Source organism: Cryptomeria japonica, chromosome 10, assembly GCF_030272615.1.
Source record: "Cryptomeria japonica chromosome 10, Sugi_1.0, whole genome shotgun sequence".
Lineage (NCBI taxonomy): Eukaryota > Viridiplantae > Streptophyta > Pinopsida > Cupressales > Cupressaceae > Cryptomeria > Cryptomeria japonica.
This window is the reverse complement of record NC_081414.1, coordinates 594406169-594550347: the sequence shown is the minus strand read 5'-3', so window position 1 is coordinate 594550347 and position 144179 is coordinate 594406169.

The following is a 144179-nucleotide window of genomic DNA, read 5'->3' as shown; positions in this document are numbered from 1 at the left end:
TTACACTCTCTTGTCCCCCCAATCACCCTCTCCTTTTGTTGATGCTTACCTCTACGCATCTCCTCATCCCCTCTGAATTTTGTTGCTAGACATGGGAAGGAAATGCAAAGAGAATAATATAGATCTTAGGGAAGAGAGAGTGAGGAGGAAGTGATGAAGAGGTAGAAATATAAGTGTAGAGATTGAGGGAATGAATGAGGGATTCAATGAAAGTTAGAGAGATAGGTCTAGAGAGAGATGTATAAATATGGACAAAAGAGAGGGAGGAAGAAACAAATTGGTGGAGTGATAAGTTTACATCTTAGGAGAGAGAGGTAGAGAAAGGAACAAAGAGAAAAAACATGGTTTATCAAAATTTATTATATTAAATAAAATTCCTAAATTTTCTATTATTAATTACTTATTTAGTGTTTCAAGTATTTTGAGATAATTGTTACAAAAGATTCATGAAAGTGGGAATTTATATGAAAACGTCATGAGCTTTTAATGTTTTAAAAATGAAGGAAGAATTTAAATTAATTATAATAATTATTATTTTTAAATATAGAAACACTACCTATTCCATATTGTAGAGCTCTGAATCACCTTTCTAATGCTTGTAAAAAATCAAAATTTCAATATGAAATGCAAAAGTTATGCCCAACTTACTAAAATATGTTTTTTAATTTTTTATCATAGCAGATATCAGATTAAAACAAATATTTGATTTGAATGTATATCCGATTTTTAAAGAAATAATTTTTCCCTCCATTTTTCACTCGGTATTGCTTTGGGATTTGGCTAGGACATGCCAAGCCTAGAAAGTCAACACAAAAAATGTGTTTTTGAGTTTTCCTCATTTTTCCAAACTTTAGCCGAAATTGATAAAACAAAAAGGGTTTTGTAAGGGCATTCTTAGCTTTCCAACAATATAATTTTTTTTCTTATTTTGACTTTAATAAATAGTTATTATTCATTTTCTAGTTGAATTCTAACTAAAGTCTTGATTGATAAGCTGATTGAAAATCATCTATAACTTTCAAATGGTATCACATTTTTTGAATACAAAAGATACGTCAAATTCATAAATTTCATAAATTTCATAAATTTCATAAATTTTTGACCAAGTTAAGGTGGTTAGACACGCGAGTTTTTTATATTTTTGAAAAGTTGTAAAAAATTCATAGTTAATTATTTACTTAAAAAAATTTACAAAAAATGTGTCACATCCAAACATGAGTCTACTACTTATAGTTAAAATATTATAAAAAAATAGTATGATTTCATTGTGGTTAGGGTGGTCAAACATACACCTACTTCTTATCGTTTTCCTGAAATTTTAGTACTATTGCATTGAGATCTCAAATTTTGATCAAATAGATTTTTATTTTTTCAGAAAACAACTAGTAGCTTAGAAACTACATTCAATTTTCTATAAATTATGCTGTTACATATTTTTTGAAATAATGTTCATAAGATATTCAATTTTTCACGTGAAGTTGCATACCTCTGTTTTCTGAAATTTCATTGCCACATAAGGGCCTATTTTGACCCACCATGAGCCTGCACATACCCAAATGCATGTGTCCGTGTAGGTACACATTGAGTTCTTGTTAGAGGCCATCTCTCACTAGGATAAGCACAAGGACTCTCGGACCGTGCACATTCAAAACCTTAAGCAATTCTCCAGATCACAACAGTTGTCTCCCTTAGGGGGAGTTTCAGTTTTTATGCATACTTTCTAACCTTTTTGGCCCTTAATCACTATTGTCAAAGGGGAAGTAGTGTTAAGTAATAGCAGTATCTTTATGTTATTTTATGCAAACTCTCAGATAATTGTTATTTCAATTGTTTTTCCTAAAGCAACCTTATAATGTATTATCTTTTATTTCCATCGATGACAAAGAGGGGGATTGTTGGCCTGTTGTCATTGATGTCATGGATGTGATTTTGTTTGGCATGTAGATATTTGATTTAGTCTAGAATTTTTATTCAAGTATTGATGTTTTGCAATGTACGTATGTGTTTACTTCATGCAGTTTTGAGGTCTAGTATTTAATCTTACCAGAAGGTGTTTTGGGTTTGGTCCCAGTCGGAGGTGTATTTGATTATGGTCCTATTTAGATATGTTAAAGGCATGTTCTACAAGTCATTTTTTGAATCAAGTTGGAATCTGACACCACATGAAGATATTTTTCTTGTTGTAATGCGCAGATAGTCTAATCTCACCCCTTTTTGGTTGAGCCAACTTTTCATAACAATTGATGTGGATATATATAGCCATTTGTGCTACATGTTAGAAGTATGGTTGTTGAATATAAACTATTTGGTGTACAGTATGTATATGCAAAAAAGTTTGTGGATGTAAATAATATTACGTAGTATATGTATAGTGGATGTATAAGACAATTTGTGCACTTCAAGGGAACTATAATCCATGCATATGTCAGATGCAACTCTAACATTTCAAACCTTATATAATCTATTATCTGGAAGTGATCCCTTTATGTAGTGAGCCACCCCTTGTATTGTGTATCTAGTTACATATTGCATCATTCCTAAGAGAACACTCTCTTCATGGTTTTTCCCATATTGGGTTTTCCACGTACAAATCTAGTGTTGTGTTTTGTGTTAATATACTTTACTATATTTAAATTATGTTATGTGATTGGTTAGTTACATGTTTTAATAGGTTCAAGGGAATACTAATTCATTCTTGACCTCTTAGTATTATGAATATTCAACATCCATAAGTATTATTAATAGTTTGCATTTAATATTGTGTAAAGTTGTGGCAATGCACTTTGACAGTTTTATATTTTGTACCTAACCTATAATGTTTGGTTCATGCAGTTGCATGTGGACCTATGGGTATGTGTAGGATCATGAGGGACCAACAAGTGGTGATATTATGACTAAAATTTTGAGTGATACCCTGATTGAAAAATATCTATCTTTCAAATATTATCACATTTTTTTATTCCAAAACATACGTCACATTCTATGCTATAGGATTTTTAAAAAATGAGTTTCATAAAGTTTTGACTAAGTTATGGTGGTTAGACATATGTGTTTTTTATATATTTAAAAAGTTGTAAAAGTCATAATTAATTATTTATTTCAAAGAAAAAATGTTTCACTTCTAGACACGAGTCTTCCACTTATACCTAAAATCTTATAAAATAATATATGATTTGATCATGGTTAGGGTGGTTAGATAGACAAGTCTGCTTCTTTTCTTTTTCCTGAATTTTTAGTACTACATTGAAATTTCAAATTTTTGTCAAGTAGATTTTTTTTCTAGAAAACAACTAGTATGTTAGAAACTACATTCATTTTGCTACAGATTCTATTCTTACATTTTTTTTAAATAATGTTGTTAACTTATTTACGTTAAGTTGCGAAACTCTATTTTTTTATTTTTCATTGCCATTTAAGGGCCTGTTTGTCCCACCATGATCCTGCACATAGCCTATGATATATGATCTAGGATGGATTCAAGGATGTTATGACTTGGTGTGAAGCCTCACATATCTCATTTTCCCTACCAATTTATATTGGGGTTTCATTTTGGCTAACTATTTTATATATACATATTGCACCTAATTAGGCCAACCTAATTTGTATCTTTGAGGTTGTGATTGATATATAAAAAGTAGAATCATTATGGAGAGTTGCAAATAAGTTGTATATGTAATGTGAAGTATATGTGAAGAAGTATAGTGGTCCAGAAGTGTTACATAGTTGTGATAATGATAGTTTCAAATTTGTTTTGAATTTTGAACTATGATCAATATTTCAGTGGGTGTTGTTTTATAAAATTTAATCTATTGATGTCTTTGTATCTGGAGTATTGTATCTTGCCCTGAAGAAGTTATATTCAGTATTTTCAATTCTCTTTTGTATCTTAACCTAAGGTTGTGTGTCTTATCCTTTCAAGTCATCTTAGGGGTAGTGACCTCCCTGTCCCTTGGCCTAAACATTATAAATCATTTATTCACATAGCAAGATAGTTCTCATTGTGGTTTTTCCCTATTTGGATTTTCCACATATTTGTGTTATTGTATGGTTGCTTTTATGGTTTCACTTTTTTACTTTCATGCATAAAGTATATAGAATGAACGACAAGTAAAAAGGTTAATTTTGTTTGTTTTTGTATATCTTAATTCACCCTCTCACAACATCGGGTAGTGTTCAACATTCTCATACTTCAATACATCAATGGACTCCCTTCCACCAAACATATTCTCACACACTACTTTCTTCTTCTCTTTATTTATATTGAGAATTGGTGTCTCAAACTTACTGGTTTAAATCTTGATCAAATGGCATTTTGTTCTTGTAGTGAGAATTTTTTATGAGACCTATTAAATGTCTTGGCAAAGTTGAGCAGAGCTGTGGATTTTGGTGTAAAATTTAAGTTTGGTAGGACTCTTCGAGAAGTTAGTAGAAGTCACGTCTTTCTCCAATGAGTTACCATTTTGGCCAAAGTCATGTTACTTCACTAATAAGTCTTATTTTGGTGTATCATTGGTGAGTCTTAGAGAAAATGGATATTTTGGTGTAGCATGTATTTTCAATTAGACTCTTTTTAGCTGGTAGCCAAAGTCACATGTGTTAGCGATAACTATTTTGGTTAGCTTCTATTGGTCCATTAGAAAGAGCGGATTTTAGTATGACTTTGGTGTTCAGTGAGATGCTTCAAGTAGCTAGCCGAAATGTGCTTTTACCGATAAGACCATGTCATTGAGACATTGTTGAGTCTTGGAGATAGTTTGTTGTTTTCAATTTGAATTAAGGATTTGATAAGACTTTTCAAGAAGGATGCCCAAGACATACTCTTGGTCGATAAGACATGAGGATTGTCTTGACAATACAACTAATTTTGATAAGACATTGAAGTTTGATGAGAGAGTTATAAGTCACTCTCTAAGGTGAACCCCTTGTTGATAAGCCATGAAATATGGTGGGACCATAATGTACTCATATTGACCTACTGAGTTGTCTGTCGATAATTTGTCCAGGATGGAGTTTTAGTGTTTCGATGAGAGTTCATATATACAATTCGAAGGTATGAAGTGTTTGATGGTTAGAGCTATGAGGAAATTAAAACAAACCATTTCTGAGTAGAGATATAAATCCTCTATTGAAATGGTTAAAGAAGTTTTCCTAGAAGTTGGTTGAGTGGATGGAAGTAGGTCGATTGTATGGTTCTGTTTAATGTCAAATATAAGTTGTGCAGAATGTTATGCCTGTAATCTATATGGATTGAACTCAATCTATTGTTTGTAATGTTGCCTGAACAAAGATTGTGAATATATACCTAAGAGATTAATCTGTAACTTGTATATAATTATCTTATTACTCTAAGACAAGATATTGGCTTTGGTGGTGGGTTTTATACTCGTAAGGGTTTTCCCACGCAAATTTTGTGTTTTCTCTATTCTTGTGTGAATCTTTTGTTTACTCTGTTATTCTAGAAATGTGCATCTTAATAACTATAATTGAAATTAAAAGTTGCCTCTATTTCTCTTCTCTTTGAATTTAACATTGCGAAAGGCGTTTCCATGCTCTTCTTTCCTTACAAGCGGTAGCACAACTTGGTTAGTTGTGTTATCCTTGTGAGTAGGATGGGTTGTTTGTGTTAATTCTATTGTGGGAGTTTTACAAAGTACTAAGATTGTAGATTGATATCGTGAGCACATTAGGAAGAGTAGACATCAATAATTTCAATAGTAGCAACTATGAGTTATGGAAACTCAAGATGGAAGACCTATTGGTGGACAAAGAACTTTGGGTTGCAGGTTTTGGAGTTAAAACATCAATTATGAAACAAGAGGATTGGGATCTCATAGATAGGAAAGCCAAAGGGCTGATTAGACTCTATCTTATAGATTCTATTTTGTTGAATGTTCAAGGGGAAAACACAATAGCTACTCTACGAAAGAAGCTTGGTACATTCTTCAAGGAAATTCTCTGGTAATTAAGTTTTCTCGAGGAAAAATTTGTACTCCTTGAAGATGAACGAAGTTACATGTGTAGTAGACCATATGGATACTTTCAACATGATTGTTGCATAGTTAACTTCTATGGATGTAACAATCAATGATGAGGATTGCTACATGTTTTTGTTGTGTTCCTTTCTTGAAACATGGGATCATTTGTTGATGGCCATTGGAAGTACAACAACCACTTTCAAAATGGTAGATGCGGTTGATTTACTATTGTCAAAGGAAGAACAAAGGAAACATTTTGAGATGGTCAAAGATTCTTCGGGTGTGTGGGGCAGATCAAAGGAAAAAGGAAGGCGGGAGGAAAAGAGGTCCAAATCCAAGTTATAGGGGAGATCAAAGTCTCAAAGAAAAAAGTCCAAGGAAAGGTGCAGAAATTATGGCAAGACTGGCCATATCCAAAATGATTGTGAGGAGAAGGGAAAGAAGAAAAATTCTGACACTCAATCTTCTTAGAATGATGCTAGTGCCTACAATTTTGTCTTGGCAACATGAAATCTTAATAGAGGTGAGTGTTTGTATTGAGTACTTTGGTCATTTGCTTGGAAAGCTTCATGATGGTGTAGTGTTATTTTTTGGAGCTTAGAATGGTTTGATCATGAATGTGCTCTGGAATACCAAGAGACTTGTGGATCTACTAAAGAGCTATTTTCTAGGCTACTACTGGATGATATAGTTGTAGTTTTACATGGATGCTTTGTGCATGGTGAGAGGAGGTGAAATTTTTTCTCATATAGGGATGTTGATAGTGAATAGTCACTCAACATTTTTGTGGTAGTGCTTGATGGATTCCTAGACTATAGTGCTCAATGTGGATATTACTGGCAAATCAGATCTGTACAAGATCTAGTTCTTAAGTCATGTTGTCTGCATGAATATTTTTCTTGATACCTCAGTTCTCATGTAGCTAATGTGATAGTGAGTTTGCATGTAGCTGATTGGATCTGGAAGTTATGTAGTTGTGTGAGATAATCAACTATTTAGTTACAGTAGGATAACTTATATGTGGACTATCTATATCCATGAGGTTTGATTTAGTGCCTATGCAGACTTTTTAGCTGGCCTTGTTTGCGGTCACGTGTGCATTGGTGTGGTTGCTTTGAGATAAGAGAAAGGATGATAATTGAATGCCTAGACATTTGGCTATGGGATCTTGTAGAATGGTGTATTTACTTGGTTTGGAGATCTTGGTGTCACTTGGTGTGACTAGTAGTACACTTGTGTGTGTGGACTTAAAATCTTTTAGATTTGGGAGATGGTGTGTCATAATGCTTGGAGAGCTTGATACCACAAATCAGTGGAAGCTTTAGCAATGATTTTATATTCACCATTAGATGATGGATGATCTTCTTAGTGTGCAGATATTTGGAGGATTCCTTAGACCCTGTTGTTGTAGAAGGGTCTTTCACATTTGTAGATGCACTTGTAGGAGATGGTTATATCCATGATTTATTGACATCTTGAGGGCTCAATGAGTCTCTGTTTGAGGTGTTGGTTATGCCTGATAGGTGATGTTGGTTTAGAGTATGATGGCGTTACATGTCATGGTAGACTCTTGATACTAGTTTAGAGTCTGACATGATACATTGATTTTGAGACCAAGGTATGCTCACTTGAAGCATGTGATCTCCTAAGAGGAGATGGTAATATTATCGTGTCATGATGGGCTCCTAATTCTACAGATTGGAGCTTTAATAGTGGTTTGGTGAGTTTTCTTTATATTGGGTGCATTGGTCAAATATCTGAGAACTTCATGGGAATATAGAGTTGCATTTGGAATTTGACAAGGATTGATCAATTGCTGGTACTCATGGAAACATAGAGACTTAGGTGAGGCTATAGTTCTCTTGAGATGAGAGATGTATGCTGAGATGGTTACTCATGTTGAGATTTTAGCTGGAAGTTTGAGGAGCCTACATCTTGGTTGGATGCAAATTCAACAGACCTATGAGGGGATTTCTCTTAGATGAGTGATGATTACTTGGAAATATTGGAGGGGCATTTTCGTTCCCCACTTTTGGTCCACTTGATAGTTTATCACCTGACAGGTATTACCTATTTTTTTCTTAGGTGCTTTATGTTTTTGTTTCATATTCTTGTATCTTGAGCTAAAGTTAGATAGTTCTAGAGGATTAATTGTGAGAGATGGATAGCATGTTTATCTCCTTAACATAGGGGATGGTAGTGAGTTGATTTCCTAAAATAGGAAATGAAATAGTTTGATCTTCTCTTAGGGTTATAAAGGAGATCTTTCTTGTCATAGTTGACACTTAGAGTTGTATGTAGAGGGACATGCTACATGTTTATGGTTTCCAACTTTCTCTCTTTGGTTTTTTAGTCATCTTCCAAGATGTTCAGATTCACTTGGCATTGGATGTGAGGTTTTGTATGGAGCTGTAGTGAGCACTAGTTTATGGTAATATGTTTTCACTTGGGTGATGACATGGAGGTTCTTATATCTCTTTCTTCTATCAGACATGGAGAACTTGGAAGAGCTATGTGAGACTCATTGAGAGCGGTGTTTCTTGCATCAAGGTTGTTTGTAGGATGTGCTTATCATTGTGGATGGTCCTTGGTACTACATGGTTACTTCTTTTATGTGTTGTGATTGGTAGACTTTGTATGTTTTTAATTATTTTGAAATTCAGCATTACCCATGCAATGGGAGTTTCTAGATGTGTTTGGTCTTCATCGATTGGTTTGCACATGCAGCTTATGGTTGTTGATTATGGGTTGGCTATGCTAGTGGCATTAATTTATTGATGGTGGATACCTCTATGGTATGTGAGATAGGATGGTTAGCACTTTTTGTGGGTTCAATTGTTCTATCCCATGGGTTTGTTAGTTGTATGAGAGCAGTCATTTTTGGTTGTTGTTCTAGTTGATGTTTAGTCTTGAATGTTTTTGAGATACTAGTAAGATCTTCATCAAGTAAGAGAATGTTGAGAATTGGTGTCTCAAACTCACTGGTTTAAATCTTGGTCAGATGGCATTTTGTTCCTATAGTGAGAATTTTAGTGAGACCTATTTAGTGTCTAGACAAAGTTGAGCAGAGCTATGGATTTTGGTGTAACATCTGAGTTCGATAGGGCTCTCCAAGAAGTTAGAAGAAGTAACATCTTTCTCCGATGAGTTAACATTTTGGTGCAACTTTAGAGTGGTCAAGGTGAAGAACTGATTTTGGGGAAACCTTAGTGTTTCGTGAGATAGTTCAAGATAGTAGCCAAAGTCAGGTTAGTTCACCAAAAGGTCCTATTTTGGTGTAGCATTTGTGAGTCTTGGTGAAAATGGATATTTTGATGTAACATGTGTTTTCGATAAGAATCTTTTTAGCCAGTATTTGAAGTCACATCTCTTGGCTATAAGAATATTTTTGTATAGAACTTGTTGGTCTTAGTAAAAGAGAAGATTTTAGTATGACTTTGGTGTTTGGTGACATGTTTCAAGTAGGTGGCCAAAGTTATGTGCTTTTGCTAATAAGACTATGTCATTGAGACATTGTTTAGTCATGACGATTACCTATTATTTTTTGTCTAACTTAAGGGTTCAGTAATACTTTTCAAGAAGGATGTCAAAGACATACACTTGGATGTTAAGGCCATGTTTATAAGACATGAGGATTTTCAGGAAGATATAGCTGATTTTGATAAGACATTGAAGTTTGATGAGATAGTTCTAAGTCACTGTCAAAGGTGAACCTCTTGCTGATAAGCCATAAAATGTAGTGGGACTATGATAGACTCATGTTGACCTCTTGAGTTGTATACCAATAATTCATCCAAGATGGAGTCTAAGTGATTTGATGAGAGCTCACAGAGACAATTTCAAGGTATGAAGTGTCTGATGGTTGGAGCCATGAGGAATTTCAAGCGAACTATTTTTGAGAAGAGATATAAATCATCTATTGAAATGGTTGTAGAGGCTGGACCATAATTTTGTCGAGTGGTTGCAAGTGAATCAATTATTTAGCCCCGTAAGTTAGTCAAGTGGTTGGAAGTAGGTTGATTGTATGGTCTTGTTGGATGCCGAACGTAATTTGTGCAGAATGTTATGCCTACAATTTGTGTGGATTGAACTCAATTTGTTCTCTATAATGTTTCTTAAATAGAGACTATGAATATACACCTGAGAGTTTAATCTGTAACTTGTATGTAATTCATGTATTATTATAATATAAGAGATTAGCTTTGGTGGTGGGTTTTTTACCCATAAGGGTTTTCCCACATAAATTATGTGTTTTCTCTGTGCTTGTGTGAATATTTTGTTTACTTTATTATTATGGAAATGTGCATCTTAATGATTGTAATTGAAATGCAAAGTCACCTCTATTTCTCTCCTCTTTGAATTTAACATTGTTGAAGGAATTTCTACACTGTTCTTTCCTTACACTCTAGGGGAATAAGGATGTGCTCCTACCTGTTCATAGTCATAGTGTATGTCTTCTTCCTTCTATTATGTATGGCTCTTCTATCATAATGTGAAGGTATCTCCAATAGTAATTGGTAGGAATCCATTGACATAATATCACACTACACTTCATCCCTATAGGAGACAATGTGATAACTAACTAGGTATTGTTCACTTAGAAAAATTTTGTGGCCATATTGAATTAAACCAATATAATAATGGTTTGGGTGTTTCATCCTCTTTAGGTTTATCTTCTAGACCATCTCTCATGAGACCAAATAATTTATACTACCTCTATGAATTATGATATTACAACACTCTCCTCTCGACTTACATCTTCTATGATATCTCTTTTTCTATGTTGGTTTCTCTTTGAATTCTATTTGTAGTGGGAATTTCTTCATTAAAATGATTCATCTATTTTTAAATGTCCCACGAATGTTGATGATCTATCCTATTCCTCCTTGAAATATGTTGTTTTGGCTCTAGACTATCTCTACTTCTTTAAAATTCCTTAGATGCATTCAAAGAAATGATGCACCACTTATTCACATTTGAAATAAGTTCCCTAGAATTACCTTGAGTTAAATATCCTCTCATACCTCTAGTACCCATCATCATGATGGTAGTCTTCTCCTTCTCTTCGGGTATGGTATGAGTCTTCCACTATTTTTTGTTCTTCATTATAGTAAGAACTCCTTCCTTTGTTTCACTCAATATTTGACATTTTCTCAATTTATTGTTACCAACCTTCTTGAATTCTCTGGATTCTACCTCTTGGATCTATTCCACTCTTCTAGATAGATTTTATTACACCTTTAATTCAAACTAGTAGGCCAACTTGGCAGTGGTCATATAGATGAAGCTTATTTCTTCTTGAATGATGGTTATTATAAGTTGTTGTATTGTACTACCTTATCCTTTCTAGCATCACCATGTCCAATATTTGTATCATTTTATGGAACTTATAATGTACTCCGTTACTATCTTCTCTAATTCATGCAATTTTTGAAGATTATTCAACAATTCATAGTCAAAAGTTATGAATTTAGTCTTTAGTTTTACCACCATGCTTTCCCATTTTGTGATTTTATCCTTCCCCCTTTAGTTTGTATCCAATTGTACTTACTTACAATAAATAATATCATGTGACTTTATTTTGGTTCTAAAAAACATGATTCATTCCACATATTTAACCACCTCATATTTAAAGTACTATACTATCTAATTTATCTAGTCAATTATCTACTCTAAATTCAAGATTCTATCATAATAAATATTTAACCTTCACCTCTTTCCAATTATGACAATATAATTCATCATTTTGAACTATTTTATCTCTTCCTCATCTTGGCTATCCTCATCAAGATCATAGAACCTTGGTTCCTCAACATCACTCTCCTCTTATTGTCAAGGGTTTATACCCTTTCTCCTATCCTCCTCCATGGCATCTAGATGGTTTTTCATGGAGCTCATCATCTGGATTATCTCCTCTACCCTTCTAGTGAGATTAACCATTATTGGCATCCTCCTTGGTGACATCTTTCCTTCAAATTGGGTGTGACTACCACAATTTAGTGATCTAGCTTAGGGTTGAAATTGCCTCAATTTGTCTCTCAATTGATAACACCTATAGCCTACCTCAAGTTGTTGACTATCCACACTAGAGTCTTGTAGAACACAAACTCTCAAAGGATGAAAATCTCACTCTGATACCACTTGACATAGTCAAGGATGAAGGGTCTAGAATGGCTTGTCCAGCCTTGTAACAAAATTCAACATAGAACTAAAAATAAGACCAAAACATGAAATATTATTGTTCAAAATAATTTTCTTACACTCCCACAGGTCCTAATATGGCAAATAAATTTTACTTATTAGCCCCATATGTTGGAACACAAGCCACCATGGTCTTATTACAATAAAAAATATATAAAGGTCTTATGGATGTTAACTATCTGACTCGCAACTCCCTCATTACAAAAGGTTCTTTCTAGATATAAAATGAAGGTTTTATATACTACCTCCAAGCACTAGGAATGATCTACATTAGCCTCCATTTCAAGCATAACATGTTGGTCATCTCTAAGTGATTGAGAAAGACACAAAACTTGATGCAGATGGGTGTGGATCTATCTAAAGCTTGATTCACCCCCAATCTATCATGTGATGTGTTGAGCTAGATACAAATTGTTTAAATAATTTCCCCATGCTAAATCATTTATGTTTGGTCCCAAATTGTCTAATAGGATAAAATTCCAATGAAGATGTCTTTTAATAGTAAGCCTCTAGCTAGTACCACCTTGATAGGCTATAGTAGTCATGTTGTGCTATGTTCATTCTATTTCACAGATAATTAGCTTGATGTGGTATGATATAGTTAGTTTATTTGGTATCCTCTTTCATCAAAAAGCCATGAGGGAGGTATCTAGTTTAATTTTATGTAAAAAGTTTATTCTTAAAACATTGTCAACTAAGGTATGTATTATTACATTTTTATTAATTAATACAACAATCACAAGGGGATCATTGATTTTTAAATTCTAAATGGGGAAACTTATGTTGTTTGAACATAGTATCTCTATTTATTTCATGCATACTACCAAGAAAGGTTGTTACATCATTTGGTCTAGTAGATGATTTAAGACAACTACCATAAATAAGGCTTGTTGAACAACCCCATGGTATGTAAGAAAAATAAATAAAAAAATCCAAAAGGATATCTTAGCTGGAGTGGCATGAAGTTTCTCAGCAAGATCATACTCATTACCAACAACATAACAAGATAAATCTACACCATAAACATTTTGAACCAAACTAGAACAACAAGTTTGACATCAATGAAAACCACAACATATCAACACATACTTCCAACAATATCCCCCCTTTGCATTGATGGAAATGTTAGACAACTTATTCACCCCACCCCCCCCCTCCCCCTCCCTCTCAATTGTCTCTAGATCTCCTCCTTTGACATTGATGGCAACACAAGATGGAAAAACCATCAAAGTGCCAAAACAAAAATGCCAAATACCAAAAACCAATAATCTCCCCAAAGTAACAATCTCTCCACCTGGGAGTGACATGAGTTTTCCTTGTTTTTTTCCATACCAATCTCTCCCCCTTTGACATCAAATTCCAAAGCAATATAAAGACCATTTTTTAGATACAAAATACCAACCAATTCACTATACCAACTACTCCCCCTGAGAAGTAGCTTCCCATCAAAGCCAAAGTAAAAGATTTCTCTATTAATTCTGTTGGTTGATGACTATCATCAACTTTCTAAGTTTATACCGGTGGGGGTATGACCCCAAGCTGGTCTCTGAGATATTCAAAAGTCTCCTTAGGCAGAGGTTTACTAAAAATATCTGCAATTTGCTTTTTTGTATTCACATAAACCAGTTTAATTTCTTTTGCTTCAACATTTTCCCTTAGAAAATTCAGTTTGATAGAAACATGTTTGGTTTTAGAATGTAATACCAGATTCTTAGATATATCAATTACTGCAGTGTTATCATAATAGATAGTAATAGGTTCCTTGCATTTTACCTTTATATGCTTCAACATTTTCTTAAGCTATGGGACCTGTGTATAGTTAGTTGCTACTGCAACATATTCTGATTCAGCTGTTGATAAAGATGTACAACTTTGTTTCTTACTCAACTAAGAAATTAATCTGCTTTGAAGAAAAATTGCTCCATCGGTGGTGCTTTTTCTATCATCCACATCTCCTACCCAATTTGCATCTATGTATGCACATAATTCAAAGTTTTCATTTCTAGGATACCATAATCTAAGATTTGTAGTGCCTTGCAAGTACCGGAAAATCCTTTTTACTGTTGATTCATGATTTTCTCTAGGATTACTCTGAAATCTTAAAACAATACATACTGCATTCATGATATTAGGTCTTGTTTGTGTCAAATACAGTAAACCTCCTATCATAGATTTTTACCTAGTTGGATTAACAAGTGTAGATTCATCCCTTAGTGATAATTTATCATTTGTAGTCATAGGTGTGCGTACCGGTTTAGAGTTCTCCATCCCAAATTTCTTTAATAACTCCTTCAAGTACTTGGATTGACTCAAGAATATAGTTTTATTGGTCTGTGAATTTTACAATCCTACAAATAATTTTATTTCTCCAATCATAGACATTTCAAACTCTTGTTGCATTTCAATAGAAAACTCTTTACATAATCCATCTTCTCCTTCAAAGATTGTATCATCAACAAAAACTTCTATAACCAAGATGTCATCATTTGTCACTTTATAATATAAGTTGCTGTCAACATTACCTTTAGAAAAACCAATCTTCAAAAGATACTTATCCAATCTTTCATACCAAGCTCTTGGAGCTTGCTTCAACTCATACAAATCTTTCCTTAACCTACAAACCATATCTTTGTTATTTGTCAAAGAAAATCCATCAGTTTGTTCAATGTAAACTTCTTCTTCAAGATCTCCATTCAGAAATGCACATTTAATATCCATTTGATATACTTTGTAGTTCTTGTGTGCTACAAAAGCCAAAAATAATCTGACTGCCTCAATTCTAGCTACTGGTGCAAAGGTTTCATTATAATCAATTCCTTCTTTTTGAGAATATCCCTTACACACTAGTCTTGCTTTATTCCTAATTACCTTACCATCTTCATTAATTTTGTTTTTGAATACCCACTTTGTTCCAATCACACTTTTTTCTTTAGGCTGGGAAACTAATCTCCATGTGTTATTTTTCTCAATTTGTTCTAGTTCCTCTTTCATAGCTTTAATCCAGTGTTTATCTTCACATGCCTCATTAATTGATGATGGTTCAATTTGAGAAATAAGACATACCTCTTCATTTCCCAGTCTTCCTCTTTTCATAACTCCTTTATTCTTTTTCCCAATTATCTGATCTTCAGAGTGATTCAGTCTTACATACTAGGATATCTTCGTTTGTTGTTGTTCCTCAGTTACTGTGGAATTCTCAGATGATATCGGTGTAACTGGATCTTCATTCTATACTGGTGGGTTTAATGTAGGTTCATTTGTTAGAATCTTTGTTGCTAGTTCAAAGTCTATATACCTTGAAGTTCCTCTGAATTGTTCATCAATCTTCACATTTGTACTCTCAACAATTCTATCAATCTCTTGTTAAAACATCTATATGCCTTGCTCTTAGATGAATAGCAAAGAAATATTCCTTCATCACTTCTAGGATCAAATTTGCCAATATACTCATCCCTTATAATATAGCATTTACTTCCAAATATTCTAAAATATTTAAGAGTAGGAGTAATACCAAACCATAGTTCATGAGGGGTCTTACCAGTTTCACCTTTGATGTGAACTTTGTTGAATGTATAGACCGCTATACTTACTGCCTCTCTCCAATACACATTTTGTAGATTTTCTTTTGATAACATACTTCTAGCTACATCCAAGATAGTTTTGTTTTTCCTCTCAATGACTCCATTTTGTTGTGGTGTCTAGGGTGCTGATAGCTGTCTTCTGATTCCATTCACTTCACAGAATGCATGAAATTCCTTAGATGCAATTTCTCCTCCTTGATATGATCTCAGACATTTGATTTTCTTACTGGTTTCATTCTCTACCATTGCTTTGAACATTTTGAACTTTCTAAGTGCTTCTGATTTTTCTCTGAGAAAAGTAACCTAGCACATTCTGGAGTAGTCCTCAATGATTAGCATGAAATATCTATCACCTTGCAAACTTTTAGTTCTAGCTAGACCACAAAAAATCAGTATGAATTAAGTCAAGAGCATTATTTGATTTTTCTGGAATACTTTTAAAAGTAGCTCTAACTTGTTTTCCAAATTGACATTCCTTACATATTGTATTGTGAGGTTTAACAATTTTAGGTAAATCTCTAACTGCCTTAGTAGTACTGATTTTTACCATGCAAACAAAACTTACATGACATAGTCTCTTATGCCATAGCCAACTTTCATCAATATGTGCAATCAAGCATGTCTTTTCATTGTTATTCAAATGAAAGATATTACCTCTAGTTTGATTACTGGTTGCAATTTCCAAACTAGTTCTATTCATGATTTTGAATTTTCCATTTTTTAATTGTAACTGAAATTCTTTCTCAACTAATTTACCAACACTCAAAAGATTATGCTTTAAACCTTCAACATAGTCAACAATGTCAGTATTATGCCTGCCATCAAGAGATATTGTACCTTTACCTTTGATCAAACAAGCTTTATCATCTCCAAATCTTACTAAGCCTACATTATATTCCTGAAAGTTCAAGAATTTACTTTTATCACCAGTCATATGATGTGAGCATCTTGAATCAATGATCCATTCATCCTTAACTTCAACTTTAGCTTCTAGGGCCTGCTCTATCGGTTGAACAGTAGGTGTCGGTTGATCTTCTGTTATAGAAACAAAAACCCATCCATTGTCTACCGAATCTTCATTAGAATCATCAGTCACTCCTTCATCAGCAAGATAACAAGATTTATCTTTATTCTTCTTAAATCTGTATCTCTAATATTTAGGGTTAGGCTTGTATGTTCTTCTAGCTTCTTCTCTTAGTCTAGCATGTCTATTAGGGCATCTAGAAGCCATATGACCAATCTTATTATAGTTAAAGCATTTAAAGGGTTCTTTACCTTCATATTTCCAACTGGACCTTTAAGCATTTTTATTGCAAATAGTGCTTCAAGTTCTTCATTTTCTCTCTTGCTTTCCTGAAGTTCTCTTGCATAAAAGGCTTTCCAATCAGACTTATCAAATGATGGTGCAGATGATGTTGATGCTTTAAAAGCTAAATGTTTCTTTATAGTAGCAATAGGACCAAATTCCTCAATTTCAAAAATAGAAAGTTTTCCAATCAATGTATTCTTATTTACTGATGTATTAGGTATTGTTCTTAACTCATTTATAGTAGTAACCTTCATTTTATATGCCAGTGGCAATCCTCTTAAAACTTTTGAAACAATTTCATCTTCACTTAAGGTTCCTCCACAACATTTAATATCCAAAACAATTTCATTCTCTTTCCATAAAAGCAGAAATACTCTCATCTTCTTCCATTTTTCAGATTTTCATACCTGACCCGAAAGCTTTCAAGTTTTGCAATTTTGACTGTGTAATCTCCTTCATTCAGTGTTTCCAAATGATCCCAAATAGCTTTAGCAGTTGATCTATCTGATAATCCCATGATTTGTTGATCTGTTAATGCGCTCAAAAGTGCTTCTCTTGCTTTCCAATCATTTTCTTCATCTTTAGCCAAGTTTGGTGGATTAGGCTGACTGGTTGTAGGAGTTGTATAGCCATTCTTTGTAACATCCTAGATGCCCTTTCCAATGCAATTTAGATGTGTCTCCATTATGATCTTCCATATGCCATAGTTGGTTCCATCAAGTTTAGGACTGTCCTTCCTGAAATAATTAGTAGACGTTGGATCTCCTCAAGCTGTTAAACTTCTACAAAAAGAGGACTAGGTTTTGATACCAATTGTTAGGTCCCTGAGACAACTGAGAGGCGGGGGGTGAATCAGTTGTTTAACAAATTCTAACCAAAAGCAATTTTACCAACTTTAATGATTAATACCGGTAAACCAATCTTTTATGCTGGTAGACAGTTTTATCAGTTAATTGTAATACCGGTAAAGATTAATGCATGAAACAAAAAGACAAAGTCATCCATAACACATAACACCAAAATTTGTACGTGGAAACCTTGTAAGGGGAAAAACCATGGTGGGAAACCTTACCCACAATTAGATGATACTACTGTAGATAGTATGTGTATACAAATGGGGTTTGCACATGCAAAAAGGCCAAGCGCCTAGAGCTCACTACTCAAACACAAATAGGAGTCACACTGACTACAATTGGATGGTTAAATCCAATATGAATGTACTGCTCAAATTAGCATCTTTCTATGCTAGATTTAGTACCAGTGTAGTTTTGATTGTCTTCACAAAAACCTCCTTCAACCTTCAAAAGATGTCTACATGTATAGCTCTACTTAATCTCACATATACCTTCACAAAATTCTTTTTCACTTTCCACTTTTGATCTTACAAATAAGATCTTACATTTATATCATAACCTAAGACCAATTTTAGTAGGTCGTCTCTAAAGGATATTACAATAAAAGCAATTTACAAATAAAACAATGTTCGATGCAATAACTGATTCAACATGTCGGTTTGATGCATTTACAACAATAATAAGAGATCTCCATAGCGTGTCGTGCTGATCTTGAAAAGATAATCCTGTTGGTGTATATCCTGGACCTATTTGCCGGTAACAACAAATATGCAAATACGAAATATGCCAATGACCAAAACTCCAAGACAAAGTGTCCAAACGATGTCTTCGACATAACTAGGTGTTTTCCATGCTATTCCAAGTGTCGGTGAACATTATATCTTGTTGGTGTACCAGATATAGGTGACTGTGCATAAGTCACATGCTTGTCGATGAATGTTGTTGATTCTCCAAAGTGCTAGAGCTGATAAGTGTTAGTAAGTGTTGACATCAATGACAAAACCATATCAAAATATTAATAGGAAACACTTCAATACTTTGATAAGCACTTGATAATACCTACACCTAAAACAAAAACTCAAGAAGAATAATACTGCTCAATATCTTTCCAAATTTCAATCTCAAAACCTCAACTAGAACTACTCAATCTCTTCCCCTTTTCCTTCAAGAACAAATGTCTCAACAAAACTGCACACACCTCTATATACCATTGCACACTATAACACACCATTGATCCCCCTGAGAGAAGATACATCATCAATCTAGGAAAATAAATGGGCATGAAAGATCTCCCTGGAAAGATGTATCCCATAATGTACCTAGCTGGAAGGGTGGGTAGTGGCCCCAAGCTTCTCCCAAAGAAACTCAAATGTATCCTTCGCAAATGCCATAGTGAAAATATCTACAACCCGCTCCTCTATAGAAATGTATTCCAACCAAACTTCTTTTATAGCAACCTTCTCACTTAAGTAATGATATCTAATTGAAATATTCTTTATTCTTGAATGCATAATTGGATTCTTCAAAAATTTTATTGCACTTGTATTGTCACATAAAATAGGAATTGCTTCATGATATGTTACCTTGATATCCTTAAGAGTCTATCTCATCCACATTTCTTTAGTACAACAAGATGTTGTAATATACTTTTCTTTAGAAATAGATAGGGAAATTGAGTCCAAAAGTCTAAAATCTACAGTATCTTTCAAATATCTAAATATTCTTTTCACTGCTTTCTCATGTGTCACATTCAAATTTGCCTAAAATCTAGCTACTAGAAAAAAACCTATAGGATATCTGGCTCAGATGCAGTCAAATACAACAATCCACTAATCATCAACATGTACTTCTTCTATTCAACTTTTGGAGACTCATCATCTTTTCTCAACTTGCATCCAATGGTTAGAAGGGTAGTAAATGGTTTGCAATCATCAAAACCAAAATCTTCAACATTTCCTTCACATACTTACTCTGAGTGATAAAAACACACCTTCTGATTGACTAACTTGCAACCCAATAAAGAAAGATAATTCACCAATCATTGACATCTCAAATTCATTATGCTTCTCCTTACCAAATTATCTACACAAGCTATCATCTCCTCCAAATATAATATCATCAATATAAACTATAACAATCAACAACTTATCTCCATCAATTGGAATCTATGTAACCAACCAAGCAAAGTCCTGTTCCTGTTGCATAGTGAATCCCAGAGTGATGTGTACCCTAGATGTAATGAAGGATGTGCTTGGTGGCTTTCCAATGAAGCTCATGTGGTTCCTGCATGAAGTGGGAAACCATGCCAACTGCAAATGAAATATTAGGGCGTATATGGGTCAAGTAGATGAGACTACCCACAAGTTGATGATACAAAGTGGCATCAACTGGTGGAGAAGAACACTGAGCCTCAAGCTTGACTCCTGAAAGAAAGGGAGTCGGGGCAAGCTTACAATCAGCCATATGAAAGCATGCAAGTAGATCAAGAGCATACTTGGGCTATGATAGTGTAATCCTAGAAGGTGATTGTGAAATCTCTATCCTGAGAAAGTAGTGTAAAAGACCCAAGTCAGTCATAGCAAATCTATCATGCAAAGCAGATTTGACCCTGTTAATGATGGATGCGGTACTCCTCGTAATGATAAAATCATCAAAATAGAGCACAAGTATCAACTGAGAGTCATCTTGTCACAAAATATAGACATTTGGATCAGAATGACACCTGGTGAACCCTGTTGAGAGAAAAAAGGAATCCATCTTGGCATACCAAGCCTCGGGGGCCTGCGTAAGGCCATAGAGAGATTTCCTTAGTCTACAAACCAAGGAAGTATCTTGGATGAAACCTTGTGGCTGCTCCATATAAATCTCCTCATCAAGATCACCATGAAGAAAAGCACTTTTCACATCCATCTAATGTACAGCCCAACCATGAGCTGCAACAATAGCAAGTGTCAAGCAAATGGATTCCATCTTGGCTACAGGCGCAAAGGTCTCAGTATAATCAACACCTGCTACCTGGGAGAAACCTTTCACAACAAGTCGAGCCTTATACTTATCCACACTACCATCTACTACAAACTTGGTCTGATAGATCCACTTGCATCGAACCATCTTTCTCCCCTCAGGGAGATGGACTAAATACCATGTGTTGTTCCTCATCAAGGAACTATACTTTTCCTTCATAGCTTGGTCCCACTTAGGAACCCCTGATGCTTCCCAAAATGTCTATGGATCAGAAGCAGTAGCAATGAATGCATGTGGAAGATCCTGATGTTGTGATTGAGTTCTCCATGTATCTGAAGGATCCCCAACAAGAGAACCCATAGACTCAAGTATCCATCGAGGCCAACGAGGTCTAGGTGGAGGTGGAGAATGAGGCTCCTCAACTGTAAGTGGACCCTGCAAAGGCATAACCCTATGAGTCGGAGTTGAAGGAGTCTCATCATCTAAATCACTAGCATCACTATCCACAATGGAGGAAGGTGGAGGAGTTAGAGAGGCTAAGCTAGGAGACCTTTCCTCAAAGTGAACACTCCTCTCAATGAACACCTCATGTGTCTCAGGATCCATCAATCTATATGCCTTAACACCCTCAAGATATCCAAGAAATATGCAAGGTCAACTCTGAGGTTCCAATGCCTTGCATTTTTGTGGAGGTATGCGAGCCCATGCTAGACACCCAAAGACTCTGAAATGTCTCACAATCAGTTTCCTACCAACCCAAGCCTCAAAAGGAGTAATACCTTGCAAAGCTTTGTGAGGAACCTGATTTTGGATGTGTGTGACACAATTGATAGCCTTTGCCCAAAAAGCGGGATCAAGAGAACATGCATGTATCATACAGCTAGCCATTTCTTTGAGAGTTCTATTTTGGCATTCTACAACTCCGTTCTACTGTGGAGTGTATGCGACAGAATGCTGAAGATCAATCCCCTCAAATGTACAAAAATCCTCAAGTCTTTTATTCACATATTCCCTTCCATTACCTATGCAAAGAATCTTTACCACTTTCCCGGATTGCTTCTCCACATGAGTCTTGAAGTCCTAAAATCTATCAAATACTTCACTCTTATGAATAAGAAAGTAGACCCAAGTGAAGTGGGAGTAGTCGTCAATGAAGGTAAGGACATAGCGGGCCTTGCTAAATGAAGGTGCTAGAAATGGACCTACTACATTGCTGTGAACAAGTTGAAGAACTTCCAAAGCTCTCCAAGCTTTCCCCTTATCAAACTTTTCCTTGGGATGCTTGCCCATGGAACAACCTAAACATACACCCTCTAAAAAAATGATTAGAGGTAGACCTGTGACCATGTCTTTAGTGATGAGCTACTGAAGATAGCAGTAGTTGAGGTGACCAAACCACTCATACCATAGCTTACTTTCTGAATTTGAATGAGTAAGCAAGGCCCTAGAAGGTGAACTTGGCACAAAGTGGGAGAATGAATAAAGCCTTGAGTTGTCATTGACTTGTCCCACTGCTACTAAGGCATCATCATCAAGTTCCTTTACCACAACTGAATCTAGTGTAAACTCAACCATTTTTCCATTCCCATAGTGAGTGATTTGGTAGATAGAGAGAAGGTTGGTAGACAAGTTAGGAACATAGAGAACATTCTCAAATGTTCCATCATCCATGTCAACTAAACCTTTCCCTTCAACCTCTACTTGTGTATCATCACCTATGTAAATGTGAGGTACCTTAGATGGCTCCAATGAAGAAAACTGCTCCTTTGTAGAACCCATGTGATATGAGGCACCTAAGTCAAGTATCCAATGCTGTGAAGAACTTGTTGTAGCCACAAATGCTTGCCCTTTTCCCTTAGACTGTGAGGAAGAGGAAGGAGATGAATCCTTCTTTGTGTAGGCGGATGGCAAGTTGATGTTGTTTTTCTTAAGAAGATTAGTTAACTCATCAACTTGTTTTGTGTGGCATCTATGTTCATCATGACCATACTTCTTGCAATATGCACAAGTTGGCTTATCCTTCTTAGGTGGTGTCCCCTTCTTGGAAGAGGATGAAAAATTGCCTTGTGATGGAGAGGATGATTTTCCTTTTTCCTGTTGTGGCTCAGACTTAGATTGCTTCTTCTTCTTGTTGGAATCTTTGCCTTGACTTCCTTGATTCCCTTGATTAGCCACCAAAGCCTTGGACTTTGAAGACTTGAGAAGCCCCATGTTCAACAACTTAGATTGTTCCAATATCAACATTTTTGTGAAAGCATCAAATGAAGGCATAATATAGGAACTCCCCACTATCAAATGAAGAGTTTGGAAGCTAGACACAAATGTTGCATATTCTGGTGCAAGCTTGTCCAACAAGTTGAATATCAACTGAGCATCCTTTTTGTCAATTCCACAATCCTTAAGCTTTGCTCTTAGCTCATTTGCTTTGGTGACATAATCTTGGATTGTATCAAAACTATTGGGATCCAAGTTGGTGAGCTCATTGTCAATCTTATAACCTCTGATTTCATCAACTTGACCATACAATTTCTGAAACATATCCCAAGCATCTTTGATTGTAGTACACTTTTCAATATGAAAGATGAGGTCATCTGATACATACTTGCGCAAAGTTCCAAGAGCCATGCAATTCTTATTGAGCCATTCTAACTGAGCATTAGGATCAGCTTTAGGATCAGGTGTTGCTACTATTGTTCCATCTATGTCATGCGTGAGACCTTTTTCCATTAATTTGCTCCATACTTGTATTTTCCATGATGCATAATTATGTGGAGTTAAAGGTGGAAATTTATGAGGACTCATTGCAACAAAAATGAAAGAGCACAAGGAAAGAGAGGCACAATCACACAAGACACCCCCCCAAATTCACTCAATCAAAGAACCCCCCCAAAAGTGATGATTTGGCACTTTATACTTAGTGCATGTACAATGGGCCACTTGCAAAAAATGGCAAAGTGGACTTTTGATTTCAATTTCACAACTATCTCAATAAGGCCAAAAGAGACTCAAACTAATAATGGAAGAGATCTAAACTAAGATCCAAGCAATTTACAAGTACCAAATAGGCCAAATAAGACCAATATCTGAAAGTACAATTTATACTTAAAATATTTGAAATATGATCATAGATTATGAAAGTAGATGAAAAAACATGCACTTTCAAAAAAAATGACACCTGAAAAGGAGGTCATATGAGCTCAAATGAGGCCTTTGAAGTTCCAGAATTGAGGATTGGACAAGTACAGTTGAGAGAATCTGAAAATTATGAAAACTCTATGCACCAAAACAAGAAAATAACCATACCACTCTGAAGAGCACAAAAAATTAATCCATATAAAAAAAAATTGCACCCAAAAAGGAGCAAAATTGAGCAAGTTATGGGCCTCCAAAGTTGACCCAAAAATCCAAACTGCTCAACAGAGAGGGGTCTAAAAATTTCCAAAGAAAATGTTGACTGGGCGCTAATTGGGTGCTGCTGACTGGGCAAAAGGTACGGATCCCAAAAATAATTTTCAAATTTTTATTTATTTTTTTTTTTCAAAAAAAAATTTCAAACTGGAAAATAATTTTCAGAAAAAAAATAATTTGTTTTTTTTTGAAAAAAATCAGAAAATTCCATACCGTACTGTCCAAATTGGAGAGAAAATTTCCAAAACACCCAAAAATCAATTTTTGCCAAAATAGGTCGAATTTATACTCAATTTTTATGGAAACAACCTCCCAAACACAATGGTGAGGTCAAAAACGCTCCAAGATGCCTCCAAAAAGCATAGTTCCTTAGATCCAAAAATAGAAGCCTTCCACAATGTCTCCAAAAACCAATCAATGAAGCCCTAATGGATCTGATACCATGTGAGATTTTGCCAAGATCAAGGGCACAATGAAAAGTATAAAAATAGAGACAAAAGAATGACAAGAACAAACTGTATTCTCATCAATATGAAAATGATCAACTGGATTCCCCAATATAATGAATATAGGCAAGGCCATATGGATGTACGAGCACACAATCAAGACATGTGGCTCAATGAGAAACAAGGGTAGGTAAGAAATACTAGGGGTAGGTAGGAGAAATAATATAATATTCTGCAAGAGGTGGATGACCCACCAAATGTGGAGTGTAACAACAAAACAAGACCACAAAAGGTGGAATTTCTCCTACAAGCTCTATCCCTATGTGCACACTTCCCTAAGCATCTCAAATCCAAACTATGAAGAAATGCATTATCCTACGTTAACTTAAGTAAAGTGTAATAATATCCATAATGAATATTTATTTACACCAACAGTTCCTTTCTCTTTGCTTTCTTCCAGATTACTTGTCTTCTCTAGACCTACAGGAACAATCTCAATATTTTGTGCTAGAAAATATTTATACTCCTCTTTATCTTTAATGTAGTAAACATTTCCACTTATTCTAACTCCATATAGAACTCTTTTACTAATCTTCTCCTTTCTAATCACACATCTGATACTACTAAACAAAACTTCATACCCTTTTATACACATCTAACTAACACTTAATAAACTATGTCTTAATCCTTCAACATAGTAAACATCATCAGTTTTATGCTTACCATCAATAGAAACACTTCCAATGCCTCGAATAACTACACCATCTTTTCATGCAAACTTCACAGATCCTCCATCATATTTCTTGAGATTAATAAACCCATATTTATCATTGCTCATATCATTTGAACATTCAGAATCTACAATCCATATATTCGGTTCTATCTTAGCATGCAATGCAGTCTTAACTAATTTCTTATCTTCTAGTTTCTCCAAATCACTCTCCTTATCTTTATAAGTTACTAGAAACAAGGATTCTTCATTTGAGTTAACATCAACTTCTTCTTCAGATGTTTGCTCTTCAATAGAGCATAAGCCCTTCTTCTTCTTTTTATTGAAATTGCATCTTCTAAACTTATTCTTCTTTTCATCATCATCTAGTCTCTTAGAATCTTCTCTATAAGTACAATTAGAAGTATAATATCCAATTCTATCACAAGAGTAACATTTCAGAGATAACTTACCTTTATATTTCCCAATGCGTTGCTGCAATCTTCTAGGTCGCCACTGCATTCTAGATCATTAAATCTTGAAACATAAAATGCTACTTCTTGTTAGACACAATGTACCACTAAGAGGGGGGTGAATCAGTGGTTCTCAATATTTTTACCATTAACTATCCTATGCGAGTATATCGGTTATCAACCTATTACCTAGTGGGTTTACTGATAAGATAAATAAAGACAATGCAATGCAAGCATACACAAGGGCACATCCCATAACACTAGTATATACGAGGAAAACCTAAGATGGGAAAGACCTCGGTGAGAAATGTTGTTGGAGTTTACTACTCCAATCTAGCCTCACAAAGAAACACCTCAGTTACAACATTTAGGGAATCAACCCAATGAGTACCACTCCTGCAGTTTATGGGCACCAACCCAAAGGAGCCACAACCCTTGCATTGAGAACCAACCTTGTGATCTTCAAATAATCAATATCAAATACAAAAGTAATAACCTATTACAAGTTAATCTTGCAACCACTGCATATAATCTCTCTACTGGTATCACTCCTTCTCTTCCTTATCGGTTCTCTACTCTTTTTGTAACTCTGTCTCTCTTCATCTTTCTACTGGATCATTGTCTTCTGCTCTTTGCTACACTCTTATTCTGCTGCCTTATCGATTATCCTCTACTGGCTACCTCTACTATGTTTCTGCTCTACCAGTTTTCCTTTATCTTGTCTACTTCTCTCTTTCACTACCAGTTCATTGCCTTTTCTTCATCACCATTCAACTGGCATTCATGCTGAAATACTTCTTTACTTGTGGCCTTCACCTTACCAGGTAATACCCTCTCACCGGTTGCATCTCCAACACACAATTTATATGATCTTCGATGGAGTCACCAAATGTTTGGATCTTTTCTCCTCTTTCACACTCCATACTTCAACATTTTGCATGCAACATCACTCTTTCCTTTAATAGAAACAACAATATCTTTGGACCACATACATATAGCCATATTTTCCTTCCAAGACATGAGTTTGAACTTGGCGCCATTAGGGTTTCTTTCACTAATTGCAAGGCATATTAGATCTGATTTGATTTCATTCTACACGAAGATAGATAGCCTGCAAACAATCAATCATTACCTACCATGTCTTCCTCCTTACAATGCACGTTTGCTAAACTTAGCAAACACGGACAGTCAGTCGGCGAGATACAAGATCAATCACCATAAATGGTTTTGTTGATAGAATCACCAACCTCAATCTGCACCTGGACACTTTGCATTGATCGATGCATCCCATCGATCACCTCTATTCGACTTTCTTTGAGCCACACACCTCTGCAATGCAATTGGAACACATCCCATGATTTATAGGGTCCACAATTAATGTTGACCAACTCTATAACAATGTCATCGATGTACATTCCATCTACTACTGCATGCATGTCGACCACCTTGACTCCACATGGCACCTTTGTTGACATCCACCTTAGCTTGGACCTTTGTATGGGTTCAGACAAGATCACCAACCAAACACTCCACTGGTCCTTCTTTTTTGCCGGTTCACTAACCCTACACATATCTCACACTTTACCAGTTGCCCTTCATGTCTACACTTTTCTTATCTTCTTGTGGAACACCTTAACCGGTTGCCAGACATGTCTATCCACAGCATGCTCATTCTCTTTAGGCATGATCACTTCACATATCCTCTTTGCTTCTTTACCAGTAGCCATCCTGATGCAACCATGTCATCAAACTTCAATTCATTCCATCTAAGGCATCTGCATACCAGTTGCATACTCTCTCTGCAGCTGCTCCATTTTTACCTCTTCATCATCAAACTGAATATCATCTCAGTCAATTTGTCAAGGTGACAAACTCATCACTTCTCTACTCTTCCTTTTTTGTCCTGGTAGCATATCATGTCTTATGCTGAACTGGTGCACATCTTTGAAAATATCCTATGGAGGCTTCATCATCTTCTACGTTAGTCATCTGGTCTATGCATCCAATCACCTACCTCTTCTTACTAAAGCAGTGCATACTCCGTCACTCTTCTCTTCATCCGGTGGGAGTCCTACAATAACATCTAATCCTTACTGGTGGACTGTACATGGTTCACCTTCGGTGTTGTGATTCTTGTAACATTCTAGTTGGTAGCCTACTCAATGCTAAAACATAACTTACTAATCATCAGTGCATGTCTACAACACATGCCAACACTGACTTGTATACCTATGACTAGCAATATTTGGGACATCAATGTCACCAATACAATTCAATCTCCCACACTAGTGATGATATACTAGTTGACATCAATGAAAACACAATGCTAACAATCTCCCCCTTTGTTATTGATGTCAACACACATGCAGTATCCGATATACTAAAGATCATTTTTCCCCCTTTGACAATAATGGCAAAGAATCTCGATAGTCTGTATACTGCAAGCTCTGTCTTCCCCATTTTGTACTGGTTGCTTGTTCCCTTTTTACCACTATTCTCTGCAACCTCTCAACTAGTAGCATATAAACTGGAGAACAAACACCAAATAGTTTGACATATTCTCCCCCTATGCAAGTAACTCACATCTTCCTGTATACCAGTCCATGGTGCAACAACAATGACACTTGATTTGCTCCTATGTCAAGTGTATTAGGCACCAATCATAACATATGACTATGAACTCCTCCTGAATTACAACCCTCTAGTCTTCCTTTTTTGTCAGGTCCTAAGTTGTTACCCCAAACTATACATTGTAGAGGTGGAAGTGAGCATCTATATATATTGAAGGTCTTTCACTTCCATGACATCTATCTATCTTTGTGACATACACATACCTGACCATAATGCCAAGTCACACTAACCCATGTCCACACTCACACTTGTTGACATCCTGATTTCTTCACATGGATAGGATTGGCTATTGGTCCAACACATTGTCATTCAGGATAACTTCTGATATCACTAGAGACATAAACTCATCTGACTAGGCCACCGGAGCCACTACAACACAACCAGAACACATTTACCCACATATTCTTCAATACCAATAACTATCCCTACTAGAAATTTAGTGTCTCTACCAGTATACTTTATCCACTGGCTCTCCTTCTAGTGTCACATCCCACTTTGACACTTGTAGTAGTGATCCATCTCACCCATGTGAATGTGTAGCCATGATATCAACTGCACACATTCTTTTATCTCAGTATTTTCATCGTGTCGGTGACTTCCCATCCTATTGGCATATGATGAAGCGGTGACAAATTATTTTGTCATTGATGTCAATATGTGCTCAAGCAGGTACACCAGTATGCACTAGTATGAAGATTGGAAGCGGTTTTGGTCAAATGGGATGGAGTGGACTAGTGTTGGGGTTCACTAATTATAACTACCGGTTGGTAGTCTCTATTCAGTTTTACAGTTTCTGGTATGATCTATGTGGTGCAACCAATGGTGTTTTGTGAACGTTAAGGATAAGGATCAGGATGCCACGTTAGTTGTGTGCAAGTGAAGGATTTTCTTGAAGATTTTGCATGTGGAGATCGAATGCATTGAATGCCTACCTCAGGAATGTGTGATTTTTAGAGTGGTGTATGAAGAGCGCATGATGGGTTACCATTCTCTAGATGCGGTGAAGATCAGATGATGCAGAGTGACTTCAGATCTGTTTAGATCATTTCATTCTATGTAAAGTGTTTGGACGATCAGGATTGGACCGCTAGAATTTGTAAACCTAAAATTCTTAGGGTTTAGGGTTTATGTTACCAACCTAATTCTTATCTATAAGGTCGATGAGTTTTGATATTGTTGTTGTTGGGAAATGTTGTTTTTGTGTCTGCATGTTGAGATTCTTGCCAAACCAGAGTGTGAAACCTGCAAAGTGTGATTGCAGAGGAGATGAGTTGAAAAGGATCTGCCTTAGCAAGTAGTGTTGTTATTAGATCAAAGCTTTACCTATTGACTTCTAATCATTTCAACAAAAGGAAAATCCCTTGATTGGGTAGCTTTAATAGGCTTGCTGTAAATCCTCTAACGAGGTGACTCAAGTTCATTGAGTTCTTTAAATCCTCTAGCGAGGTAACCTTTAACAGGGTATAGAGCCATCCCTTAACTGGGTGATCTTTAACAGGATCAGTTCCTAGCAGAACCTTATTCTAAAGTCTTTAACCGGGCTAGGCTCTGTTGGCATATGCACACTCCAATGAGACATTGTATGTGATTGAAGGTTTTGTCATCGATGGCAACCTTGCAATCCTATGGCAATGGCAAAGGCATTATACCGGCATCAGCATATCACACTCTACATCGGCACTCAGGACACTGGCACTGGCACAAAGAAAAGAAGTATACCAGCACTAAGGCTGACAGGATTTTGTTATATTATATTTTGTTTATTATTGTAAAAACTTTGTAAGTCAACTTGGCAATTGTAAAATGACTCTTATATATAAAAGAGATCATTGTAGACATTGAAAGATGAGCGAGGAAGCATTAAGGAAAAATATTAGCCAAACCTATTATGCGAAATATAGGCTAAGGGTTTATGTAAAAAGCAGAGCAATAATCGGTACTAGATCAGGCATTATAGATGCTATTGTAAAGAAGTACAAGATATTGGATTTGTATAATCCTCATTGTAAGTCAGTGAGACTTCCCATTGAGTAGTGAGCTCTAGGCACTTGGCCTTCCTGCATGTGCAGGCCCCTATTGTAAGCAATATTCTCTTATTGGCCAGTGAGTGAATATTGTGAGTCACAAATCCCACCGAGTTTTTTCCAACACCAGGTTTCCTCGTTAAAACCTTGTGTTATGGTGTGATTTTCATGTGGATGTTCTTAATTCTATTTATTGCATTATTTCTTGCATACCGGTACACTATTATTATATGTTCTGCATGTTTTAATTCAAGAAATTCTACTCACCAGTTAGATACTGATTCACCCCCCCCTCTTAGTATCTATGGGATTCCTAATAGGCTCCTAATAGAGTGAACCTCAAAAGAGTTCAAAACAAGCTTGTGGGTATTCATCCCCACCATGGTTTTTCCCATTTGGGTTTCCATGTGAAAAATCTACGTGTCATGAGTTGTGCATTATTCATGTGATGATTGAGTATTGTTTGTTTAAGTGATTATGCATGTAGAGCTAATGGTTATGGTATTACTGATACACCACATGCATATGTATATGGGTGAAGTAGTTATCAAGTGTTGAATGACATTTGAAGTATTCAGTTTTATAGATTTAAGTTGTCTGAAGTCTTACTGTGTTTAACCGATATGGCCATGGTTAAGTTCAGTAATGAAGACAACTAATTAGCATTGTTTTAACTTGATAAGTTGTGGAGAAGTATTTTTATGTATTGATTCACCCCCTCTCTCAATACCAGTTAGGGTATTTGTTGTTCCTCATTATTCATCAATTGGTATGAGAGCAACTCCAGGGCCTCGGTGATATAAGCTTAACCGCTTGAGATAAAAGATCTTGCTTTAATGATGAAGAGGGAAGGTGCTAAGTTCAATAGAGATAACTTCAAAATATGGAAGGACATAATGAAGATCTATATCAAGAGTTTGGGTGCTCAACACTGGAGCTATGTTGAGAATGCTTATGTAATCCCCACCGACACTCTAACCGATGATCAAAAAAGAGAGATTTAAGAAAATGGGCAAGTCATGGAAGCCCTTAGTAGCACTTTGTTCGATATTGAGTTCATTGATGTACAAGATAAGGACACTCCTAAGGATGTATGGGACACATTGGAAACTATTTATGGCAGTGATGAGCATGTCAAGCAAGCTAAGGAAGAGAGCCTTAAAGGAAAATTTGAGGATATGAGGATGGTTGAAGGTGAGACCATTCAACAATATGGCATAAGGATCAAGACTATGGTTGGATACATCAAGAACATTGGTGGAACAATTGATGATGCCACTATTTTCATTAAATTTTTGAGATCACTATTATTGGTCTATGCAATCAGAGTTGCTTCTATTCAAGAGCTAAGGTCTATTGACAAAACCAAGGTATCCTTAGACTATATCATTGCAAAGTTAACTACATATGAGTTGAATAGCTATTATGGTAGTGTTCAGAAGACTAAGTCAGCCTTTAGAGCATCTAATATACCAACCAGAAAAGGAAAAGAAGTACCAGTTATGAATCTAGGCAATGCAGAGATAGGATGATGAAGAGATTCTGATGGAGTTTGAAGCTCTTCTTGCAAAGAGACTTGCAAAAGGCACCGAAAAATACAGAGGTAAGCTTCCTTTGAAACGTTTTTCCTGCAATAAGATAGGACATATAGCTATTGACTATCCTAACAATGACAATAAGGATAAACCAGAGAGGTTTATAAAGTATAAAGGAGGAAAAAGGAGGAAATTATCTTGTTGTAGTGGATGAAGGTATTACTAATGAAGAATCTGAGGAAGAAGAGAATGAGGACATAGTGTTTGTAGCTGTAAAGGAAGAAGTGTTTGACAAGAAATAACTTGTCTCTCGCATTGACAACTCTAATGAGTGGATTATTGATAGTGGTTGTTCTCACCACATGACTGGTGACTGGGGAAAGTTTCTATCTCTAGAAGAATATGATGGAGGTGTTGTCAGATTTAGTAGTGATGCACCTTGCTTGGTAAAAGGTAAATGATCCATCTCATTGAATGGAAAGACCAGTGCAGATGATGTCTACTGGGTAGAAGGTCTTACAAACAAAATTTTGAGTGTTTCTTAGCTAAATGACAAAGGACTAATTCTGGAGTTCAAAGGTGGAGTCTGCAGTATAATTGGAAAGAGTGGTGAACTCATTGCCACTAGTAAGTAGACCAAAGGTAACATGTTTCAGCTGAATGCCAAGATTAGTCAGTGTCTGATGGTGAAGTTTGATGACAGTTGGATATGGCATAGGAGACTCTGTCATATGAACTTTTATAATATTGTAAAGGCTAGTAAGATCAAGGTAGTAAGAGGATTGCCTTTGCTCAACAAACTGAAGAATGCTTTATGCAGAGAATGTCAACTTGGGAAGATGTCTTCCTCAACATTCAAAGGTAAGTCTTTTTTAGTAGAGAACTTACTTGATCTTGTGCACACCGATCTGTGTGGTCCTATGAAAACAAGAAGTATTCAGGGAGATCAGTATTTCATGATTCTTCCCGATGACTACTCAAGAATGATGTGGGTCACATTCTTGAAAGAAAAGTCTGAGGCGTTTGGAAAGTTCAAAGCCTTTAGAGCATTGGTTGAGAAGGAGAGTGATAAAAGAATAGTGTCTTAGAACCGATAAAGGAGGTGAATTCACTTCTGATGAATTCAATAAGTGTTGTGAAGAGAATGACATCAAGAGACAGCTATCTGCCCCAAGGACACCACAATAGAATGACATAGCAGAAAGGAATAATAGGACTGTAGTTGAAGCAGATAGAACTATGTTGATCCAAGGAAAGGTTGCTCACACTTTTCTGAGAGAAGCAGTGAGCACTACAGTCTATACTATGAACTGGGTACTCATCAAGAAAGGTAAAGCTAAAACCCCTTATGAGTATTGGACCAAGAAGACTCCCACTATGAGTTACTTTAAAGTATTTGGTAGTAAGTGTTACATCAAGAGAGGTGAGCATCTGAGCAAGTTTGATGATAAATGTGATAAAGGAATATTTATGGGATATTCCACTAAGAGAAAAGCTCTCAACTGCTACAATAATAGGACTCAAAAAATTGTTGAGAGTATCAATGTCAAGGTTGATGAATCCCCTGAGGAGCCTGAGGAAACATGCAGCGAGAAAGTAGAAGATGAACCAGGTGTAGCCTTCTGGGAACCGGTTAAGAAAGAAACAAGTACAAACCTCAGTGTTCCTGTACCGATAGAAGCTGTAGTAGGTGAAGAAGAAGTAGGAGAAGAAGAAGAAGAGGAAAAGAAAGAAGAACTAGCTAGAGTCATTCCTAGGTATGTGAAACTACATCATGATCTGAAGCACATCATAGGAGATAAAGATGCAGGGATACTCACAAGAAGAAAGGTGAAAGATAACTCTTACATGATTTCTGAATTTGAGCCTAAGACCACTAGGGAGGCACTTACTGATGAAGACTGGATAAAGGCAATGGAAGAGGAGCTGGACCAGATAGAAAATAATGCAACATGCTCCTTGGTACCTAGACCGGAACACAAGAATGTAATAGGTACCAAATGGGTCTTCAGGAATAAGTTGAATGAAGAAGGCACAGTTGTAAGGAACAAGGAAAGACTTGTATGCAAGGGATATACTCAGGAAGAGGGAGAAGAGAAACCTTTGCTCTTGTGGATTGACTGGAAGGTGTCCAAATGCTACTTGAATTTGCAACATTCAAGGGATTTAAGGTATACCAGATGGATGTCAAGTCTGCATTTCTGAATGGAATCCTAGAAGAAGTATATATTGAGCAACCAAATGGATTTTCTCTAACAGAAGATAGTAACATGGTATGTAGATTACACAAAGCTCTGTATGGATTGAAACAAGCACCAAGGGCATGGTATGAATGGTTACACTCTCATCTTGTAAAAATAGGATTTTAGAGAACAAGTGAGGATAGCAACATCTACCTAAAATCTGAAGGTAACGAGATTCTGATCTATGAAGTGTTTGTAGATGACATAATCTTTGGAGGAGATGATGAAATGAGCCATGCATTTGCAGATGAAATGAAGAAAGAGTTTGAGATGTCTCTCATTGGAGAGATAAAGTTCTTCATTGGTCTACAAATTCAGAAAATGAAAGAAGGAATCTTTATTTCCTAGTCCGAGTATGTCAAAGAGGTATTGAAGACCTTTGGCATGGAGGAGAGCAAACTGGTTGGTACACCAATGGTGACCGGTTGTAAATTGACTAAGGAGGATGATTTAGCATTGGTGAATGAGGAGGAGTATCATTCAACGATTGGTAAGTTGCACTATGTGGTGCACATCAAACCATATATTGGTCATGTAGTGGGCATAGTAGCTCATTTTCAGAAGAGTCCAAGAGAATCCCACTTGGTAGCAGTAAAGAGGACTCTTAGATACTTGAAAGGGACTATTGACTATGGATTGTGGTATCCATACAATAGTGATTTTAATCTCATAGTGTTTACCGATGCAAATTGGACAGGTAATCTGGATGATCGGAAGAGCACAATTGGTGGAGCATTATTCTTTGGTGGAAGACTAGTCTCCTAGACAAGCAAAAAGCAGAGCTATATTTCTCAATCTACAACTGAAGTAGAATATGTGGCAACATTTATGAACTGCACTCAGGCAATCTGGATGAAGCATGTACTAAATGGATTCAAAGTACCTATATTTGAACCAGTGAGTATTTTCTATGATAATACTAGTGCAATCAATATTTCCAAAAATCCGATATTGCATGCTAGAACTAAGCACATTGAGATCAAGTATCATTTCTTGAGAGAGAAGGTTCAAAATAGAGAGGTTGTATTAGAACATGTTTCCAGTAAGGAGCAACTAGCAGACATATTCACTAAGCCCTTACCGAATACTACATTTACCTATTTGAAAGGTGAATTGGGGGCTCTGCCCCTTCATGAAGTAAACTAAAGTTGTGTGCTCCACATCAGTCAGATACCACAGTGACAAATCCTACAAGGTTGATCTTTTGAAGGATGCTACTCATAGGGAGAGCAACATAGTGGAGTATGGAAGCTTGTGCCTCCACTTTGGCATTGTTGTCAAAGGTGGAGAAGATATATGATAGGGGAAAAGATATTTGGTGTATAGGGGAAAATATACCTAATGTTGAAGATATATGGTAGAGTACACACTGACCAGTGCAGATAGTGGTGGTTGTGATATTTGAACTAGTATATGACAATCGGTATATAATATTGAGCATGGTACAGATACTCAGCAATGATACATTGAGTGTTGCCATCAATGCCAAAGGGGGAGATTGTTGGCATATGATGAAGCGGTGACAAAGTATGTTGTCATTGATATCAATATGTGCTCAAGAAGGTACACCGGTATGCATCGATATGAAGATTGGAAGTGATTTTGGTCAACCGGGATGGAGTGGACCGGTGTCAGGGTTAACTAAGTATAACTACCGGTTGGTAGTCTCTATTCCATTTTAGGGTTTCTAGTATGATCTATGCGGTGCAATCGATGGTGTTTTGTGAATGTTAAGGATAAGGATTAGGATGCCACTTCAGTTGTGTGCATGTGAAGGATTTCCTTGATGATTTTGTGCGTGGAGATCGAATGCATTGAATGCCTACCTCAGGAATGTGCAATTTTCTGACCGATTATGAAGAGTGCGTGATGGGTTACCGTTCTGCAGATGCGGTGAAGATCAGACAATGCAGAGTGACTTGAGATCTATTTAGATCGTTCCATTCTATGTAAAGTGTTTTGACGGTCAGGATTGGACCGCTTGAATTTGTAAACCTAAAATACTTAGGGTTTAGGGTTTATGTTATTGACCTAATTCTTGTCTATAAGGTCGATGAGTTTTGATATTATTGTTGTTGGCAAATATTATTTTTATGTCTGCATGTTGAGATTCTAGCCAAACCAGAGTGTGAAACCTGCAGAGTGTGATTGCAGAGGAGAGGAGCTGAAAAAGATCTAACTTAGCAAGTAGTGCTATTATCAAATCAAATCTTTACCTATTGACTTCTAATCATTTCAACAGAAGGAAAATCCCTTGATTAGGTAGCTTTAATAGGCTTGTTGTAAATCCTCTAATCAGATGACTGAAGTTCATTGAGTTCTTTAAATCCTCTAGCGAGGTAACCTTTAACAGGGTATATAGCCATCCCTTAACCGGGTGATCTTTAATAGGATTAGTTCCTAGCAGAACCTTATTGTAAAGTATTTAACCAGACTAGGCTCCTAATAGAGAGAGCTTCAAAAAAGTTCAAAAAAAGCTTGTGGGTATTCATCCCCACCGTGGTTTTTCCCATTTGGGTTTCCACATGAAAAATTTGTGTGTCATGAGTTGTGCATTTTTCATGTGATGATTGAGTATTCTTTGTTTAAGTGATTATGCATGCAGAGCTAATGGTTATGATATTACTAATAGATGATATGCATATGTATATGGGTGAAGTAGTTATCAAGTGTTGAATGATATTTGAAGTATTCATTTTTACCAGTTTAAGTTATATGAAGTCTTACTGTGTTTAACCGGTATTGCCATGGTTAAGTTCAATAATGAAGATAGTCGATTAGCATTGTTTTAACTTGATAAGTTGTGGAGAAGTTTTTGTATGTACTGATTCACCCCCTCCTGTTAGTACTAGTTAGGGTATTTGTTGTTCATCATCATTCATCACATCCTTTCCTTTGTCCTTATCAACATATGGGGGTGAATAATCTGATTCAATATATAGCTCCCATTAAGGATCTTTATCTCCTTTAAACTTTAGGAGATATCACCTATGCATTGAGTGCACAGTACTAGTCCATGGTCATGTTATCTTTCTTCTTCCTCCATACCTTCTTGGACTTTCTCCTCTTCTCATTCGTAGCCTTTGAAGCAAGTCATCTTCTTCTGCTGATAGGTATTTGTATTTCCAGATTCTGTAGTGTGACAGGTTATATTGCTATAGAAACATACTGCACTCATCCCAATTAGATGATTGGAAGACCTTGTATTAGACTGGTTTGATCTTCTTCTCAGGATCATGTCATTGTAGCCCACTATCGGTTTCAACATACTTCTTGATCTTGTAGGAACATCTCTTCTTTGGGCATAGCTATTATGCCAACTGCCATGTGCATGAAACATCTTCTTCCTGCACACATTACTTCTATGGCCAGATCCATTGCAGTTATAATATATATGATCTTTATTTCTTGAGGCAGAAAATGGACTCTGGTTAGGATAACTGGGAATGGGGTTATGCTTGTTCTTATATTTTGATGTTCTATGCCCAAATACATTGCATCTTCTACAGATTGAATGGATATTCCTAGGAAGAACACCTTTTCTATTCCTAGACATATTTTTGCATTCCTCTACTGTATGGCTATATCCTTTAAAAGAAAAATAGTAACCAGAGAATGGAAATATATTACTTACAAATTCATTTTTCCAAACATGAGGTGATCTGATTGGTTTGGCTTCTCCACTTCTACTTCTCCAGGGTACAGCATCTCTTTGTCTTCCACCAGTGGCGAATCTCTTAGGCTACTTTCTTGCATTCTTTTTCCGGTGAGCCCATATTCTCTCAACTTTCCCTTTCCTTTAGGACTTGCATTTTTTCTTCTTGTTACACTGATCTTCATTTTTAGGCTCAAGTCCTCACTAATTGTAGCAAGGTTAACCTTCTTTCTTGGTGTACTTTGTACTGTGAAGGTCTGGCCCTTGTTATCTCCATTAGGGGAGACAAACTAAATTTCCTTGTGAGAGACATCCTCAAGTATGGATAATTCACTGACAACATACCCTAATCCTCCAGTATCCTTGTTGTGTCTTTGTTTACTCAACATTTTGTCCAGGGCCTCAGTGTTGCCATCATACCAAATCCTTACCTTGAGCTTATTTTGACACTTCTCAAGGTCTTTCCTGATGCTCTCCATTTCTCCTTTTAGGTCCTAACATTCTATGTCCTTTTTCTCCACTTCTAGATGGAGATCCTCACATCTTCTCTCCTTAGCACCAAAGGCTGATTTCAAATCACCAGTCAATCCTTTTGCCTCTTCTAGTTGAGATGTCAATATGCAGATATTATTATTTGATTCTTCAAGGCATATTCTCAACCGGCTGCATTCTTCATGAACTGAGTCTTTGTACCTTTTAAATTCCTTTCTAACATTTTGCAGCTCTTCTAGTTCACTTGCCAATTCACATTCAAGATCTACTTTGACTTCATCTTCAACATCACTCCCAAACACAACCTGTCGGTGGGATTTGTCTTCCTTGTCATATTCTGATGTGTGCACTTCACTTTCTATCTCTTGTGCCATGAAGAGATGAGTTTCCTCTTCATCAAAACTATAGCACCTGACCGATCCACTATCCACATCTCTACATGTGTCAACTTTATTGTTCTTCATGCTTCCACAATTTGATTCAACAGTGCATGACTCATTTCCATAAATCTTCTTTAATATATCCCATAGATTTTTTAAAGATCTGCACTTATCCACCTATGAGGAAACATCACTGGTAATTCCACTAAATAGATCCTTCATGGCTTCAACATTGCACTTAGATCTTCTCTCTACTTCAAGACCAGTGGGAGGACTAACTTTGCTAGGGCATCCATTTACAACAAACATCCTCACATCAAACCCTAGAGAGGATAGATAGACTTCCGTTCTACAATTCCAAATAGAATAGTTTGAAACATCAAAAACTAGAGTAGGGATTGCCACTAAACAAACCATTGTATCCTTAAGCCAGAATATACCCAAGCTACAGAAACCTCGTCTAACTGGTAAGCTATGCTCTGATACCAATTTTTAGACACAATGTACCACTGAGAGGGGGTGAATCAGTGGTTCTCAATCTTTTTCCCTTTAACTATCCTATGTGTATATACTGGTTATCAACCTATTACCTAGTGGGTTTACTGATAAGATAAATCAAGACAATGCAATACAAACATACATAAGGACACATCCCATAACACTAGTATATACGAGGAAAACCCAAGATGGTAAAAACCTTAGTGAGAAATACTATTGGAGTCTACTGCTCCAATACAGCCTCACAAAGAAACACTTCGATTACAACATTTAGGGCACCAACCTAAGGAGTACCACTCCTGCAGTTTATGGGCACCAAACAAAAGGAGCCACAACCCCTGCATCGAGAACCAACCTAGTGATCTTCAAAGAATCAATATCAAATATAAAAGTAATAACCTATTACAAGTTAATCTTGCAACCACTACATATAATCTCTCTACTAATATCACCCCTTCTTTGCCTTACCAGTTCTCTACTCTTGCTTTCACTCTATCTCTCTTCATCTTTCTGTTGGATCACTATCTTCTACTCTCTGCTACACTCTTCTTTTGTTGCCTTACCCATTCTGTTCTACCGGTTACCCCTACTATGTTTATGCTCTGCCAGTTCGCCTTCGTCTCGTCCACTTCTCTCTTTCACTATCGGTTCACTACCTTTTCTTCTTCACCATTCAGCTGGCATTCATGTTGAAATACTTCTTTACTTGTGGCCTTCACCTTATTGGTTAATACCCTCTCACCGATTGTATCTCCAACACATAATTTATATGATCTTGGATGGAGTCACTTAATGGTTGGCTCTTTGCTTCTCTTTTGCAGTCCACACTTCAACATTTGACTTGCAAAAACAACAATACCATTGGCTCACATACATATCCAAATTTTCCCACCAAGACATGAGTTTGAACTTGGTGCCATTAGGGTTTCTTTCACTGATTGTGAGGTATATTGGATCTGATCTAATCTCGTTCTGGCTGAAGATAGACAACCTGCAAGAAATCAAACATTACTTACCATATCTTCATCCTTTCAAGGCACATTTTCTAAACTTGGCAAACACGGATAGTCAGTCTGTGAGACATAAGATCAATCACCATAAATGGTACTATAGATAGCATCACCAACCTTAATCTGCACCTAGACACTCTGCATTAATCGATGCATCCCATCGATCACCTCTATTCGACTTTCCTCAAGCCGCACAACTCTGAAATGCAACTACAACACATCCCATGATTTACGAGGTCTATAATTAATGTCGACCAACTCTATAAAAACCTCATTAGTGTACACTCCATCTACTGTTGCATGCATGTCTTCCACCTTGACTCCATGTTGCACCTTTGTCAACATCCACCTTAGCTTGGACCTCTATATCAGTTCAGACAGGATCACCGACCAAACACTCAATCGGTCCTTCTTTTCTGTCGGTTCACTAACCCTGTTGGTATCACACACTTTACCGATTACCTTTCATGTTTGCACTTTGCTAATCTGCCACTAGAACACCTTAACCAGTCGCCAGACATGTCTATCCATAGCATGCTCATTCTCATCAAGTAGGAGCACATCACTTATCCTATTTGGTTCCTTACTGGTAGCCATCCTGATGACACCATGTCATCAACTTTTAATTGATTTCATCTAAGGCATCTGTATACCAGTTGCATACTCTCTTAGCAACTGCTCCATTTTGCCCTCTTCATTGTCAGACTGAACATCATCTCAATCTGTTTGTCAAGGTGACAAACTTATCACTTCTCTACTCTTCCTTATCTGTCCCAGTAGCACATCATGTCTTCTCATGCTGAACCTGTGCACATCTCTAAACATATCCTATAGAGGCTTCCTCATCTTCTATGCTATTAATCTGGTCTACGCATCTAATCACTTGTCTCTGCTTACTGAAGGAGCACATACTCTTTCACTCTTCTCTTCGTCCAATGGGAGTCCTATAGTATAACATCCAATCCTTACCGGTGGACTGCACATGCTTCACCTCTGGTGTTGATGTGATTCTTGTAACATTTTGGTTGGCAGCCTACTCAATGCCACCACATAACTTACTGGTCATAAATGCATGTCTACAACACATGCCAACAATGACTTGTGTATTGGTGACCAACAATACTTGGCACACATCAATGTCACCAATACACTTCAATCTTGCACATCGATAATCCTATACCCGTTGACATCAATGACAACACAATACCAACACTTCTCTCTCTTCTCTTTTCTCTTCCTCTATTTTTAAAATATCATATATGTTGCTAAGGTACCAATAAGTTGATTAATAGTATATTTTCTCAAATCATTGCTCTCCATTATAGAACATCTCTAAAACTTGTAGGATTTAGGAAAAGTCAACAAGATCTTATGCACAACATCACATTCCTCCAAATGTCCTCCAACTTGACTCTAATACCATCAATGGGATTAGTCACTCTGTGAATATAATTCTCAACACCTTCATCTTCAAGCATTCTTAGCTACTCATATTTTTGATTCAAAATCATCAGCATAGCTTTCTTTGTCTTCGAATCTCCTTCATTTGCTAAACACAACTTTTGTTTCTTTCAAACCTTTTACTCCTCCAAATACTGAATCATGTATACAACTAAAAATTATAGCTCTAGCCTTTGCATTAGCTTCCTTCAACTTTATCTCATCTAGAGTCTTGGCACCACCCCGCAGCTCTGTATATCTAGTCTGGATTCTATTCTACAATTTCTGCAAATGCGACTTCATTCTCTCATCCCAATACAAAAAAATTGTACCATCAAAGATAGGAACTTTGTAATGCATGTCCTGTGCCATACCAGATCTATCTCAAGTGGTTAAGCATACTCAAGAGGAACCATGCTTTGATACCAAAAGTTGAACCCAAGGAAGGATTGAGAGGGGAGGGTGAATCAATCTAAACAAAATAATTACCATAGAGTATAACTATTTACCAACAACACATATCAACAGATGAGCACCAAGATTTATATGTGGAAAACCTAATAGGGAAAAACCACAATGGGATTAAACCAACAAGAATATATCCATTATGAATAGAAATGATTACTAAAGGGAGATCACTACTCCAGACTTGCACACCAAGGATAACTATTCATGGGACAAGATATAAAGAAAGGACTTGCAAAACCTAAAGTTAATTGTACTCAAGACAAGATATAGAAAAAATGATCTGAAAAGAAGGATCTCCTAATCATTAAGTTATCCTTGACCTTTGCATCAAGCAACCAACAATAATACGCAACTTAGACCTCTACTGCCAGCACTCTATCTCATAACTCTCTTTCACAGTCTCAACACAACTCTTCTTCATTGCTCACACTTCATCTAATTTTTACTCTTACCACATGTTCTACTCACTCTCACACATCTCACAACTATTGGCATTATATTGTCACTGATGTCAATATACATTTAAAATAGATGTATAATTGAGTAGCGTGAACATGAAAATGAAAATTGTTATTGAGTGAAAAAGGCATAGGCATTAGCATGGAAGGCTAGTTTTGAATCAGAAAAGATAAATGCCGCACTCCCGCAAGTCTTAACTCCTTCACTACCAAGTTTTCAGAGGTCCCACGGGGAGAAGAGATAGTTATTGCACTCTTGTAGGAAGGAACTTCATTGCTATCAAGACTGTTGCAATTCTGTGAGAAGAAGGGAAGATCATCAATGTTATCGCAACATCGCGGGTTATTTTTATGTCGCTACCAAGTCTCTAGTAGTATTGTGGTAAGGAGGTATAGTTATCACATCCCCATAAGTCGAGCTGCTACCATAGTTAAATGATCTGTGGTACAACATGAAAAGTTAGAGCTATTGTCATATCACAAGTATGGACCCCACCTCGGCCAAGCCATCCATGATATAGCGATAAAAGAAAAATCTATCACAGTATCATAGTCAATAGTCAATGGACTAATAGGTATTTTGCAATATGGTGGTAAAAGGTATATTGATGTAGGAGCATCTCTGGTTCTTGGCAATCTTGCATCAACCCAAAACATCTTTCTTTCAATTTGTTTCCTATTTTGTAGTTTTTGCATTTCCTTTTGCATTTCTTTGCATTTTCTCACTAGATCTTATGGAGCTAGATTTTGTTCATGGACATATTCATGTACGTTATCTTAAGTCTACATGATGTTTGGATCTCTTTCTAGTAAATTATCACTTCCAAGATCTGCTCAATAGTTTTTTGGCCTAGAACACCAGAACCTCCTGGACCTATTTGCTATTGGCAAATCTTGTAGATCATTTTTGTAGCTTATGAAGTTTCAGTTCGTTGTTTCCAATGTTGCTTGGTGTATGGCCAACCTTCGCTTAGGTTCGCACTTAATTCTATGGACTTTCCAGAGGGATCTCTTTGGCAGAGGCTGACTTGGATGTTTTACACATTTCATCTTTTTCATTGGCATTTATTTCATCTTGGGTCGATGTGGATCATTTTTTATCATATAAATTAATGTAATTGAGCATGTAGAGAGAATCATTAGGACATAGAAGAAGAATCATAAGGTTAGGAGGTTCAGAGTTGGCTCACATTCTTGCTTGAGCGCAAATGTTGCATAATATGCATATTTAGAATTTAGGCTTGTGAGCCGAATCTAGAGAGCCTGCATGTTGCTCGCAGTTTATAACTAGTTTTCATGATATAATATAGTTTATTTCTGCATTGCCTCCATCATATTGAGTTGTTTTTATTGTGTAACTCTTTCTACATGATATGGAATACTCTCCTTGAGGACTCTCCTATCATGGCTGCATCATAAATGGTCACTGCAACACTACAAACAGTATATTTCTCACTGCTAGTCCATGGTGGTAGTGGGGTAAGAAGAGAAAGCAGTTACCGCAGTCCGATAGGTCAAATCACCATATTGACTAGGTCACATGTGGTAAGGATGAAAAAGGCCACTGCAATATTGCAAGTCAACATAGAATGACTACCAAGTTTTTGGTGGTAGAGCAGTAAAGTTATACGATTATTGTTGTCCCACAAAATGGGTATTTCACCAATTCATTATATCTACAGTATTTCAATAGAAGGAAATTTGAATGTCAATGTAAAAGAGGTCCATATGTACGTTGACCAAAGGCGAAATGATGATGAAGAAGGAGAATCCAAGGACGTGGCCTGTATGGGATGAATCAAATTCCATTTGTCGATAGAGGATATTTAATTGTTGACAGAGAAGAGCTATGTGGACACACTGAATATGGTGATTACTTGTCTGATCAAATATGATTGCAGAGATTAAAGATAAGAAGGTGCATGCATTTAATGCTTACAATTGCAGAATAGATAGAAAATCAATTGTGAGGCTCGAGAAGATCTACAATCTTCAAGAAAACAACATATCAGATCTATAAGCAGGTGAAGATTACTAAGAATAGTAATCTAAACACAAAGAATAATCTGAAGATGGAGAGGATGCATTTAATGATGGTGCTTATCTGTTTGAAAGAAAGATGCAAAAGATCAAATCAACTTGTATGCTTTGATGTGCATTCAATTCAGCTCTCGATGAAAGAGTTGACAAGTGAAAAAGAAAGCGAGATAATAATAAAAGGGCATTGTGAGCGTAAGTTGAGTGTGTAGAAGAAGAGATTAGTGAGCAAAAAAAAAAAGATTAGACACAAAAAACACGAAGGAGGGAAGGAAAAATAGAGTGTACGGTAAATTTTGAAGGAAATAGACACAGAGTGGGGCAGAGTAAGAGGACTATACAGAGAAGAAATTAGAGAGCAATGTGTAAAGAGTGTTGGGAAAATGGTGTCTTGACCTTGCATTTACATGAGGTTACTATTTATAGTAATTTTTTGTTTGAGCACGAAATTGTGTGAAATTTTCCCCAAGGCTTTGGATTGGCTAGATAAGCATGCCAGTAAATTTTTGTCAAGAAATCATAGCTAGTTTTGAAGATATTAAAGTTTCCATTTTTGAAGGTTGTGATGAAAGGTTTAAATTTAATTTTGAGGAATTTAGAGGCTCCAAAAAACCCTAAAAAGTGGTTGTAACTTATGTAGTGGGTTATGAGGTTATAGAGCACTTCACGAGATTTCTAACGCTTCAAACAGTTCGTCAATCAGATGCACAATTCACAAGTTAGGGCCTCTAAAAGTTTGGACTCCTGAAACAGGAAATATAAATTGCATCGGACACATAAATGAGCTTTAAAAGGGAAGAACATGTGTTGATGTGTGTTTTGACACATCATAAAGTATCTAGATTGGAGATAAGGTCATCTATACTTTATTGGGTTGTTTTAATCCATGGTTTTGCAATACCATTTGATGGTTTCTTGTATTGTATCTCTTATATATGAGGTGCGTGAGATAGAGGTTGTATGTAAGAGTCTTATGGCTATTGAGTAACCTCCAAATCTCTGATTAGCGGTACTCTTGTGAAGATTTTTCTCCGCAAGTATATTGTAATTTGTTATCGATTGATGTTCAATAATATATTGAGTTGCTTTTGGAGTGTGGGGTTTCTCTCCCAAAAGAGTTTTCACCACGTAAATCACTATGTTGTGGTATACATGATATTATGTTTATTTCTATTAAGTTTATGTACCTATTGTAACAATTTGTAAAAGTTTTGTATTAACCTGCTCTCAAGGTTAGTCTAGAAATTTGTTCCGATACTTAGCTTTGTTACAGTATAATCATATTACCTATTATGGTAGGAACTGTGAATTTAACCATGCCTATCCATATCATGCTCAATACTCTCACTTATAATCTTCTTCTATGTAGACCATAGATTCATACTATGAAAGCAGTCCCTTCTACCTTTTGGTGCATAATCAAATTGATACATGATAATGAACTGTACAAAAAAAAGATGATCCAAATACATATGATGTTGCTCGAGATGAAGTATTATGCATATCTTTCTTTAACACTAATATTAAGATATCTACATGTTATAAAAAAATCCATTACATGAGAAAATATTTTAAATGTGAAATTTAATAGAAGACAAAGCCACATAGTATCCAAGTGTTTGAGAACAAGACCACAAACACAAAATCGTCTTAGATGTCTTAAACTATTGATTATTTCTATCTTAGATACATGATCACCATTATTTGTCCCAACACTTCATCTAATAAAAGAACTCTATCTCAATATTATGCCATAAACATAATAAACACTATAATCATTCTTGAGATTTATAATTCTCTCTCAATATACTAGCATTTCTATTAGTATTAATCAATTTTCACTACTTAATAATATAGATCTTAAACTCAATTATAAATTTATCAATAGCTAAACATTCTTTAGAAATCTTTGAGACAAAGGTTAATAAGATTTTGTTTTGTGATGCCAACATCTCAATTTGCTACACCTCAAATATCTCAATTTAATAAGAATTTAAACCGCTAATTTTATTAGCTAAACATTGAAGTTCTTTATAAATCTTTTACATCTCGATTTGCTACACCTCAAAACTCTCACTTTAATAAGAACGTAGTCTTAAGTTTTTCAATGCACCAATATTTTTTAGATTGTTTTTTTCTTCTCTTTTCAATTATAAAATTTAGGCGCCGTTGGCTTCCTCTCATTTAAATTAGTATACCCAATATCAATAAAGGGAAAATTTTACACAACTTTAAAACACAACGGCAATCAGTAAACCGAGGCAACGCTTGAAATAAACAACTGAATGGGATCTTAAAAGAGGTATCATCATAATTGAATAGAATTTTAAGAGCTATTATCATATTAAAGTTTTCAGAGATAAACTGGTATCAATGGAGTTTCCATCAAAGAGCAATGGAGGTACAGAAGAGACAAGAAAGCAAGAGAGCGAGGAGACAAGTCGAAGCAGATGCCCTAGCATAGGCTATGATACTTGTACAAACAGCAGAGATAATGACTATTTTGATAAAATTGTACAGATTACATCTTGGGCAACAGCTCTGAACCCAACATTTGGAATGTATGGGTCTTTCATTGAGGAGTTTGATGAAGTCATACATGGCCGTGGTGTTCACACCACATGGAATTCTGACCCAAACCAAAACGATAAGTTGGATCAAGAGAATGAAGCTTCAATCAATATTAATGGAAATTCTGGACATGAAAACTCATGGGAGTCCATTGAGGAGAATGGGCATGTCAAAGATGGAGAAAAAATAGGGTATTTGTCCTATACCATGAATGCTTTAAGAAATAACAATGAAGAAGAAGTTAGTAGTAATGTCCATGAAGAAGAACAATTTGTTACTAGTGATAAAAACAAAAAAGATGTTAATAAAAATGAGAGTGAAGTGGAAGGAGTTTGGAGTAATAGTGATCAAGGAGGAAATGGAGTTAGCAGTAATGAAGCCTACAAAATAGAGGAAGAATCAGCTTCCGTCCCTTGTTGGTTAAAAAATCTGGATCACTTTTCCAGTTCATATCAGAATAATCAGGGGAGGGATTTGTTGAATTCTAGCAGTCCAGATTGGCCCTTTAAATATCCTCCACAATTTCTCTATCAAAATTTGCATAACATTAATAAAGAAGAACATGTTAGAGATTCAAATCAGGTAGAGCAGGAAGACTACGAGCAAGAAAACAAGCCAATGAAGAAGGCAAAGATACTATAGTTTTCACAAGTGGACATACATGACAAGAAAATAAAATTGAAGCCAGACTCGACTTACCTTTTATCGAAAGTCTCCACATATATGCTCCCGTCAACATGCCGACTGTTTATTTTATTTTAAATATCTTTCCATTATCTTACAAAATTGTTATCTAGTAATTAAAAAAAAATTATTATTAAAATTAGTCTTTATTTTCAATATATGTGTAATGGTGAGTTTTGTATATCAATGTCATATTATATTTTTTTTTTCTATTTCGAGTGTGTATATAGACGAGAAGTGCAATTATGTAAGAAGTTGGGCTGTCTTTTAAAATTTATCCGTTCTTGTACATTCATTTTCATACATTTAACTCTCTTGCACATTTTCCTTATTCTATATTCATTACATTTATCGTTACTTTCATTTAGTTGTTAATTAAACTAATTCTATCTTTTATGCATTCAAGGACATGTTTATGGTCATAAATTTTGACCCTTTCTCGTTTAAAAATCAAAATTTAAATTTAATTAATTAAACTGCTTTATTTTTCCACCTTGTGTTGTTAAAACATAAGTTTTGCAAAAATAGATTCTATCTAATCGTATTTGAAGGATTTAAATGACTTTATTTTAATCATTGAAAAAAATTTCTTCGATTGAAATATTCAAGTGATAATCAATACTCAAAGACCTATATCTGGTGCTTTAAATTGAGCACTAATCTACATTAAACATTGTAAGGCCCTTGTCAATTGTCTTTAATGTTTTAACACTTTTGCATGAGTTGACCTCGGGGAACGTGTATCCTTTTATTTAAACTCAACATTTGAATTTTTTTTTTGAATAAATCAAACCCTAAACTAGCATAAAGGAGCGGAGAAAATGAACATTGGTTCAAAGAGAAACCATGTAGAATTTAATTTTTTTGGGGTGAATTTCCAAACTTAGTGGATGTTTTCTTAATTGCAAATCTAACATAAACTATTAGAATTTACTCTAGAAAATGTAGCGTCCCTCCTAGACTCACATTTTGATTCATGCTTTGATAGACCTATTTGGACATATGGATGATGTTTTGATGTTACCCATGACTTTATTTCTATGATACTAATATTTCTAGATACTTATATGGACATATGCTATTTGGTGATTCATATGATGGATGATACATTCTAGATTATTTGATGGATGGATTTATATTGATAAATTATATGTGTTTGGCATTTTATGTGGACTATATGAGTTATGCTGATATGATGATTCTAACCTCTATTTGGTAATTACTAATTATGGTTTCATTTGAGGTATTGATGTGTTTGATGTGTGACTGTCTTCGTGAATGGGACGGTGCCTCATCACTTATTACGAGCATGATAAGGTGTTGCAATTCTCTTTTCATTTGCCTATTTATATTGATGATTATATGTTGTATATGTATCACATTGTGGTTGCAGGATTGCAAGTACTGGACATCGACTCCACCTGGCTTCATAGGTCTAAGCGTGTTCTATCCCAATGGCAAGTTGTTAGAGATAGCATGGGTTTCTTTCACTCACTCTAGGCTTAGATGTTCACCTTGTCAGCTTGTGCCATGACGCAATGCCGTGGTAGAGTTTACATTGATTTTTCTTTGTCGAGTTGCTTGAGTATGCGAGTGGATGTTTTCTATGTGATTTAATTTATGGAATAATGTTATTCATTAAGGTTTGGATTAATATCCTATAATATGATTATTGGTATTTATTTGGTTACTTTACTAATTGATGATTATTCATTTTGAGAATTATATTTAATCAATTGAGATTAATTTAATTAATTCAATTGATTTAGTTATTATTTATTTGTCATTTATTGATTATTTATTTATTTATTATATTGAATTATTTAATTAATTATTGTTGAGTTTGATTTATTTTGATGTATTGTTTAATGGTTTATTTAGTATTTATTTATTATTGATTTATTATTGATTTATGTTGATTTATTGTTGAATGATTTGTTTATTTATTTATTGTTGCTTTATTAAATTGATAATTTATTATTGATTTTTGATTTATTGATTTTGTTAATTTATTTATTGTTTATTATTGATTTGATTTTATATTCCTATTTAAATGGCTTTATTTGTTTATTTCATTTATTTGATTTTTTAGTGGATATGACTTATTACTTATTGTGTTTATACAACTATTATTTTATCAGTAATTGAATATATATTATAAAGTTACCTACCCTTTCACTTGATTGGTTATTTTTTAAGGTATAAGTCAATTATATTAATAAATTATATACTCCACGAAACTATACATCTAAGGTAAAATATATTGTTTCTTGGAATTATCTTATTGGTCGAATATTTCTAAAGTTTTGAGGTTGAATTTTTATTTAATGGGCTTTGTAACATGACTGTTGTCGGGTTAATCATCCGACAAATTTGAGAAGTAGTTTTTGAATTGGATTGAGGATTTTCTTATGGATTGCTCTTCTTTATATTTCAACCTTGTTTGGATTGTGTTTGCGGGTTGGTTCTTCTTTTCCTGCAAAATTTTGATTTCTGAAAATTGCAGATGTTCTCTCCATGACTGTGCAAAGATTGTTGGATGTGTATTATTGAATTTGTTTGGGAAATTTGGATTTGGGAATTGAAGGATTTGATTTGGTTTTAAAAGAAATTGGGTAAGGGAATTTGTAGTTGTTAATATTAAGTTTTGAAAAGTTTCCTGGAAGTGTTTTCTATCTATTTTCTGTGAGTGTTTATGTTTTTCTTTACCTATGATTTGAAGGATTTTGAATTGGATTTTGGGAGTTATTTACCTCCTTAAATTGCAATCTTTGAGTCTCCCTTGTTCAGGTTGTTAATGTGTGTTTTCAAGCCTCTTGTAGCTTGACAAAAGGTTTGTTGTGTCACTGTAAATGTACATTGTATGGGATAGACCATTTTTTTTGGTCTAAGGATGATTTTGAACCTTATGAAGCTTTGTGATTGTTCTCCTTAGAAGTTTGTAGAGTTATATGTCTCTTCCTTGATACTATGTGTTCTTAGTGCCAATCTTAGCACTCAGGGAGAAGGTTTTTCTTAAGCATATTTTGACAATGAGTCTGATATTTATATTTTTGGTTGTCCTCATCAAAATTTGAGTCTTCCAGTCTGTATATGTCCAGTTTGTGGGTTTTTTTATCCCTAAGGAAATTTGAGTCAGTACCTAAGCTGTATGTGCCTGTTTAACTTGCTTTTCTGCATATTTTCAAAAAACATTACAAGAACAACCTGGAATGCTATGTGACATACAAAGGGCACTGGGGGATATTCTAGGGGTGCTAGGGAAATCGCACAGGGCATTACGGAATGCTCCCAAAGAGTTGGACCCTCAACTAAGAAAGCTGCCAAATACACTTAAAACACTGACAAATGCACCCAAAATAGTATGTGATGGTCCAAAAATGCCATGGTATATACCAAAAATTTTAACCTACATACTAGGGGCACTACTCTTCATACCAAAAGCACTGGACTATTCCGGAGGTCCTGAAAAGTCCGTTTTTTGCTTGTTTAAGTGTCTTTTTAGGTTTTGTGAATTCTCTAGAGGCATGTGCAAACTGTGTAGTCATTCTCAGAGTTTTCCTTGATGAATCTTGGTCATTCATGATGTTTCTTATGCTCCAATAAGAGGATTCATGTCTTATCATTGTGGTGTTTCATATGTGATGTGTTGCTCTGGTGAGAGGGAGAATTCCTCGCTATTGAGGATTGATTATATGACTACAGTGGGATGTGTTTTGCCTCATTATAGAGGATTTGATATGGATTTTGTTTCATCCTTGGATTGTATTCATTATTGGCTCTTTCTTTGTATTTATTTGGTGAAGGCTCCAATCATGTGAATGGCTTTATGTACTCTTTTGTGATCAGTTTTTTCTCAACATTTCATGACTATTTTTGTACCATTATGAAGCGTTCATGACATTGTAATATGTTCCTTGGATGTTTTTTTAACCCTATAGTTAGGGTCCATGGTTGGGAGAGTGGGCTCTTGCATGTGTGGACCGGGATCTTGAGCACTAGGCCTTTAAAAGGGGGTCTAGACTTGTTGGAACCACATGAAGAGTTTTCTTGTAATTGCAAGTGATAATATTAATAATTTATTAGTGGGTTTGGGTAACTAGGAATTCACTAAATAAGACAGTAATTGATTTTTGTACCCCAACTTATTGCCCTTGAGCGTTGCTCAGGATGACCTTGGGAAGACTGTTGGAGCCATAAACCTAACTCTCTTGTATGGATCCAAGGTTGAGAAGGTTCCATTTGTCTATCAGGGTAAGGTTTGGCCCCTTCTTTTGTGAGGATAGTATGTGATTACACTCTTCCCTACATGTGTCCATTATCCATATGCCTTCATTGTTGTTATCTACGACTCTGGGAGTTTATTGTTTTATGTTTTAGTGATGTCTTGTGATTTGATCTTTGATTCTTGATATTGTCATGTGGATGTCATGTTGAGTCCCTTGGTGGTTAGGTGTTAGCCTAGGTCTTGTTTATCTTGGAACCCCTTGTCAACTCCTAGCACGTGGGGTGGTTCCTCTTTGGTTCCACATGGTTGGGTGGCTTGATGCCTTCCTCCATTGGGATGTTCTTCTTGCATACCAACGTGTGTGGATTAGATTCTTTGATTATTCATTATATGGATATTGCCTTGAAGCTGATTTCTATGTATGTGGAATGAGGAAACACTGTATCATGATGATTTGCTTATGTAAAAAGAGATTATGTATCTCTGTATTATATATCTTCATGTATTTGTAAATAAAAATTGAGATAAGATATGTTGTAGTAGATTAGGACAAGTAATCATTGATCGTTTCTTGATTTATTGTATATTCATATGTAATAAGAATATATGATTTCTATATGAAAAGGAAGTACTAGCATAAATGTATTTGAGTTGCAATTGAATTCATGAAATGGAATTATCATAGGTAATCTTATGGAATTTATATTGGAAAGAGTAGTATTGCTTGTATAAACCTCATTAAAAGTAAATAGGAGTAATCGAGATGAAATGGTAAGTAGACCTAAGATGCATTTATGATAAATGAAAGTATGAGAAAAAAAAACATTTGGTTGGTGATTAGGAAATGAACCTAGAATTTATAATGTAAAAAGGTTATGCTTATGTGTTAATATTTATCGTAGTTGTATGAAAATTAAATGATTAGTTAGAATTTAGATTACGATGTTCTAGATGGATTGTGAGGCGAACGTTTTTATATGTAAAGTAGTGACGTGGAGATACCCTAGGGAATAGATATAATTGTAAGATTTTAATTTGTGATATCTTAATGTTAAGATGTTTTAATTCCACTTGCATAATATGTTGATTTATGTGATCTTGTATATTGTTAATGTTGCATTATTGTATGAATTGTGATAGCATAGAAGTAATGGATGTTTTTGAAAAACAATTCTCCATTGCTAGTAGATTATGGATAATTTTATCTAAGGTATTTTGGTGGGCATTTGAGCCCATTGTGCGTATTAGTGATTAGCATGGGATAGCCCAGCGGTTTATCCCTGCTTGTTATTTCTTTTTCATTATTACCCTAGCTTTAGTGTATAGTTTCTTTTTGTGTCTTGGTTAGAGAAGATTCCTACTAGAGGTTGTGGTCATGGTGGTTTTATGGGCACTCGACAGGATCCTCATCCTGAGATTTCTGAAGAGCTGTGCATCATGAGGAGCTGCAGCAGGATCAACAGGAGGAAGGAGCACAAGGTGATAATGAGATTCCCCAATTGGTCAATGCACTTTAGAATATTCTTGACCACTTAGGACCAGGACAACAGGAGAACTGAGAAGAGGAGTCTCACCATTCTAGCCATCAAGAGAGAGAGATCCTGTTCACCTCGTAGGAGAGCAGATTTGGTTGTAGATCATGATGCAGTCATGGATAGTCACATGAGAGATCTCTTGAGATCTCATCCCCCTAATTTTGATGGTTTTGGCATGGGCATGGAGGTGGTGACTTGGCTTCTTGATTTGGGTAGGTTTTTTACTATGCATCCATATAGCAATAACACCAAGGCCAGCTATGCGATCATGCATCTCCATGACTTTTCTTTGACATGGTGGCGTACAGAGGAGCATAAGCTACATTTGGATATTGATACGATTTATTGGGAGTTGTTCCTTGAGAGTTTTCGTCCTCGATTCCTATCAGATCTTTGGAGGGAGTGTAAGACCGATGAGTTCCATGATTTGAGGCAGCGGAATATGGCAGTAGAGAAATGTTAGTGCAGGTTCTATGAGCTTAAGAAGTACTTAGGGATAGCCAATGATGATGTGATGCTTGTGCACCATTTTGTTAGAGGTCTTAAGGACCGCATTGGTGGTGATGTTTGGATTTTTGAACCCAAGTCTATGGAGATAGTTGTGGAGAAGGAACAACTAGTTGAGGAGAAGTTGCCTTTGGCATCGAGAGGTACACCGATAGTGCAGACTATTAGTGCACTATCTTCAGGATTGGTTGTGAGAGGTTCTCAGTTCCAGTTCTCAGGTCATGCTAGGAGTTATCCTTCTTCTTATTTCAGAGGTAGCCAGGGATATCGGAAGAAGAACCCTCAAAGTCTGAACTTTGTGCATGGAACTAGATCAGAGTAGGATAGAGATCGTGGTAGACAATGAGATAGGTGGTCTCACCTTATCTAGCCAACTCAGAGTTCACAACAGTAGTCTAGTAGAGGAAATGTGTAGTAGTCTAGTGCCCCTCCAGTTGCTTGAGGATTTAGTAGAGAGAATTATTTCACATATGGGCAGCAGGGTCACTATGCATCTCATTATCCTCAAAGATCCACAAAGATGTCAGGATAGAAACTTGAAACTTTCAAGCCTATAGTTGGTGATGCAGGGAGATCCCATCATGTGTTTGTGGTAGTTGATAATCGTTAGGCCGAGCACCAGGCTAGAATTGTTGAGACTATAGGTGAGATAGGTGGTATCTCTTTCTCAGTGTTATTTAATTCAGGTGCTTGTGATTCTTTCATTTCACCTTCAGTAGGAGATCGATGCGAGATTGTTGTGGCAAAGCAAGGTGATAGGTGGTAGGTTGAGTTGGCTATGGGGTCTAAGGTGGCAGTTGACTCTTTTGTGCATGTATGTATGTTAGATTTGGGAGTTTCTAACACCTTAGCAGACCTTTGGGGTCTCTCTTTAGGTTCTTATGGTGTTGTGCTAGGCATGGATTAGATTGAGTCTCATCAAACTAACGTTAATTATCAGGGTAAGAGAGTGTAGTGTGTAGATGATAGTGGGAAGAGTGTGGAGATAATGGGTGTTTAGAGACCTATTTCCCTTCAAATGATTTATGCTATACAATTGAAGCGATGTGCGCGATAAGGTTGCAGTTATTTGTAGTGAGGTGAATGACTTAGATGAGAGAGAGGATTGTGATGATCTCTTCCATCATCACCCTATCCTTAAGGAGTATTCAAATGTCTTTCCTAGTGAGATTCTAGGTATGCCACCAAAGAGTGATATTAATTTTTGGATAGAGTTGGTTCTAGGTGTAGAGCCTGGACTACTCAGGAGTTGAGTGAGTTGAGATTGCAGCTAGAGGAGTTATTGGCTAAGGGATTCATTTGCCCTAGTGTCTCTCCATGGGGTACACCAGTATTTATTATGAAGAAAGAGGATGGATCACTTAGGTTGTGTATTGATTACATGTATCTTGATAAGGTGATAGTGAAGAACCGATATCCTTTGTCAAGGATTGACGATTTATTTGATCAGATTAAGGATGCAAATATCTTCTCCAAGATAGATCTTAAGTCTGGTTATCATCAGGTGAGGATTCACGAGGCAGATATGCATCATATAATATTTCACACTAGATATGGACACTATAAGTTCACAGTGGTACCTTCTGGTCTCACTAATGCTCCATCAGTTTTTATGAGCTTGATGAGTGGGGTTTTCGTGACATACCACAACAGGTTTGTGCTTGTGTTTCTGGATGGTATATTGGTTTTCTCGAGGTCAGTGGAGGAGCATAAGGAGTACATGAGGTAGGTTTTGCAATGCCTACGAGATAATGAGTTGTATGCCAATATGGCAAAGTATGAGTTCTTCCAGATAGAGGTGAGGTATCTTGGTCATTTTATTTTAAGAGAGGGTATCCCAGTGGATCCCTCTAAGATCTAGGCTATTGTATATTTTCCAGCACCCACTAATGCGGGCGAGGTTCATAGCTTCATGGGGCTAGTAGGTTACTATCGTAGATTTATTCAATAATTTTTGAGGATTGCTCACCTTATTACTTCTCTTCAAAGGAAAGAGAATAAGTTTGTATGGATAGAGAAGTATGAGATGACATTTTGGATCGTTAAGGAGTTTCTAACTAGTTCACCTATATTAGTAGTATTTGATCCTTTGTATGATTTCGTGGTGTGCACATATGCATCCTTGGAGGGTCTTGGAGAAGTTCTTATGCAGGATGGTAGGGTGATAGCATACAAGTCGTGTAAGATTAAAGATCACGAGTTAAATTACCCTACCCATGATTTAGAGCTAGTGGCTATGGTTCATGCTTTGGTCTGTTGGAGGAATTTTCTTCTTGGGCATCGGTTTGAGCTGCATAATGTCCCCCGTAGTTTATAATATATTGTCATGCAACTGAACTTGAATGCTACAGAGCGGCATTGGATGGAGTTTTTGTGTGAGTATGACTTTGAGGTGAGATACATCCAGGGTAAGGAGAATGTAGTTATGGATGCCTTGAGTCGCATGAGGCATGAGGTTTCATTGGTGTCTCTTAGTGTTGACTTGAGGAGAAGTATACTTAGAGCTCTTCCTTCAAATAGTTGGTATTAGGAGGTTAGAAAAAAGATAGCATTAGGGAGAGCTTTGGATGGTAGATATGTAGGGTAATATTTGGAGGAAGATGGTCTTCTTCGACACTTGGAGCACATATATGTTGTAGTGCCCCTACCTGAGTCAGCTTTGTAAAATCGGTTTGACCTTGGTTGAATTTTTATGTGACATTCTTGAATGGTTGATTTACCATGATGTAATGTTGTAGTCAGATATTATGATTATTGTGTGTACCTATTAATGTGCTTTCACATCGATTCTTATGTAATTTTAATTGTTCTCCTGATTCTTCTTATTAATCTCAAGCTAACACCTTCATTATATATATATATGTATTCATGTGTGACTCATGGTTGCAGGAGATTGCAGGTACAGTATCGCCTAGGTGTGAGGTTCATCTTCACTTAGATTCGTAGGGTTGAGTATACCTCTTTCGTCCTTAGAATTTGGATTAGGTGGTCGTAAAACCCTCATCTTACCCTAGTCATGCTCAAGTGAGCATCATCTATGGTCCGTCAATTTCCCTTTTCGTTTGGATTTGTGGGTTGTGTATTTGGTTGGCTTTCTTGGGTTGTGTGTCTTGCGTGTGGTAAGATTGAGTATTTTATCCTAAGTATTTAATTTGATTTAATGTGTTCATTTACGCATTAGTAATTGAGGAATTAAAATAAATAGGTTTCTTTTATGTGATTAATCATTAATTAAAAAGATCGCTCTATTTATGTTTGTAGCAAGTTTAATTTAATGGTTAATTTTAAATCATGAATTTATTTAGTTTACACATTTTGAAAGGGAAGATTTAAATTTATTCGAAATAGAAATAATTTAATCTCTTTTGCATTTTGGAATAGAAAGGTCAATTTTAATTATTTAAGAAAATCAATTTTAATTAGAAAAGCAAGTTTAATTTATATATATTTGATATAGTGTGAAAGATTGATTTTGGAATTTCATTTTAATTAAAAACTTTTTACCCTCATTAATATTGTGAAATATAAATGTAGCTTTGTTAATATTGAGAAAATTAAAATTAAATGAGGGAGGGAAGCATTTTGATTTTTAATTGGAAAAGCAAGTTTAGATTTATTTGAATAGTTGAAAAGAATTATTTTTTATTTTCATTTAAAAGATGTTTAAATTCAAAAAAGGGGGATTAGGTCACATTTTCTTCCATTTGCCCTAGGGTTTGAAAAATATTTTGGGGGGATTATGTTTGAAGAGCATGTTTTGGAAAAAGATTTTTGGAGAAGGATTTTTGGAGGAGATTTGGGCATCTTGGAAAGGAAGGATTTCTTGAGTTGCAAGTTGGGCTCTCCATCGGATCTTGCCAGGAATGCGAAGTGAGGTAGGATTCTTATTTTGTTTCCTTTGCTGAAAGAAAAATAAAAAGAAAAAGAAAATAAAATTCATGGTTGTTTTCTTTGAAGAAATTTCTTGATTGAAATAGGGTTTGGGTTTTAAATCTATGCATTTTAGTTTAAAGTTTGGGAATTTGGTGGACTCATTGTTTGGGAAATGATCTTCTTATGCTCAAGATTTGCTTGTTTGGTTTAGTTATTCAACAAAGTATGTGCTTTGGAAAACCAATATTATTCTGAAAAAAAAAACTTCAAAATGGTGTTATTAGACATTCTGGAAAATATTACAGAGACTGTGAATAAAAGAGAAATTGGGGGTTTTTAGTTTATTATTATTTTATTTTTATGGGGTTATTGTTTTGATTTTAAAATCAAATGAAAAAAAAAACAATGTAAATTGAAATTTAAATTTGTTTGGGGCTAGGGTTTGGCGAGCGGAGGAGCCGAGGCTCGACTCACGCTACCTCCCATTTCCTCCTCCCCGAGGGTTCCACAGTGACCTACGCCCACGGAGGCCATAGGGACCTGTGCCCACGGTGGCCGCAGGGGACTCTGCGCCCACTGTGGTCGCTGCAAGTTACCCCGCGCCCACTATGTGGACGCCAGGCGACCTACATCAACTGCAACGGTCACAGTCCCGTGGCTAGGGCATGACCGCCCCACTCCCGTGGATGGGAGGTGGGCCCGCGGCTGCCCTTTTTTTATTATTTTTTTTGTTTTAAAAATATATATATATATATATATATTAAATTTAAAGGTTTTTTTATAAATATAGTTTTTAATTAGTAATTAAATATTATTAATATATATGTTATTAATGAAGATTAATATTTATATATTAATTAATATTTACTTGTGTAATATTAAATTATTATTAATATATATTTTATTAATGGAGATTAATATATATATATATATATATATTAAATAATATTTAATTTGAAATTGGGTATTATTAAATTATTGATTGTTTATATTTTATTATCCAGGGGATTATAAATATATAATGATTAATATTTAATTTGGGTATCAGTTTTAATGAGGAAGTACTTTTTGGAACAAGATTAAATATTTTTGGTAATCTCTAAATAATATGTTAATCAGGGAGATATTATTATTGGATTTGATTGATAATAGGTCATCTAAGAATCTTAGAAATGGAATACTAAAGTATATAAGTAACTAAAAAATGAAATGTTTATCATTGGACATTTTGAAAACTTAAATGATATGCTATTAGAATTATCAGAAATTTAATATTGTGTCGATTGGAAAAGTGGTAAGTTAATGATATCTCCATTAAGTAAATTAAATGGATTAGTTACATTCTTCCTCAGTTTTGTGAAATAGGCAAATAGTAATATTGCAATTATAGTATTGTATCCACCTTGTAATGGTGATTTTTTTGTTAATGTATTTTTGAAAACTTAGATCATTTAGAAAACTTGATCGACCTTTATTGTTTAAACCAATAGGAAAGAAGATTGTCCTTTCCCGGTTATTACCTATGCAAGTTTAATTTATGTATTCACTTTTGTTTAAGTGATGGCAAGGCCTTGATATGTTTCGTTGGACCCTATTGTTTGGTTGATTTGGGGTACCTGTTTATGTCATCGGACTCTAGTTTGGTTGTTGTTGTGTGATCATGTTATAATTGGTCTTGTCCTTTATGCAGGTTTTGAGTGTTGAATTGTGGTTGACCATAGTTGGTCAGGTCTCTAGTTAGAGTACCGTCAGGAAATGGACCTTGTATTTTCTTTTCTTATGTTCGGTTGGATCCTTTCCTATTCAGGGATCATTTATGTATGTATTTGACCGTTGTGGTCATTTGTATATTGGTTATGTTCGCCTGGGTGGCAGGGTTGTAAATGATGTGAACTTTATGTATTCTTAACTTATTTAATGATAAGAGGGGTCTTGTAGTTAAGTAGACCTGGAGATGTAGCCCACTAGGGGTGAACTTCGATACCATTTTGGTGTTATGTGATGCTTTGTTCTTATGTTTCATGTTTAGTGTTAGCATGTATGGATGACATTTTGATAGAATGTATAAGTGGATTAGATGAGATTTATCGTAATGCATGTATGCAGTCATCTCTTAAATGCAACAATTGGATCATGAAGGAGCATTCTATTAATGTTAATGAAAATAAGAATGTTTGAAAGGATCTCACTAGTTATGATGAAATTTAAAGTGCGTTTTGGAACAAGGTGCATGGCATGTATTTAACATAAAATTGAATGTAATGAATGGTTAAAAATTATTGGATGAACTTGTCATGTTCCCTAAATTGTAATTCTAATGGATGAACTTCATTTTGTTATCTACATTTTTAACCTCAATAAATGAACTTCATCTTATTAGATATATTTTAACTATAATGGATGAACTCATTTGGTTATTTACATTTTAACCTTAATAAATGAACTTCATCTTACTAGCTATATTTTAACTATAATGGATGAACTCATTTGGTTATTTACATTTTAACCTTAATAAATGAACTTCATCTTATTAGCTATATTTTAACTATAATGGATGAACTCATTTGGTTATTTATATTTTAACCTTAATAAATGAACCTCATCATATTAGCTATATTTTAACTAAATTGGATGAACTCATCTAGATATCTATATTTTAACCTTAATGGATGAATTCATATGTTATCTCTGTTTTAACTTATATGGGTAAATTTCCTCATGTTAGACTCATCTCCAACTATAACGGATGAGCGTGTCCTATTATCTACAAATTTAAATTACCAAACAAATTATATCCATGTTTTAAGTAATAACATGTAATTAAGTTAACCTCCTTAATTGGATCAAATGTCGTGAGTTGAGTTAGATGTTAAGTTACATAATCACATTGGGAAACTCCTTAGGTTTTGTTTAGTCTTCCGCTGTGTTATCTGAACCTCTGATAACTCATTGCATCATTAGGTGGTGTCTTAAAAAAAAAACATTTGCACTCCATTTGTGCATTTTAGCTTTATCCCTTCAGGGTTTCTTGGTGGGGCATTACATATGCTCCACCTTTAGATGATTTGCCAGATTTGATCTTAGTACAGGCCCATCATGCACCTTAATTGGCACATCCAGGTGTCAAAAAGATGCACACAGACTTGTGACAACTATATCATTGGGAAGGCACGATGAGAGATATAGCAGATTATGTATCATGTTGCTTAGAGTGTCAGCGAGTGAAAGAAGAGCACAATCATCCAGCAGGTTTGTTGCAGTCAAACTTGGTCTCATAGTGGAAATGGGAGAATATATCCATGGATTTTATTGTTGGTTTGCCTATGTCTTCACGCCGACATGACGTTATTATGGTCACCATTCATAGGCTGATGAAGGTGGCATATTTTGTACCGATCATATCTTCCTACACATCAGCATTAGTGGCTTGTATATTCTTGGAGTAGATTGTGAGATCGCATGTTATTCCATGAAGAATCATGTCATATCATGATCTAGTTTTCACTTCAGTATTTTGGACAGCCCTTCAACATGATTTAGGGGCACAGCTAAACTTTAGATCAACATATCATCTTGAGTCAGATGGTCAGAGAGAGTGAGTTAATAAGGTATTGGAGGATATGTTGTAGATGTATGTCATGGACCAAAAGTCTAGATGGGAGGATTACATCTATTTGGTGGAGTTTGCATATAATAATGGATATCATAGTTTTATTGGCATGTCTCGTTTCCAGGCATGCTGCAGGACATGGAGCAGTAGGTGGCACACATTAGAGAGAATTTGACAGTAGTGTAGGATAGACAGAAGAAATATGCAGATGCTCACTATGTGGATAGGAAGTTTGTGGTTGGAGATAAAGTGTTTTTGAGAGTGCATCTGTGAAAGAGTCATATCCATTATGGAAAAGGCTCTAAGTTGGTGCCTTATTTTGTAGAACCTTTTGAGATTTTGGAGAGGATTGGTCTTGTAGCGTACCGCCTTGCCTTGTCGCCCATCTTGTCTTATATCTATGATGTGTTTCATGTATCTTTATTGAGACCTTATCATCCTAATATGTCGCATCTATTGGATTGGCATTCATTGCGATTCGAGGATGAGCAACTTTCTTTGGAGCCCATGCGCATTCTTCAGCATCAAGAGCTCATCCTCAGGGGTCAGTACATAGAGCTAGTAAGGGTCCCATGGGATCCAAGTGATGATACATCAGTGACTTGGGAGGATGTTGTGCAGATGAGAGAGCTATACCCCTATTTTTTCTCAAGCTTCCATGAGTAATCCTACACAAAGCGGGGGAGGATGTAGTGTCCATCCTAGAATCACATTTTGATTCATGCTTTGATAGACCTATTTGGACATATGGATGATGTTTTGATGTTACTCATGACTTTATTTCTATGATACTAATATTCCTAGATACTTATATGGACATATTCTATTTAGTGATTCATATGATGGATGATACATTTTGGATTATTTGATGGATTATATGCATTTGGGATTTTATGTGGACTATATGAGTTATGATGTTATGATGATTCTAACCCCTATTTGGTAATTTTGGTTTCATTTGAGGTATTGATGTGTTTGATGTGTGGTTATCTTCGTGAAAGGGATGATGCCTTATCTCTAATTACAAGCATGATAAGGTGTTGTGATTCTCTTTTCGCTTGCCTGTTTATTATGATGATTATATATTGTATATGTATTGGATTGTGGTTGTAGGATTGCAGGTGCCAGACATCAACTCCACCTGGCTTCACAGGTCTGAGCATGTCCTATCCGAATGGCAAGTTTTTCGAGATGGCATGGGATTCTTTCACTCATTCTAGGCTTAGATGTTCACCTTATTTATTTTGTGCCATGACGCAAGTCAGTGTTAGAGTTTGCATTGATGTTTCCCTTTGTTGTGTTGCTTGAGTATGCGAGTGGATCTTTCTATGTGATTTAATTTATCAAATAATGCTATTCATTAAGGTTTGAATTAATTATCCTATAATATGATTATTGGTATTTAATTGGTTACTTTACTAATTGATGATTATTCATTGTGAGAATTTTGTTTAATCAATTGAGATTAATTTAATTAATTCAATTGATTTACTTATTATTTATTTATGATTTATTGATTATTTATTTATTTATTGTTTTGAATTGTTTAATTATCTAGTTAATTATTGTTGAGATTGATTTATTTTGATATATTGTTTAATGGTTAATTTAGTATTTATTTATTAAATTATTTATTATTGATTTATTATTAGTTTATGTTGATTTATTATTGAATGATTTGTTTATTTATTTATTGTTTCTTTATTTATTTGATAATTTATTATTCGGTTTTCATTTATTGATTTTATTAATATATTTATTATTTATTATTGATTTGATTTTATATTCCTATTTGTATGGCTTTATTTATTTATTTCATTTATTTGATTTCTTAATGGATATGATTTATTGCTTATTGTGTTTATACAACTATTATTTTATCAGTAATTGAATATATATTATAAGGTTACCTACCCTTTCACTTGATTGGTTATTTTTCAATGGGTAAGTAAATTATATTAGTAGATAATATACTCCTCAAAACTATACATGTTAGGTAAAATATATCGTTTCTCAGAATTTTTTGATTGGTTAAATGTTTCTAAAATTTTGGGTTTGAATTTCTATTTAATGGGCTTTTTGTGACTATTGTCGGGTTAATCATCTGACAGATTTTGGAAGTGGTTTTCGAATTGGATTGAGGATTTGCTTGAAGGATTGGATCTGCTTATGGATTGCTCTTCTCTAGATTTCAACCTTGTTTGGATTGCATTTTCAGGTTGGTTCTTCTTTTCCTACAAAATTTTGATTTTCAAAAATTTTAGATGTTTTCTCTATGACTGTGCAAAGATTGTTATTTGTGTATTATTGAATTCCTTTGGGAAGTTTGGATTTTGGAACTGAAGGAATTGATTTGGTTTTAAAAGAAATTGGGAAAGGGAATTTGCAGTTGTTAATATTAAGTTTTGAAAAGTTTGCTGGAAGTTTTTTCTCTCTATTTTTTGTGAGTGTTTATGTTTTTCTTTTCCTATGATTTGAAGGATTTTAAATTGGTTTTTGGGATTTATTTACCTCCTTAAATTGCATTCATTTAGTCTCTCTTGTTTAGGTTGTTAATCAGTGTTTTAAAGCCTCCTCTAGCTTGACAAAAGGATCTTTATGTCACTGTGAATTTACATTGTATGGGATAGACCATTTTTTTTGGGTTTGAGGATGCTTTTGAACCTTATCAAGCATTGTGATTGCCCTCTTGAGAAGTTTGTAGAGTTCTATGTCTCTCCCTTGATAATATGTGTTCTTAGTGCCAATTTGAGCACTGTGGGAGAAGGTTTTTCTTAAGCAACTTTTGACAGTGTCTGATATTTATCTTTTTGGTTATCCTTATAAAAAAATGAGTCTTTCAGTCCCTTTGTGTCCAGTTTGTGGACCATTTTTTGACCCCTGAGAAAACTTGAGTCAGTACCTAAGCTATATGTGTTTGTTTAGCTTTCTTTTCTATATATTTCCCAAAAACGCTACAAGAACCACCAGAAATGCTATGGGACATAGCAAGGGCATTGGGGGATGTTCCACATGTGTTGGGGAGAGCTCGTAGGGTGCTAGGGAATTCTCCCAAAGAGCTAGACCCTCAACTATGATAGCTATCAAATACACCCAAAACACTGACAAATGCGTCGAGAACGCTATAGGATGGTCCAAAAATGCTACCCTACATAACAAGGGTTCTACTCTTTAGACTACAAGTACTGGACTATTTCAGAGGTCCTAAAAAGTCAATTTTTAGCTTGTTTAAGTATCTTTTTGGCTTTTGTGATTTATATAGAGGCATGTGCAAATTGTGTTGTCATTCTCTGAGTTTTCCTTGATGTATATTTATCATTCATGTGGTTTCTTGTGCTTCGGTAAGAGGGTTCATGCCTTACCATTGAGGTGCTTCATATGTGATGTGTTTCTCTGGTGAGAGGGGTGTAGGAGAAAAAGTGACACTAAGCAAACATGCCCAAATCTCACTTTCGACCACACACTTGTGGAATACGAAAGAGCCTAGAGGTATCACACAATTGGCTACTTCTTTTTGTGGAAGAGAGAGCCACGGGATACCTATTAGGATTTCTATTCCCTTGTTGTAATTGAAAGATAAAATGATGCAAGTTCAATCCCTAACCCCAAAGTGCAAGTATGAACTAATAACAAGATTACAGAATTGAACTTAAATGATGGAAAGCTGTAAACACAAGGATAAGACAAGAATGAAAATATGTACCCGGAGTTAAAATCTGACTGAAAATGTTCGGGATGGGGGCGCGGGCGCCACTGTCCTGATTCTGCCCCTGAAATTGCTCCGGAAACTGCTGTTTTGCACTTTGGAAAAAGCTGTCAAAAATGCTGAAAAATGTTGTCTGTCAGGAGGACCAGGGCGCCCAGCGCCCCTGTCCTGGTAGGACCAGGGCGCTCCACGCCCCTGTTCTGGTCTTTTGCTCTGAAACTTGGTGTGTTGTTTGGTCTCCGTCTGCTTCTTCCAGATCTGTAACTTGCGGCGTCGTCCGAGTCCCGAAACCTGCACTTATATCTGAAAAGGTGTTGTGGGCGGCTATATAGGGTTTTGCCTTAGTCAAACCCCCGCTTCGGTGATTTCCACCTCCACGAATAGCCAAGTTGTATTGTAAAATGTATTGTGTGTGCAGACCTAGTGTGTGTGCAAGGTCCTTAAATGCAAGAAAGCAAACTAGAGAAACCTAGAAAGTAAACCCTAATTGCTTGTAAATGATAATGTAAATGCTCTAAATCAAAATGCAAAGTGATCTAAAGCATGAATAAAGGATATATTGAAGCTTATGCAAAGACATGAAAACAACATGAAATCATACCCAACCCTCAAGGGAGGAGTACAAGCCAATCTTCAGTCGGTAATCTCCTATTGTTCTTCAATGTCTTCCAAGCCCTAAATGGATGAATGAATTTGATAAGTGCTTGATAGAGGAATGTTGAATGTTGTTGAAGTCTTCAAAGATCTTCTCTTTCGCTGCATATGAGGTTCCTGAAAACAAAAATCGGATCCTTTCAAATGAAGAAAGAGAGCTCTTATGTATGAAACCCTAGGTCTTAATTTCAACTTTTGGCCGACCTAGAGATTGAATCTCCCGCCAATTTCTTGGGGTTAAGCTTTATTTTATGATTGGATCGCGCTCCTAAAATTTCGGGAAAAATGTCTGGGACCATGTTGCACTTCGGGCGCCATGGTCCTGACAACTTTTCACCAAATTTTCAGGGCCATCAGATATGATGATTTTAGAGAGAATCCCGAAGTTACAGGTGATTTCGAGATGTTTTGACCCCGAAACCAAGTCCCCAAGTTTGAAATAGGACTTAATTAGGGTTTTTGATTAAATGATGTATTGGAGGAATAAAATGAAAAGGGCACACTTTAATGAAAGGGGCCCAACTTTATGATGTGGGAGATGATAAAATAGAACCCTAGACCTAATTAATTTAATTAATTAAGTGCTAAACGGGAAATGCAATGCAAAATGCAAAATGCGCCAAGGCGGGTGCTAAACTAGGTGTGAAATTGTACCACCCTAGCAAGTGCGTACAATTTACGACGCTACAAGAGGGAGAATTCCTTGTTGTTGAGGATTGATTATATCACTCCAGTGGGATGTGTTTTGCCTCACTGTAGAGGATTTGATATGGATTTGGTTTCATCCTTTGATTGTATTCATGATTGTCTCTTTCTTTGTATTAATTTGGTGAAGGCTCCTATCATGTGAATGGCTTTATGTACTCTTTTGTGATCAGTTTGTTCTCAACATTTCATGACTATTTTTGTATCATTATGAAGCCTTCATGATGTTCTATTATGTTCCTTAGATGTTTCTTTTACCCTATGGTTATGATCCATGATTGGGAGAGTGGGCTCTTGCATGTGTGGACCAAGGTCTTGAGCATTAGGTCTCTAGGAGGGGATCTAGACTTGTTGGAAACACATGAAGAGTTTTCTTATCAGTGCAAGTGATAATCATAATAATTAATTAGTGGTTTTGGGTAACTAGGAATTCACTAAACAAGATAATAATTGATTTTAGTGCCCCACCTCATTTCCCTTGACCATTGCTCGAGATGAGCTTGGGAAGACTGTTGGAGCAGTAAACCTATCTCCCTTGTATGGCTCCAAGGTTGATAAGGTTCCACATGTCTATGTTGGAATCCAAGAACACTGAGAGGTGGGGGGAGGGGGGGTGAATCAGTGTTCTACCAGAATGATTAATTTTAACCTTATTAAAACATGCATACACCAACCGGTATACCGATACATATAGAATTTAAAGAAGTAAAGCAAAAAATAAGACGATCACATAAATAGATACTATAACACACAAAATTATACGTTGAAAACCTCAAAGAGGAAAAACCGGGGTGGGATTTAGGACCCACAATATCAATTCACTAGCCATATGAAGAGATATTACAAAATATAGGGGTTTGCACATGTAGGAATGCTTATAGCCTAGAGCACACTGCTCAATCACAAAAGGAGCCTCATTAACTACATACAAATCCAAACTACAATCTAGAAAAATGTTTGAACTAAAAAGATAGCATCTTCTATTCTTGGATATAGTTTTGGTTAAGCTCTGTCTGTTCCAGTCTGAAACTCTAAACCCTTACCGGAATACCCCATACATAAATATCCTCACATACATGATCTCTCTCATATATTTCGCAATGCATAACATTGTCATATATTTCTATCCATTCACATTTTAAAATGATCTAACCAACTGACCTATATACCTATTACAATTCATCATGCCTTATGTCGGCTTACAAAGAAAATTACAATGTGAATATACATGTCAGCTAGATAACATAAATACATGAATATCAAAAACAATTGCTAATGCCAGATCAAAAAGATGTTAGCCTTCAATATCAATAAACTAATTCTAAACCATGTCATCTAGCATTATCATTAACCAAAGAATTCTATCCAACCTTCCGGTGTCAGTGAAGTGTCTATGAAGTGCCTGTCACTACACAACTAAACCAAAATATGAAGTCGGAACAAGTTTCCATGTTGCCATCAAGGACAACATAGTGAAGCCAACCAATTGAGTGTCAATTGCCAAAAATCTCCCCCTTTGGTATTGATGGCAACACTCATGTGAAAAATGGTCATGGTTTCCAACTGTCGGTTTCATCCTGAGCCTGCTCCCCCTGAGATGAATATCCATCAATACAAAATACTCCATACTTTTATAATTTTCATCTATACTCCCCCTAATGTATACAACTCCCTATTTTTCTTTTTCACATCAATATCTCTCCCCCTTTGACATCAATGCCATCAAAATTTCCAAAAGGGATACCAAAAATCCAAAATCGGGACGAAGAATGGAATATACTATACAATGAATATCCCAAAAATACCTTACCAGAGCTTAATATATTTAAAAATTTCCGGATAGGCCTTCTCCAAAAGAGATAGATAAGTATCCCAACTAGATTTGAAAGTGTCAGAATTTGGCACAAGTCCATTTAGCATATGGGCAAATGAATTTCTCATTTAACTTTGTCAGTGTGGGCTTACCAACTATATCTATATGTTCCTTCTTATGTAAACTAAGTGAATCCAACCGAGGACTCACCAAACCTCTAAGACTTCTGGCTCTTCTTATGATTTTGTCTTTTTCTTTCTCAAGAGAAGAAACTTAGGCTTCCAAAACCAAAATTTGACCATCAATGGATGTAGTCAATGAATTCAATCTAGCAAAAAAATGGGCTATACCTATAATTTTCTCCTGAGATTCCTTAATCCTCTTATCCAAACTAATTATAAGAAAATTTGTGTTACAACATACTCTGTAAATATTTGTATGCTTCTTTAAAGAATTATCTATCAATTTCAAGTTATCATTAATTTATTTTCTTTCAGAATCAATTATTTGATCAAATGTAGCTCTCTATGCCTATGTGAACCTCTCCAGTGCTTGCCAGTTTGATATCTGTTGCAAGGATTGAAAATCCTTTGAAATATGCTCTATGACAATCTTAAGCTTTCCGGATGGGCTCACTTCTCTGTCAAACTTGCACTCTGGGACTAGTCTATGCAAAATAGTGATAGAATGATCAATAACACCTTTATTTATAGATCCTTCCTTCAACATTTTTTTGTGCATCCATCATCATGAGTTCAGTAGAACTCATCTCGGTTATGTTTTTCTTTTCAACCTGCGAGGTGTCAATTGGCAACAATGACGGACTCAATATCAGTTCCCTATCAGATTCATCTTTCTTCTCCTTTGATGATTTAACCTTTATAGCTTCCTCACTTACACTGATGGCTTCACTACTTGGTGCAGTCTCAGTAACTGTCGGTGCCTCCCTAGGAACTAAAACCTCATCTTGTACATCTATATTCAGAGGAATTTTGTCCTCAACATTAATACCTTGTACATTATCAACCTTTACACTCTGTATTTACCGGTATCTCAACATTTGTTTGTACATTTGTATCTACCGGGGGCTCAATTTCCACTATCTTAATGTTTTTCAAAATTGAGGGTGAAGTACCCATAATACCCTTTCCCTTTCCTTCAACCGAGATGTCTGCAGTATCTATCGTAGATTCCAGTGAAGTATAAAAACCATGATTCTCTTCAAAGAACTTAACCCATGCCTTGTTGGTCTTCTTGATTATCTCATTGACCCTTCCTAACATAAGATTGATTATTTTATGTTTGCTATAAAATATTTTCATATCTACATTTTCAAGTGTCTTATCCATCTCCTCTAGACCAATAGAAACACAAACAGATAATGAATCTTGAATCTTTATATGCTTGTCTTCTTGCATTGTTGATAGTCTTCTAGCATCTAACATATCATACAACTGTGCTAGTATTTGGTCTTCAATTTCTATCAAGGCTTTCTTATAAACATCCAAATATAACAAAATTGATTCCTCTACTTCTCTTTGTTCATCATTCTCTAAATTTTCATAATAAAACTATACATTCTTTAACATACCATCTTTAGTAATCTCATCAACTAACTCTACACAAGTCTTTGGTGGAATAATAATTAAATTATCAGATTCAATTGCTAGATCAATGTCATCCTTCTTCCTTCTTCCAGTGCTGCATGGGGCTGAAGGTGTTTCTTTTCATGATTTCTTCTGTGTTGATACCCTGATAGTAACTTTCCTAATAGGTTGCTTCTTAACCTCTACCTTAGTTTCTTTAGTTTTCTTCCTTATTACCCTTTTCAATGCCAAGGGTGTGTCATCTTCAGATTTAGATTCAGTTGGAATAGGTTCAATAAGTATTTCTTGTTCTTTTCTCTTCCTGCCTTTCTCCGAGACAACATCAATCAGTGCTTTGATGTCCTGTGAAAATTTTTCAACAAACTTACTTGCCTTACCTTCCTTCTTCTCTCTCTCTCTTCTTCCAATTGAACTTAGTTTCAACCTCTTATGTCTTTTTCTTAGTAGTGCCAAAGGTTTTTATAGTTTCATCTTGTTGGCATTTTTGATGATGATGTTGTGATTGTCATTGATGGACACACACTTGCTTTGAGATCACTTTTTGTATGTATGAGTCATGCTCAACCGGTATTATTTATTATAGTCTTTAGACTATCGATGTTTTGCAGAAAGTGTTTACCAATCTCAAGCGGTATGAATACCTCAAGTGGTTCGAGGATCCCAAAGTAGTACAAAGGAACAAAGTGGTTATCATTTTTCCCAGTCTTCACTTTGACGAACCGATAATTGGTAAAATGTGTGAACTGGTAATCGGTTAAATGTTTGAACCAGTATTACTCTATGATGAGTTACCAACCGATATTTCTGTGATGAGTTATCATTTACCAACACTTTGGCGGTGATTTTGTGTTGTGCTACCAAATGTGTCCAGATGCACTGAACCTTGGAACTTGCAATGTAATCCTATTGGACCGACATGAAATCAGATTCCTTTATAAGGACATCATGTCTAGGGTTTTAGAGTAGTTAGGGTTGTAGGTGGTTGATGAGGTTTTTGTAGGTACAATCACAGAAGAAGATTAGGTCTGTGTGAAGAAATAGAGTGTGGAGATATTGAAGACTGAAGTAATGCTAAAATGAATTAACAATGAGCTATCAAGGATCTAACCAAGCATACTGTGCTATTATTTAGATCACTCACTTGTTGATTACTCACATCTTCGACAAGTCTGAAACCCTTAACTGGGTAGGCCTAGAAAAGCCTTTATAAATCCTCTAACAAGGTGGTTCACAACTATGGATCTAAAATCCTCTCATAAGGTAGTCTTTAATCGGACTTATCTCTTAACAAAGATCGAGATTCCTAATAGGATCTGTTTTGGTGAAGAACATTGTATGACCTTAACCGGTCTGACCTTAATCGGTCTGGTTACTATTCTGTAGATAGTTACTTGTGAGTTTCATCTCACTGTGGATTTTCCCATTTGGGTTTCCACGTCAAAATCTCTTGTGTTATGGTGATTGTGCTCTTGTGGGTGAATGCTTTATTTGTTGTTTGGTTTGCATTTGTCTTAACTGGTTTGTTAGTAAATCTACTATACCGGTTAACTACTAAACTGTTTAAGTGTTTGAGTTCAATAATTTTTGGTATACTAATTCATCCCCCCCTCTTAGTATTCATCAATTGGTATCAGAGCTAACCTTTCTGTAAGTTTAACCACTTGAAAGGAGATATGGGGGAATACACTGTGAGGGGCTTACTCACTATCTCACTTAGACTGAGAAAGCCTTTGATAAACTCAAAGTCAAATATAAAGCCTCTCTAGCAAAAAGAAGAGAGCATGCTGAGAAACTGATGGAGCTTACTGAAAATAGTTCTTTTGATGAAGTGGACATGGAAGCCCTAGTTGAAGAAGTTGAAAAACTGAATGAGTCTAATGCCAATCTGAGAAGGGAACTGGAAGGACTGACTATCAGAATATGTCAAGAGCTTGAGAACCGGAGGAAAGCTAAAGATCTAGTAAAAGACAAAGATCATGAGATCTCCAAGCTAAAGCAAGAAATCAGTGCACTTACCACTCATCTCCAAGAGAGTAAAGTGGAAAAAGAAGAAATGCAAGGTGAACTAAACATGGCTATTTCTAAGAATGCAACCTTGAAGGAGTCTAATGCTTCTATTACCAAGGAACTCACTGAAACAAAGGAGATGCTCACCAAATTCAATCAAAGTGCTACTAAGTTAGAGCAAAAGCTTGAATCAGCCAAACCGGTAAAGAATACTAATGGACTTGGTTTCTCTAATTATGAGGAAGGTGAGACCTCTGGAACAAAAGATAGAGCATGAAAGAAGCAACCAACACCAAAGGATAAAGGTAAGCAAAAGTTTAAACCTTTTTGCTTTAATTGTCTCAAGGAAGGACATACTGCTAATGTGTGTAGAAATAAGGCTTACAATAATTTTCCTTACTTTCTAAATAGTAAGCCTAGATCCAATAGATTCAATGGTAACTATTATGCATGCAACAAGTTTGGGCATAGAGCATTTGAATGCAAATCTATTATACACAACACTGGAAGATATCCTGAAAGGAGTAAATGAGTTTTTCCTGAATCCTCTGTGAACCAAAATCCAAACCGGTATAATGCCTATGACCATCAGTCAAGTGGTGGTGGTTATCAAGCGGCAACCAGTTGGAGAGAAACCTGTTTGATCTATCATGGTAGTGGTCACACTTCTGTAACATGCAAGAGGAAGAATGGTGGAATGAACAATGGACCATGGAGAATACCTGGAATGGTATGTTATCACTGCAACAAACTAGGACACCCAGCTAGAATATGCGGGATGAGAAAGAACATATCAGATGACATACCGATCCCTTCAAAAGGAAAGATTGATGTTAAAACTATTCAAACAGACATGAAGAAAACTTGGAAAAAGAAACTAGAAGAAGTATCACAAGAAGAACCGGTTTCTGCACCTAGTGTGGAAATCTCTAAACTGACAAACTAAGCTACAAAAAAGCTTAGGGGGATCAAATTGCTGAAATATTTCAAACCCCTGGTTTACACCGGTAAAAGACCTTAACTAGTATGTGTTACCTATCAATCAGTAGAAGACCAAAAACAGTAAAAGGAAAAATTAGGGTTTATAACCTAATGGTGGAGCATTTATTATGGTAGGTGAAGAATTTGTTTAAAGGGGATTTTTCAAGTCATTTTCACTTATCAATTTGCGAGTGAAGAAATTTTCAAGTGCAGAGCGATGAAAGGCGATTCAACTTGCGATTCAGAGTAAATTGAAATCTAGTAGAAGAATTTTGAAATATTTGCAACCTATTAGTGAAGAACACTAAGCAGTGTTCCAAGCGATCGAAGTGGTGTGCTGCTAGCTACAGTATCAAAGCCCTAAATATTGATTCGCGAAGGTATTTTTTGAGTTTCTTTGTTCATCATGGCTTCTGCTTCACACTCCAATTCTAGTGCACCTATTGATTCAACAGATTTCATACAAAGGAAGATGAAATACAATGCCCTATCCTAGATACCCACTGGTGTTATAGTTGAGGAAGGTATTTTAGATTATATTGATTGCAAAATAGAAGACCTAGGATCCCTAGTGATCCATTCTCAGTTAGGTTTATTCTGCGGGGATGACAAGAAGATCAAACCAGAATACAACATCCTAAAAAGAAAGAAACTTCACAATGCAATCTATTTTCTTGAAGAATTCATAGAAGATCACATCTGCATCATCCTAAGTAGAGTGCATGGTGTCGTGCCCAAACTTTAGGGCACAAAAACGGAACAACAAATTTTTTTTGACGTCATGAACTCGCTATAGATCCTAATACATAATGACTGTATTTAAAGTTTTGTCATATCTAGGATGTAATTAACTTACTTACTAAGGTTAAGTTAAATAACCAACTCGAGCGAGTGACTTGATTGGTGAAGATTAATTTGCATTGCCGATTAGTTAGCTAGCTCAATTACCTAAGACAAGTTGTCGCTAATTAAATCAAGGAATAATTGGTTACCATAAGGTATTAAATCATTCCCAATCCATATAAGGATAATGCTATTGATTAATTGATACACCTGCGAAATTATTATATACATCCAACTGATGAGGGTTCGAATTACTACAATGTCGTTTGTCCACTAAAACCGACAATAAGCTAAGGCCAATTCTAATTTTCCCTAACTTCTTAATTTGTCGATTAAATTAAATTTGGCCCAAGCTTACCCCCAAGGGTTTATGGTCCATAAAATTGGTTCTACAAATTCCCCTTTTTAAGTTTTCCTAATACCCCAAATATAATTAGGGAAGTCTATTGATTAATTAATTAAATTAATTGAGTTGATGTATGGTGTTTCCGATTTTGATAACCCCTTCATTCTTAAATCCCTTTTTTAAAATTTCAAATCTCTTAAGGAGTAAATGGACGTATAATAATCCTATCATTAATTAACCCCATTTCATATATTAAAACCAAGTTTAAATCTCCAATCTAAATGGTCATATAAAAGAAAATCCCATTATTGAATTGCCCCCAAAATATATATATATTAAAATCAATGTTTAAAAATCCCCATTTAAATTCCTTATATATATATATATATAAATTCATATATATATATTTTTAAATACTAACCCTCATTATAATTTCAAAATTAATTATGATGCTCTACTTTAATTCTCTTACTTATATATATATACATATATATATAAATACATTTATTTGTATATATATATATATATATATAATTCTTATAATGCTAACCCTAACCCGAAATTGGGTTAGGGTTGCATTTTTATAATTTACACTTGACCTATTTTATTTTTTTATCCGTTTATACCCTAACCCGAAATGGGTTAGGGTTTATTAAACGTCTATATTTTATTGAGTGTCCCTTTTTTTTTGTGGTTTTGGAGGTTGCAGGTACGGCAAGCTAGGGCACGGCGGAGGGTTTCGCAAAGAGGAGGCGGCGCGGGGCTCTCCCGGTCGCCACTGTGTTTATACACAGTGACGGCGGTTGCCGTCCACTGTGTATAAGCACAGTGGCGGCCGCGGACCGTCCACTGTGCTTACACACAGTGGCGGCACCCTCCGTGCCGTCCACTGTGGGTAAGCACAGTGGCGCGGCCCGAGCGCCGCCCACTGTGTTTACACACAGTGGCTCGGCCTTGCCGTGCCGTCCACTGTGGGTAAACACAGTGGCGCGGCCCGAGAGCCGTCCACTGTGTTTACACACAGTGGTTCGGCCAACAATGTTATTACAAGATTTTTTTTTTGTTATTCGTTTAAATATATTCGTGGGTTGATAAAAACATGTTATAAGATGTGATTTTTTGAATATATCGAATATATATATATATATATATTTGTATATATATGTTTTAATACACATATATCCATTGTTATGATCAGATCATAACATAAATGTGTCTGTTGGTTTTGTTCTACAGACATCTACAGGGTATGTTTTTTTTTCAGATGCAGATATATATATATATATATATATATATATATATATATATATATATATATATATATATATATGTATATATATATATATGTATATATATATATATGTATATATATATATATATATACGAAGTTTATTCTGCAATTCTTTTGTATATTTGAAATAGAGATGCACAAGTCCAAAATGCATCCTTTATTTTGTTGTTACAGGGGTATGCACATACAGGGAGCTTATACATATATATATTCTCTATATATATAGGTATATATTTTCAATATATATACTTATATACATATAGAAATGTATATATGACTAAATGTTGAAGTAATAGGGTTAAAAACCCTTATATCGTTTTGAGATTTAAAACATCTACATTCTGTTTGTTTTTTTTTTGTTTTCTAACAGCATTTAGAATAGATCTATTTTCTTCTTCTTCCTTTCATTAAAACTTGCTACAGAAATAAAATAGTTCTGGTTTTCTTTTTACAGTCATAAAATAACAGAATCTAGACTATGCAAGTAAATAGTGAGATATAAAAAAAACAATACTAGTTCACTCTTTTTTTAAAACAGACATAAAATTAACAGAATTTAAGCTATGCAAGTAAATAATAACCCTACTGCATTTCTTTTTCTTTTCCTTACTAATGCAGTAAATAAACATGTTACAAACCAGATTTAAATGTAGACTACAGCAAACACAATAGACATAAAAATATAATAAAAAGAATTACATTTACATTGTCTTTCCAGAATGCTAGTTACAATAGCCCAAATAAGAAAATGGGCAGATAATCTAACAGTCCCCTTTTTTTTTTCTCTAATCTTTACATAGAAAATAATAATTACATTTGTTTAAACAGAAACAGAATCATTTTAAGCCCTATATCTACATATGCACTTTCTCTTCTTTTTCTTTTGCTACAAAGCATAAGTTTACATTTCTTTCTTCCTTTCAGCATTTAAATAAAAATAAGAAATCTGAATAGAAGTCTGCAACACCAAAATCTGCAACTCCTAGTCTTTTTCCCCAAGCCACCTGCAAGTAAAGTTTTAGGACTGTGACCATGGGATGCTCACCTCCCAGCCTAGGCTTACCAGAAGCCACCCCCGAGCTAGGAGAATCAAGACCTAGACGGGTTACAACCAAGCAATACAACATAACAATAGGGAAAACACACAACACATACACTTTCCCATCCCAAGCTACACTATCACCACATTTGTGGAGATCAATCTATGGGTGGAAGTGGACCAAGTACCATTGGGGAGACTGCAGCCAAAAAAAAAAAATATATATCACAAGCCACCTCATGGCAACACAAAATACTCAATCAGAATTCATCCCAACCACCTTATGCCCCCCCAAAGGCTCAAAGCCATTTCTCTCCCCTTATGACCCCCAAATGCATACACAAGGCTATGCAGCAAGGGTCACAAAGGACACCCTTGAGATCACTCTCCTTAAGGAGAGCCTCTCACCCAAGGCTGTCATGCTTCTTCCACCCCAAGATCATCCTACTCTCCCAAGAGTAGGAGATCTTGGACACTCCCAAAACAAAAACACAAAACAGAAAAACATAGAATAAAACTACACATTATTTTCTTCTACAACATTATACATACACACTTCCTTTACAAGCAAATCTTTCCTTCAACAAAACAACATAGCTAACATAAACAACATAAACAAGAGGAGATAACAACCAACCTTATTCTGCCAATAGGTATTCTAAACTTGGTTGAAGATGAGCTGCCCAATCCACACAACTTTCTGCAAATCTTGGCCACCAAATTCCTCTAAATTTTCTAAAACTGGTTTTTCCTTTCAAATTTTTCCAAAAATCTCCAAAAGTGGAGAGTGGGTGATTAACTCACTAAGCTTCCATTCTTAGCCTAAGAAGGCCTCTCTCACTCCTTCCAACCTCTTGGATAGAGTGAGTGATCTCCCATTGGGTTGGTCTTCCCTAGGTCTTACACACTCCCTAACCTAGGTGCCTAGAGAAGGGAAATGGAATGGGGAAGAGGGATTACTATCTCCAAGAAGGTTCTCCTTCCAAGGATGGCACTCCTATAGATGGAATTCGTCCATCTTGGGAAAACCACTTTTTTTGGGTGGTTAAACAAGTCCTAAGGGAAAGACACATGGCCAATTTTGGCCTTCACCCATAGGTACCCCATGAGGCCTAATAGAAAAGCTCTAAAATTGACTCTAGGAGTTGATTTGACCTTCAGAAAGTCCACCTGAAGTTAACCTACGGGTCAACTCTGAGTTGACCTTCCTTGTGGCTCTCTAACCTAGATTTCTTGGTTCCTTCAAGGATAATTAGGGGATATAACCATTAACAAAAATAAAACTTTCAAAAAGGTGACATGACAAATTGCCAACACAACATACTACATAGGTGTCAAGTGACACTACAACATAATTCCACATCAAAATAAACACATGGCAATTGTCCCTTAAACAATTTAAATAATCCAATAAATACAAATTACACTCATGCAACCTTTTACATTTACGAATAAAATACAGTACATACGGGGTGTTGTCTCTCCAAATAGACAACCCCTGGTTTTACTAACGCACATTGGCCTAGGCTTGATTCTCCCTAATATTTCCATGGTCACATGGATATTTTCCTGCACATCTCAATTTAAACATTAGTACTTCCCAAATAGCCTCATATAATATATAAAATCACAAAATTAGAATGCAATACATTCATTCTACAAAGACTTGACATTATGAAATATAATTTGTCACAATTCAAAGCAATTTCCTCATAATCCTCGAAATTTGATCCATCTACAAGATATACAAATATTTTTCTAACATTATAACAATTCCTAAAATTCAGATAATAACCTGCATCATCACAATATTACCCTAATCTAGAATCATATAATATTCTATAATCCACAAGGCATAGAAATGAAGCATCCACATATATCAATGTTACCAAAATCGCGGAATCATGAAAAGTTCTATATCCATAGTGTGTCCAAACTAGTATCCAAAATAGCTCCAAAATGAAAATAACTGAAGAGATAGGATGGGTCGGGGTAGGGCCTCACACATGGTGACAAAAATTATATTGAGAGGACACATGACATCACACCAGAAGTGAGTCATGTCGTCACCAGTTTCTGTAATGTTGGAGAAGTGCCAGCCCTAAGGAGAGTCATTAAGATGGAAATGACCAAGCTCAATGGTTCTATGAGTGACCAATGGGGAATGACCGTCAACACCATCAAGGATGATTTGGTTAAGTATGTCTTCATGGTGACCGGATACTAGACATTCTATGCTAGCAGAATAAACTCTATCTCTATAGCTGCGGTGAATGCCACCTACAAAATGATCATGGAAGATGCATCATTTGATCTGTGCACTGATATGCAGAGGCAACTTCTAGTAAATCTGAAATCTATCAAACAGGACAATTCCTTAACATTTAAATTTGGACAACTCTTGGTAGGTCTATTTTTCTACTTTCAAGGCTATTTTCTGGGAGTCAGTGATATTCAATGGTCTGTTGACCAATCAGTTACCAAACAAATCAGAGAAAGTCTTCAAGTGGTGGGAATTGGTTATCCTGAAGCCTTGAACAAATACTTTGATAAATTCAGATGCAAGATGAGCCAGAGGATGAGAATATCTGGTGATATTGTTAAGAAGTATGAAGAGGACATATGCTTTATCATCAGAGTAGATGAGTGCATAATGGAGGTGGTTGAGCTCAGAAAGGAAGAAGTGGAGCCCATGGGATATGCGGTGATGTATGACATGCTAAATGGGTATGCCTCTACCCTACTTGCCTCGCCTCTTCATCCAAAGAAGAAGAGAATCGACACCTACTTGGAAAGGGTAACACCAGTTGAAGAACCTTTAGTGAAGAAGGGAAAGGCAGTGCCATCGGTATCAGCACCAGTTACTTCAGCAAGTCCTAAAGTGACCAAGCGGTCACCAATCAGGAAGAAATCGGAAGTTGCACCCACCAAGGTCTTTGAAAGAAAGTGGAAAACTAAGAACAAATCACCATATTGTGAGGATACAGAACCTGAAGTGCAGCCTAAAAAGACTAGGCAAACAAGGAAGAAAGAAAAGACAACCAGCAATGAACCAACATCATTAGCACTGGTAAATATAGACATTTCCTCTTACAAACCATTGACACATTGTCAAAGAACTATCAAAAATATTAGGAGAAAAGTGCTAAGTGATTTAATAGATCATTTTGATGATTTTAATGACAATGAAAAGGAGGAAGTTGAACAAGAAGTTATTCAATATTTATGTATTAATGACCGGTCGCCATCAGAAATTAGATCTATGATACCGGATTCTTTATACAATTCTTTAGATAACAAATGACACATTGCCATTGAAAATGAACAGGAAATAAGAGAAGAAATCTTTGCACAGTATTTTCTTGATGTGTCAAATTCAAAGCTCTATGAAGTTATGGATAAATACAAAAGCCTCTTCTTCATGAGAAGAAGGAGACTCTTGTTACTGGAAGGGAAAGTCCCTGAAGTGGTGAAAGATACACACTCACATGCCAAAGTTTCTTTGAGATTTCACCAAGTGTCTGAAGCCAACAAGAAGGCTGAACAAGAACCGGAAACTGGAAAACCAGATGAGGTATATGACAATGAAGGAGAATCGGACACTGAATAGATGGACACAATTGGCGTTGATGCTTTGGATGGTGAAAATGCCACTCTAGATGAAGCAAAGGAAAAGGCTGATAAAGAGAGAGAGGACAAGGAAAAATAGGACAAAGAAAAGGTTGATAAAGTGCCAGTGGAGAAAGAGAAAAAGAATCAAGAGGAAGAGAAGAGGAAACAAGCAGAAGAGGAGAAAAAGAAACAGGAAGAAGAGAAGAGGAAAGAAGAAGAGAAAAGGAAACAAGAAGAGGAGAAGAGGAAATGGGAAGAGGAGAAAAAGAAAAAGGAAGAGGAGAAAAGGAAACAGGAAGAGAAGAGGAAATAGGAAGAGGAGAAGAGGAAACAAGAAGAGGAGAAGAAGAAAAAGGAAGAGGAGAAAAGGAAATAGAAAGAGGAAAAGAGGAAATAGGAAGAGGAGAAGAATAAAGAAGAAGAGAAGCAGAAGGAAGAAGAAAGGAAGAAGGATGAAGAGAAGAAAAAGAAAGAAGCAGAGGAACAAAAGAAGATAGAAGAGAAAAAGAAAAGAGCCAAAGCAAAGAAGGAAGTGGCAAAGAGCACACATGTGGAGACACCAAAGGTAGTTGATAGTTAAGCCAAACTGGCTGACATTACTAGTCCTATTGACCTCCAATCTACAAATGAATCAGAGCTGCTCTAAAGCATTAACCTTGCACAGGAGCAACTAGAATAATTAAGGAGGAAACAGGAGTAAGATGTTATTCAAACTACGGTTGAAACTCTTACTAGTTTGATTCCTGGTACTAACCTTCCTAGTACCGATTCCTCTTTATCCCAACTAAAACTTCTATGCATAGTTGTGGAGGACCAGGTACAATGCTTGGAAGAGGTTGCTGAAGATAATGCACAAAAAAAACACCAAAAGGCACTAAACACTACCTTAGTGAAGAAACTGAATGAGCTCCAGTCTCAACTTCAAAAAGAACAAAAGGACATAAGAGATGCTATGGATGAGGGAAAACTACTACTCAGTAAGATAAGCCAACCCCATCTATTTTGTGATGATGTGCTTGCATAGAAGGAAAAACTACAATCTGATTTGCAGGCATATATAAGAACCTTTAAGACACCCTATGATTCCTTCACTACATATGGGCAAACTATTCATCAGTTTCAGCTCCAGTCTACCAGAATCAAGTTGGAGATCAGCAACCGAACTAGAGATTTGTTGGAACTTCAACTGGTTCTACTACCTAGACTACAAATAATTTAGAAGTGCTATCTTAATCTGGATGCCTTAATGGTCTCTCAAAAGATGAGCACAATAGATGCCATGGAGGAATAGGTATCCTAGATGCAAATAGAAAGTGAGGTGGCTACCTCATTACTTGAGTCATGGTCTTTATCCATGAAGACCTTTATGTAGGATTTTAAATTGGGTTTTGATAAGTTTCACTCATTATTGTCATAAACATTTATTATATTAATGATAATGAGAAACAAGGGTTATTCTACAGTACTTTGTCATTGTTGGCAAAGGGAGAGTAGTATTGTATTTTGTATTTTAAAATTTTGATGCATGTATACTTTCATGTTATCTCTTTAAGGGAGTAGTATACATTGTATTTTCTACAAAAGGGATAACGTATATGCTTAGGGGGAGTAATTTTGATTATGGCATAATTTTTTTGTAAAACACCTAGATGTCAAAATTTTCCTAAGTGCTGCCATCAATGCCAAAGGGGGAGATTGTTGGCATTTTTTATGATGATGTTGTGATTGTCATTGATGGATACACACTTGCTTTGAGATCACTTTTTGTATGTATGAGTTATGCTCAATAGGTATTTGTTCCAACCGGTATTATGTATTATAGTCTTTAGACTATCAATGTTTTGCAGAAAGTGTTTACCGATCTCAATCGGTATGAAGACCCAGGTGGTATGAAAACCTCAAGAGGTTTGAGGATCCCAAAGTGGTACAAAGGAACAAAGTGGTTGTTATAATTTTTCCCAGTCTTCATTTTGACAAACCAGCAATTTTTAAAATGTGTGAACTGGTAATCGGTTAAATGTATGAACCAATATTACTCTGTGATGAGTTACCAATTGGTATTTCTGTGATGATTTATCATCCACTGACACTTTGGCGGTGATTTTGTGTTGTGTTAACAAATGTGTCCAAATGCACTGAACCTAGGAACTTGAAACATAATCCTATTGGACCGACATGAAATCAAATTCCTTTATAAGGACATCATGTCTAGGGTTTTAGAGTAGTTAGAATTTTAGGTGGTTGATGAGGCTTTTGTAGGAGCAATCACAAAAGAAGATTAGGTCTGTGTAAAGAAACAGAGTTTGGAGATATTGAAGACTGAAGTAATGCTGAAATGCATTAACAATGAGCTATCAAGGATCTAACCAGCATATTGTGCTAGTATTTAGATCACTCACTTGTTGATTACTCAAATCTTCAACAAGTCTGAAACCCTTAACCGAGTAGGCCTGGCAAAGCCTTTGTAAATCCTCTAACAAGGTGGTTCACAACTGTGGGTCTAGAATCTTCTCACAAGGTCTTTAATCAGACTTATCTCCTAACAGAGATCAAGATTCCTAACAGGATCTATTTTGGTGAAGAACATTGTATGACCTTAACCAGTCTGACCTTAACCGGTCTGGTTACTATTCTGTAGATAGTTACTTGTGAGTTTCATATCACCATGGTTTTTCCCATTTGGGTTTCCATGTCAAAATCTCTTGTGTTATGGTGATTGTTCTCTTGTGGGTGAATGCTTTATTTGTTGTTTGGTTTGCATTTGTCTTAACCAGTTTGTTAGTAAATCTGCTATACTAGTTAACTACTACACTGTTTAAGTGTTTGAGTTCAGTATTTTTTGGTATACTAATTCACCCCCCCTCTTAGTATTCATCACATCTACCAGCGCATCAATTAGGATTTGTGCATTTACATCAAGAATCTATGCATCAACTTCATAACTCATTTCGTCAATCCAAATCTTCCAGGGTTTGACCGCTTCCATTAGTGTTTCATCTTTCTTAACCATGAAGCATATGTCAGTTGAGTATTTCTCAACAATGTGCTTAGGAACCCTCATCCTAGAATTCATATCCTTTTGAAATTCTTTAAAATAAGCACATACTTTGTCATCTCTCTAACTACCCAATGTAGCAATTGACTGTTTTAATTGCCTCCCTACCGGGATATAAAATGCTCATTTGCTTTTCCCAAAATTGGGAGTCTAATTGATGAAAAATAGCATTAAATAGACAATTAGGTTACCATAGTGGAAATTTCCTTTCTTTTCTCTTTTAATCTTTCCTAGGTTTATCAACAGTTCATCCAACATCCAACCACATAGATCTATCTTCTCATTCTCCCTCATGATTTTATAAGTTGCATAAATGCAAGAGCTGGAAATATAATTCAGTTGGCTTGATTGTGTTACCTTGTAACCGATGACCATTCTTTTGAATCTGATGTTTGTATTGGTGATAGTACTGATTCTCATTGACCGCTTGTCTGATGTTGCACCGGTAATCTTGTTAACCCGATCATTTGAAATTTTCTTATCTAGACGTTGTCCAACCTGTGGTAAACTAGTGATTTCCTTGATGGCCTCCTTTGTAATCTTATATGGTCTATCTAACTAGATAATTTCTCCATGCACTTTTCTCAAAACATACCTAACAATTTCATCTTTGAATTCTAGAATATCCAGAATGTCGGTAAACCCTAGATCAACAATATGTTGGTATTTAGGTTTAATCTTTCTAGAATATTCCATTAACTCATTCATATACATTCTCTTGATATTAGTCATTTCCAAATCCTCAATATGACAGTGGATGTAGGCTCTTACATCTTCAACATACACAACTCCTTCCAGAACATGGTAAAAAGTGCCAACCAAATCGTCCAAGGTAGCAACATGTGGATATCCCTTGAAAATTGGCCTGGGATAATCCTTGACCTCAACTACAGTCGTATTAGAAACAAAGATAGGTACAAATGATGATCCCACTTCCATGATTGAAGATAAATACCTGTGAATCACTGCTGGTGAAAAACCCTAAAGAGCTCTTCCAATTGTTGGTTAAATCGATCAAGATGATATTGATCACACTGATTCGCCTTAGACTTCCTCTAAATTGCTCTGAATTTCTCTAAATGCAAAGTGATTAGAAATGAAATGAACTCGACCTTCTATCCTCCAAGAAAAACCCTAATCTTTCATTGACATCGATGACTTCTGGTGGACGATGCCGGATCTTGATCAAACATCTTCATGTCGGATAAGCATCTCCAATATCTAGAACATCTTCTCTAACCTCTTCTCGGAGCATAATCAACATCTTCATGAATTTTTCCTACCCCTAAGGAATCCGCCCTAGTTACTGGTTCAACTTCCTACGGGTGTAGGAGCAACCTCCTTTGCCAGATAAGTAACCAGAGCATTCCCGTCTGTAGATTGTTCTTCAGTCTTCCTAACCCATCTCTGGGTATGATCTTGTTGGATTCCATTAACCTTTTCTTTCCCTTTCTCATTTGATCCTCCATTACCAACCTATGGATTTTCACTTCTACAGAATTTAGCAATATGTCCAACCTCATTACATGCATAACATGTAAAATTGTTCTTTTGAATTGCTTTGCTAAAACTGGTATAATTGTGTGACATGCACTGATTAGCCATATGTCCAAATTTTCCACATGCATAACACTTAACATTCATTGTAAAATCTTATGTCTTATGTCCATACTTATTACATTTAGAACATTGACTGGGAGCAGAATTAGGGTTTTGATTTGATCTATTTGTACATTGCCTAGCCATGTGACCAAATTTATTACAAACAAAGCATCTACCATTAAATTTATAAGCATTAAACTGCCTTACCTATTCCTTATGGTTTTGATCTTCATTTGTAGTACCAAAACTCTGTCATTGTTCAAATTTAAGTCCACTGGAATCTCCATTCCCTTTGTCTCTTCAATAAGTTCTAAACTAATCTTGAATTTTTCTTCATACTCACTTGTAATAGTCAGATCATCTCTTAGAATTATCATTTGTCTCACAAGCTTTTGTTCATTACTCTGGGATTGTGCTAAATCAGTTCTCAACATATCATTCTCATGAACCAACCTACCACATTCTTCAAATTTGTTCTTCATAGATACAACAAGATTTTCTTCCTTTTTCTTCTGATCTTCAATCTACTTAGTCATTCTCATAGTTATAGCTTTAATTTCATTTATCATGACCATGTTCTCCTGACTCAGCTTCTGATATTGTTTCTTATGTGCATCTTTCTCTTCATCATCCTGATTTTGTAAAAGTTCCTTCGTCATAGTTTGAACAGATGAAAACCTCTCCTGTAGGACAAGAATGAATTCCTAAGCAGAATTAAATTCATTTTGTAACTTCAAGTTCTCCATCCTTTCAACATCATAATATTCAAGTGTCATCTCAAGTTGCTTTACAAAACCTATATCCATGAATTTTGGATTGAGGATCATCCTCAAGCTATTAAAATTCCTCCAAGGCACAAGGATCTGATACCAATTGTTGGAATCCATGAACATTGAGAGGGAGGGGGGGGTGAATGTGTGTTCTACTAGAATGATCAATTTTAACATTATTCTAACATACATACACCAACTAGTATACCGGTAAAAATAGTATTGAAAGAAGTAAAGAAACCAATAAGCCAATCACATAAATAGATACCATAACACACAAAATTATATGTGGAGAACCTCAAAGAGGAAAAACTGCGGTGGGATTTATGACCCACAATATCAATTCACTAGCCATATGAAGAGATATTAAAAAGTATAGGGGCCTACACATGCAGGAAGGCTTATAGCATAGAGCACACTGCTCAATCACAAAAGGAGCCTCACTAACTACATACAAATGTAGACTACAATATGGAGAAATTATTGAACAACAAAGATAGCATCTTCTATGTATGAATACAGTTTTGGTTAAGCTCTTTTTGTTCCGGTTTGAAACTCTAAACCCTTACCAGAATACCCCTTACATAAATATCCTCACATTCATGATCTCTCTCATATATTTCATATTGCATAACATTATTATATATTTCTTTTCATCCATATTTCAAAATGATCTAACCAACTGACCTAGATACCCTTTACAATTCATCATGCCTTATGTCGGCTTACAAAGATAATTACAATGTGAATATACATGTCATCTAGATAACATAAATACATGAATATCAAAAACAATTGCCGATGTCGGATCCAAAAGACATCGGACTTCAATATTGATAACCTAATTCTAAACCATGTCGGCTAGCATTGCCACTAACCAAACAATTCTATTTAACATACCGGTGTCGGTGAAGTGTCTGTGAAGTGCCTACAGGTACACAACTAAACCAAAATATGAAGTTGAAACAAGTTGCCATGTTGCCATTAAAGACAACATAGTGAAACCAACCAATTGAGTGTCAATTTCCAACAATTTATCAGGGTGAGGCTTGGCCCCATCTTTTGTGAGGATAGCATGTGATGACACTCTTCCCTACATGTGTCCATTATCCATATGCCTTTATTGTTGTTATATGTGCCTCTAGGAGTTTATTGTTTTATGTTTCAGTCATGTGTTATGATTTGATCTTTGATTCTTGATGTTGTCATATGGATGTCATGTTGAGTCCCTTGGAGGTTAGGTGTTATCCTAGGTCTTGCGTGTGAGTTGGAACCCCATGTCATCTCCTAGCATGGGGGGTGGTTCCTCTTTGGTTCCACGTGGTCAGGTGATTTTATGCCTTCTTCCATTGGGATTTTCTTCTTAGATTCTAGCATGCATGGATTGGATTCTTGGATTGTCCATTATATTGATATTGTCTTGGAGCTGATTTCTATGTACTTGGAGTGAGGAAACATTGTATCATGATGATGTTTATGTAAGAGAGATCATGTATCTTTGTATTATATATCTTCATGTATTTGTAAATGAAATTGTGATAAGATATGTAGTAGTAGATTAGGATAATAAATCATTTATCATTCCTTGATGTATTGTATTTTCATATGTAATAAGACTATATGAGTTCTATGTGAAAGGAAGTACTATCATAAATGTATTTGCATTGCAATTGAATTCGTGAAATTTAATTGTCATATGTAATCTTATGGAATTTATATTGGGAAGAGTAGTATTTCTGTTATAAACCTCATTAAAAGTAAATAGGAGTAATCTAGTTGAAATGGTAAATATATCTAAGATGCATTTATGATAAATGAAAGTATGAGAAAAGGAGCATTTGTTTGGTGATTATGAAATGAACCTAGAAATTATATTGTACAAAGGTTATGGTTATGTGTTTATATTTAGCCTAGTTCTATGAAATGTAAATGATTGTGAGGTGAAAGTTTCTATATTTCAAGTAGTGGCATTGAGATACACTAGGGAATAGATACAACTGTAAGAGTTTAATTTGTGATATGTTAATGTTTAGATGATTTAATTGCGCTTGTGTAATATGTTCTATGGTTATGAACATATTGATTTATGTGATCTTGTATATTGTTAGTGTTGCATTAATGTATGAATTATGATAGTGTAGGGGTAATGGATGTTTTAAAAAAAAAAATCTCTATTTTTTAGTAGATTATGGATAATTTTCTCTAAGTTATTTTGGCAGGCATTATAGAAAAAGTTGAAGTCAAAGACAAAATCTAAGACATTCATTCAAAAGAGAGATCATGATTTTAGGGTTGAAGAACATAATATTTAAAAGATAAATTATGGTAATAATCCTTTGGTATCTAAGTATCATATCCATACTACTTACATAGATATATGTTAATCAATGTATATATTTTCATTTTGATTTCTAATATGATAAACCTAATGAATTTTACATAACTAGATAGTTTTTTCTAATATTTCTTATTTCTTTTACATTTATAATTTTTCTTTTGTTTAGTTGTGCTTCATTTATCCATCTTTCTTTTAAGTATTTAGTTCTTTAAGGTGAAATAAGATTTATATTTGCTTCTAGGATCTTGTATATCCCTAATTGCTTATATTTCTCTATAGCAGTTGCCACATTATCCTATCACAGAATCCTATCAATGATATCTTCTCCTATTTCATACCAATTCAATACTTTGGTCACTATGATGTATATTGATACTCTTTTTCTAAAACATGGTAAAGAGTTATTAACATATTTCACATACCTTGAACCATATGATGTTGCACCTTAAAATTGTGGGTTTTTCTACTCATGCATATAACCTTCTTTGTGTATTGATTACAACACATCTTTAATTAAAAGTATAATATGTTTCATACCTATAATTAATATAACAATTAAAAAAGATAATTATGGCATACTCAAACCTTTTATTTTTATGAATAATATTTCATATGATAGTATTACATCTAATGGCATAATTAGAACTCGCAGTCTTCTCTTTACATGTCATGTCTCTTATTCTTCTCAATGACTTACAACTCTAGCTACACCTATTTTGATTTAAACTTTTAGTCGGTCAATAATACCACTAACAGGTTTTACAACTTGGCATCAAGTAATAGGGTGTGGTACATGTGATCATTCTCATAATACTCATACTATAACATAGCTCTTTGGGAACTGGTTTGCTACCAACAAAATTGTAAGAAAAACATTAAAGGGCATCATAAAGTGTAGAATTATTTTATCTACTTTCAATGTTATTATTATAGAATTTGTTTTATCAATTTTATTTATATTAGAAGAATTTTATTATAATTGTAACAATAAACTAAATGATAAATAAGATAAAATAAATTTGTAATTACAAAAGTTGTGATGATACAATCACAGGATCAAAAAATCATCTACAAGCAAAACAACTACCACCCAAGAGAGATAAAGAGAGAATAATATGCTCAACACAACTTGAGAATTTTATATTGATTGCACAAATGATTATTATTACAATGAATGAAATCTTAGATGCAAAACCCTAATACAAGATTAAATTAGCTAGTGTTAAGTGTCACAATCATAATAATTGAGACAACTATTGAGTACACCATGAGATTGAGAGTTGGGGGGGGAATCAATTTGGACTATAAACTACTTTACTTACAATCTATTAAACTTCAAACCAGAACCAAATTATTATTGTAGTTATGAAACATGAAAGCACAAAGAACAACAATTACATGAACACCAGATTCATGTGAAAAAACCTAAATAGGGAGAAACCATGGTGAGAAGAACACTCATAGTACATGAATAATTGATTACAATGTTAAGGCTAAAGTACAAGGATCTCAATACCACTAAAGGGACGTGTAAGAATAGGGTATACAACCTTAGGGAAAGATATAAAGGGCAGAAAAAACTACCAAAAGGAGCACACCATCTTTCAGCAGGTGCAGAGGATCAATGAATTGAAATGAATAATATCTCTTCATCATGAAATTATACTTTAACCACTATGTCAAGTGACCAATATCATGCCAAACACATCTGGCATCAATCATTGTCTTACAAAACTATCATATAGAAGATATTATCATCAAATCTCTTAACAAACTATCTTTTACACTTTTGCTACACCAAATCTTCTTGTGCATCACTCACATCCTCTTCACATAAATCCACACACATATTGCACACAGCTCATACATCCACACTCTTATATATATATGATTATTCATTAAAACCCTAATTGAGGGTTGACCATAGATAAAATAGACAATATTACATAAATTCACCCACATAAACCTAAAACATCCATTGTGGTTAACTCAAGGAGATAAAGTGGATACAAGCACATCACAAAATATCCTTCCCAAATCATTCCAAAAAAATGTACACACTAACTCGTCCTCCAAAGTTGGCATCAAATGAAACATGTAGATAAATAATGTAACAACCAACCAGTTAACCCAAAAACATCCTCCAATGCACAAAAATCAATTTAGATTTACACACACCATAGTGAGGTCCATATCAACCTATAAACTCAAACATTGAATCATATCTAGACCAAAAGGACATGATCTTGAAATATGATGCACTACCTTAGTCAATCAAAAACCAAACCTGTTGACAACACTAAAATTGAAACACCATAACTTCAATTACCATTCAAACCATCACTAGAAAACTAAATTGGAACACTATACAAACCAAATGAACATGCACTCCAAGCCAAAAATTATTCAATACACACACCTAAGAACTGCCATGTGTTCTCCAAACAAATTCTAATATACACCCCACTATCAAAAATAGCAATAACTAAGTATACCATTTATGCAAAAGAATACCTATAAACTTGATAGTAAAACTTACATTGATCATAAACATTATATCAAAAATTGCACTCAATAATCTTCACATACTCGAGGAATACAAAGCATTCTTCAACTAAGACATTAAAAAGTCTTTCTCGCATAAATATTGTTTCCTGCATATTAAAACTTCCACTACATCAACCTTTCATAGGGTGAACCCACAATAGTGGAATACACTTTTTTAGGCAAAAGATTTTGTATCAATTTGGGTGAATTCGATTTTCATGACCTTGTATCAAAAGTTACTTTTGATCAAATATAGAATTTAATTTCCATCAAAACTATTAAATAAAATATTTTCGATCAAAATTAAGTTTGGATCGAAAGTGTTTAATTATTATTTTGTATTTATATTTAATTGGGTTCGATCGAAACCAATTTTTTAGGATTTTTTTATATAAAAATGTTGCCACAGAAAATGTTGGTATTGTCATTTATGGCAAGAGAGACCCTAGACTATGTCTGGCAAAAAGTGCACCTATGAATAGTTGAACCAGGTAGGTCCACAAGTTCGCCTAGTATATTTGTTTTTTTTGGTTTTCAAATGCAATATTTTATTTCTATATATACATATATACATACATATATATACATACATACATACATACATATATATATACATACATATATACACATACATACACATATATATATATACATACATACATATATATATACATACACACACACACATATATATACATACATATATATATATATACATAAATACATACATATATATACATACATACATACATATATATATATGCATACATACATACATACATACATACACACACATATATATGCATACATACATAGACATACATACATACATACATACACACACACATATATATATATATGTATATATACATATGTGTGTATATATGTATATACATAAATGTATGTATATATGTGTCTATATATATATATATTTTAAAAATGTACATATATGTGTTGGAAATGAGGGAAAACTGAGAGAGGGATGAATCAATTTTCACTGGATCTACAAACTTAAACACAAAAATAGATCTGATAAACTGTAGCAATAACAAAGATAAGCAAACTGATAGCATAACACACAACACCAAGATTTTTGACATGTTAAAAACCTAGTTAAAGGAAAAACCATGGTGGGAACCTACCCACAATAAGATGATACTCTGCAGTATTATGTGAAAATATTACAATGGGGAATGCACATTCATTCAGGCACACTGCCTAGACCTCACTGCTCGAAGGCTACAACCCTCAAAGAAGTCTCACTAACTTACAACAAGATTCAGACTACAATCCAGAAGAAATGAACTGCAATAATAAAATCTCCAAATGCCTGATGAGAGTTCCGGTTAAGCATAATTGTCTTCTCTGCAACACCAATCTCTTCTCAATCACAATGTCGAAAGATAAATAACTTGATTGCACATCTACCACTCTTTGATAATGCAGACAAAACCACGATACCTAATTTACATGACTATATCACCTATTTATACAATTCATCAACCCTGACCACAAGGTCGGCTAAACCCTCAACTCACAATTATAAAATTACATCACATAATATAGAGATCGACCATAGGACCAATATAATGATTTACATGACATAACATGGACCTAAATCAAATCTATAAACATGCAACAGCACCGTAAATCATGTCAAGATCAACTGCATAACATTAGGAACATCACCAGTTCAACAAAATCACCAAGAACTCGCACGACGGATCATCAAAACAAATAGGAAACAATTAAGAAACACCAAAAATTACGTTAGAATCATCAGCAACAACTGCACCAACACAACTTATCAAATCATCATCGATCAACATCTAAAACTCAAGAACACTCAAACAACAACAAATGTCACAAAGAAAGATAAATTGCAGAGCACCAAATCACAAACCATTTGAAATAAAGATACACAAGACCATCCCAAAAAAACTCCCAAAGACTTAGCTCAAGATCTGATGACACAAGAATATACTAGAGGAAATATTGAACTCTTCAAAGCACTAATAAAAAAAAAACTACAAAACCGGATCATTTGATATGATCATTTAAGCTTCTTGGATAACCAAAACCAATATAGAAGAGCATAATGATACTAAAGGTACTCCATACACCAAACCATAATCCCAAATAATCAATCAACAATCACTGGAGCAAGAATATGTTGACATAAATGACAACAAGATATCCTAGCAACAACAATGTCCAACAATCTCCCCCTTTGGAATTGCTCACAACATATGAATATGAAATACAATCAATGCAAAGAAAGAAATTAACTCTAGAAAACTCCCGCTAAGATCAAGTAGATAAAATAGTATTTCACATTCTTCTCTCCCCCTTAAAAACATAGCCAAACTGCACCACCAACTCACAAATCCAGATAAAGAAATAAGACTGTGAAGTCCTCTGGATTGATGCAACTCAGTGCATCTAGCTCTCATCGGGAGGGGTGGATACCCATAACTTGTCTCTCAAGTAGACAAATGTATCGGTAGGCAAAGGCTTGGTAGAAATATCAACAATTTGTTCTTTTATAGACACATATTCCATCTTCACTTCCTCTTCGCTGAATTTTTCTCTCAAGTAATGATATTTGATTGACACATGTTTAGTCTTTGAGTGTTGCGTCAGATTCTTTGACATGTTAATACACTAGAATTATCACAATAAATGATAGTAGGCTCATCATAGATAACTTTAATATCCTTCAAAATTCGCTTCATCCAAACTACTTGAGTGTAGATACCAACAATAGTAATGTACTCAAATTCAGCAATAGATGAGGACATTGAATCTTGTTTCTTACTAGCCAATGAAACCAATTTCTTACCCAAAAAGAAAGAACCACCAGAGGTACTCTTTCAGTCATCAACATCACCAACCCAATCAGCATCAGTGTAAGAACATAACATCAAATCATCACTCCTCGGATACCACAAACCATAATCCATAGCTCCCTTCAAGTATCTCAATATTCTCTTTATAGAAGTGACATGACTCTTTCGTATTAGCTTGATATCTAGCAGCCATGTACATAGCATGCATATTGTTGACCTAGTCTGAGTAAGATATAACAGTCCACCAACCATAGACCTATACAAACTCTGATTCTTTTAGAGAATCATCATTCGTAAATAATTTACAACCAGTCACCATAGGAGTTCCAATTGGTTTGGAGTCATCTAACCCAAACTTCTTCAGTAATTCCTTCACATATTTAGTTTGAGATGTAAATATACTTTTTTCAATTCGTGAAATTGCAAACCTAAGAAAAATTTCATGTCTCCTATCATAGACATCTCAAATTCTTTATGCATATCACTGACAAACTTCATGCTCAAGTCATCGTCACCTCCAAAGATAATATCATCAACAAAGACTTCAACAATCAAGATGTTATCATTTTTAATCTTAAAGTATAGATTACTACTAGTAGTCCCTTTATTAAATCCTAATTTGAACAAGTATTTATCCAACCTAGCATACTAGGCTGTAGGGGCTTGTTTTAATCCATAAAGAGCTTTTCTTTAGTTTACATATCATGTCTCCATTGTCTGATAATAAAAATTCATCAGGTTGCTCAATGTAGGCTTCTTCCTCAAGATAACCATTCAGAAAGGAAGATTTGACATCCATCTGATATACCATGAAATCTTTATAAGAAGCATATGCAAGCAACAATCTAACAGGTTCAAGTCTGGTTACTGAAGCAAAAGTATCCTCATAATCAATTCCTTCTTTCTATGGATATCCTTTACATACCAGTCTAGCTTTATTTCTAGCAATTTCACTGGCTTCATTTAATTTATTCTTTAATACCCATTTAGTACTAATCACGTTCTTATCTTTAGGTCTAGGAACAATCTCCCATGTGTTATTCGTCTCAATCTAATATAATTCTTCTTCCATATCTCTCATCCAATTTTCATCTTTACAAGCCACAACAACATCTTTAGGTTCAATTTTAGAATTCAAACATACCTCCTCAGTAGCTAGCCTTCTTCTTGTCATCACACCTTTATTTTTATCAGCAATAATCTGATTTTCAGAATGATTCAGTCTTACATACCTTGCAGTCTTATGATTCTTCTGATTTTCAGGTTCCTGCACCTCTTAACTGATGTCAACAACATCTAGATTAAAAGTTTCTACCAAATCATTCTGCTTCAATTCTTCAGTCTAAATTGGATTTAGAACAATGTTTTGACCATCATCATATCCACAAGGTCTGATTTATTTCCCAAGGTTCTCATCCACCTTCACATTTGTACTTTCCACTATCTTCCTCAATCTCTTATTGTAGCACTGGTAGGCTTTTCTCTTTGTAGAATAAACCAAGAAAATTCCTTCATCACTTTTTGCATCAAACTTTCCTATGTCCTCATCTCTCTTGATATAAAATTTGCTACTAAATACTTTGAAATATCTCACAGTAGGAACATGACCAAACTATAACTCATAAGGAGTCTTACCAATATCACCTTTAATATGAACTCAGTTGAATGTGTAAACAATAGTGCTAATAGCTTCTCTCTAATAGATCTTCAGAACACTTCCTTCAATCATCATAGTCCTTGCAGCATCCAAAACAATCAAGTTCTTCCTTTCAACAACTCCATTTTGCTGAGGGGTTCTAGGAGCAGATAATTGTCTTATAATCCCATGCTTCTCATAGAATGAATGAAATTCACCAAAACGTAATTCTCCACCTCTATTAGATCTCAATTATTTCACCTTCAAACCTGACTCAGTCTCAACCTTTTCTTTGAATATGTTGAATTTATCTAATGCTTCAGATTTTTCCTTCAAAAAGATAACCCACATCATCCTGGAATAATCATCAATTAGCAACATAAAATATCTCTCCCTGCACACTTCTAACATTTGTAGGTCCACATAGGTTAGTATGCACAAGATCTAGCAATCTATCAGATGTATATTGCTTTATCTTGAAATAAATTCTTGTTTGCTTACCCAATTGACACTCCTTACATACCAGATTAGCGGGATTAACAATCTTAGGTAGATCTCTAACACCTTGAATTGAATTGATCTAAATCATTGAATCAATTTAACATGAAACATTCTCCTATGCCACAACCAAATTTCATCAATCTGAGCAATCAAGAAAATTTTCTCATTAGCATTCAAATGAAAAAAATTACCTTCAGTCTTAGTTCTAGATGCAATCTCTATACCAATGGAATGTAGGATCTTACATTTTCCATTCTTGAATTGTAAATCATAACCTTTGTCAACTATCTGTCCAACCTTCAACATAGAACATCATCGACATTATTCTTACCATCAAAAGAAATAGAACCTTTACCATGGATCACACATGCTTTGTCATCTCGAAATATCACTATTCCACCATCATACCTTTCCATACCCACAAATTTTCTCTTAACACCCATCATATGATGTGAACAACCACTGTCTATTACTCATTCATTTCTTTCCTCAAATTTAGTAGCTAAAGCTTTCTCCTCAATAGTGAAGCTAGTGGAATCAATAGGTATTGGTCCATCTTATTTAATGGCAAGAAACACAGCCTCATTTCCTTTTGATTCTTCATCTATAACACCTTCATCAGCAAAACAATAGCAATTCTTATGATTCCTATACTTCTAGTTAGACTTGTAAGGCTTATCATACTTCTGATGCTTCTCATATCTATCATTTATGTCATTCTTATCAAATTTATCATGCCTATCATACTTAGCCATTCTCTTTGGGAACCTAGAAGCTGATAAACTTATAAGGCACTAAGAGGGGGGGGGTGAATGAGTGCAAGCAAAAACTTAATAAATCTGATAACTACTTTCACCAACTTGAAAATCAATAAGCATGCAAGAAATATAACCACATAAGAAAACATCCAACAAAGCATGCAAACCATAACACAAAGTTTTTTCACATGGAAACCCAACTGGGAAAAATCATGGTGGGAATTTGTACCCACAGGGACCTTCTAACTGCAGTATAGAGATTTGACCGGTTAAGGTCATACAACCACCTTATTGTTACAAGCTAGGGTTGTCGTTGCACCAAAAGATCGACCTGTCAATCCCGATACAACCACTAGACTTATAGATTCCACAGGAGGCTGTTAAACCATGTCGTGAATCTCTGCAAGGGATGCTGGTCCACTGCCAACAATCCCCCTCCCAGTGTCACTCACCATGGCCTGCATGATTCAAACCAATGACCAAGCTTTGATACCACTTGTTACAAGATAGGGTTGTCGTTGCACCAAAAGATCAACCTATCAATGCTCGATACAACCACTAGACTTATAGAATCCACAGGAGGTTGTTAAACCATGTCGGGAATCCCTGCGAGGGATGCTGGCTCACTCCCACCTATTAGGGACACACCCGGTTAAGAGTTTTTTAGCTTGGTAAAGAGCTATACAATAAGGCCTATTAGGACCCAACCCTGTTAGGAGCTACCCACGTTACTGGGATTTACAAACACAAGCTAATGTGTCACCTGGTTGGAGGATTTCACTTTCAAACCTTCTAGGATCCTATCACACCCTATTAAGAGTGACCTTGTTAGAGGATTTTTTTGTTGTAACTATTAGGAAGACAACAAGTTCAACTGAAATGAAGTTAGCACCTTTGTTCCTGATTAGATCCACTTCTTCTCAGCTTCTATCACCAAATAAACCTCAATACCTAACTTCTCCTTCAATCGCTTGATCAAATTCTCACTCTTGATGCGTAAAATTATACAACTTACATCTCCTTATAAAGAACTTTGTTAGGTCAATTAAGAACCTTGGAACAATTCCGTAGGTTCATTTAATCTAGTCACCTTTTATATTTTCCTGCTCATTAAACTTTTCTATTGTTGGCCAAACAATTTATAACTTAAAAATATAACAATGCCTACTAGTTACCAATCAAACTAACTTTGTTATACTGGTTCTCTGTTCTTCCTGATTGTGACTAGCAAATCCATCATAACTCACTCAATACATCAAATCTATTGATGTGGTTTAAAACATAGGTGCATGTTCCTATCTCCGTCACTCTAGTAAAATCACAACATATAACTCTTCACCAATCATCAATGCCAGTCACTTAATATTCGCTCTGTTCTGGTTGACAACAACTTAGTAGTTTTGTTGTCTAACTGATTCCACTATAGGTTAGGCTATACCAGTTGGTCTAGATGACCTCGATTACTAAACAAACATGGTTTTCATCAATGACTATTGGTATTATGGATGAATTCATCATGTGTTGCATTGGTTTTGTCATTGATGTCAACACTTATCTTTTTGGAGGTCTACATTTTTTATTTGGCACTCTGGTTATATTCGTTTGTTGTTGAACTGGCAAATTGTGGTACTAGTATGGATATTGGCTTATGCAAAGTCACTGGTATATGTTTCACCAGCAGCTTATATGTTTCACCGACAACTCAAGAAGTTGATGATGACTTGTTATCATTTGGAGATCATTTGGTTATGTCAAAGACATGGATTGGATGTTTACATTTGGGCATTTTTCTTATTGGTCTGATCGGGTGCACATATTTGCCTTAACCGCCAGATAGGTCCAGGTTATGGACCGGTACAAGATAACATGTTCCAGATCAGCACGAAACATTTTAGAAATGGTTTATTGATTGGTTAATATGTAAATATATTGAGGCCGACATATTGTATTGAATCAAGACTTATTTTGTAAATGTAATATCTTTAGGGAGCCGACCTAATCATGAGTTCTTAGGTTTTGTATAAATAATTGTAAGATGTATGAGTGTATGTATGAGTGCGTGCGAGTATTGAGGATCATTGTGAAGAGAAAAAATAAGCAGATCCTTGTGCGAATAACACATATATTATCTGAAGGTTGAAGGAAAGGTTATGAAGGTGTTTGGCACTCATGGTTAGAGCTTAAACCGGTACTAAATCTAGCATTGTAGATTCTATAATGAAGAAGTACATTTTTATTGGATTTAACCATCCAATTGTAGACAATGTGACTCCTATTTTGTGATTGAGCAGTGAGCTCTAGGCATTTGGCCTTTATGCATGTGCAGACCCCATTATTGTATTCACTTACTATCTATAGTAGTATTGTCTGATTGTGGGTAAGGTTTCCCACCATGGTTTTTCCCCTTACAAGGTTTCCACATTAAAATCTTTGTGTCATGTGTTGTGGATGTGTTTTTCTTTCTGTTTCATGCATTAAGTTGTACCGATATTGCTCTAACTGTTTATCTATTTTAGCAACACTGAGTTTTAAGTTAAAATAATTTATTGACAACTGATTCACCCCCCCTCTCAGTTGTCCTTCCCGGTTCCTAACAATTGGTATCAGAGCCTAGTCCTCTTTTTGCAAAAGCCTAAAAACTTAAGAAGATACTATGGCAGCAAATATCTTCAGGAAGGATAGCCCCAAACTTGATGGAACTAACTATGGTATATGTAAGATCAGAATAGAAACACATTTGAACTACATTGGAAGAGATATATGGGATGTTACAAAGAATGGGTATGTTTCTCCTACTCTAAATAACCCTAATCCACCGACCTTGGCTAAAGACTTGGAGAATTATTGCAAAGCAAGAGAAGCACTTCTAAGTGCATTATTAGATCAAAAAATCATGGGATTATCAGACAGATCTACCACAAAAGATATTTGGGATAAATTGGAAATATTGAATGAAGTAAATTCCACTATCAGAATTGCAAAATTGGAATGTTACCGAGTAAGGTATGAAAATCTTAAAATGGAAGAGGATGAAAGAATTTCTGCATTTATGGAAAGTGTTAATGAAATTGTTTTAGGAATACAATGTTCTGGAGGATCTTTAAGTGAAGATGAAATTGTTTATAAAGTTTTAAGAGCTTTGCCACTGGCTTTAAAAATAAAAGTGATAGCTATTAATGAGTTGAGAACAATGCCTAATACATAAGTATCTAGAGATACTTTGGTTGGAAAACTTTTAGCATTTAATCTTGAACAATTTGGTCTTGTTGCTACAGTCAAGACTGATATAGACTTCAAAGCATAATCATCAACATCATCATTATCATCATCTGACAAATTTGATTGGAAAGCACTTTATGAAAAATAACTTGAAGATATCAGAAGAGAAAATGAAGAACTTGAAGAATTTGAAGCACTATTTGCAAGGAAGATGCCTAAAGGTCCAACAGGAAGTAAGTGTGAAGGTAAAGAACCTTTCAAATGGTTTAATTGAAATAAAGTTGATCATATGGCATCTAGGTGTCCTGACAGACATTCAAGACTAAGAGAGGAGGAAAAAAGATCATATAAACCTAACCCTGAATAAGAGAAATACAGATTTAAGAAAAATAGAGATAAGTTATGGTACTATGCAGATGAAGGTGTTACAGATGACTCTAATGAAGATCTAGCAGATAGTGGATGGGAATTTTCTGCAATAAAATAAGATCAACCGACACCTATTGTCAAACCGGTAGAGTAGGCATTAGCAAAAAAAAATGAAGAAAGGGATGAATGGATCATTGATAGTGGTTGCTCGCATCATATGACTGGTGTTAAAAGAAAATTATTATCATTGCAAGAATATCATGGAGGTCTAGTAATATTTGGAGATGACAAAGCTTGTTTAATCAAAGGAAAAGGCACTATATCTTTGGATGGTAAGCACAATACTGACAATGTTTATTATGTTGAAGGTTTAAAGCATAATCTTTTGAGTGTTGGCCAGTTAGTGGAAAAAAGATATCAATTACAATTCAAGAATGAAACAATGCAAAATCATGAACAAAATTGGATTGGAGATTGCAACCAGTAATTAGACTAAAGGTAATATCTTTCATTTGAATACTAGTGATAAGACATGTTTGATTGCTCAGATTGATGAAAGTTGGTTATGGCGTAAAAGACTCTGTCATGTGAATTTTGATTGCATTGTAAAGATCAGTTCAACTAAGGTAGTAAGGGATTTACCTAGGATTGTGAAACCTCATAATCCAGTATGTAAGGAATGTCAAATGGGAAAATAAGTTAGAACAACATTTAAGATTATTTCTGAGAAATCCAATAATATTCTTGATTTAAATCATATTGATTTATGTGGTCCAACAAGAACAAGAATTCCTCAAGGTGATAGATACTTTATGCTAATAATTGATGATTATTCTAGAATGTGATGGGTTACTTTTCTTAGGGAGAAATTAGAAGCTTTTGGGAGATTCAAGATATACAAGGCAATGGTAGAGAATGAATCTGACAAGAAAATCAAATGTTTGAGATCTGATCAAGGAGGAGAATTTACATCTAGGGAATTCAATGCATACTGTGAAGAGAATGGAATCAAAAGACAACTATTAGCACCCCAGAAACCCCAGCAGAATGGAGTTGTGGAAAGGAAGAACATAACTATACTAGATGCAACAAGAACCATGATGATGGAAACAAATCTATCTCATATGTACTAGAGAAGAGTAGTGAATACAATGGTTTATACTTTCAACAAAGTTCACATCAAAAGTGAAACCGATAAGACCCCTTATGAACTATGGTTCGGTCATATTCCCACTCTTAAATATTTCAGAATATTTGGAAGCAAATGCTATATTTGGAGAGATGAGTCTATTGGCAAATTTGATCATAGAAGTGATGAAGCAATATTTCTTAGTTATTCAACTAGAAGCAAGGCATCTAGATGTTATAATAAAAGACTGTAGAAAATCATTGAAAGTACTAATGTGAAGATAGATGAACATTTTAGAGGAGAATCAAGATCTATAGGCTCTAAACCAGTAGTAGAAATGATTATAAATGAAACAGCACAAATTGCATCGGAATAGAATGAAGAACCACTCACACCGGCATCATTAGAAAACTGAACTATTACTGAAGAACAACATCCTGTAAGTGGAAATCAGAATAAACCCAGGTATGTAAGATTGAATCATTTAGAAAACCAAATAATTGGAAATAAAAATCAAGGTGTTATGACAAGAGGAAGATTGGAAAATGAAGAGGTATGTTTAATTTCTCAAGTTGAACTAGCATCAGTTGTTGAAGCATGTCAAGATAAACATTGGATAAAAGCAATGGAAGATGAATTAGAATAGATTGAAAAGAATAATACTTGGACATTAGTTCCCCAGCCTAAAGACAAAAATGTAATTGGAACTAAATGGGTATTTAGAAGTAAACTTAATGAAGATGGTAAAGTAATCAAAAACAAAGCAAGATTAGTTTGTAAAGGTTATTCTCAAAAACAAGGAATTGATTATAATGAAACCTTTGCACCGGTAGCCAGAATTGAAGAAGTAAGACTATTTCTTGCATTTGCAACTCACAAAAGCTATAAAGTTTATTAGATGGATGTAAAATGTGCATTTTTGAATGGAGACCTTGAAGAAGAAGTTTATATTGAGCAACCTAATGGATTTGCATTAATAGATGATAAGGATATGGTGTGTAGGTTAAAGAAATCTTTATATGGATTGAAGCAAGCTCCCAGAGCTTGGTATGCTGGACTGGATAAATATCTTCTAAAGCTTGGATACATAGGTAATGCTGATAGTAATTTGTATTACAAAATTACCAATGATGACATTTTGGTTATTGAAGTATTTGTGGATGATATCATTTTTGGAGGAGAAGAAGGGTTATGCAAAGACTTTGCTAACAAGATGTAGGAAGAATTTGAAATGTCCATGATTGGAGAGAAAAAAAATTCTAGGTTTGTAGATTTATCAAATACATAAAGGTATATTCATATTTCAAACAAAATACTTGAAGGAACTCTTGAAGAAATTTGGAATCGAAAACTTCAAACCGGTAAGCACTCCTATGACTACTAATAAATTGACATTAAAGGATGATTCAACTCCTATAAATCTGACAAGGTACAAATCTATGATTGGAGAGTTATTGTATTTGACACAAACCAGACTTGATATAATGAATGCAATGTGTATTGTTTCAAGATTTCAAAGCAATCCCAAAGAAAAACATGAAACTGCAGTAAAAAGGATTTTTCGGTACCTACAAGGCACAACGAATCTTGGTTTATGGTATCCTAAGGATGACAATTTTTAGTTATGTGCATATACAGATGCAAATTGGGCAGGAGATGTGGATGATAGAAAGAGTACAACTTGTGGTGCCTTCTTTCTTGGTAGAAGATTAATTTCATGGATCAATAAGAAGCAGACTTGTACATCATTATCTACAGTAGAAGCAAAATATGTCGTAGCAGCAACTAATTGCACTTAGGTATTATGGATCAAGCAAATGTTGAAGGATATCAAGGTAAAATGCAAAGAACCGGTAATTATTTACTGGAATAATTCAACAACAATAGATGTATCAGAGAATCTGGTAATTCACTCTAAAACAAAGCATGTTTCTATTAAGTATAATTTTCTGAAGAAAATGTTGAAGAAAATGAAGTGAGATTGGTCTATATGAACACTAAAAAGAACATTGCATATATTTTTACAAAGCCTTTGCCTAAGGAAACATTTGAATATCTTAGAGAGAAGCTTGGGGTAATCACCCCCCGATAGAGACTTAAATGATGAAGATTGGCATTAAACTGACAGGAACTATCAGAAAAATCTTTTTCCAGATTTGATGAAGAAGAGCTACTACTCAGGGGGAGTAGTTAGTTGTATGTTATGTTCTAATTTTGATTCTTGACTACTTTGGTATTTGATGTCAAAGGGGGAGAGATGTCTATGGAAAAACATTGTACTTGGAGAGAGATATTTTGGTTTTGGTTATATTGTTTCTCTTTTTGGTACAAAACTTTGTATTGATCTATTTTGGGAGATTGTTGGTATTTGGCATTCTGTTTTTGGCACTTAGATGTTTTTCCATCTATTGTTGCCATCAATGCCAAAGGGGAAGATTGTTGGTAGTATGGATGACTTCATCATGTGTTGCATTGATTTTGTCATTGATGTCAACACTTATCTTTCTGGAGGTCTACATTGTTGATTTGGCACTCTGGTTATATTGGTATGTTGTTGAACCAACACATTGTGGTCCCAATATAGATATTAGTTTATGCATAGTCACCGGTATATGTTCACTAGCAGCTTATATGTTTCACTGGCAGCTCAGGAGGCTGATGATGACTTGTTATCATTTGGAGATCATCTGGTTATGTCGAAGACATGGATTGGATGTTTACATTTGGTGTTTTGCCTATTGGTCTAATCGGGTTCACATATTTCCCTTAATCCGCAGATAGGTCTAGATTATAGAGTGGTACAAGATAACATGTTCCAGTTCAGCATGACATGTTTTGGAAATGGTTTATTGATTGAATAATATGTAAATGTATTAAGGTTGACATATTGTATTGCATCAAGACTTATTTTATAAATGTAATATCTTTAGGGAATCGACCTAATCATGAGGTCTTAGGTTTTGTATAAATAATTGTAAGACGTATGAGTGTGTGTATGAGTGTGTGTGAATATTGAAGATCATTGTGAAGAGTGAAAATAAGAAGATCCTTGTGCAAATCACACAGATGTTATTTGAAGGTTGAAGAAAAGGTTATGGAGGTGTTTGGCACTCATGGTCAGAGCTTAAACTGGTACTGAATCCAGCATTGTAGATGCTATAATAGAGCAGTAGATTATTATTGGATTTAACCATCCAATTATAGTCAGTGTGACTCCTATTTTGTGATTGAGTAGTGATCTCTAGGCAGTTGGCCTTTTTGCATGTGTAGACCCCATTATTGTATTCACTTACTATCTATAGTAGTATCATCTAATTGTGGGTAAGGTTTCCCACCGTGGTTTTTCCCCTTACAAGGTTTCCATGTCAAAATATCTATGTCATGTGTTGTGGATGTGTTTTTCTTTTTGTTTCATGCATTAAGTTGTACCGGTATTGCTATAATTGTTAATTCATTTTACCGGCACTAAGTTTTAAGTTGAAATAATTTGTTTTGGGTTATAATTTATTGACAACTGATTCACCCCACCACTCAGTTTTCCTTCCCACTTCCTAACAATGACAACACAAATAAAGTCAACAAACAACCTATTACAACTATATCATTGTCATCAAGCCAACAATCTCTCCCTTTAGCATTGATGGCAAGATTTAGGAAATTTTTTGTCTAAGTGTCACATTAAAACAGTCATGACTCAACTCAAATACATAATGCAAAACTCCCCCTTAGCAATTGCATGCTATTACAAAATTTTGACTGACATATTCTACTGTCCCTTTGATTGAAATGACAAAGGCAAGCAAATACATTTGAAACAAATGAATACAACACACCAAAATTTGCACTACCAAATGTATAAGAGTTCAAAAGTTTGCAATTACATTTTGAGAAAAATACCAACAAAATTAGTCTTCAAGACTTTCAAATCATTCTCTCATGTCTCCAAAAGAGTAGATGTATTCTCAATGTATGTTTGGACCTCGTATGCATGCTCTTCCATATCATCAAGTGTACTCATTTTTGGTGTACTCAAAATTACCTCTGTCTCTTTGTATCCTCTCTACAGAATTTCTATTTTGGGGACTAGGTGAGTCTGTAACTCATGCAATGATGTAGTCCTCTTAATTTGTTCTGCCCCATATGCCTTAAGCTTATGTTGTATTACTATGACAGATCTACCAAAAATTGTTGTTGAATCATTTAATGGATCAAATGATTCACTCAAACTCTTTATGATGTAGTCAAGGTAGGGAGATCCAATTAAGGAAATCCCATCTTTGCAGCCTAGTACAGACACCATGCAAGATATACTGATAACCGGTAACACAACACTAGGTAAAGTAGAAAGAACAACCAGTAACATCATAGAATACATAATCGATAAACAATATGAACAAATATTATAACAATTTGAAGAATTACATATACCATGCCACATGCTGGATCACAATCTAGGATACAAACAATGCTTACAACACAAATATAAGATTCACAGATGAGCTACACATCAAATCGGTCTCCAAAAATAGTCTGTCAGTTCAACCCTAATATGGACCTCGAGCCTTCCGGCTTCAGTCCACCAGATGAGAATCTCGTCGGTTCTACATCTTTGCTCGATCTCAAAATTTTGTCTTCTATCTTATATCTTTTGTCTTCTCAAATGATTCACAAACTTCTATTTATATCATCTATAAATAATAATAACTTGATCAAGTCAGCCCAAAGACCTACTCGTTCATGAAACATGCTAATGGTAACATAGCTCAAATCACTAAGAACATCTCCAAAAGCATAAAACATTCATGCCGTTCTCTAGGAACATCAGACAAGGCACAAGAAACATAAATCAATTATCCACAGGTCACAAAGATCAACCACAACCCGATCGAACTTCGCTCAACACACTGCAAGACTAACTGGTAAGAACATATCAACCAGGCTAATACTAGAATCGATATCTCACCGGAATCAAATCCAAATGCCATGAATCTCAAACATGATAAAAACAACTAACTCAAGGGAATAAATCAAAAACCACAATGCTAAAATCTCAAACATGAAGAAATGCCACAATCTCCAAGCAACTCCATTGCTAACTGCTCAATCGGTAAGAACTACACTGGTGCTCCTATTGGGGTTAATTGAAAAGTGAGCCCCATCACTTGATCTAGTTTGATGATTGGTCAGTAGGTACTTACAACTCCCTCAGGGGGTTCGACGATCTGACTATAGCTTTTGGTTTCCTATCCTTGGTGATCTACCGGTCCAACCTGAAGCTTGCCTCAATCGGCAATCTATTCAAGTCTCCACCCACTAATTTCCTCAAGCTCAAGGTCTAGGATCGGTGGTCTAATTGTAAGCCTTTCTCTACCTCATGTTTGGCAATCTGAACAAGTCCACAAGTTGCCTCAACTTCCTCTCCAACCAACTAGTACACAACCAACACTCTCTCCAACAACAGGCTTAGAAACCAGCTCTGGTACCATTTGATGTAGTCAAGGTAGGGAGATCCAATGAAGGACATCCCATCCTTGCAACCTAGCACAAACACCATGCAAGATATACTGGTAACTAGTAACACAACACCAGGTAAAGCAGAAAGAACAATCGATAACATCACAAAATGCATAATCGGTAAACAGTATGAAAAAATATTATAATAATTTGAAGAATTACATATGCCATGCCACATGCTGGATCGTAGTCCAGGATACAAACAATTCTTAAAACACAAATATAAGATCCATAGATTATCTACACATCAAATTGGCCTCTAGAAAAAGTCTGTCGGTTCAACCCTAATCCGGACCTCAGTCCTTTCGACTTCAGTCCACCGAACTAGAATCTCACCAGTTCTACATCTTCGCTCAATCTCAAACTTTTGTCTTCTATCTTCTATCTTTTGTCTTCTCAAATGATTCACAAACTTCTATTTATACCATCTACAAATAATAATAACTTGATCAAGTCAGCCGAAAGACCAAGCGGTTCATGAAATGTGCTAACGATAACATCATGTCGGCTCAAATAATTAAGAACATCTCCAAAAGCATAAAACATCACATGGTTCTCCAAAAACATAAGACAAGTCACAAGAAACATAAATCAATGATCCACAAGTCATGGAGATCAACCAAAACCCAATCCAATGTTGGTATTTTGGTATGGTTTTGTCATTGATGTCAACACCTGCTAAATACACCTACTTTGGAGATCCAACAACATTCACTGGCAAATAGTAAACTGTGCAAACAGTTACCGGTATATGGTTAACCGACAGGATATAATGTTCACCGGTACCTGCATTGACATGGAAGACACTCGGTAATGTCAAAGACATCATGTGGACACTTTACTTTGAAGTAATAATCATTGGTATATTCTCATTTACATATTTACTTTTACCATCAAATAGGTCTAGGTTATCTAGGGTTATACCGATAGGTTTATCTTTTCCAGATCAGCATGGCATGCTATGGAGATGATTTATTAATGTTTTAAATGCATTAAGCCGACATGTTCAATTGGTTATTGCATTGGATGTTGTATTGTTTGTAAAATGTTTTTTATTGTAATATCTTGTAGAGCCAACCTACTAAAATTGGTCTTAGGGTATGGTATAAATGTAAGATCTTATTTGTAAGATCAAGTGTGGAATGCGAAAAAGATGTAAAGAAGGGTATATGCGAGATCAAGAAGGGATATACACAAAGACATCATTTGAAGGTGAAGTTAGGTTTTTGTAGAAGCATATCAGCATTACACCAGTACTGAATCCAGCATATGAAGATGCTATTTTGTGCAGTACATTCTCATTGGATTTAACCATCCAACTGTAGTTAGTGTGACTCCCATTTGTGATTGAGCAGTGAGCTCTAGGCTATTGGCCTTTCTGCATGTTCAGACCCCTCTTTGTACACTTACTATCTGCAATAGTATCATCTAATTGTGGGTAAGGTTTCCCACCATGGTTTTTCCCCTTACAGGGTTTCCACATACAAATATTAGTGTCATGTGTTGTGGATGACTTTGTGCTTATGTTTCATGCATTAATTCTTACTGGTATAACAATTTTTTGTTAACATTGTCTACCGACATACTTAACTAATTTACTGGTATCAAGCATTAAGTTGGTTAATAAGTTTTTGGTTTGAATTTATTAGACAACTGATTCACCCCCCCCCCCTCTCAGTTGTCTCCGGGACCTACAATTGGTATCAGAGCCTAGTCCTCTTTTTGCAGAAGTTTAACAACTTGAGGAGATCCAATGTCTACTAATTATTTCAGAAAGGATAGTCCTAAACTTGATGGAATCAACTATGGCATATGGAAAATTAGAATGGAGACACATCTGAATTGCATTGGTAAAGACATCTGGGAAGTTACTAAGAATGGTTATACTACTGTTGTAGCTAGTCAGACTGCTCCCATTACTTTAGCCAAAGATGAAGAAAATGATTGCAAAGCAAGAGAAGCACTTTTGAGCGCATTATCAGATCAACAAATCATGGGATTATCAAATAGATCCACTACAAAAGCTATTTGGGATCATTTGGAAACACTGAATGAAGGGGATTCCATAGTCAAAATTGTAAAACTTGAAAGCTTTCGAGTAAGGTATGAACATCTGAAAATGGAAGAAGATGAAAGGATTTTTGCTTTTATGGAAAGAGTAAATGAAATTGTTTTGGGTATCAAATGTTGTGGAGGAACCTTGAGTGAAGATGAGATTGTTTCATAAATCTTAAGAGGTTTACCACCGACATATAAAATGAATGTTACTGCTATAAATGAGTTGAGAACAATGCCTAATACATCAGTAACTAGGGATGCATTGATTGGAAAACTTTCAGCTTTTGAAATTGAGGAATTTGGTCTTGTTGCTACTATAAAAACTGATTTGGCCTTCAAAGCATCAACTTCATCTACTCCATCCTTCGACAAATTAGACTAGAGAGCCTTTTATGCAAGAGAACTTGAAGAAACTAAGAAGGAGAATGAAGAGCTTGAAGAACTTGAAGCACTATTTGCAAGGAAAATGCCAAAAGGTCCAATTGGAAGTAAGTATGAAGGTAAAGCACCCTTTAAATGTTTCAACTGCAATAAGATTGGTCATATGGCTTCAAGATGCCCTGATAGACTTGCTAGACTAAGAGAAGAAGCTAGAAGGACATACAAACCTAATCCTGAATATCAGAGATACATATTTAAGAAAAACAAAGATAAATCTTGTTACATTGTTGATGAAGGTGTGACTGATGATTCTGATGAGGATCCAATAGACAACGGATGGGTCTTTGTTGCTATAACAGAAGATCAACCAGTACCTATTGCTCAACCAGTAGAACAAGCCCTAGCAGCTAAAGTTGAATCAAAGGATGAATGGATTATTGCCTCAAGATGCTCACATCACATGACTGGAGACAAAGGTAAATTCTTGAACTTTCAAGAATACAATGGAGGTTTAGTAAGATTCGCAGATGACAAAGCCTGTTCAATCAAAGGTAAGGGTTTAATATCTCTTGATGGTAAACATAACACTGACAATGTCTACTATGTTGAAGGATTAAAACATAATCTTTTAAGTGTTGGTCAATTAGTTGAGAAAGGTTTTCAGTTACAATTTAAAAATGGAAAATGCAAAATCATGAATAGAACTAGTTTGGAAATTGCAACCGGTAATCAGACTAGAGGTAATATCTTTCATTTGAATAACAGTGAAAAGGCATGCTTAATTTCACATATAGATGAAAGTTGGCTATGGCATAAAAGACTATGTCATGTAAATTTTGATTGCATGATAAAAATCAGTACTTCTAAGGCAGTTAGAGATCTACCTAAAATTGTGAAACCTTAGAATACAATTTGCAAGGAATGTCAATTTGGAAAACAAGTTAGAGCTAGTTTCAAAAGTATTCCAGAAAAATCCAATAATGCTCTTGATTTAATTCACACTGATTTATGTGGTCCAGCTAGAACTAAAAGCTTACAAGGTGATAGATATTTCATGCTAATTATTGATGATTATTCTAGAATGTGTTGGGTTACTTTTCTCAGAGAAAAATCAGAAGCACTTGGGAAGTTCAAGATATTCAAAGCAATGGTTGAAAATGAAATCGGTAAGAAAATTAAATGTTTAAGATCAGATCAAGGAGGAGAATTCACATCTAGAGATTTTAATACATTCTGTGAAGTAAATGGAATCAAAAGACAGTTATCAGCACCTTAGACACCACAACAGAATGGAGTTGTTGAAAGGAAAAATAGAACTATTTTGGATGTAGCAAGAAGTATGTTATCAGAAGCAAATCTACCACATGTGTACTGGAGAGAGGTAGTAAGCACTACTGTCTATACATTCAACAAAGTTCACATCAAAGGTGAAACCGGTAAGACCCCTCATGAACTATGGTTTGGTAATACTGCTACTCTTAAGTATTTTAGAATTTTTGGAAGTAAATGTTATATTAGAAGAGATGAGTATATTGGCAAGTTTGATCCTAGGAGTGATGAAGGAATATGTCTTGGTTATTCATCTAAGAGTAAAGATTATAGATGTTTTAATAAAAGATTACAAAAAATTGTTGAAAGTACAAATGTAAAGATTCATGAACAATTCAGAGGAACTTCAAGGTATATAGACTCTGAACCGGTAACAGAAATTATGACAAATGAACCAACAGTAAATCCACCGGTACAGAATGATGATCCAGTTACTCCGGTATCATCAAAGGATTCCACAGCAATTGAAGAACAACAACAGACTAAGACACCCCGGTATGTAAGACTGAATCATTCTAAAGATCAGATAATTGGAAGCAAATTTAAAGGAGTCATGACAAGTGGAAGATTGGCGAATGAAGAGGTATGTCTTATTTCTCAAATTGAACCATTATCTATCAATGAGGCATGTGAAGATAAATTTTGGATTAAAGCTATGGAAGAAGAATTAGGACAAATTAAGAAAAATAATACTTGGACATTAGTTCCCCGGCCTGAAAATAAAAATGTAATTGGAACCAAATGGGTATTTAGAAACAAACTCAATGAAGATGGTAAGGTTGTTAGAAATAAAGCAAGACTAGTGTGTAATGGATATTCTCAGAAAGGAGGAGTTGCTTACAATGAAACCTTTGCACCGGTAGCCAGAATTGAGGCAGTTAGATTATTCTTGGCCTTTGCAGCTCACAAGGATTACAAAGTTTATCAAATGGATATTAAATGTGCATTCTTGAATGGAGATCTTGAAGAGGAAGTCTATATTGAATAACCTAATGGATTTTCCTTGACAGATGACAATGATATGGTTTGCAGATTAAGAAAAGCTCTGTATGGATTAAAACAAGCTCCAAGAGCTTGGTATGCAAGATTGGATAAGTATCTTTTAAAGATTGGTTTTACTAAAGGAAATGCAGATAGCAATTTATACTACAAAGTAACTAATGATGACATCTTGATTATGGAATTATTTGTTGATGATATAATCTTTGGAGGAGAAGATGGATTATGCAAAGAATTTTCTCTTGAAATGCAACATGAATTTGAAATGTCTATGATCAGAGAAATAAAATTCTTTTTAGGATTGCAGATTTTACAGACTGATAAAGGCATATTTTTGAGTCAATCTAAGTACTTGAAAGAAATACTTAAGAAATTTGGGATGGAGAACTCTAAACTGGTAAGCACACCTATGACTACAAATGACAAATTATCTCAAAGGGATGAATCTACACCTATTAATCCAATTAGATACAAATCTATGATAGGAGGTTTACTGTATTTGACACAAACCAGACCTGACATTATGAATGCAATATCTATAGTTTCTAGATTTCAGAGTAATCCTAGGGAAAATCATGAATCAGTAGTAAAAAGGATTTTCTAGTACTTACAAGGCACAACAAATCTTGGATTATGGTATCCTAAAGATGAAAATTTTGATCTATATGCATACACAGATGCAAATTGGGCAAGAGATGTGGATGATAGAAAAAGCACCATTGAAGGAGCATTCCTTCTTGGAAAGAGACTAGTTTCTTGGTTAATTAAGAAACAAAGTTGTACATCTTTATCAACAGCAGAATCAAAATATGTTGCAGCAGCAACAAATTGTACACAGGTACTTTGGCTTAAGCAAATGTTGAAAGACATAAAGGTAAAATGCAAGGAACCTATTACTATATATTGTGATAACACTGCAACAATTGATATATCTAAGAATCCAGTATTACATTCTAAAACAAAACATGTTTCTATCAAACTGAATTTTCTAAAGGAAAAAGTTGAAGAAAAGGAGATAAAACTGGTTTATGTGAATACTAAAGAACAACTTGCAGATATTTTCACAAAACCTTTACCTAAGGAATCTTTTGAGTATCTCAGAGATCAGCTTGGAGTCTTACCTCCACCTATAGAGACTTAGACAGTTGATGATTGTCATCAACTGGCAGAAATAAATGGACAAATCTTTTATTCTGGTATTTGATGAGGAAGCTACCTCCCAGGGGGAGTAGTTGGTATATTGACTTGGTTGGTATTTTGTATGGACTTGACCTTTTGTGACTTTGGCATTTGATGTCAAAGGGGGAGAGATATATGGAAAAAAATTAGGGAGAGATGTATGAAAAATGCATTATCTTTTTGAGGTGAGATTGGTAAGAGAGATTGGTATAAACACATATTACTCCTAGGGGGACAAATGGAGATTGTTGGTTTTTGTACTTGGCATTTCTGTTTTGGCACTTTGATGGTTTTTCCATCTTGTGTTGCCATCAATGCCAAAGGGGGATATTGTTGGTATTTTGGTATGGTTTTGTCATTGATGTCAACACCTGCTAAATACACCTACTTTGGACATCCAACAACATTCACTAGCAAATAGTAAATTGTGCAAACAGTTACTGGTATATGGTTAACCAGCATGATATAATGTTCACCAGTACCTGCATTGACATGGAAGACACTTGGTAATGTCGAAGACATCATGTGGACACTTTACTTTGAAGTAATAATCATTGGTATATTCTCATTTGCATATTTTCTTTTACCGGCAAATAGGTCCAGGTTATCTAGGGTTACACCGACAGGTTTATCTTTTCCAGATCAGCATGGCATGCTATGGAGATGATTTATTATTGTTGTAAATGCATTAAGCCCACATGTTCAATCGGTTATTACATCGGATATTGTATTGTTTGTAAAAAAAATTTTATTGTAATATCTTATAGAGCCGACCTACTAAAATTGGTCTTAGGGTATGGTATAAATGTAAGATCTTATTTGTAAGATCAAGTGTGGAATACGAAAAAGATCTAAGGAAGGGTATATGCGAGATCAAGAAGGGATATACACAAAGACATCATTTGAAGGTGAAGTTAGGTTTTTGTAGAAGCATATCAGCATTACACCGATACTGAATCCAGTATATGAAGATGCTATTTTGTGCAGTACATTCTCATTGGATTTAACCATCCAACTGTAGTTAGTGTGACTCCCATTTGTGATTGAGCAGTGAGCTCTAGGTTGTTGGCCTTTTTGCATGTGCAGACCCCTCTTTGTACATTTATTATCTGCAGTAGTATCATCTGATTGTGGGTAAGGTTTCCCACCATGTTTTTTCCCCTTACAGGGTTTCTACATACAAATATTGGTGTCATGTGTTGTGGATGACTTTGTGCTTATGTTTCATGCATTAATTCTTACTGGTACAACAATTTTCTGTTAACATTATCTACGGGCATACTTAACTAATTTACCAGTATCAAGCATTAAGTTGGTTAATAAGTTTTTGGTTTGAATTTATTAGACAACTAATTCACCCCCCCGCCCCTCTCAGTTGTCTCCGGGACCTACATCCAACTTCTCTTAACACACTGCAAGACTAACCGGTAAGAACATATCAACCGGGCCAATACCGAAATTGATATCTCATTGAAATCAAATCCAAATGCCATGAATCTTGAGCATGATAAAGACAAAAAAATCAAGGGAATAAATCCAAAACCACAATGCTAAACTCTCAAACATGTAGAAATGCCATTATCTCGAAGAAACTCCACTACTAACTTCTCAACCGGTAAGAACTACATCGGTGCTCCTACATCACTTTTGCTCCTGTTGAGCTTCCTTTCTCTTCTTATCAAGATCATCAAAGAAAAATGAATAGTTTCATATGGTAGAAAACTATTTACCTCAATTATTCAAGCCTTCTTTGATTTGGTCCATATTCATAGTAAGATCTTCTCTGTCTTTGTCAATTACCTTGATCAATGTATCAATTCTTTTCTTTTCATATTCTTTCTCTACATTATGTAGAGTAGACTCTCCAAGAATTTTCATTTGCTCCCCTTCTATTTTGACCAAGTGGTCCATTTTTCAATGGGAGTTGTAAGACTATTAGTATTAGTCTTCGGTAAGAGATTGGAAAATATGTCAACTGCAGTCTATATAGTTTGAGCTTCTATCCTCTGAGCTCTTATTATTTTTGTCTTAGCCTTGGATGGCTGTTAGGGTTCCCATAGATACTGAGAGGGGGGGGGGGTGAATCAGTATCTAACCAGTAATGTAATTCTCTTAAAACTGAATATGCAGAACTTAAAGTAACAGTATATCGGTATGCAAGAATTAATGTAAATAACAGAATCAGAAACATCCACATGAAAAGAACACCATAACACAAGATGTTTAATGAGGAAACCCGGTGTGGGAAAAACTTCGATGGGATTTGTGACCCACAATATTCACTTACTGGCCAATAAGAGAATATTACTTACAATAGGGGCCTACACATGCAGGAAGGCCAACTGCCTAGAGCTCACTGCTCAATAAGAAGTCACACTGACTTACAATGAGGATTTACACAAATCCAATATTCTGTACTGCTTTACAATAGCATCTTCAATGCCAGATTCAGTACCGATTCTTACTCTATTCTTTACATATACCCTTGATCTACAATTCGCACATTAGATCTGCCTTATAATTTATTATATGCTTTCCATCCATATCCTACAAATGCCTACAATGATCTCTTTTATATACAAGAGTCATTTTACAATTTGCCAAGTCGGCTTACAATAATAAACAAAATATTACATATCAAAAATCCTATCGGCCTCAGTGCCGGTATACATGTTCTTTTTTGGGCCGGTGTACATCTTTTGTGCTGGTGTAGATTGATCTTGCTGATGTCAGTGTACTGCCTTATTTGAGTAATGCTTTGCTGGTATAATGTCTTGTCGGTGCCATAGGATTGCAAGGTTGCCTGAGTAACGCTTTGCTGGTATAATGTCTTGCCAGTGTCATAGGATTGCAAGGTTTCCTGAGTAATGCTTTGCCAGTATAATGTCTTGTCGGTGCCATAGGATTGCATGGTTGCCATCAATGACAAAACATTCAATCACACACAATCTCTCATTGGAGTGTCCATATGCCAACAATCTCCCCCTTTGGCATTGATGGCAACACTCATGAGAAATTTCAAAAAGATATCCAAAAATGTGTAGACCAAAAATGTGAGAGCTCCCCCTGAGCATGTGATCCCTATGCTTTGAATTTTCTCATCCCACTACTCCCCCTTTGGCATCAATGACAAAGGTTAGTAGATTTTGTAGTTGTACTAATCCATAACCTCAACCTTGTAGCTGGGTGGTTATTATCTGAAGAATATCTCCCAGAATTAAGTTTATGCTATCCATAAACTTCTTGCTCTCCTTTATTGCTATCTCAGTTCTGTATACTATACCGGTGAGATGGTGAAAGTGCTCTGCCTGTGTTTTGCTACCCAGTGTTAGTGCCTCTAAGATTTCCTTCCGCAGAGATGCTAAATAGTCCAATCTTGGACTTAGTTTAGATCTCAAGAATTTTGCCTTGTTTATTATTTTCTCTTTCTCTCTTTCTAATTTGAGCAACTCTTCCTCAAAATTTGTTATCTTTTCCTCAAAAACTGATAATGTATCGGGTGAGTTAACAAAATTATCAGCAAGTTTATTTATCTCTTCCTGTACCTTGCTCATCTTTTTGTCTACATCTATGGTCAAAAAGTTTATCTTATAGGTGTCTTTGTACAGAGTTTTGTACTCTTTCAATAAATTGCACAATTCCAGTAGAAGTGTGTCAAATACCCTGATACACTTCTTTATTCCTTCCTCAAAGAATTTATGTTTCTCTTTTTCTACACTTTCCTTTACAGTTTCTACCTTTGTTTGCTCAAAATTTCTAGAAATATATTTACAAAGTGTATCCAACTAGCCTAAAGAATCTTTGTTGGCTATATTACAATTGGGAGCTATTGATTTCAAAACTGGAATTGAATCATCTATCGCTTTATAGGCTTGTGAGCTATAATCAGTTATTTTCTTGATAGATTCGAGCAATACCTCTGTTACATTTGATGGTGACCCAACAAACTGAGTGCCAGTGGAAGTGACCATGCTAGTATTGACCTCTGGTAGGTCTATTTGTGTCTCCATCTCTTTAAGCATTGGTTTTCCTGCATCATTTCTTGCCGGTTGCATCTATTCTGGAGCCTTTAGCTCTATTGGTTTCTCTGTTTGTGTTCTAGATTCCATCTTTTTCTCTGAATCTGCTACCGGTTGCTCTTTGTTTCCTGATTTATCTATTGTATCCTTATCTACCACTATGTTGATTTTCTTCATATCAACATTCATAGTATATAGGACTTCAGGATTAGGATTATTATCCTCTGTGTCCATGCTCTCAGCTGTCGGTTGATCTTTTGTAGTTGTGGTTTTTACCAGTGGAGTATTTAAAGGAGGTGGGGGTAAGTTGTCTCTAATCTTGATACTTGGTGGTCCACCAACTTTACCTTTCCCTTTATCCTTTTGATATACCAGAATGGGCTTGGGATTCCTATATTCTTCTTGTTTTTCTTTTTCAACCAAGAATGTATCCCAACCATTTTCTGTTTCCTCTGAAACTTCAGTAACTCTACCTGCCATTAGTGATATTTGTTGATGTGCAGTGGAAAAAACTGTCGGGTTGGCCTAAGCTATCAAATCATCAATTTCCTTAGGTGAGTTGACCGGGTATACTGCAAGTAATTTCTCTATTTTTATTTTCTTATCCAACTCAATTATTCCTTGCCTTTTGGCCTCAAGTCTTTTATATAGTTAATCAGGAATTTCATTTAGGACTTGCATCAAAAACTTTTTATACATGTCCATGTGTAATATAACACTCTCCTTGACTTGTCCTTTCTCATCATCTGATAGGGTGTCATAGATTTTCCCTATGTTTTTCAATTTACCTTCCTCTGTGATCTCATTTAGTAATATGTCAAGAGGGGCAAAGTCAGTGTTTGTCTTCTTCTTCTTTTTGGGGGTCAGCTTCTTCTTAGGTGTGGCTTTCTTGACCGAAGACCTCACAACTTGTTGCTTCTATCTTGTCCTTCTAGGTGAAGGAGTGGATACCGGTGAGGGGTCTCTTTTCCTAACAACTCTTTTGAAAGTTGCTAGCATATCTCCTTCTGAGGAAGTATCTACTAGTGATAGATGAGTTTCAGGTTGTTGGGCTGCCAACTCATCTTCTGTTATGCTGGTTTTCTTTAGTACATCTTCCTTTATGGCTTTTGCTTGTCTAGTTCCTTTCCTCACAAATGCCTCAACCTTTTTCACTCTCTTTTTAGATTGAATTTGACTTTCAATGGTCTCAGCACTACCAAATACTTCTTCCTTTGGTTCATTGGGGGCTTCCAGAAGTGCCTTGGCATAAGTTTCCACTATGTGGTCATTTGTTTCATACCCCATCTTTGTAATCCAAATTGTCCTTGGGATGACTGCTTCCATCCAGATCTCATCCTTTTTTATCACAAAGCATATATCATCCTTGTATTTGTTGACAATTTCTTGTGATAGTCTGATTCTTTTATTCATTCTGAACTTTAGTGCTTGAAAATACTCATTGATATTCTTTTCTCTGTTTTCACCCATGTTGTTGAATAAGTCAAACAACTATTTTCCTACCGATAGGTCAAATCCAAAGTCCTTGTTGCCTATACCAGGAGCCTGTTTGGTTATGTGTAGCATCATTAAGCATACAAGTAAATTTCCAAATCTAAAGGTTCCTTTCTTATCCTTCTTGATTTTTGCTAAGTTGTCAATTAACTCATCCTTTAACCATTCATAGATATCAATTTTTACATTGTCCTTAACCATGTCATAAGCACTCTTTATGCATAAACTAGAAACTAAGATAAGCCTATTAGCATGAGTTGCTTTGTAACCTAGAATCATGCTAACAAATCTAACATTTGTATTGGTCACATCATTAACCCTCAATGATCTCTTGTCGGATGTTGCACCAGTTAAGTTTGTTACCAAGTCATTGGAGACCTTCTTGGTTTTGTCAGGTCTGTTACTGGTGGAAGGTAACCCTCTTACTGCTTTCACAACTTCCTTTGTAATTTAATGCACTGAGTCAAGCCAAAAGAATGAACCATGTACCCTACTCAGAACTATCCTAACCACTTCCTTGGGAAATTCAGGAATGCAGAGGATTTCAGTGAATCCTAGGGTTTCAACAATTTTATGTTCAGGTTTCACATTCCCAGAGTTGTCACATATAACAGACTTATACATGTTTTTTATTTCTTCATCACCTAATTCCTCTATGTTGCAATGAATATATATTCTAGGGTCTTCTGCATAAACAACACCTTTTGGAATTTTTGAAAAAGCACCTGTGTTGTCATCTTTCTTAGCTACCTCGGGAACTAGCTGAAACATGGGCCTAGGTCATTTTATAACCTCGACTACTATAGGGTTTGCTATGAATTCAGGTGTAGAGGAGGATGCCATGATGATAAATACCTTTTTTTGCCTTTGGATGGATTGATTGCTGAAGTGCTTTGCCTCTTTGCTCGGAATGCCTTAGCTCAGAAATCTTTGCGCTCTCTGAAAGTTTGAATTCACGGTGAAATGAAATGGAGCCAAAAACCTTATTTTATAAAGTCTTTTCTGCTACCTACCACATTAATTGCTTGCTGGTAATGTATTAGCTCAACTTTATTTGCCGGTAATGAAAGATTTTCAACTTATTTTCTCTAACCGAGGGAATAATAGCACGTGTCATTTGATTGCCAAACCCTCAAGATAACTTTCTTCAATTTGATGAAGAACATCCTACCGGAGGAGCATTGCTCTGTCCTACCGGTGGAGCATCATATTGTCCTGCCAGTGAAGCATTTGTTGGTTCTACCGGTGGAGGAGTAACCCCAATATTTAGATCACCTTTTCTAATCCATTTCTTTGAAAATTCTTGCTTAACCTCTTCAACCTTTTCTTTACCTTTCAAGCTAGTACTTCTGTTATCTACTAGTGTACCTTTACTTCTACAAAATTTAGCAATATGACCAATCTTGTTACATGCATAACAAGTTACATTATTTTTCTGAATAGCTTTCCCATAACCTATGCCAATTTGTGTTCTGTATTTATTTGATAAATGACCAAATCTTCCATAAACATAACATCTTACATTCATTCTGCAATTTTCAGAGTTATGACCAATTTTGTTGCATTTGGTGCATTGACCGGTGGGAGGATTGATGTTTTGATAATTCCTAGATCTACATTCATTCGCCCTATGACCATATTTATTACAGTTAAAGCATTTTCCATTGAATTTGTAAGTATTAGAGGGTCTTACCGGTTTGCTTTGATCCTAGGTATTTGTAGTACCGGAGCTTTCTCCAACTTCAAATCCAATTCCAGAAGTGTCACCCTTGGGTTTTTGATTCTTCAATTAGGTACCAAGTTCTTCTGAGCTTTTTTTGAATTTTTCTTTGTGTTGATTTGTAGCTTCCAATTCCCTTTCCAAGATTTCTTTTTGTCTCATTAGTTCATTTGAGTCATTTTGAGTATGCATCAGATCTGTCTTCAATATGTCATTTTGATAGCTAAGTCTTGTGTTCTCATTTGCTACATCACTTAGTCTTCTGGTCAATTCTTCTTCATTCTTCTTTTTGTCCTCAATTTCTTTGCAAAATCTCATAGTCATATCCTACATTTCATTTTTTGTTGTCATGATCTTTTGTTTCAATTTTCTTATCATATCATTTAGTGATTCCTTTTCATCATTCTCATTTTGCAATTTTTCATAGAGTTCTCTTCTCCTATTCCTTGTAACAGTAAGATTTTCTTGAAGTGCCTAAATAATGTCCTGAGCTGCTTTTAAATCACCTTCTAATTTGATATTTTTTAACTTCTCTGCATCATAGTCAGTAAGAGCTCCTTCAAGTTGCTTCATCAGATTTTCCATCTTTACCAGTGTCAAGATCTTCCTCAAGCTGTTAGGCTTCTGAAAATAGAGGACCAGGCTCTGATACCAATTGTTAGGGTTCCCATAGGTATTGAGAGGGGGGGGTGAATCAGTATCTGACCGGTAATGTAATTTTCTTAAAACAGAATATGCTAAACATAAAGTAACAGTATACTGGTATGCAAGAATTAATGTAAATAATAGAATCAAAAACATCCACATGAAAAGAACACCATAACACAAGATGTTTAACGAGGAAACCTGGTGTGGGAAAAACCTCGGTGGGATTTGTAACCCACAATATTCACTTATTGGCCAATAAGAGAATATTACTTACAATAGGGGCCTGCACATGCAGGAAGGCCAACTGCCTAGAGCTCACTGCTCAATAAGAAGTCACACTGACTTACAATGAGGATTTACACAAATCCAATATTTTGTACTGCTTTACAATAGCATCTTCAATGCTAGATTCAGTACCGATTCTTGCTCTATTCTTTACATATACCCTTGATCTACAATTCGCACATTAGATCTGCCTTATAATTTATTATATGCTTTCCATCCATATCCTAAAAATGCCTACAATGATCTCTTTTATATACAAGAGTCATTTTACAATTTACGAAGTCGGCTTACAATAATAAACAAGATATTACATATCAAAAATCCTATCGGCCTCAGTGCTGGTATACATGTTCTTTTCTATGCTGGTGTACATCTTCTGTGCCCATGTAGATTGATCTTGCTGATGCCGGTGCACTATCTTATTTGAGTAATGCTTTGCCGATATAATGTCTTGCTGGTGCCATAGGATTGCAAGGTTGCCTAAGTAATGCTTTGCTAGTATAATGTCTTATCGATGCCATAGGATTGCAAGGTTGCCTGAGTAATGCTTTGCCGGTATAATGTCTTGCCGGTGCCATAGGATTGCAAGGTTTCCATCAATGACAAAACCTTCAATCACACACAATGTCTCATTGGAGTGTCCATATGCCAACAATGGCATTGCAGATGCAATCACCATCAGTTATGTTGGACTCAACATATCCATATTTATTGTCCCTTGGATGGTCACTGTATCATCATCCTTATCATTATCAATGATTTTATTTGTCGTTAGTGACTGGTAGGTCACTTTCTGCTCTTGTGCTTCTTCTTTCTGCTTCTATTCTTCCTTCACCTGTGGCTTTGTGGTTTTCACATTATCTATTTGAGCATTCTCTTGTGTCTCTGACTTCTCTTCATCTTTACCATTTGGAATAACTTTTGATATCACTTTTTGTTCTTCTATGACAGTAGGAACTGATATGGCACCACCTTCTATTTCTTTCTCCATTTGAGTAACATTCGGTGTCTCATCAATTTCAATCACATCTAGTAGTTCACCTTCAATTACCAATGCTTCAGAGAGATCTTCTTCCTCAGAAGAATCTATCTTCTCTAGTTCCTCTTTTTCAAGTCCTAAAAACTTTATCAAAATTTCTTCAATCTCTGCTTGCACAGACTAGGATTCACCAACAAGCAATCTTGTTAACCTCTTTTTGGTATGAAATAATGGTTTTGATTCTGAAATAATTTCTTGCATTTCCTTCTTGGAGGTCTTCAGTTGTAAATGAATAAATACATACTCTATCATTTCTTTTATTGGCAAATTGGAGGAACTGATTATGTGTTGCATTGATGTTTTGTCATTGATGGCAACACTAGATAATTTCGTTGTTTACTAGTATCCGGTAGGTTTCGGTAGAGCGGTTGGATTATGATATAAATCTGGTATGCTTCGGTATGCTCTGGTTTGTGGAATTCATTCTGATATGTCATTCATGTTATTCAGATGTGTATCATGATCAGTTGATTCAGGATTTAATAACTCAGGAGCTATGATTTGTTCTAGTAAGCCTTTTGGTCACCGCTAAGGGTTCTATCGGTAGAGATTTGTTGAATATCTTTTGATGCATGTGATAAGTGGTGTTGACGTAGATTCTAGATGGATTTTGGGATGCTGGTGGTTATCTTGTTTGTGTTCCTATTGATCAACGGTGTTGGATTAGGGTTTGGACCTAATGCTATCTTATTCGGCTAGGTTATGGACCGGTTTATGTAACATGGTAATGGATGATCCCGATGCATTTTTGATTGGATCTATTGATTGGATTATGTTGTTTCAGTCTTAGACCGACTTGGTTGATCATTGGATTGTGGGTTTATTTTATGAATTTATTGTATTATCTTTTACGTGGCCGACCTAATTGTTTAGGTGTCCCAGGTTGGTATAAACATGATGTAAGACCTCTTTGTAGATCATGGGCATATGGGTTTTGGGATATAGGATTATCTATGTACAAATAAGGTTGTAATCATATGCAGAGGTTTTGGTTGATCATAGGTGATTGAACTAGGTTGGTGAAAGAGGTTTAAGACCTTTGGTACCGACCTTAATCAAAACTATATTCAAGCATAGGAGATGTTATTCTTTCAGTTCATTCTTCTTTCCGGATTGTAGTCTCGATTTATTTTATAGTCAGTGAGGATCCTTTTGTGATGATCAGTGCTCTCTAGGTTGTTGGGCTTCCTACATGTGTAGGTCCCTCTTTATGTAATCACATAATTACTGCAGAAGTATTATTTGATTGTGGGTGGGCTTTCCACCATGGTTTTTCCCTTTACCGGGTTTTCCACATACAAATCTTGGTGTTATCTTTTGTGGATGGTTGGTAATTGTTCTGTGGATTATATTTGTGCTTAATTGTTATATCTGTTATTCCAATATTTGGTGTATGTATTCCGGTTATAAGGTTTTAATGCTTAAAGTTCTACAATCTGTTAACAACCGATTCACCCCCTTTCCTAGTTGCTCACCGGTTATTTGAGTTGTCTAACAATTGGTATCAAAGCCTGATCCTCTCTACAAAAGCTTAACTGCTTGAGGAAGATCCTATGGCATCTAATATTTCAAGTTCATCAAGTTCATTTGCAGTTGTTTTTCAGAGAGAAATTCTTAGGCTTGATGGGACAAAGTACAAGGTATGGAAGATTCGGATGGAGACTCATTTGAGATGTCTTGGCAAGGAGATTTGGAAGATCACTGAGAAAGGAAATCTACCTCATAATCCAGCATCTAGAAACCCTCCTCCAACAAGCTTGGATAAGGAAATTGAAAATGATTGTAGAGCTAGAGAAGGCCTTTTGTGTGTACTTTCTGATTAGCAAATTATGGGACTAACTAACAAATCAACTACAAAGGATATATGGGATAAATTGGAGACTCTGAATGAAGGTGACCCTACTATTAAAATTACTAAACTTGATGGTTACTAAGTGAGATATGAGAACCTAAAAAATAGAAGAAGATGAAAGGATTACTGCTTTTATGGAGAGAGTAAATGAAATAGTTCTGGGAATTTAGTAATGTGGTGGATCTCTGAGCGAAGATGAAATAGTTTATAAAGTATTGAGAGCTTTGCCACTAGCTTATAAAATGAAGGCTACTAGAATTAATGAGTTGAGAACAATGGAAAACACCTTTTTTAATAGAGATACCCTAGTTGGGAAGTTATCTTCTTTTGAGCTTGAGGAATTTGGTTCTTCTGGAATTGAAAAATCTAAATATGCTTTTCATGCATCTACATCATTTATCGGCAAGAGTGATTGGAAAGCCTTATATGCTAAGGAACTAGAGGAAATGTAGAAATAAGATGAAGAGTTTGAGAAAATTGAAGCCCTATATGCTAGAAGAGTATCTTAAGGTCCAATAGGAAGTAAGTATGAAGGAAAATCATGTTTTAAATGTTTTGCATGTAATAAGATAGGTCATTTTTCATCTAGATGTCTTGAAAGGAATTCAAGATTTGAGGAAAGAGCTAGAATATATTTTAGGCCTAACCATGATTATCAGAACAAGCATAATTACAAGAGGAACAAAGACAAATCAGGCTACTATGCAGATGAAGAAGGTGTGACTAATTCTGATGATGAGCCGACACAAGAGTCAGCTAGTGGATCTAGAAATGGAAACGAATGGGTATTCTTGGCTATCAAGGAAGATGATTCGATACATATATAAAAGGAACTTATTGCTAAAGTTGAAGACACGGATGAATGGGTAATAGACACTGGATGGTCACATCATTTAACTAGAGATAAAATGAATTTTCCATACTTGCAATAATTTGATGGTGGCCTGGTTAGATTTGGAGATGGCAAAGCATGCATGATCAAGGGAAGAGGAACTATATCATTGGATGGTAAGAATGATACTAATAATGTTTATTACGTTGAAGTTTTAAGGCATAATCTTTTGAGTTTAGGATAGTTAAACGATAAGGGATTTTAGTTACAGTTCAAGGATGGAAAATGCAAGATTATCAATAGATCTGGATTAGAGATTGCAACCAGTACTTAGACTATAGGTAACATCTTTGATTTGAACTCCAGTAAGAAGATATGTTTGATTGCACAAATTTATGAGAGTTGGCTATGGCATAAGAGGTTGTGTCATTTGAATTTTAATTGCATTGTAAAGATCAATTCTACTAAGGCAGTTAGAGATATACCTAAGATTGTGAAGCCCTATAATTTGGTATGTAAGGAATGTCAAATGGGAAAGCAAGTCAGAACTTCTTTTAATAGTATAAAAGACAAATATAAGGATGTTCTTGATCTTATTTATATTGATTTGTGTGGTCCTACTAGATTCGAGAGTTTTCAAGGTGAGATATTTTATGCTAATCATTGATGACTATTCTAGAATGATGTGGGTTACTTTTCTAAGGGAGAAATCTGAAGCATTCGAAAAGTTTAAAATATTGAAATCTAAATTTGAGACGGAGACATGATTGAAGATTAAATGCTTAAGGTATGATCAGGGTGGATAATTCACATCCGATTATTTTGATAGATATTGTGAAAAGAATGGGATAAGGAGACAATTATCTGCACCCCGGATACCTCAGCAAAATGGACTTGTGGAAAGGAAGAACAAAACTATCTTGGATGTGGATAGAACTATGATAATGGAAGATAATATGCCTCATATTTATTGGAGAGAAGGTATGAGCATGGTGGTATACACATTCAATAGAGTTCATATCAAAGGAGACACCAGTAAGACACCTTATGAGTTATGGTTTGGTCATACACCTACAGTTAAGTATTTCAAAATCTTTGGTAGTAAATGCTATATCAAACGAGATGATTCCATTGGAAAGTTTGATCCTAGATGTGATGAAGGGATATTTCTTAGTTATTCTAATGAAAGAAAAGCATATAGATGCTATAACAAAAGATTGCAGAGAATTATGGAGAGCGCTAATGTCAAGGAGGATGAGTTGAACAAAAGTCAAATAAAAACTTATGAGAGAGAAGTGGCAGTGGAAATGATCATAACTGAACCGGTAGCAACTACACTGGAACAAAATGTTGAACCAGTTACTCTGACAATATTAGAAAATTCAAAAGTAACTGAAGATCAGTGTAGTGGACCAAAAAATAAGAAGACTCCTAAGTATGCTAGGTTAAATCATTGAGAGATTGAATCATTAGAGAAAAGAATAAAGGAGCGATGAAAAGAAGAAGGTTGGTATCTTATGAGGTATGTTTAATTGTTAAAATTGAACTAGCATCAGTAATTGAAGCATGTAAAGATGAATGTTGGATGAAAGCTATGGAAGAGGAATTAGATCAAATATTATAGTATAATACATGGACTTTAGTTCCCCAACCTAAAAATAAGAATGATTTTGGGACTAAATGGGTTTTTAGAAATAAATTGAATGAAAATGGACAAATTGTGAGGAATAAGGCTAGATTGGTTTGTAAAGGATATTCTCAGAAGGAAGGAACTGATTATGATGAGACTTTTCCTCTAGTAGCTAGGATTGAAGCTGTAAGATTATTTCTTGTTTATGCTGCCCATAAGAACTACAAGGTTTATCAGATGGATGTTAACTGTGCATTTATGAATGGAGATCTTAAAGAGGAAGTTTACATTGAGCATCATGGTAGATTTTCACTTTTAGATGACAAAAACATGGTTTGCGGGTTAAGGAAAGCTTTATATGGATTGAAACAAGCCCCTAGAGCTTGGTATACAAGATTGGATAAATATCTTTTGTAGATTGGTTTCACTAAAGGTAATACTGGCAGTAATTTATATTATAAGATCATTGATGAGGACATACTGATTATTGAAGTATTTGTTGATGATATCATTTTTGGAGGTGAGGATAAGTTATGTATGGAATTATTTGATAATATGAAGAATGAATGTGAGATGTCTATGATTGGGGATGAAGTTTTCTTAGGTTTTCAGATTAGTCAGACTAATAAAGGTATTTTCATGTGTCAAACTAAGTATGCTAGGGAATTGTTGAAGAAATTTGGTATGAAAATTCTAAACCGGTTGGTACACCTATGATTACAAGTAATAAATTAACTAAGACAGATGCACCAGCACCAATAAATTCTACATATTACAAGTATATGATTGGAGGTTTGTTATATCTAACTCATACTAGATCGGATATAATAAATACAACTTATATTGTATCAAGATATTAGAGTGATCCTAGAGAGAATCATGAGAGAGGGGTGAAAAGGATTTTTAGGTATTTGCAAGGAACAATTGAATATGATTTATGGTATCCTAAAAATGATGATTTTACACTATGTGCATATACAGATGCTGATTGGGCTACAGATGTTGATAACCAGAAGAGCACATCCAGTGGAGCTTTCTTTCTTAGAAAGAAACGTGTTTCATGGATCAACAAGAAGTAGTCATGTACCTCTTTATCTACTACTGAAGTTGAGTATGTTGTTGGTGCTACTAACTATACACAAGTTCTATGGATGAAGCAAATGTTGAAGGATATAAGGGTTTATTGCAATGAACCAGTAGTTATTCACTATGATAACTGTGCTGCTATTGACAAATCAAAGAATCTGGTATTTTATTCTAAGACAAAGCACATATCTATCAAGTACAACTTTTTAAAGGAGAAGGTGGAAGCAAATGAAGTCAGGCTGGTTTATGTGAACACTAAAGAGTAGATTGTAGATATCTTCACTAAACCTTTTTCCTAAGGAATCATTTGAGTACTTCAGAGACAGATTAGGGGTTTATGCCCCTCAAGTAGAGAGCTGAGTGATGTTGATTAGCATCAGTCTAACATGCATTTATAGAGCTACTATTAATTTCTGAATTGATGTGTTGGTGCTACTACTCAGGAGGAGTAGTTAGTTGTGTGGTTCAGCAGATTTATGAGTTTTCTTTGATGTTCATGTCATATTTTTGGCATTGATATCAAAGGGGAAGAGATATATGTGAAAAAGAGAGCTTAATAGGGATATCATCCACATGGGGAGTTTGTCAACTTTATTGTAATATCATCTTATGGGAGATTGTTGGTTGTCTTCCTTTGGGGGAGACTTGTTTGGCATTTCTTAGCACTTGGATGTTTTTCACATCTAGTGTTACTATCAATTCCAAAGAGGGAGATTATTGGCAAATTGGAGGAATTGATTATGTGTTGCATTGATGTTTTGTCATTAATGACAATACCGACTATTTTGGTTGTTTACTGGTTTTCGGTAGGTTTCAGTAGAGCGGTTGGATTATGATATTGATCCGATAAGCTCTAGTTTGCTTCAGTTTTGTAGAATTGGTTTGGATCTATCATTCATGCTATTCAAATGTGTATTATGATAAGTTGGTTTAGAATTTGATGACTCAGGAGCTATCGTTTGTTCTAGTAAGCCTTTTCATCACCGGTAAGGGTTATACCAGTATAGATTTGTTGAATATCTTTTGATTCACATGATAAGTGGTGTTGGGGCATCTTCTATATGGATTTCAGGATGCTGGTAGTTATCTTGTTCATGTTCATGTTGATCGGTAGTGTTGGTTTTGGGTCTAGACCTAATGCTATCTTATTCGGCTAGGTTATGTACTGGTTTATGTAATGTAATGATGGATGATCCTGATGCGTTTTTGGCTGGATCTATTGATTAGATTATGTTGTTTCAGTCTTTGGTTGACTTGGTTGATCATTGGATTGTGGGTTTATGTTATAAATTTTTATTATATTATCTTTTAGGTGGCTGACGTAATTATTTAGGTCCCAGGTTTATATAAATATGATGTAAGATCTCTTTGTAGATCATTGGCATATGGGTTTTTGGGATATAGGATTATCTATGTGTGGATAAGGTTGTAATCATATGCAAAGGTTTTGATCAATCATAGTTTATCAAACTGGGTTTGTGAAAGAGGTTTAAGACCTCTGGTACTGAGCTTAACCAGAACTGTATTTAGGCATAGGATATGTTATTCTTGCAGTTCATTCTTCTTTCTAGATTGTAGTCTGGATTTATTTTGTAGTCAGTGAGGCTCCTGTTTTGATGAGTAGTTCTCTCTAGGCTATTGGCCTTCCTGCATGTGTAGGCCCCTCTTTATGTAATCACATACTTACTACAGAAGTTTTATCTGACTATGGGTAGGCTTCCCATAGTAATTTTTCCCTTTACTGGGTATTCCACATACAAATATTGGTGTTATATTTTGTGGATGATTGGTAATTTTTCTGTGGATCATATTTGTGTTTAACTGTTATATCTGCTATTCTGGTTTTTGGTTTATTTGTTCTGGTTATAAGGTTTTAATGCTTAAGGTTCTATAATCTGTTAACAATTGATTCACCCCCCTCTTTTAGTTGTTCACCAGTTATCTGAGATGTCTAACATCTTTATCCTGCTTAATTGCAGTCTACCATCTAGCTTCCAATTTTCTATAGAAAGAATCAAGTATCTGTCCTTGTAATTCAATAAAAAAAATTTCTATATTGATTCAGAAACCAAACAACTGAATCCTCAATTTTTTTCTGCTCTTCCTAACCAAAATTGTTATAGTGCCTATGTAAACCAGTCAACATACCATACTTCCTTATATTCATCAATAATTTCTCAAAAGAAGTAAGTTTAGTTATTTGTGGCTTAACTGAATTGACAGTGGGAGAACCAACCACTTTAGACTTCTTGCCACTTGCCCTCAATTCTTTCTTACCAACTTCTGATTTGGTTTCATTTGCCTCTTCCTCTCCTACAACCTTAAAAACTCTTTGTGATTGTTCTTTCTCTCTTTCTTTTTCATATAGCTTCTGAGACTTTAGGTGCTTGAGGCTTATATTCCTTTGCTTTTCTCTGGATTTGTATGTTTGGAGGAGGAGGGAGATTCTCCATCTTGACATTTGCACTACTAGTTTGTCTATTAGTGGAGACACTAGAGGTTCCTATCTCCCTTGCTTCAAATCTAGTTCTTGCTTCATTAATCATCTCCTCTTTGTGAAGCCTTGTGCAACAGCAAATTCTTCAACCTCTTTCCTGATCTTTTTGGCCATTATCAGTTTGGCCAATTTAGCATGTACCTTAATTAATTTCTCTTTGAATGTGCCAAACCTAGGTACACTTGTATCTACTGATTTAGATAGGAGGTTGTTAGCATGAATAATCAGGCTATCTTCTTCTACCTCATACCTCATAGGCATGACCCATGAAGTCCTTGGATCTGCAGCCTCCATCTGACAAGTATCGGTATCAACCATAAAACAAATGGAATCTTCATACCTTTTTACTACATGCTTCGATATCCTTTCTCTGGCATGCATTTTCTTCTGGAATTCCTTAAAGTATCCCCAGATAGTCTTAGTGAACTCATTACTAAGCATCTTAATGTTGTTCTTGATTTACAAGGTTGCCGGTGTATCCACAGACCATTAGATATCACCTATACCAGGAGGGTAATTTTGGAAATAGAAAAACAATCCAATAATCAATTGACCAAACTTGAACTTTTTTCACTTGTCCTTCTTGATTGATTCAAGATTCAATACCACTTGGGCTCTCAAGGCCTCTACTAGGTAATAATTAACTTTATCTTTCAACATCCAATATGATGTGTGGATAGCAACTCTTGTTGGAAAATGTACACTCCAATGAGAAATTATAGGTGATTAAAGGTATTGTCATTGATGGCAACCTTACAATCATATGATACCGCAAGCACCAGCATCGACAGACTCAACACCGGCATACAGTTCACTGGCACTGAAAAGAAAGATTATCAACACCATGGCCAATAGGAATTTTGTATAAATGTATTTTATATTTAAATTGTAAAAACTTTTGTAAGCCGGTTTAGCAGATTGTAATATGACTCATATAAGTATGAGATCATTGTAGATCATTTAGTAGTAGAAAAAATAGGAAGGATTAATGCAGTCCTAATATGCGAATTGTAAGGCATATATTGGATAAGGGTTTATATATACTGCAGAGCTTAAACCGGTAATGAATCTGGCATAGTAGATGCTAATCTAAAGTAGTACAAGATATTGGATTTGTATAATCCATTTTTGTAAATCAGTGAGACTTCTTTTGTAACTTAGCAGTGAGCTCTAGGTACTTGGCCTTCTTGCATGTGGAGGCCCCTATTGTAAACAATAATATTCCCATATTGGCCAGTAAGCGAATATTGTGGGTCAAAAATCCCACCAAGGTTTTTTCCACACCGGGTTTCCTCATTAAATTATTGTGTTATGGTGTGTCTCTCATGTTGTAGTTGTTATTCTTATTTACTGCTTTAATTCTGGTTTACTGGTACACAATTTTGAATTTCTTTTCATGTTATAATTTAAGAAAGTTCTTTTACCAGTCAGATAATGATTCACCCCCCCTCTTAGTATCTTTGGGAATCCTAACAATTGGTATCAGAGCTTGGTCCTCTATTTTCAAAAGCCTAATAGCTTTAGGAAGATCTTGACACCGGTAGAGATGGAAAACTTGAGAAAGAAATTGGAAATAGCTCTTTCAGAATATGATGTAGAAAAAGTAAACAATATCAAACTTGAAGATGATCTAAAGGCTGCACATGATATTATTCAAGGACTTCAAGAAAATCTCACTATTGCAAGGAATAAGAGAAGAGAACTTTGTGAAAAGATGTAGAATAATGATGATGAAAAAGAAACTCTTAATGATCTAGTAAACAAGTTGAGACAAGAAAATAGTACAATGAAGAATGAGATGCAAGATATGACTATGAGATTTTGTAAAGAAACTGAAAATCAGAAGAAGAATGAAGAGGACTTGGTTAGAAGACTGAATGATGCTGGAAATGAAAACACAAGACTTAGTCATGAAAATGATATGTTGAAGATAGACTTGATGCATACACAAAATGACTCAAATGAACTCATCATACAGAAAGGAATCTTGGAGAGTGAACTGGCTACTACAAATCAACACAAGGATAAATTCAAGAAAAGTTCAGAAGAACTTGTTGACATGCTAAAAAATCAAAAACCTAATGGTGATACAAATGGCCTTGGCTTTGAAGTTGGTGAAAGCTCTGGTACTACAAACAATCATGATCACAACAAACCAGTAAGACAACCTAATGCCTACAAATTTAAACGGAAATGATTTAACTATAACAAGTATGGTCATAGAGAAAATCAGTGTAGATCTAGAAATTACCAGAACACTAATATACCCACCGGTCAATGTTCTAAATGCAATAAAGTTGGTCATAATTCAGAAAATTGGAGAATGAATGCAAGATGTTATGTTTGTGGAAGATTTGGACATCTATCTAATCAATGTAGAACACATACCAACATAGGATATGGGAGAGCTAATCAGAAAAACAATGTGACTTGTTATGCTTGTAACAAGATTGGACATATTGCAAAATTTTGTAGAAGCAAGACATCACCAGCAAATGACAAAGGACGTAGCCTGAAAGGTAAAGAAAAATTTGAAGAGGTAAAGAAAGAATTCTCAAAGCAATGGATTAGAAAGTTATATCAAAATGTTGATGGGAATACTCCTCCATCGGCTAAACAAAGTATCACTCCACCGGCAGGGGACTCTTCATCTAACTGAAGGAAAATCCTTTGGGGGTTTAGCAACAAATTGAAAAACATGCTAATATACCCTCGATTGATGGTGAGAAGTTGGATTACTTCTATACCAATAGATGAGTTAAGTTGAGACTTAACCGGAAAGCATTAAATGTGGTAGTTGGAGAAAATAACATTATAAAGTAAGTAATTTGGCTCCTTTTTCATTCACCGAACATTCAAATCTCCCGAGAGCGCGAAAATTCTGAGCAAGGGCATCCATAGTGAGAAGGAAGCAAATCATTCAAGCACACATACCTAAAGGAAGATTAAGGTATTTATAACCATGGCATCCTCCTCTATTCCTAAATTCATTTCAAACCCTATTATTGTAGAAGAAGTTAAATCCCCTAGACCCATGTTTAAGATCATTCCTGACATTGCAAAGAAAGATGATACCTTAGGGGTATTCTCTCAAATTCCTAAAGGAGTAGTATATGCTGAAGACCCTAGAATGTACATACATTGTCACATAGAAGAACTAGGAGATGAAGAAATCAAGAATATGTATCAGACTATTTTATGTGATGAATCTGGAAACATCAAACCAAAACATAAGATAGTGGAAACCCTAGGTTTTACTGAAATCCTTAGTATCCCGGATTTTCCCAAGGATGTTATAAGGATTGTGCTAAGAAGAGTGCATGGTGAATTCTTTCAGTTGGATTCAATTCATAAGACCGCCAAAGACATAGTTAGGGCAGTAACAGGCTTACCCTCCACCGGTAGCAGGCCTAACAAAACTAGGAAGGTCTCTAATGATACTATAAAGACCCTAACCAGTGCAACTTTCGACAAGAGATCACTTAGAGTCAATGATGTTAAAGATGTAAATGTCAAATTCATTAGCATGGTACCTGGCTACAAAGCTACTCATACAAATCGACTAAACTCGGTCTCTAGCTTATGTATTAAAAGTTCTTATAACTTAGTGAACAACAATGCTAAGATTGACATCTGTGAATGGCTGAAAGATGAACTAATAGAAAACCTAAAGAAAATCAAAGGTGACAAGAAGGGAACCTTCAGATTTGGCAACTTACTTGTAAGCTTAATGTTGTATATCACCAAGGAAGTACCTGGTACTGGCATAAAAGACTTTGGATTTGATATACTGGTAGGAAAACAACTACTGAACCTACTGAACAACATGGGAGAAAATAGAGATAAGAACGTCAATGAATATTTCCAAGCACTTAAGGCAAAGATGAAATCTAGAACAAGACTGTCCAAGCAACTGTTGACAAATATAAAGATGACATATGCTTTGTGGTAAAGAAAGATGAAATATGGATGGAAGCGGTTGTCCCAAGAGCTATTTGGGTAATCAAAATGGGATATGAAGCTAATGAGAACATAATTGAGACATATACAAAAGCTCTACTTGAGGCACCAAGAAAAATAGATGAGAAATTCTTTGGCAATGCTGAAACAATTGAGAGTGGCATTCAATCATAGAAAAGAGTTAATAAAACTAAACAGATAGTGAGGAAAGGTACAAGAAAAGCTAAAGAAATTAAGGAAGATGTATTGAAGCAAACTAGTATTAAGGAAAGTGAGTTAGAAGGACTTCAACTGGAAGCTCATCTTTCACTGGTTGCAACTTCTTCTAAAAGTGATATACCAACCGAATTCAAAAGGGTAGTAAGGAAAAGAAAACCCTCACCGACACCCTCACCTACACCCAGAAGAATAAGACAAAAGCAACAGGCAACGAGGCCACCAGCTAGGAAGTTAACTCCAAAGAATAAGAAGGTAAAATAGGATATTGCTCCACTCGACAAACTTCTAAGTGAAATAACCGAGGATGGAAAGTTGAGAAATATTAGCAAGCTGTATAACACACTTTCCACTGATGATAAAGAAAGCATAGAGAATAGTGTAATCTTACACTTAGACATATACAAGAAATGTTTGATGGAGATTGTTGATGATATACCCACTGATTTATACAGAAGACTAGAAGCTAGAAGGGTAGCTATTGTTGAGCTAGACAAAAAGATTAAAATAGAAAAATTACTTGTAGTTCAACCAGTGAACTCCATTGAAGAGATAGATTAATTAATCAGTGAGGCCAACCGGACATTATTTTCAACTGGTCACCGACATGTTGCACTTATAGCAGGAAGAGTGAATGAAATTTTAGAAGACACTGGGGATCAATGGGATATATTCTTTGTTGCAAAAGAAGAACAAGAAGAACTTAAAAGACCTAAGACTATCAGAGTCTACCAAAAGGATAGGGATAAGGGGAAAGGTAAGGAAGGTGGACCTCTAAGCCTTAAGATAACTGATAACTTTACCCCACCTCTTTCTAATACTCCACCAATAGAAATTGTTGACACACAACCGACAACAGAGAGTATGGAGACTCCTCATGAGGATACAAATCCTGAGTCTGAAATTTTTGTACACTATGAACATAGACACCCAAGAGGAAAATATTGTGGTAGATAAGGAATCAACTGGAAAGATAGATGTGGCAACAAAGCCATAGGCTGAAAATGTAGAAATTAATAACATTGGAATTGGGGAACAACAACAAACTGAAGAATCAAATGGTCCTGCGGACACTAGGAAGACAGAGACCACAAATGTGCATACTGTTGCATCTACTGAGCCACCGACAACTACAAAAACTAAAAAACCAAACAAGTCACTGGCAGTAGATAGTGCAGAGGTGAATACAGAGAAATTGACAGTGCATATTGAGACTACATCAGAAAAATCGACAGTTGAGAGCACAGAGAAACCCATTGAGGCACAAGTTGAGAAACTGGAACAAAAACAATTAGAGTCACAGGTTGAAATAGAGATAGTGCCACCTTTATCTGAAATTCCCAAACCTTTGGTAGTGGAAATGCAAACTCAAATAGATCCTCCTGAGAAAGAGGAAAGAAAAGTTATTACTATAACTGGCAACATGGAAATTGTGAAAATAGTTGGGCAGACATCTGGTACTTCAATGACAAAACTCAGACCAATGAATGTGACAGAGGTATTATTAGATTCTATTAAGAAAATCACTGAGTATAATGCACAAGTCTACAAGGCTATTGATGACAAAATTCCTATTCTTAAATTGATAGAACCCAAGTGCATTGTGGGAAGTAAAGATTCCTTAGGTCAACTAGACACATTGTCTAAAAACATCACCGGTAACATTTTGATAGTTGACCAGATAAATGAAGACACATTCAAAGAGAAAATGAATAAGGAGAAATAAAAAATCTTTGAGGAAATAGTGAAGAAGAATAAGGAACAAATGGAAACCTTATTACCAGCACTAGGAGAAACAATTTTGGATTTCAAGAAACTGTACAGAGATACCTGCAAAACTAATATTTTGATAGAGGACATAGATTCGGAGATCAGAAAAGCACAAGAATAAATTAACAATATTGCTGACAATTTAATAGGAACATCATATCCATTTTTGGTAATTGAAAAGAACATTGTAGAAAAGATAAAGGTTAAGGCAAAGGATTTAAAATGCAAACTAGGTCCTAAACTAGATTACCTCATTTCTTTGAGAAAATAAATTTATGAGGCTCTAGTTCCCAGACTTAAGACACTAGAAAAGAAAATGCACATACTCATCGGTATAGTTAAGAGAATAGAAGTGACATTAAAGGACAACAAGAGGTTCAGTGACAGTCAAAATTTTGCATTGGCTGACATCTATTAAATTGTAACCCACCAGTTACAAAGATCTAGGAAGGAACCACACTCCACTGACAATGAATGACAACCTTTGTCATTGATGTCAAAGGGGGAGTAGTGGAGATGATAAAAATGATCAGAAGAAAGATATCATTAGCTCAGGAGGAGCACACTTTTTGATAACATAGATTTAGTAAGACAATTTTGGCAAATCATTTTTGGATAACATTTTTGGATATACAGTTTTGATTTTTCTCATGAGTATTGCCATCAATGCCAAAGGGGGAGATTGTTGGCAAATACACACTCCAATGAGAAATTATAGGTGATTGAAGGTATTTTCATTGATGGAAACTTTACAATCATATGATATCGGTAGGCACCGACACCAACAGACTCAACACTGACATATAGTTCATCGACATCGAAAAGAAAGATTACCAGCCCATGGCCGAAAAGAATTCTATATAAATGTATTATGTATTTAAATTGTAAAAACTTTTGTAAGTTGACTTGGCAGATTGTAATATGACTCATATAAGTATGAGATCATTGTAGATCATTTAGTAGTAGAAAAAATAGGAAGGATTAATGCAGACCTAATATGTGAATTGTAAGGTAGATATTGAATAAAGGTTTATATATACTGCAGAGCTTAAACTGGTACTGAATCTAGCATAGTAGATGCTAATCTAAAGCAGTACAAGACATTGGATTTGTATAATCCATTTTTGTACGTCAGTGAGACTTCTTTTGTAACTGAGTAGTGAGCTCTAGGCATTTGGCCTTCCTGCATGTGCAAGCCCCTATTGTAAATAGTAATATTCCCTTATTGGCCAGTAAGCAAATATTGTGGGTCACAAATCCCACCGAGTTTTTTCCCACACCGGGTTTCCTCATTAAAATATTATGTTATGGTGTGTCTTTCATGTTGTGGTTGTTATTCTTATTTACTGCATTAATTTTGGTTTACCGGTACACAATTTTGAATTGCTTTTCATGTTATAATTTAAGAAAGTTCTTTTACTAGTTAGATACTAATTCACCCCCTCCCCCCCCCTTTCAGTATCTTTGGGAATCCTAACAGCTCCAAGAATGCTATTCAGTGGGCTGAAATGGTATACTCTGTAGCCGATGACCATGGATGCAAACTTCACTTCTATATCTTCTATATCATTCACCGTCATGGCACACCCATCCCACTTCAACTTTGCCAGTTGGATAACCTCATCCTTCGGGATTGTTCTCAAAACAGGGACTTCATCGATGGCCCATAATCTAGTGACAACATGGATAGCCTCTTTTGTGATCTTGTGCAGTCTATCCAACCACATAAACTAATTGTGGATCCTTCTTAGAACATATCTCACATGATCTTCTTCAAAATCATCTAGAAAGTTTACAGCATGGTGAAAACCCTTATCGGATACCCTTTTGAAATCATCCTTCATCAATCCTTGTTCATCACACAGTGTTAAGTATTGATCAAAGATGGAAAATGTGCTCAAATCCTATAGTTTAGAATGGATGTATGATTGAATGTCCTCAACATGCAAAACCTCATAGGGCACACAACATAGGGCTCCATCTAGATCTGTATCCATGGACTTATGAGGATATCTCTTAAATTTTGATCGAGGTCTTTTGGTAATATCAACAATATGTGGTATAGCCATTGTAAAAATTCAAACACAGATTCAGATTCATAGGTAAATGCCTTTAGACTTCTTTCACAACTAGGGTTTATAGTCTGAATGCTCTTCCACCAATTCACTTTTCCACAAATCTTCACAATCTGCTATCAACTTTGCTAAAGTAGCAATCAAATGCTCTTATATGTTTCTGTTGCTCTCCAAATGTGCTCTAAAAAATGCTAAGTAAAAAAATGAGACTATAAACACCTTTTTATTTACCTTTTACCAAGTGCATTTAATGCTAAACTGGTTGAACATACCCTATTCATTGTTAAACCCTAGAACTTGCTATTGGTTCACATATCTCATCTAATTTACTGGTTACATCTCAAAATCACTTCATAACATCATACTGCATCAAAACATGTAGATTTGACTTACCGCACACCATTTAGGGGGTCTGAAAATGGATCTGACAATATGCTCCCCCTAAGCTTCATACATAACTTAGCTTTCTCATGAGGGATTCTCCACACCAGTTGAAGAATTGGAGTTCTCCGATGGTTTCTCCTCACTTTTTTTTTCCTCAATAACTTATTCATCTCACTTCTGGTTTCTTTTACTTCTACCTTCTTCTTCCCTTTCCGATCAATAGACTGATTAATCAGTTGGTTCATTCTAGCTCTACAAAACCTTGCAATGTGTCCCAGTTTGTCACATTGAAAACATGCCATTCTTGATGCTCTATAGGGTCTAGCATTGCCTCTATCAGTTCTACTCCAGAAATTCATAGCCATATGACCATAGTTGTGACAAATTGAACATGTCACATTCCATCTATTCTCCATTTCATATGGACTAGACCGATTCACATAAGGTCTCTTCCAAGTAGGGTTCCTTCGGTCATTGTAAGATCTCTGTCATTCACCACTACAACTCTGATCCATGTAAGATCTCTGATTGGTTTACTCTTGACCTGTACTCAACAACTCTATGCCCATACTTGTTACATTTGAAGCAATATCCATCAAAAGTACTAGGCTTATATCCTTCATATGCATTAGGTCTATATCCATCAAAAGTACTAGATCTACTTCTACAAACATTTGCAGTAGGACCTACCTTATGACAGTTGAAACATACTAGTTTGTAGGTTCTCTTACCATTGTTGTCTGCTTCATGTATGTTGTCCTTGGTACCAGATGACTCTCCTTGTTTAAAGGTTGTGTATCCCAAGCCATGTGTATCTCCTTTCTGCCATTGTGTCTAAATCTTCTCATCAAGAATAATAATTCTCATGTTGAATCTAGCTAATAAATCATTTGCATCAGCCAACTCTTTGGTAAGCTCCTCATTCTTCTCTGTGAGACTTTCTCTAAAAGACATAACCATGTCTAGATCAGCTTGTATTTCCTCTTTTTCCTCTTTGTTCTCATGAAGATGTGCATGCAATGCACCAATCTTCTAGTTTATCTTAAAGATCTCATGCTCATTATCTATTATTTTATCTCCAGTTGTTGTCCTGGCTTCCAACTCTTGGCTCATCCTGATGGTAAGGGCTTCAAACTCTCTCCTCATATTTATCTTTTCATCATTCACCTTTTCCACCTCATTATACAAGGCATCAGTGGTCGCTTCCTTGTAACTCATTGAACCTTCACCAATGTTATCCTTAGAGATCCTTCCCAAGTGGTTAAGCCTTAAGGGAATTAGGCTCTGATATTAGTTGATAAAATTATAAAGCACTCAGAGGGGGAGTGAGTTAGTATAGGAAAAAAATTAATAAATCTGATAATTACTTTCACCAACTTGAAAATCAATATGCATGCAAGAAATATAACCACATAAGAAAACATCCAACAAAGCATGCAAACCATAAAACAATGATTTTTCAAGTGTAAACCCAATAGGGAAAAACCATGGTGGGAATTAGTACCCATAAGGATCCTCTAACTGCAGTATAGAGATCTCACTAGTTAAGGTCATACAATTTCCCTATTAGGGGCACACCCAGTTAAGAGTGTTTTATCTCGATTAAGATCTATACAATAAGGCCTGTTAGGACCTAGCCCTAATAGGAGCTACACACATTAGTGAGATTTACAAACATAAGCTAATGTGTCAGCTGGTTAGAGGATTTCACCTTCCGACCTACTAGGATCCTACCACACCCTGTCAGCAGTGACCTTATTAGAGGATTTTCTTGCTACAACTGTTAGGAAGACAACAAGTTCAACTAATTTGAAGTTAGCACCTCTATGCTTGATTAGATCTTCTTCTTCTCAACTTCTATCACTGATTAAACATCAATACCTAACTTTTCCTTCAACCGCTCGATCAAATTATCACTCTTGATACATAAAATCATACAACTTACATCTTCTTATAAAGAACTTTGTTAGGTCGGTTAAGAACCTTGGAACAATTCGCTAGGTTCATTGAATCTAGTTGACTTTTACATTTTCCTGCTCATTATGCTTTTCTCTTCTCGGCAAAACAATTCATAACCTAAAAAACATAGCAATACGTCTACCAATTATAGATCAAGTTAACTCTGCTATACCGGTTCTATGTTCTTCCTGACTGTGACTAGAAAATCCATCATAACTCGCTCAATACACCAAATTTGTTGATGCAGTTTGCAACATAGGTGCATGCTCCTATCTTGAACATTCCTATACAAGCACAATTTCTAACTCTTCACCAATTGTGTATACTAGTCCTTTGATCATTGCTATGTTCATGTTTACTAGTTGACACCAACTTAGCAATTGTGTTGTCTAACTGATTCCACTACCAGTTAGGCTATACTGATTGGTCTAGATGATCTAGATGACTAAACAGACATGGTTGCCACCAATGACAACACAAATAAAGTCATCAAACAACCTATTACAACTATATCATTATCATCAAGCCAACAAAAGAAAAATGTCCTACCTTATTACAAGAGAAACATTTCAAGGGAAATTTCCATTATATTTACCAACTCCTTTAGGCAATCTCTAGGAAATCAATGCTTCAAGATCATCTAGTTCTCTTTCTTTCTCTTCCATCTCTCTCCTTTCTCTTTCATATCTAGATATTATGCATTCTTTAGGTTCATACTTCTACTTTTTAGATACAAATGCTCTAAATGTTGTCTTAGAATTTCCATGTGATTCATGAAATTCACTCAGCTCAAATGCAACAATCTTTCCAACCAACATATCTGTTGTCATTGTAGTCAAACTTTGGATCTCATCTATAGAAGCTACCTTGTGTTTATAAGAAGGATGCAAAGATTGTTAGGTCCTGGAGACAACTGACAGGGGGGGGGGGGTGAATCAGTTGTCAAATAAATTTAAACCAAAAATAACTTAACCAACTTAATGCTTAGTTCAATATGCCGCTAGACACTTTTAATAGTTAATTGCTATACCAGTAAGGATTAGTGCATGAAACATAAACACAAAGTTATCCACAACACATAACACCAATATTTGTATGTGGAAACCTTGTAAGGGGAAAAACCATGGTGGGAAACCTTACCAACAATAAGATGATACTACTGCAAATAGTAAGTGTACATAAAAGGGGTCTGCACATGTAGAAAGGCCAACCACCTAGAACTCACTGCTCAATCACAAAATGGGAGTCACACTGACTACAATTGGATGGTTAAATCCAATAAGAATGTACTGCACAAAATAGCATCTTCATATGCTAAATTCAGTACCGATGTAGTTCTGTTTGTCTTCACAAAAACCCTCCTTCAATCTTCAAATGATGTCTACATGAATAGCTCTACTTATTCTCCCATATACCTTCACACAATCCATTTTCACATTCCATGTTTGATCTTACAAATAAGATCTTACATTTATACCATAACCTAAGACCAATTTTAGTAGGTCGGCTCTACAAGATATTACAATAAAAACATTTTACAAACAATATAATATATGATGCAATAACAGATTGAACATGTTGGCTTAATGCATTTACAACAATAATTAATCATCTCCATAGTGTACCATGTTGATCTAGAAAAGAAAAACCTACTGGTGTAACCCTAGACCTATTTGCTGATAACAACAAATATGCAACTATGAATATACCAATGAACAAAACTCTAGTACAAGATGTCCAAACAATGTCTTCGACATAACCATGTGTTTTCCATATCATTCCAAGTGTCGGTGATAATTATATCTTGTCGGTGTTCCAGATACCAGTGATTGTGCATGAGTCACTTGCTTGTCGGTGAATGTTGTTGATACTCCAAAGTGCTAGAGTTGATAAGTGTTGACATCAATGACAAAACCATACCAAAATACCAACAATCTTCCCCTTTGGCATTGATGGTAACACAAGATGGAAAAACCATCAAAGTGCCAAAACAGAAATGCCAAGTAGCAAAAACCAACAATCTCCAAAAAGATCATAAACATAAATCAAAATACAGATACAAAGAATAATATCCTCTCCTAAACAACAATCTCTCCCCCTGGGAGCAACATATGTTTTCCTTGTGTTTCTCAAGGTTTTTCCATACCAATCTCTCCCCCTTTGACATCAAATGCCAAAGTTACAATAAAACCAAGTTCATATACAAAATACCAATCAATTCAATATACCAACTACTCCCCCTGAGAAGTAGCTTCCCATCAAAGACTAGAATAAAATATTTCTCTATTAATTATGTCGGTTGATGACAATCAACAACTGTCTAAGTCTCTACTAGTGGTGGTATGACTCCAAGCTGATCTCTGAGATATTCAAAAGTCTCCTTAGGTAAAGGTTTAGTGAAAATATCTACAATCTGTTCTTTAGTATTCACATAAACTAGTTTTATCTCCTTTGCTTCAACATTTCCCTTAGAAAATTCAGTTTGATAGAAACATGTTTGGTTTTAGAATGTAATACCGGATTCTTAGATATATCAATTGCTGCAGTGTTATTACAATGGATAGTAATAGGTTCCCTGCATTTTACCTTTATGTCTTTCAACATTTGATTAAGCCATAGTACCTGTGTACAGTTAGTTGTTGCTGCAACATATTTTGATTATGTTGTTGATAAAGATGTACAACTTTGTTTCTTACTCAACCAAGAAACTAATATGTTTCCAAGAAAGAATGCTCCGTCGGTGGTGCTTTTTCTATCATCCACATCTCTTGCCCAATTTGCATCTATGTATGCACATAATTCAAAGTTTTCATATCTAGGATACCATAATCCAAGATTTATAGTGCCTTGTAAGTACTGGAAAATCCTTTTTACTGCTAATTCATGATTTTCTTTAGGATTACTTTGAAATATTGAAATGATACATACTGCATTCATAATATCAAGTCTGGTTTGTGTCAAATACAGTAAACCTCCTATCATAGATTTGTATCTAGTTGGATTAATAGGTGTAGATTCATCCCTTTGTGATAATTTGTCATTTGTTGTCATAGGTGTGCTTACCGGTTTAGAGTTCTCCATCCCAAATTTCTTTAGTAACTCTTTTAAGTATCTGGATTGACTCAATAATATACCTTTATCAGTCTGTGAAATCTGCAATCCTAAAAAGAATTTAATTTCTCCAATCATAGACATTTCAAATTCTTGCTGCATTTTAATAGAAAATTCTTTACATAATCCATCTTCTCCTCCAAAGATTATATCATCAACAAATACTTCTATAATAAAGATGTCATCATTAGTTACTTTATAATATAAATTGTTGTCTGCATTTCCTTTAGTAAAACCAATCTTTATAAGATACTTAGCCAATCTCGCATACCAAGCTCTTGGAGCTTGTTTTAGTCCATACAGAGCTTTTCTTAACCTGCAAACCATATCATTGTCATATGTCAAAGAAAATCCATCAGGTTGTTCAATGTGTACTTCTTCTTCAAGACCTCCATTCAAAAATGCACATTTAATATCCATTTGATAAACTTTGTAGTTCTTGTGTGCTACAAAAGCCAAAAATAATTTGATTGCCTTAATTCTACCTACTGGTGCAAAGGTTTCATTGTAATCAATTCCTTCTTTCTGAGAATATCCCTTACACACTAGTCTTGCTTTATTTCTGACAACCTTACCATCTTCATTAAGTTTGTTTATAAATACCGATTTGTTTCCAATTACATTTTTATCTTTAGGCTGGGGAACTAATGTCCAAGTGTTGTTTTTCTCAATTTGTTCTAAGTCTTCTTCCATAGCTTTAATCCAATATTTATCTTCACATGCATTATTAATAGATGATGGTTCAATTTGAGAAATAAGACATACCTCTTCATTTTTCAATCTTCCTCTTGACATAGCTCATTTAAAATTGTTTCCAATTATCTGATCTTCAGAATGATTCACTCTTACATACCAGGGTGTCTTGGTTTGTTGTTGTTCCTCAATTATTGTGGAATCCTCAGATGATACCGAGGTAACTAGATCTTCATTCTGTACTGGTGGATTTAGAGTAGGTTCATTTCTCAA